Source organism: Coregonus clupeaformis, chromosome 14 (genome assembly GCF_020615455.1).
Source record: "Coregonus clupeaformis isolate EN_2021a chromosome 14, ASM2061545v1, whole genome shotgun sequence".
Classification (NCBI taxonomy): Eukaryota; Metazoa; Chordata; class Actinopteri; order Salmoniformes; family Salmonidae; genus Coregonus; species Coregonus clupeaformis.
The window spans coordinates 26,546,241-26,690,419 of record NC_059205.1 but is presented as its reverse complement, the minus strand read 5'-3'; the positions used below and the strand labels follow the sequence as shown (position 1 = coordinate 26,690,419).

At 42.3% G+C, this 144,179-nt stretch overlaps 6 protein-coding genes and 1 pseudogene across 10 annotated transcripts in view; 2 read left to right on the top strand and 5 right to left on the bottom strand.

Moving 5' to 3' along the window:
• Positions 1-12,042, top strand: part of LOC121581091 (vasculin-like protein 1) — a 15,719-nt gene extending 3,677 nt beyond the window's left edge. Inside the window, exons 4-11 of one of the 2 annotated variants that reach the window (XM_045224772.1) lie at positions 506-635; positions 761-1,101; positions 6,583-6,658; positions 6,788-7,152; positions 8,494-8,655; positions 8,845-8,975; positions 9,047-9,149; positions 11,529-12,042. In XM_045224772.1, the coding sequence (XP_045080707.1) occupies positions 506-635; positions 761-1,101; positions 6,583-6,658; positions 6,788-7,152; positions 8,494-8,655; positions 8,845-8,975; positions 9,047-9,149; positions 11,529-11,702 (1,482 nt within the window). In that variant the 3' untranslated portion in view covers positions 11,703-12,042. Of the gene's footprint in view, positions 1-505; positions 636-760; positions 1,102-6,582; positions 6,659-6,787; positions 7,153-8,490; positions 8,656-8,844; positions 8,976-9,046; positions 9,150-11,528 lie in introns of both variants that reach the window. The other variant, XM_045224771.1, reaches the window with a different exon arrangement.
• Positions 12,043-12,953: 911 nt separating this feature from the next.
• Positions 12,954-26,327, bottom strand: LOC121581333 (annotated as a pseudogene).
• A 16,037-nt stretch (positions 26,328-42,364) lies between these two features.
• Positions 42,365-48,997, top strand: LOC121581092 (peroxiredoxin-like). Of its 3 annotated transcripts, none has more exons than XM_041896467.2 (6): positions 42,365-42,446; positions 43,440-43,556; positions 43,759-43,912; positions 47,423-47,545; positions 47,701-47,831; positions 48,543-48,997. In XM_041896467.2, the coding sequence occupies exons 1-6, from the start codon at positions 42,374-42,376 to the stop codon at positions 48,626-48,628; spliced, it is 684 nt and encodes a 227-aa protein (XP_041752401.1). In that variant the 5' UTR covers positions 42,365-42,373; the 3' UTR covers positions 48,629-48,997. The 3 variants fall into 3 exon arrangements, with proteins under 3 accessions (XP_041752401.1, XP_041752400.1, XP_041752402.1); XM_041896466.2 differs by lacking the exon at positions 42,365-42,446 and adding an exon at positions 42,724-42,746; XM_041896468.2 differs by lacking the exon at positions 42,365-42,446 and adding an exon at positions 43,011-43,114.
• Positions 48,998-71,254: 22,257 nt separating this feature from the next.
• On the bottom strand, positions 71,255-76,746 carry LOC121581097 (zinc finger protein 263-like). The gene is made up of 2 exons (XM_041896476.1): positions 76,318-76,746; positions 71,255-72,694 (listed from the first exon to the last, which is right to left on the bottom strand). Exons 1-2 carry the CDS (start codon positions 76,592-76,594, stop codon positions 71,646-71,648), a joined length of 1,326 nt encoding a protein of 441 aa, XP_041752410.1. The 5' UTR covers positions 76,595-76,746; the 3' UTR covers positions 71,255-71,645.
• A 184-nt stretch (positions 76,747-76,930) lies between these two features.
• Positions 76,931-94,508, bottom strand: LOC121581099. Its single transcript, XM_045224857.1, has 14 exons — positions 93,681-94,508; positions 93,460-93,562; positions 93,196-93,340; positions 92,616-92,698; positions 90,623-90,730; positions 90,397-90,515; positions 82,385-82,544; positions 82,075-82,172; positions 81,877-81,948; positions 81,250-81,663; positions 80,878-81,204; positions 80,478-80,668; positions 79,506-80,230; positions 76,931-79,387 (listed from the first exon to the last, which is right to left on the bottom strand). Exons 1-14 carry the CDS (start codon positions 93,766-93,768, stop codon positions 77,536-77,538), a joined length of 4,485 nt encoding a protein of 1,494 aa, XP_045080792.1. The 5' UTR covers positions 93,769-94,508; the 3' UTR covers positions 76,931-77,535.
• Positions 94,509-95,538: 1,030 nt separating this feature from the next.
• On the bottom strand, positions 95,539-124,689 carry LOC121581094 (zinc finger protein 263). Of its 2 annotated transcripts, XM_045224770.1 has the most exons (5): positions 124,346-124,689; positions 120,708-120,829; positions 120,432-120,546; positions 119,439-120,234; positions 95,539-96,113 (listed from the first exon to the last, which is right to left on the bottom strand). In XM_045224770.1, the coding sequence occupies exons 1-5, from the start codon at positions 124,557-124,559 to the stop codon at positions 95,768-95,770; spliced, it is 1,593 nt and encodes a 530-aa protein (XP_045080705.1). In that variant the 5' UTR covers positions 124,560-124,689; the 3' UTR covers positions 95,539-95,767. The 2 variants fall into 2 exon arrangements, with proteins under 2 accessions (XP_045080705.1, XP_041752404.1); XM_041896470.2 differs by lacking the exons at positions 119,439-120,234; positions 120,432-120,546; positions 120,708-120,829; positions 124,346-124,689 and adding exons at positions 99,872-99,986; positions 100,145-100,245; positions 100,335-100,689 and having other exon boundaries at positions 95,539-96,900.
• Positions 124,690-135,117: 10,428 nt separating this feature from the next.
• LOC121581096 (zinc finger protein 135-like) lies at positions 135,118-142,491 on the bottom strand. The gene is made up of 4 exons (XM_041896475.1): positions 142,188-142,491; positions 141,975-142,096; positions 140,271-140,385; positions 135,118-136,587 (listed from the first exon to the last, which is right to left on the bottom strand). The coding sequence occupies exons 1-4, from the start codon at positions 142,393-142,395 to the stop codon at positions 135,464-135,466; spliced, it is 1,569 nt and encodes a 522-aa protein (XP_041752409.1). The 5' UTR covers positions 142,396-142,491; the 3' UTR covers positions 135,118-135,463.
• Positions 142,492-144,179: the final 1,688 nt, after the last annotated feature.

Genomic DNA, 144,179 nt, shown 5'->3' with positions numbered 1-144,179 from the left:
AGGAGAGCTTGTTGTGGTGTGATCTTGCTCTTGGAACTACTAGACACAGGGTTGAGATTCAGCTCTGTAGCAAATGAGATCAGTGTTTTTATACTCTCAGCAAGAGCTTGGAGTAGTCAGGGTGTAGCCTATACCAGGTGACTTTCAGGGTGTACCAGCCCAATTACTTGTCTGTGGTGTGGACAGACCTCAACCTTGGTCAGTGGCAGTCCAGTAAGATCAATCTGATAGTGGTGACTAATGGACTACACAAAGTTATTACATAAACACCAAACCTAAGCTGCAGAATGTCTACATTACTGTATATTACATAGATATGTGTATTATGTTTCTGTGTGATATTCTTCTGCTAATGAAATCAGATAAAATGTGAAGAGTTTGGTGTGGGAGAAGGATTCCTGTTTCCCACTCCTGAAAGTGTGTGTGTGTGTGTGGAGATACTAGAGGACTAGGGGTATTATCTGGGAGCAGATGATTTCACTTCACTTACTTTTTTTGTGTCCAGTCCCCTGCAGCCAGCCTCGAGAAGCATGGCAACCCCCATCACCACCGGGACAGCCGTGCTGCTGTGAGCCGCCGCCGACACAACTCCTCCGATGGCTTCTTCAACAACGGGCCCCTACACGCCCCCGCAGGTAACCCCGATGATCCTAACCCCCTGCACACACCCAAAAAGTATGTTGACAGCTCGCTTGAAAGAGCAGTGTTTGTTTTGTGTTCCATGGTATTAAACTGTCTATGTTCCTGTCTGTGTCTGTAGGTGATGGGGGGCAGCAGCCTTCTCTCCTAAGGCATGACTCTGTGGACTCTGGGGTGGCAAAGGGGGGGCATGGTGGCCTGGCGGGGGTGCCCTGCTGGAAGGAGGCTCCTCCCACCTGGCACGGGGCACCACGGGGGGCGCAGGACGGACACCACCACCCGGGGCGCCACCCCAAACGCACCGGGCCCGGAGGAGGAGACAGGGACAGGCAGGGGGGGCACCGGCAGCGCAACGGCAACTTCCATCCCCGCAAGGGCACCCCCGGGACCCCCTACCAGGACAAGTTCCCCAACGAGGAACGCAGCAGGGATGACAAGCTGAAGTTTGTGGAAGAGGACTTTGTGAGTAATAATCTCATTCTCGAACCCCTCTGGACAGCTTCTTTACGCATTTTAAGCAAAGTTAGCAAAGACATTTAAAGAGCTACATGTAGAATTTTTGCATTGTAATTTCAGAAAAAGTCCATAATATATCTGCAGTAATAGTTGAATGATAGTGTTTCACAATATTTTCACAATAAAATCATATTATGATAATGCAGCCTTCCTATTTGACAAGAAAAGACGGTCTTCTGTTGTCAAATGGGAAAACTGCACCCTCCCTCTCTTCCATCAGTGTCATTCAGAGGCGTGGTCATCTCCTCATGAGCAGAATCAACAATGGCAGTAGAAACCGCTCTGACATTACGTGGTTGCTAAAATAAAAAATGTTGTGCTTCATTTCAATTTATGTGCAAAGCAAGCAATGTATAGTGTAGGGCAGGGGTGTTCAACCGAGAAAATAAATATATATATATATACAGTGGGGGGAAAAATTATTTAGTCAGCCACCAATTGTGCAAGTTCTCCCACTTAAAAAGATGAGAGAGGCCTGTAATTTTCATCATAGGTACACGTCAACTATGACAGACAAATTGAGAAAAGAAAATCAAGAAAATCACATTGTAGGATTTTTAATGAATTTATTTGCAAATTATGGTGGAAAATATGTATTTGGTCACCTACAAACAAGCAAGATTTCTGGCTCTCACAGACCTGTAACTTCTTTAAGAGGCTCCTCTGTCCTCCACTCGTTACCTGTCTTAATGGCACCTGTTTGAACTTGTTATCAGTATAAAAGACACCTGTCCACAACCTCAAACAGTCACACTCTAAACTCCACTATGGCCAAGACCAAAGAGCTGTCAAAGGACACCAGAAACAAAATTGTAGACCTGCACCAGGCTGGGAAGACTGAATCTGCAATAGGTAAGCAGCTTGGTTTGAAGAAATCAACTGTGGGAGCAATTATTAGGAAATGGAAGACATACAAGACCACTGATAATCTCCCTCGATCTGGGGCTCCACGCAAGATCTCACCCCGTGGGGTCAAAATGATCACAAGAACGGTGAGCAAAAATCCCAGAACCACACGGGGGGACCTAGTGAATGACCTGCAGAGAGCTGGGACCAAAGTAACAAAGCCTACCATCAGTAACACACTACGCCGCCAGGGACTCAAATCCTGCAGTGCCAGACGTGTCCCCCTGCTTAAGCCAGTACATGTCCAGGCCCGTCTGAAGTTTGCTAGAGTGGATTTGGATGATCCAGAAGAGGATTGGGAGAATGTCATATGGTCAGATGAAACCAAAATAGAACTTTTTGGTAAAAACTCAACTCGTCGTGTTTGGAGGACAAAGAATGCTGAGTTGCATCCAAAGAACACCATACCTACTGTGAAGCATGGGGGTGGAAACATCATGGTTTGGGGCTGTTTTTCTGCAAAGGGACCAGGACGACTGATCCGTGTAAAGGAAAGAATGAATGGGGCCATGTATCGTGAGATTTTGAGTGAAAACCTCCTTCCATCAGCAAGGGCATTGAAGATGAAACGTGGCTGGGTCTTTCAGCATGACAATGATCCCAAACACACCGCCCGGGCAACGAAGGAGTGGCTTCGTAAGAAGCATTTCAAGGTCCTGGAGTGGCCTAGCCAGTCTCTAGATCTCAACCCCATAGAAAATCTTTGGAGGGAGTTGAAAGTCTGTGTTGCCCAGCGACAGCCCCAAAGCAACAGTGTGTGAAAACCTTGTGAAGACTTACAGAAAACGTTTGACCTGTGTCATTGCCAACAAAGGGTATATAACAAAGTATTGAGAAACTTTTGTTATTGACCAAATACTTATTTTCCACCATAATCTGCAAATAAATTCATTAAAAATCCTACAATGTGATTTTCTGGGGGTTTTTTCCTCATTTTGTCTGTCATAGTTGACGTGTACCTATGATGAAAATTACAGGCCTCTCTCATCTTTTTAAGTGGGAGAACTTGCACAATTGGTGGCTGACTAAATACTTTTTTCCCCCCACTGTATATATACACTACTGTTCAAAAGTTTGAGGTCACTTAGAAATTTCCTTGTTTTTGAAAGAAAAGCAATTTTTTTGTCCTTTAAAATAACATCAAATTGATCAGAAATACAGTGTAGACATTGTTAATGTTGTAAATGGCTATTGTAGCTTGAAACGGCTGATTTTTAATGGAATATCTACATAGGCCCATTATCAGCAACCATCAGTCCTGTGTTCCAATAGCACGTTGTGTTTGCTAATCCAATTTTATCATTTTAAAAGGCTAATTGATCATTAGAAAACCATTTTGCAATTATGTTAGCACAGCTGAAAACTGTTGTGCTGATTAAAGAAGCAATAAAACTGGCCTTCTTGAGACTAGTTGAGTATCTGGAGCCTCAGCAATTGTGGGTTCGATTACAGGATCAAAATGGCCAGAAACAAATAACTTTCTTCTGAAACTCGTCAGTCTATTTTTGTTCTGAGAAATGAAGGCTATTCCATGCGAGAAATTACCAAGAAACTGAAGATCTCGTACAACGCTGTGTACTACTCCCTTCACAGAACAGCGCAAACAGGCTCTAACCAGAATATAAATAGAAGTGGGAGGCCCCGGAGCACAACTGAGCAAGAGGACAAATACATTGGAGTGTCTAGTTTGAGAAACAGGCGCCTAACAGGTCCTCAACTGGCAGCTTCATTAAATAGTACCCACAAAACACCAGTCGCAACGTCAACAGTGAAGAGGCGACTGGGATGCTGACCTTCTAGGCAGAGTTGCAAAGAAAAAGCCATATCTCAGACTGCCCATCTTAATCTTTTATTTTTATTGGCCAGTCTGAGATATGTCTTTTTCTTTGTATCTAAATCTCTGTGAAAAATATTTTCAATAACCAAAAATATCGTATTTTCAGCTGTTTGAAGCTGGTGTGCAAAACCGAAAGTAAAAAGACGCGCAAGTGAAACTTAAGGAGGGGGCAGGGAAGGGAATTGGGAATAAAGCCAGGAGTGGAAAGAGTTGTTTGAATTCAGGCTAAGTGTTGTTGCAATTCACCTAGTTTCCAAGAAGGGGCTGCATTTCACATGTTACCCCTTTAAGGGCTTGAGTTATTGTGTGTGCCGTATGTCACATCAGTCTAATCAAATGTTATTTGTCACACGCTTCGTAAACAACAGGTGTAGGCTAACAGTGATATGCTCACTTACGGGTCCTTTTCCAACAATGCAGAGTTAAAGATCAAATAAAAATAGAAAGACTGACACCACGAGGAATAAATACACAGTGAATAACAAGTAACGAGTAAAAATAACATAGCTATATAGAGGGAGTACCAGTACCGAGTAGATGTGCAGAGGTACGAGGTAATTGCGGTAGCTATGTACATATAGGTAGGGGGTAAAGTGACTAGGCAACAGGATAGATCATAGACTGAGATGTAGCAGAAGCGTATGTGGAGCAGTACAGTGCATTCGGAAAGTATTCAGACCCATTGACTTTTTCCACATTTTTTTATCTTTAATAAATTTGCAAACATTTCTAAAAACCTGTTTTCGCTTAGTCATTATGGGGTATTGTGTGTAGATTGATGAGGAACATTTTTTATTTAATCCAATTGAATAAGGATGTAACGTAACAAAATGTGGAAAAAGTCAAGGGGTCTGAATACTTTCCGAATGCACTGTAGCAGCAGCATCCAGTGCCTTCAGAAAGTATTCACACCCCTTAACTTTTTCCACATTTTGTTGTTACAGCCTGAATTTAAAATAGATTCAATTGAGATTTTGTGTCACTGGCTTACACACAATACCCCATAATGTCAAAGTGCAATTATGTTTTTACAAATTAATTAAAAATGAAAGGCTGAAATGTCTTGAGTCAGTAAGTATTCAACCCATTTGTTATGGCAAGCCTAAATAAGTTCAGGAGTAAATATGTGCTTAACAAGTCACATAATAAGTTGCCTGGACTCACTCTGTGTACAATTATGGTGTTTAACATGATTTTTGAATGACTACCTCATCTCTGTACCCCACACATACAATTATCTTTAAGGTCCCTCAGTCGAGCAGTGAATTTCAAACAGACTCAACCACAAAGACCAGGGAGGTTTTCCAATGTTTCGCAAAGAAGGGCACCTATTGGTAAATGGGTAAAAAAAAGCAGGAAAAAAAGCAGACATTGAATAACCCTTTGAGCATGGGGAAGTTATTAATTACACTTTGGATGATGTATCAATACACCCAGTCACTACAAAGATACAGGCGTCCTTTCTTACTCAGAAAAGGCCAATGGTGACTTTAAAACAGTTAGAGAGTTTAATGGCTGTGATAGGAGAAAACTGTGGATGGATCAACAACATTGTAGTTACTCCACAATACTAACCTAAATGACAGTGAAAAGAAGGACGCTTGTACAGAATAAAAATATTCCAAAACATCCATCCTGTTTGCAATAAGGTACTAAAGTAAAAATGTGGCAAAGAAATTAACTTCATGTCCTGAATATAAAGTGTTTATGTTTGGGACAAATCCAACAGATCACTTAATACCACTTCATATTTTCAAGCATGGTGCTGGCTGCATCATGTTATGGGTATGCTTGTCATCGGCAAGGACTAGGGAGTTCTTTAGGATAAAAAGAAACGGAATAGAGCTAAGCACAGGCAAAATCCTAGAGGAAAATCTGGTTGTCTGCTTTCCAACAGACACTGGGAGTCAAATTCACCTTTCAGCAGGACAATAACCTAAAACACAAGGCACAAGGTCTTGCTTAGCAAGATGAAATTGAATGTTCTTGAGTGGCCTAGTTACAGTTTTGACTTAAATCGGCTTGAAAATCTATGGCAAGACTTGAAAATGGCTGTCTAGCAATGATCAACAACCAACTTGACAGAGCTTGAAGAATTTTTTTAAGAATAATGTGCAAATATTGTACAATCCAGGTGTGCAAAGCTCTTAGAGACTTACCCAGAAAGACTCACAGCTGTAATCGCTGCCAAAGGTAATTCTAACATGTATTGACTCGGGTGTGAATACTTAAGTAAATGAGATATTTCTGTATTTCATTTTCAATAAATGTGCTAAAATTTCTACCAACTTGTTTTCACTTTGTCATTATGGGGTATTGTGTGTTTGTAGATGGGTGACAAAAAAATTGAATGAATTCAGGCTGTAAAACAAAAGAATGTGGAATAAGTCAAGAGGTATGAATATTTTCTGAAGGCACTGTATATGTGGTTAGTGTGAAAGTGTGTGTGTGGTGTCAGTATGCATGTGTGTGCATGGTGTATGTGTGAGTGTGTGGGTAGAGTCCAGTGTGTGTGCATAGAAGTCGGTACAAGATAATTAGTTTAAAAAAGGGTCAATGGGCATAGTGGCATTAAAATGTCTGGATTGGTACAGGTAAACATAAAACATAATGGCAAATATACAGTATATACAAACTTTAATATAATGAATAATAACAAATAATGTAAATGTTTTTTCTACCAGCCCTTCCTTAACCCTGAAACAACTGGAAAGTCTGGGAACCAGATGAGGCCAGTGGCTCCTCACGCTGGAGTATGGGGTAATCACTAATTTATTGATTTCGACATTAGAAAGTTGACATCAGTAACATCTTCACAAAGTTCAGACCACTCCCTTGTCTCCATGTCGTTACCCTCCTCTAACAAGTTGTTGGGTCCCTTATCTCCAGAGAACCCTCCTAGTGGCAAGCAGATGGTGTCTAAGATGCTGGTGATCAAGAAAGTGTCCAAGGAGGACACAGGATGCACTGCGTTCTCTGCCAGCTTCGCCAGCTCCGGAACCCCGCCCATCAACAGCAGCAAAGCCCTGCCCACCATTGCCAGCTCCACCCACTCTGTCTACAAGAACCTGGTGCCCAAGCCTGCCCTGGTGACCACCAAGCCCCACCAGTGGAAGCCGAGTGGGAGAGACTCCACCAAGCCTGGCCTCCACCTGTCAGGACGAGACTCTGTCTTCACCAGTCCTGTGTCTGCAGCCAAACCCTATGCCTCTGCCACCGCCACCCAGCTACAAAGCCACAACACCCCCAAAGAGGTGAGGGCAGCGCTGCTGACACCTAACACACGTCAAAGGGTTCACAGAGTGCATTCGGAAAGTATTCAGAAAATTTCACTTTTCCACATTTTGTTACGTTACAGCCTTATTCTAAAATTGATTAAATTGTTTTTTCCCCTCATCAATCTACACACAATACCCCATAATGACAAATCAAAAACAGGTTTTTAGAATGTTTAGCAAATGTATTAAAAATGTCCACTCAAGGACATTGAGACTTGTCTTGGCTGTGTGCTTAGGGTCGTTGTCCTGTTGGAAGGTGAACCTTTGCCCCGGTCTGAGGTCCTGAGCAGGTTTTCATCAAGGATCTCTCTGTACTTTGCGCCGTTCATCTTTCCCTCGATCCTGACTAGTCTCCCAGTTCCTGCTGCTGAAAACCATCCCCACACCTTGATGCTGCCACCACCATGCTTCACCGTAGGGATGGTACCAGGTTTCCTCCCGATGTGACGCTTGGCATTCAGGCCAAAGAGTTCAATCTTGGTTTCATCAGACCAGAGAATCTTGTTTCACTTGGTCTGAGAGTCCTTTAGGTGCTTTTTGGCAAACTCCAAGCGGGCTGTAATGTGCCTTTTACTGAGGAGTGGCTTCCGTCTGGCCACTCTACATTTACATTTACATTTTTGTCATTTAGCAGACACTCTTATCCAGAGTGACTTACAGTACTGAGTTCATACTTTTTTCGTACCGGTCCCCCGTGGGAATCAAACCCACAACCCTGGCATTGCAAGCGCCATGCTCTACCAACTGAGCCACATGGAATCTTTACCATAAAGGCCTTATTGATGGAGTGCTGCAGAGATGGTTGTCCTTCTGGAAGGTTCTCCCATCTCCACAGAGGAACTATAGAGCTCTGTCAGAGTGATCATCGGGTTCTTGGTCACCTCCCTTACCAAGGCCCTTCTCCCCCGATTGCTCCGTTTGGCCGGGCGGCCAGCTCTAGGAAGAGTCTTGGTGGTTCCAAACTTCTTCCATTTAAGAATGATGGAAGCTACTGTGTTCTTGGGAACCTTCAATGCTGCAGAAATGTTTTGGCACCCTTCCCCAGATCTGTGCCTCAACACAATCCTGTGTCGGAACTTCATGGACAATTCCTTCGACCTCATGGCTTGGTTTTTGCTCTGACATGCACTGTCAACTGTGGGTCCTTATATAGACAAGTGTGTGCCTTTCCAAATCATTTCCAATCAATTGAATTTACCACAGGTGGACTCCATTCAAGTTGTAGAATCATCTTAAGGGATGAGCAATGGAAACAGGATGCACCTGAGCTCAATTTCGAGCATTCTCTTCTCTCTCTACCTCTGTGTTTTCTAGCAGCATCCCTCCAGTACGACTCCTCCCATAGACATTGGCCCATCGTCGCGGCTGAAGCTGATGCGGCGCGGACCAGACCGGAAGAGTGACATCCTGCGGACGCTGAAGGACGAGTGCACTGGAAACCTGACCTCCAGCAGTAGCAGCTCTGGGACTCCTGTACAGGTACATAACACCCCTAGAAAATGTCCAAAACATCCAAAATCTTAATTTTAAACCAATTGAAAGTAAATTCACGGGCTGACTGAGGAAAATGAATTAGAGGCTCGGAACGTTACATGGTTCAGTTCATTTGTAAGCAGAAGTGTCCTGTTTTATTAAGGTGTCTTTTCTTTGGTGTGAATGACTCCTCAGGGCGAGAGCAGCACCCCAGAGCCCAAAGCCTACAGCCAGGGATTCTGCCATGAGAATGGCCTGTCTCACTCCCACTCTCTCAGCAATTCAGACACTGATCACCTGTCCAGCTCCCTGGAGGCAGAACACAGGTAGGACTGACACACACACACACACACACACACCATTAGTCTACTAAGCAGTGTTTGCTGTTTCCTTGCAGGTTACTGAAGGCCATGGGCTGGCAGGAATACCCAGAAAATGATGACAGCTTCCTGCCCCTGACAGAGGATGAGCTCAGAGAGTTCCAGACTAAAACTGAACAGGTACGAGTTTGACACACTTACAATATCTTCAATATGTTATGTGCATCTTCAATAACAGACTGTTATAAACTTCATAGGAAGTGGCATGTGGTTGAATAGAATGAAAACAGGGTGTTTAGGTAACCCAAGCCCCGTTTATACCTGGTGCTAACATGCGTCCTTTGTCCTGATTTTGTCCACATTCTGATTGTGCCAACATTTTTAGATGGGTGTAGAGTAGCCAATCAAAAGACATCGTGAACTGATTGTAATCAGATCTTTCTGACTACCCTCCGGAGGTAGTCAGGCACGCAATATATCTGGATATCTTACAAGTGTAAAAAGATCTGGATGGTGAAACCATTTGATTCATCATTATAGTGCCCAGTAAATGATTAACAAGATAAACTCAAGGCATCAATAATTGTCTAAGCATGATATACAGTGAGCTCCACAATTCATTGGACAGTGACAATGTTTTTGTTATTTTGGTTCTGTACTCTAGCACTTTGAGTTTGAAAGGATACAATGACAATGAGGGTGAAGTGCAGACTGTCAGCTTTAATTTGAGGGTATTTTCATACATATCGGATGAACCGTTTAGAAATGACAGCACCTTTTGTACATGGTCCCCCCATTTTAAGGTACTACAAGTATTTGTTAAATTGGCTTCACAGATGTGTGTCGTTAGGGCAGGTGTATTCATATGTGTCGTTAGTGAATGCAGAAGAGCTGTTGATGAATAGTATTGATTCTAGACTTTGCTATTGCCTTTGGAGGTTGTTGTTGGGGTGTGACAACATGAGGAAGACAGCAGTGTCGATGCAAATGAAGCTGGCCGTCATAAGGCTCAGAAATGAAAATCAATCAATCAGGAACATTGCAAAAAAACCTGGCCATGCCCAAGTCAACAGTTTGGTTCATCATTAACAAGAAAAAAACAACCGGTGAACTAAATTATGTCAAAAGACCCGGTAGAACGAGGAAGACCACTGTAGTGGATGACCGGAGAATACTCTCTATGGAGAGGAAAACCCACCTGACAACAGCCCAACAGATCAAAAACACTCTCCTGGATGCAGGTGTAGATGTGTCAAAGTCTACCATACGTAGAAGACTACACCAGCAGGACTACAGAGGGTACACTACAAGATGCAAACCACTGATAAGCCTGAAGAACAGAAAGGCGAGATAACAGTTTGCTAAAAAGCACCTAAAAAGAGCCCCAAGAGTTCTGGAAAAAAGTATTGTGGACAGATGAGACAAAGATTAACATGTACCAGAGTGATGGAAAGAGGAAAGTGTGGAGAAAAAAAAGAAATGCCCATGATCCAAAGCATACCACCTCATCCGTGAAACATGGTGGAGGGGGTGTTATGGCTTGGGCCTGTATGGCTGCCAGTGGAACAGGCTCACTTGTCTTCATCGATGATGTGACTGCAGACAGAAGTTGAACAATGAATTCTGAAGTCTACAGAAATATTTTATTTGCTCAGATAAAACCAAATGCCTCCAAACTCATTGGACGGCACTTCATCATGCAACAAGACAATGACCCTAAACATACTGCTAGAGCAACGAAGGGGTTTTTGATGGCCCAAAAAGTGGAAAATCCTTGACTGGCCGAGTCAATCACCTGATCTGAATCCAATTGAACATGCATTTTACATGCTGAAGAGGAGACTGAAGGCAATAAGTCCCCGAAACAAGCAGGAACTGAAGAAGGCTGCAATACAGGCCTGGCAGAGCATCACCAGGGAAGATACCCAGCGTCTGGTGATGTCGATGCATTGCAGACTTCAAGCAGTCATTGCATGCAAAGGATATGCGACCAAATATTAACAACAATTACTTTATTCTACATTATGTTAAACTGTCCAATGTTTTTTGATGCCCGAAAATGGGGGGGACCATGTACAAAAGCTTCTATAATTTATAAACGGTTCATCCGATATGTATGAAAATACCCTCAAATTAAAGCTGACAGTCTGCACTTCACCCTCATTGTCATTGTATCCTTTCAAATTCAAAGTGCTAGAGTACAGAACCAAAATAACAAAAAAAAAGGTCACTGTCCAATGAATTATGGAGCTCACTGTATAAATTATTACTTTGAAACAATCTCTCAAATACTTTTTATACATGGAGTGACCATGAAATCTGGTCACAATGCGGACACAGTGGACCGATAAGACACATTTTAATACCATGTGTAAACGTGACAGAACTTGATCAGATAGTGAAAACCACATGTTAGCGCAAGGTGTAAAAAAGGCTCCTGTGTATGTGTTGTAGCCAACACTCCCATGCTGTATGGAAGAGTTGTCTAAAGCACATAGGATGGGACCAGGCTAGTGTCTAGGTTCTTGTTTTGACTCGGGTGGTTCTTGGTCTTCCCAGATGAAGAGGAACGGGGTCCTCCCCCGGGGTGCACGAGGTGTCACCCTCCACTTCACCACCTGGAGGTGTGTGGCCGAGGCCCACCTAGAAGAGGACGAGGGCTCAGAGTCTGAAACCAGCAGCAGCAGCCAGACCTCAGACGATGATGACGTTGGCGACTGCATCAAAACCTGACGAAGTGGCTTTACGAAATAAACCCAACACACACACACCCCTCTCGTCTTTGTTTTCAGAACACCTGTTTCGACTTGATCTTGCACAAGCTAAAACCAATCACATCCTAGTGGAGGGGAAAGTTTCTGCTTCGCCATGCAGATGTCTTTTTCCCTGCGTTGCCTCCTTCACTGCACCTCCTCCCCACTTCCCTTCTTCCTCGCTTTGTGGAACTGAGTGTTCGTCAAGAAAAGGGCAATGCACATCCGATTCTGCTTTAAACAGACTAACTCATCTCAGTGATGCTGACGACATTAAAGATATTAATAAAATTGGTTCCTGACATGGTGAGATGTTTCAATACGGATCCGGCCTTGCTTGATGTTATGTGTTCTGATTGTTGTTTCTATGAACAAGTTGTTGGATTGTGTTAATGGTCAATCGCATCACATGGTTTCAGTCACCATAGATATACCAACCCTTTCTTCAATACAGTGTTAACCATGCTGGGTGGTCTCGCTGCTTACAGTACACAAACCTACCAGGGGTCAAATCTGACCCAATGCCTGTGACACTCCTATCTTTCCCAGTTTCTCTCCTGTCCCATAAATCAAAAATGAAAAATGGAACAAACCATGCAGACTGCGATTACCACTAAGACAGATTAACGACTCTATTCACTATCGCAGAAGCGTTACAGATTGCGCACTAGAAATGTAAAGGTAATTTCTGATTGAGCTGTCATTCAACGTTTACCGTGAATGCAGTCTGCTAACGAGGGAACATTGCCTTTAAATGTCAAATCACGCTGTAACGCTGAATTTTCCTACATCTTCCACCTCTGTTCCCTCTCAGCAAAGTGTTTCTCACCAACCCAGTCATCTGATAATGAGTGAATTCAACAGGGCTGGCCACTGAGCAAGGATATCTATTCCATAGTAAGTAAGTAGCCTTGGCTTGTGCGAGCCGGAACGGCTCATATGAGCAGGAGCCTTTCTCCTGTTTCTGTAGCGTGAGGCAGCTTGATGTACAAGTACACCCCCTGGACAGGACGCAGGTCCTATCGCTGAGCCTTACCCACAATATATCTCCTTTAATGCTGAGTGCCAAGCGAAGGCGCATCTAATTCATAGGCATACATAAATTCAATGTTATTACACTGATCACTGAGTGGAGGAACTGGGGCATTTGTTTAAACGGTTTCAAGAGGTAGATAACTTCCTACCCAATTCCCATTTTAAGTTTCTTTACAATTCAAACAAAGATGATTAATTGATCAATTAGGTACTCTTTATTAATTATCTGGTACTAAATATTACAAATATGAAAAGCAGCACAACCAGGTACACCATAGGAACATGACATAAATGTATTTACAACTTCATCTGCATTAGAAGGATGTGATGACATCAGGCAGTCGCCGGGGCTTCACTGGCTGCAGGGGGGGAAATAAAAAATAATCATAACACTGAATTCACTGACAATGACTTTGTCATTGCAATCACAAAGAGGCACACATGCTACTGAATGTGATGGTGATCTATTTAGTGCATTTAAAATTGGTCTAGTAGTAGTACATGTAGGTATTCCATGATATTTACTGTCACTACCTGTGCAGTGGAAAATACACTCAATACATACCTTTCAACCTCCATTTCGTTTTTTGACATCGTTGGCTTTGTTGATGTGGTCTCTGCTGCTGTTAACATAAGTCTCCTGTTTCACCCTTTTAAAGTCACTCTCCTTTACTGGGCTGTCTTCTGGTTTCCTCTGTTAAACGGTACAAATAGGTGTGTGTGTAGATACTAGGGGGAGGACTAGAGGTGTTATCTGGGAGCAGATAGGTTCACGTCACTGGCCTTTTTTTCTGACCAGGTGTGAGATGTCAGAGGCTGGAGACTGAGGGGCCATTTCTGTTGGTGGACCTAACTTGAATCTGAGTGAGGGGTAGAACACACAGACATACCCATTAGAATATGTTGTTTTAAAACACAAACTAGCCAATAAACCTGCCTAAAATCAAGAGTTTTAGGCTTATCATAGATGCAAACATCCCACCGTTTTGAGATCTTCCACTCGGAGCTGGAAACACTGAACCACCTGCCTGAAAATCAACCAATGAAATGTGGAATCAAACTTAATGCTTGCCGTATTGTTACTCAATTTGGTTAGATCCCCCTCCATCCTAATCCCCTGCTCACCAGTGTCTCCTGCTTCACAGCCACTGCTGCAGCAGAGGCAGCCATCTTCTGGCCCAAGGTGGTGTCCTCCACCTTCTCCTGGATCTCTGGCAGCAGAGCCTTCAACTCCACCATCTCCTTCCTCTCTTCAGGGCTTCATTGAACCCTCTGCCTCTAACACCCCCTGGAGATTGGCTGGGAGACAAACCATGAAAGAGTGTTTGTTACAAAGTAGAAAACTACAATTTACAATAGTAAAACCATCTAAACAATTCATTTTCATTCAAAATTAGAATCACCAATCACATTCACATTCACATCCACCTCACCTAGTCTGCTCTTGATGACCCTGCAGAGTTGTTGAAGTGTTTGATGGCCTGGCTGTACTGGCAGTCAGAGCAGGGGGTGAGGCCCAGCTCGTAGTGCATCTCGGCCTGGGCGCCCAGCAACTGGTCCTTACAATCTTTCCTTCAATAAAACACAAACTCAGGCTCTCAAACTGTAAAGTCTGTCTCGTATACATCTATCCAACGGCTCAAGGTTATTATAGTAAACTAAAACTGAAACAAACGAAAACTAATCATGAATAAACAATTTAGTAAACTGAAATAAAATTAAGGAACCTGTATGAAAACCTACAACTATACTGAAACTATTATCTTTCACTCCAAAACGAACTAAAATCAAATAAAAACCATCACGAATTATCTTCGGTTTTGGGGGGCAAAAATGGAATTGGTCGTTCGAGCTTTTTTTCAAAGACGATATTCAAGCTTCTGAATCTGGCGGGTCACACCGAGATGGACTTGTCACAAGCAGGACCGTAGATATTAGGCACGTTTAAGTGGTAAATCTAAAGCAACCGACGGTAGACAGAAAGCCGAGGAGTTAAATCGAGGGAGGTGCATCTGCAATAGCCGAAAGTCGGACAGAAAGCCGAGGAGTTCAATCGAGGGAGGTGCATCTGCAATAGCCGAAAATCGGACACTAATATGGTTTTTCAACAGCAAGGCTCAGATCAACATGGCAGTGTTGCCATTGTTAATAAAATGTTTTCTTTATAATGTCGAAATTAACATGTATCTAACCCCCATAATCACACACTCACAAACTGAAATTAAAAATTGTGTATATTGTACAATCAATTAGTGAGATAGCCTCAAATATTATTTATTTGTATCTATCCACTGTATACATAAATTGCAGCAAATTGGTTTCAGTCATGTCTTTGGTCACGTTCGTGTGGGTCAAACAAAAACACCCTAACGATTGGTTGACAATAGAGCCTCCCACAATGCAGGGTGAAGTTTAAGCGCAACTGCAGAAACTTGCAATTCACATGTGGGCGCAAGTCGGACAATTTTCTCCCCCAGAATGCAACACATTTTCAAAGACTGACCAACGATGGTCACTGACTTGACAAAAGTGATCCACTCTAACGTGGCCATTGAGATGAGCACGATGTAAGACTTTGCTCTCACACACATGTTCAGGGGTGCGCTTCAAGCTGCTACAACTTGTAGCTACAGGAGAAGTTTAGCCTCAAGCTTCAAAGCTCCAGGGGCCTAATTTATCAATCATGTTTAGGTACAAATCAGTACGCATGGGATCATTTCCAAGCAAAGTGTGAGATTGATCAATATGAAGGTTTGCTTGAGAGTGTGCATACATTTACACACAGCCATGACCTCATTAGGCCTTTGTTTTTGATCCAGTTTTTGATTTACATTTCAGTCTGATATACATTTCCATAACCACACATCACTTGCATTATAAAGTATTTAAAAACGTGTTTTACTGACACATTTTTATGACAAAAATAAACACTACAAGAAGCCCATGGAGTGATGCTGTGCCTGCTGTGATTGGTCGAGATTTCACAAGGCAGTGGACCGCTTGAGTCCCTTGACCCCTTCCCCACCCCTACTTGAGTCCCTTGACCCCTTCCCCACCCCTACAGCACCAGTTAGATATCAATGTCATCACTCAGCGAAATGCCTGTCCCTCAGTCAGACTCAGCATAGCACAGTGCAAATATGGATTTTTGCCACTTCTGAAAGAATGGCAAAAAAGCGAGCATGTTGAGGCAGCAGTGAATGAGGTGGAAAGGGCAGAACAGCCAGATAGTCGAAGTGCAGCAGCAGCAGCAGAGTTAGCAATAGGTTTGTGCAGGGTTGGTGGTAGCTAACTAGCTAACTTAGTTTCCCTCAGCATGGGTTGGCTAATGCTAATAAGCTAGCGTTAGCACTCAGCATCCTTAAGCTATTGGGTGTCAATCGTTATTTAACAGTATATTTAGTGAATGGGCAAGTTAATGATGTTTATTTAAGTCATGATATTAGGAAAAGTGTTTATTTTCAGCAAGTGTCTTTGATAGGTTTCGTTTATGTAGCTAGCTTGGCTGGCTAGCCACTTCGGAAGCTACTGGCTGGCTAGCTAGATGACACAAGTAATGAGAGAACGTTTTTCTGATTGAAGCACACATCTAACAGTGACAGTGCCCCCCTGTGGATTGTAGCGGAACTTTACTACAACATATTTAACCTAGGGCTGTGATGGTAATTGAATAACCATGTAACTGACGATTATGCATGAAGACCGCAATGAAAATAGAATAACCCTCAAACCGTTTAAATTTACTAACTTTATTTTTACTTTTTAAAAAAGGTTGGATATGTCTGAATATTCATTAATTATTCAACAGCAGTCGAGTGGAGCAGTGGTCTAAGGCACTGCATCGCAGTGCTAGCTGTGCCATTAGAGATCCTGGTTCGAATCCAGGCTCTGTTGTAGCCGGCTGTCAGTGAAAAGCATCTAAAATATGTGTGAAGATAATGTTTCTTGAGTATAATTTAAAATGTTAAGAAGGGGAGGGGTGTGTGGCGAAGTGAGACTATATGCGCGTCTCTCTCCAGATGGCATGCACTCAGCTCTCCAGAAAGCACTCAGCTGTCTCCCGCTAATTTTGGGTTTTTATTGTGTGAACTGTTTGCCTTTTGATTGTTTATTTGTATCAATTCCCCATTACATATGTCACCAGTAGTAAATGTACCATTAAACCCCGTAATATGTTTACATGAATTTCTGTTAGTGTATTGTATTACTAATTAGGCCTAAAGTCATTTACTGTTCTCATTCTCGGAGTGGAAACATTGTTTGCAGAGTTCACAACCTGCTACACTTATGAAATAAACTAAACCTTGTTTCTCACAACCATCATTTATGAGTCATCAATTTTTTCATTGTCTTTTGTTTGGAGCGCTCCATGTGAGCAATGAGCATGGGTCTGGTTTCTCTGTCTTGTTAATGTTGAGGGAGCGTGCGCGCCTGAGCACACAGAAGTAGCCAACCTGGTCTGTTGCGCGCAAACTCAGGAAAGTTTGATTTCTGATTGTCTTAACTCACCATGTCCACCACTTCACCTCACACAGTAAATCAACTAAGTCTGTTTTTTACATCCATTGCGAATGACAGCCTAATAGTTCCTCACAGTAGGCCTAATTGAAAAATCTTTCCAACAATCTCCCCCTCGATAATCACCAAGCCGCGGTGTGAAAAAAAGAAATATCATGATCTGATGTGCCCATACACTACCAGTCAAAAGTTTGGACACACCTACTCATTCAAGGGTTTTTCTTTCTTTATTTTTATTTTTTACATTGTAGAATAATAGTGAAGACATCAAAACTATCAAATAACACATATGGAATCATGTAGTAACCAAATAGCCACCCTTTGCCTTGATGACAGCTTTGCAAACTCTTGGCATCCTCTCAACCAGCTTCATGAGGTAGTCACCTGGAATGCATTTCAATTAACAGGTGTGCCTTCTTAAAAGTTAATTAATGGAATTTATTTCCTTCTTAATGCATTTGAGCCAATCAGTTGTGTTGCGACAAGGTAGGGGGGTATACAGAAGATAGCCCTATTTGGTAAAAGACCAAGTCCATATTATGGCAAAAACAGCTCAAATAAGCAAAGAGAAATGACATTCCATAATTACTTTAAGTCATGAAGGTCAGTCAATATGGAACATTTCAAGAACTTCAAGTGCCATCGCAAAAACCATCAAGCGCTATGATGAAACTGGCTCTCATGAGGACCGCCACAGGAATGGAAGACCCAGAGTTACCTCTGCTGCAGAGGATAAGTTCATTAGAGTTACCAGCCTCAGAAATTGCAGCACAAATAAATGCTTCACAGAGTTCAAGTAACAGACACATCTCAACATCAACTGTTTAGAGGGGACTGTGTGAATCAGGCCTTCATGGTCGAATTGCTACGAAGAAACCACTACTAAAGGACACCAATAAGAAGAAGAGACCAGCTTGGGCCAAGAAACACAAGCAAAGGACATTAGACCGGTGGAAATGTGTCCTTTGGTCTGGAGTCCAAATTTGAGATTTTTGGTTCCAACAGCTGTGTCTTTGTAAAGCATGGAGGAGGAGGTGTGATGGTGTGGGGGTGTTTTGCTGGTGACACTGTCTGTGATTTATTTAGAATTCAAGGCACACTTAACCAGCATGGCTACCACAGCATTCTGCAGTGATACGCCATCCCATCTGGTTTGGGCTTAGTGGGACTATTATTTGTTTTTCAACAGGACAATGACCTGGCCTCCACAATTCCCTGACCTCAACCCAATTGAGACGGTTTGGGATGAGTCGGACGGCAGAGTGAAGGAAAAGCAGCCAACAAGTGCTCAGCATACGTGGGAACTCCTTCAAGACTGTTGGAAAAGCATTCCAGGTGAAGCTGGTTGAGAGAACGCCAAGAGTGTGCAAAGCTGTCATCAAGGCAAAGGGTGGCTATTTGAAGAATCTCAAATATAAAATATAGTTTGATTTGTTTAACACTTTTATGGTTCCTACATGATTCCATATGTGTTATTTCATAGTTCTGATGCCTTCACTATTATTCTACAATGTAATTTTTTTTTTTAAATAAAGAAAAACCCTTGAATGAGTAGGTGTGTCCAAACTTTTGACTGGTACTGTATATCCAGTGGAAAAGTCATTAAATACCTTTCCCTTGCGCAAAAACAGCTGTCTGACCAGGGAAACTATGTGAGCCTGGAATAGGCTAGTTGATCAGCATTGATACAACGTTGCAAGTTCGCTAGAGACAGCATTGGGCTGGATCCAGTTGATTGATTTGATGCAATGTTGCACTTCACTAGCGATAGCTCAAGTCAAGACAGATAGAAAGGGAGGCAGACAGGCTGAGTAGATAGATGTGATTGAACGAACCAGAATTTTAATCAGTATATTTTCTACTGTTTTTATTAGTCAGCTTTATGTATTTTTATTTAGTTGATAATGGAAGTTATAGGCCAACAGCTGCATTGGTTCCATGCGCTCATTTAGGCTATTTAGCTGCCAATGATCACGGTGTATCAATGTGTCCATATGGCAGAGGCTGGTGCTCTTGCATTAGTTGAATTTTAATTTATATATTTTTTATCATTTAAATTAAGAATTTTATGATTAACCACGTGACAATGATTTTGAGAAACAAAAACGTTATTATTGAAATGAAACTGTTCCACGAAAAGGCGCATATGAAAATCATAACTGGTATGGTCGGATTTTCAAGCAAGGTGAAACATGCCTCATAATATGAAGTAAAACATGAAGGTTTGAAACAATTAACCCTCCCGTTGTCCTAGGGTCTGTGTTGAACCAACTTTATTTAATTTTTATATTTTGGGGATCATTTGTGAGAAGGAGGCAGTGAGACTTTAAAGAAAGTATCACTGCCTCCTTCTCACAAATGATCCAAAAAATATAAAAATTAAATAAAGTTGGTTCAACACAGTGGCGGGTCATTTTGACCCTAGGACAACGGTAGGGTTAAGTATGTTTTCAAAATGCATACTGCCTCCAGCTCACATTGTACATTTGTGGGTGAAACGCTGATAGCCTGCCTACCATTGCTTTTTCTTCAGGTACATTTGGTAAATTTGGCTGGCAATCAGGGCTCACGACTAACATTTTCCCTCACTGTCCCAGTACCATCCCGAAGTGCAATTTCAACTGTCCCAAACTGAATTTGAACTGTCCCGAAATTAAAATACTTGTTTCTTAATGTTTTGTCATGTAACATTGGTCTAGGTCATTTGCAGTGCTTTTAAAGTAATTGGTGTATTTCTGAGACAGATACAGAGAGTCTATATTACATAAACCTAATTTGTTAAGAAAAAAACAGATAAACATCCATTACATTATTAATAATTATAATGTATTAATTGAACATGCTAACCACATGTATACAATATATCTAAGAGAGAACAATGTTATTGTGAACTGGTTACTGAATAAACTTAAGTTAGAGACATTACATTCCACCACCAGCTGCCCCATTAAACAACATAACACAACAATATACAATAAAGAGTGTGTGTGTGTGTGTTTGTCCGTAAAGCCCAGCTCTGTGGAGTGTACGGCTTAAAGTGGTCCTATGGACAGATACTCCAATCTCCGCTATGGAGCTTTGCAGCTCCTTCAGGGTTATCTTTGGTCTCTTTGTTGCCTCTCTGATTAATGCCCTCCTTGCCTGGTCCGTGAGTTTTGGTGGGCGGCCCTTTCTTGGCAGGTTTGTTGTGGTGCCATATTCTTTCCATTTTTTAATAATGGATTTAATGGTGCTCCATGGGAAGTTCAAAGTTTCTGATATTTTTTTTATAACCCAACCCTGATCTGTACTTCTCCACAACTTTGTCCCTGACCTGTTTGGAAAGCTCCTTGGTCTTCATGGTGCCGCTTGCTTGGTGGAGCCCCTTGCTTAGTGGTGTTGCAGACTCTGGGGCCTTTCAGAACAGGTGTATCATGTGACAACTGAGATCATGTGACAGATCATGTGACACTTAGATTGCACACAGGTGGACTTTATTTAACTAATTATGTGATTTCTGAAGGTAATTGGTTGCAACAGAACTGTGGTCACTCTCAGAGGCTCTTTGTCTTATGCCGTGTGACCAGGTTACAGAGAAGCAAAGAGAAATTGAAACAATACAGGTCTAACAAATCAGGTAAATACTTAATTTTTCTCTCTCACATTCCCCCCTTAAGAAACTCAGTTTCTTATATAAAATTATTGTTAAACCGTATATAACGTTACACATAAGCACTATAAAACTTTTAGGTATAACAAAGATAGCCATGTGGATCCTTTCACAGCAAAGCGTTTTCTCCCAGAGTACGGCTGCTTAGGAGAACAGCTGGCAATCACAGAGTCTGGGCATTCAGCCAATATTCCACTCCCATTGAGCCGACCTTGTGAGAGCAAACCTCTGTCTACAACAGGCGCATTTCTAAATATGCAACAGGTCAAACATCACTGTCTTCAGCAAGAAAAGGTAGCTCGGCTAATCCTTCACATCCTGCATTCTGGCCCTGGTCATGGCAACCTTTAATATTACATTTGTCCTTGAATTTGTTACCAGGTTTACATTGGGTTTTTCAGTACATTTGTTATCAGGACAATTTACATGTGTGCAACCAAAACTCTGGAAATAGAAACTTCAGAAAATGTCATTTGTGTGTCCTTTAAGGTGTATCATTTCTAACCTGTGAAAAATCCACTAAACCAAAAAAATTAAACACGGTATTAACACCAGTAACAAATATTCATAACATAAAACATTTCCTTAATTTTCACTTTTGCTAAATCTTAAATCAGTCCAAACCATTTAAAATTTGAATTCTTACTTTCAAATTAACTTCACGTTAACATGGTGCAAAACGTTCTTAAGGGAATCATTTAAACAATTAAAAAGTTATACAGAAGTAAACTCTTCATCTGTGCAAAGAGGACAATCAGTCTTCTTAAACAATGGGACGGCTATTGTTTGCTGGACTCCTGTCCTGAGCCTGCCGTTGGCTCGAGCTGGAGGGGCTGTTTTTTAAGTCCCGCCGTGGGACTATGCTGGTATTCTTCAATTGCATTGTGGCCACTTCTCCCAGGGCCCATACAAAAGCTGCAATGAGAAGACTGACCACGAAAGCAACAAACGTGATGTGTAGAGTCCGGTCCTGGTCCTCCCATGGCCACTGGGGTCGCTATGACGATTCATCGGCTGGTACATCTTTGTCTGGGCTCTGGGGCACCTTCCTGCAGTGGCTGGCATGAACCCACGTTGACCTCTCTGCAACCTTCAGGAGCACCTGGAATGGACCAGTCCAGCGCTGTTGGTGCCAAGTCTTTCTGCGGAGGTCCTTGATGACCACCCAATCTCTCCCCTGGCTGCAATTTGTGGAGCTGTCCTCCCTTTGGTTCAGGCAAAGCCACTTTTATCCTGGGGAAAATAGACTTCAGAACATTGTTAAGTGCTGCACAGTAGCTTACCATTTGATCCTCGCAACCCATCAGTGTCAATATATTCTGTGGAAAAGGGGTTTACACATTTTGCACAAAATTGCTCCACAAATACAGAAAAACCTGGAGCAAACCAAAAAGTATTTACAATTTCCACTACTCCCACAATTCCCACTACTCCCCTCTTTAGCAACATGGGGAAAAAACAGGACCTAGGCAAGGCCGGCAGGACATTTGGGCCCATCCACAGCTGAGTCTGTGAATCGCATGTACATTTTGTGTTCCAGAGACGAAATTCCACTGGCAGACACATCTTGTAAAGAAAACATGTTTTTAACAGAGACAGGAAGTATCAACAAAATAGCCTCCAACTAGTTTTCAACCAATTCAGAATGTGAAATTGTCTTACCAGATGAGGTGAGGAACCCACGTTGCTTCCAGAGCGTACCGAAGTCATCCACAACCCCAAATGCATACCTGCTGTCAGTATAAACCATAACAGTTTTATCCTTAGCCAAAATAAATGTTCTAGTAAGAGCAAACAATTCTGCAGCCTGGGCTGACAGATGGGATGGTAGTTTAGCACTTTCTAAGGTAGTGGCAGCCGTAGTTACTGCATAAGCCACTAATGGTTCGCCTTGAGGTGATTTTTGAACGGAACCATCAACCAATAGTTCCAAATCTGCATTCGTTAAAGGCACATCAAATAATCAGGGCATGGCTTACAGACCAGGTCAACTAGGACAGCACAATCATGGGGCTCACCATCATCGTCAGTTGGTAGGGACATGGCACATTGACATTGCTACAGCTCTGAGGCAACACACCAACCCTCTCACCACACTGTCAAGTCTCTTAGAGTAGTATGCAACGGGCCGCTGCTTCCCACTGTGATCCTGTATAAGGATTTTTTTCTCACACACAAATAGATTAAATGGTTTAGAATGATCCGGCAAACCTAAACAAGGAGAAAAGGTTAGCAACTGTTTCAATTTCTCAAGTGCCTGCAAACCCTCAGGAGTTCACTTTATCTTGTCCTTCATCGCCATCTTGTGGCCATGGGTGAGATCAGAAAATGGTTGAGTGATTTCCGCCATTCCTATAAGTGTTAACGTGTTAAACAGTTCATCATTATGCAATTATTAATTCACAGTCATTCTGTTATTGTGTGCGTCCACTTCTGAATTCATGGGGTACCCCTCTTTATTTGTTTAGTTCTCTAAACTAATAGTCTTGGAAGGATCCTGCTTGATTCTGTAAGTAGAATTGTTTTCATTTGTAAACTGTGTTGGTTCTGTCTGTCTGTCATAGTTAGTAAACTACCCAGTCTGCTTAAGAAGCGATTGCTACCCATTCACACTGGACGCAGGTCCAGCCACTTCTTTTGTTCTCTGCAAATTACAACTCAATAGGAGGGGGAGTGGCTACACTTGTGCTAGGCAATTAGCTTAGAGTTATTAGCACAACCTCTTTGTTCAGCGGCAGCTGTCCCCAAAACGAAGACAGTTCTGCCAAGTTGTTCTGCGGGAGTTAGTCGAGGGAGGCCCCGCTCTCTCGCTTCCCCAGATGTTTAGTTAATTTCATTCCGATCTCTTTTGCATTATTGTAGCCTTTTCTGTAGCCTGTCAACTATGTGTCTGTATCCCTCTCTCCTCTCTGCACAGGCCATACAAACCATACACTTTATGCATTACTGCCCCAGTGGCAAGAAATGACATCCCCAAAAACTATACAACACATAAATGGCTCCTAGCCTCCCACACATAGGCTACTTTCTGTCCCTAACACTAAAACTAAAAATGTTTTGATAGAACTTAAAAGTAATTAAAAAACGAGTTAAGTGGTTCAGAAAACTTAATTTAAACTGAATTTTAAATAAAAATCTTAAAACAAATAGAAATAAAAACAAATATAAAAACACAACTATAATAACCTTGCTGAATTGCTCAATGGCTGAGTTGAAAAGCCCTATATACACAACAAGAGCCTTCAAACTCAACTCTGGAGCTCGAAGACAGTTTCACTGCATTTTTCCATTGTTCCCCTCTAATCAGGGACTGATTTAGACCTGGGACACCAGGTGTGTGCAATTAATTATCAGGTAGAACAGAAAACCAGCAGGCTCCGGACCTCATAAGGTAATTGTTGAATACCCCTGAACTAGAGGATAGCAGGGTAAAACACATGGAGACGAGTGGGTATTGTACTGTACTTTTTGTAGATGACCTTAGCCACCTCCAGCATCTCCCAGGCTAACTGCAGGTTGCCCACTTCCTCATCGTCACTGTCCCCCGCTATGTCCTCCTGAGGTCAAAGATCATCTAATGTTAACTTAATGACTAAACCATCAGCCGGAACACACAGATCAGTTAGTAGTAGATAAAGTCTCACCTTTTCTTCAGTTTCTCCCCCATCACACTCATCATCTGAAATATTGACAGAAGTGTGTGAGTGCATTACATTTCTTCTCTTTTCTTTTAAGATATTGTGTAAACATTATTATGGTGGGTTTGCCTTAAACTGGCCAAAAGTTTACCTCCATCCATCCTCCTCTTCTGATGACTCCGTCTATCCATTCTCAACTTCGTCAACCTTCTATCCGTTGACTTTCTCCTCTCCGTTAGTGGTGTCAGAACCATTAACATGGCCGTTCAGTCTGTCCCTCATTGCCTCTTCCAGTCTCCTCCACTGTGATCTGAATCTGTCTTTCTCGCCATTCTTCTCTTCTGCCTTGGCCTCTGAGCTCATCCCTGGTGTTCTCTGTGATAACAAAGGTAGATTGAGATGCGTGTAAGAATCAAAAGATGGGTAAATGTGACTACTACATTATACATTTAGATTTGAGTCATTTAGCAGATGCTCTTATCCAGAGCGACTTACAGGAGCAAGTAGGGTTAAGTGCTTTGATCAAGGGCACGTCAACAGATTTTTCACATAGTCTGCTCAGGGATTTTAACCAGCAACCTTTTAGATACTGGCCCAAAGCTTTTAACCGCTAGGCTACCTGCCGCCCTATAAACAGCATTATCTGATCTACAACATTATCTTCATTAATTAATGGCCCAGTACATCATAGGGGCCAAGCTTCCTGCAATCCAGGACCTCTATACCAGGCGGTGTCAGAGGAGGCCCTAAAAATTGTCAGACTCTAGCCACTTTAGTCATAGACTGTTCTCTCTGCTACCGCACGGCAAGCGGTACCGGAACGCCAAGTCTAGGTCCAAAAGGCTTCTTAACAGCTTCTACCCCCAAGCCATAAGACTCCTGAACAGCTAATCATGGCTACCCGGACTATTTGCATTTGCATTAATTTTTTACTTATCTATTTTTTACTTAACACTTATTTTTCTTAAAACTGCATTGTTGGTTAAGGGCTTGTAAGTAAGCATTTCACTACACCTGTTGTATTTGGCGCATGTGGCAAATACAATTTGATTTGATTTGATCAGCACAACCACTAGGCCAAATTGTATAATTAATTTAAGCATGTATTCTGTAGCTTTAGGCAAGCGTCAACTACTTGTGTGGTTTAACAATGCAAAATGCTTACCGTCAACATTGTCTGTGCTTTCAATGTTGGAGTCTTTGGGCTTCTCTTCCTCTCCTTTCTCCTCTTCTTCTTCAGGAACCCTCATCAGAGCGTTCCCCAAGACGCCGTTCTCCATCCTGTTTCACAAAGACAAAATTACATATTCTAAGTCTTAGCTACAACTGTAATGGAGGTGGTTTGGTGAGACCTGAAGACTTGCGTTAGCTCCCAGAATTCAGCAGGCTGACAGTTGGTAACCTACCTCACTGATCATAATTTATATCACTTAGATTAAAATACTGCGAAAGACAATGAAAACCTACCTGGCCAGCTCCAGGAGAACTTTACCACACAGGAAGAAAGCCTCTCCGCACTTATCTGCTGTATCACCATACTTTATGGCTTTGGAAAGATAAATAGGGAAAAGTTGTTGATTAGGACATTAATTAGAAATTGGAAATTATTTTACAGACAGATTCCTTCAACTGTGTGTGTGTGTCTTCCAGCCCTACTCACAGCATCCCGCAGGCTTCTTGAAGGACGTTGACTGCTGACACCACGTCCCCCATGACGAGATCTCTTCCCTGTGCCTTTGAGTTTGTTTGCCTCCTCCATGAGCATTGTGTAGAACTAAGAAAAAACATTGATAAACAAATCATTTTGCTGTCTGTTTATCGTCACTAACAAGGTGTCTAGTTAGCTAGCTAACGTTAGCTAGCTAGTTAACGTTAAACATTGGCAAACAATATTCAGCTGTCAAAAGTAACATGAAATCCATTGACAATAGATTGTTCATTCACTATGCGGTGCAACACTGCTAGCTTCTCAATCTCAGTAATGCTTTTTCGTGAGCGCTGTTCAGTGATCTTGACCATCACAAATTAAACTACATTTATGGTAAACATTTACATACCGTGAATGTGCGTATAATAGTTGATCAGAGACAGGCACATCTCTCTTGTCTAGTTGTTCCAAACTGGCGCCAATCTTGCAGATCATTTCCGGTCAACTTCAGCTTGGGAAAACCGCAGGAGAAAAATTAAAGGTACTTTGAGACATTTTTAATCTGTCGAATGTTGACAAAGATTAGGTAACCACACATCTGCCATGCTGATCCTCAACACGGGGCCCCTCAGGGGTGCATGTTCAGTCCCCTCCTGTACTCCCTGTTCACCCATGACTGCATGACCAGGCACGACTCCAACACCATCATTAAATTTGCCGATGACACAACAGTGGTAGGCCTGATCACCGACAACGATGAGACAGCCTATAGGGAGGAGGCCAGGATAACAACCTCTCCCTCAACGTGATCAAGACAAAGGAGATGATTGTGGACTACAGGGGGGGAAAAAAAGGACTGAGCACGCCCCCATTCTCATCGACGGGGCTGTAGTGGAACAGGTTGAGAGCTTCAAGTCCCTTGGTGTCCACATCACCAACAAACTATCATGGTCCAAACACACCAAGACAGTTGTGAAGAGGGCACGACAAAACCTATTCCCCCTCAGGAGACTGAAAAGATTTGGCATGGGTCCTTAGATCCTCAAAAATGTATACAGCTGCACCAACGAGAGCATCCTGACTGGTTGCATCACCGCCTGGTATGGTAACTGCTCGGCCTTCGAACGCAAGGCACTACAGAGGGTAGTACGTATGGCCCATTACATCACTGGGGCCAAGCTTCCTGCCATCCAGGACCTCTATACCAGGCGGGTGTCAGAGGAAGGCCCTAAAAATTGTCAAAGACTCCAGCCACCCTAGTCATAGATTGTTCTCTCTGCTACCGCACGGCAAGCAGTACCGGAGCGCCAAGTCTAGGTCCAAAAGGCTTCTTAACAGCTTCTACCCCCAAGCCATAAGGCTCCTGAACAGCTAATCATGACTACCCGGACTATTTGCATTGTCCTTATTTGGGAGAAAGTGTGGTGACGAGTAGTAGCACAGGAAAATAGTGTGCATTTAGAAAAAGTAAGAAATTATTAGTGTGAGAAGGAGAACTGCTCTACTTTGCCTACAGGTGGGGCTTTAGAAGTCTATCCAGCTCACATCAGCCGCTATCAAAAGAACACTCATTGAGACAGCTCTTTAAGCCCTTCACTATGGCACCTGCCATGCAATAATTTGATTGAACTCCAGTATGCATGAGATGCAAGCCTCTAGTTTACAGGTAAGCTATCTATCAGGAAGGAGACATCAGAGAGGATGAGAGTTGAAAACAACTCAGAGGTGATCTGTTACCACACACCACACATTTCTCTCAAGATGCTTTTTGTCAGGCCTGCCGTTAATACTAATTTTCATAAGTCCTAAGGGAACCAATACAGTTAAATTGAATCAAATCAGAGACATTAGCTCTGTCAGGCCTGTATGCTGCTGGCCAAGATCCATCCAGAGAGAACTGACAGACAGGTGCAAAGGAGGAACCTGTTGCTCTTGCTCTGTCCAGGTAGCTGAGAGAGAGAGCAGCCCTGCTGTCAGTGTCTGCTGTGAGGGGGGCTCTAAGCACCAACCCCCTCCCTGATGAACCCCCGCTGGCTCCCATGTTACAGCTCTGTCAGGGCAGGACCTGACAACTAATCACAGGGCAGGCCTGGGCATGACAGACCCAATCAGGCTCACACTGAGACCCTTCACACCAATTTGGTCGATATGTCTTCAACACAAAACTTATATTCTAATACCCTGTGTCCTATGAATTGTATATTGTCAATGTGTATTGTGAATTTTAAAGGTAATTTAAATGTGAATTGTGTGTGTGTCATACAGTGGGGGAAAAAAGTATTTAGTCAGCCACCAATTGTGCAAGTTCTCCCACTTAAAAAGATGAGAGAGGCCTGTAATTTTCATCATAGGTACACGTCAACTATGACAGACAAATTGAGAAAAAAAATCCAGAAAATCACATTGTAGGATTTTTAATGAATTTATTAGCAAATTATGGTGGAAAATAAGTATTTGGTCACCTACAAACAAGCAAGATTTCTGGCTCTCACAGACCTGTAACTTCTTCTTTAAGAGGCTCCTCTGTCCTCCACTCGTTACCTGTATTAATGGCACCTGTTTGAACTTGTTATCAGTATAAAAGACAACTGTCCACAACCTCAAACAGTCACACTCCAAACTCCACTATGGCCAAGACCAAAGAGCTGTCAAAGGACACCAGAAACAAAATTGTAGACCTGCACCAGGCTGGGAAGACTGAATCTGCAATAGGTAAGCAGCTTGGTTTGAAGAAATCAACTGTGGGAGCAATTATTAGGAAATGGAAGACATACAAGACCACTGATAATCTCCCTTGATCTGGGGCTCCATGCAAGATCTCACCCCGTGGGGTCAAAATGATCACAAGAACGGTGAGCAAAAATCCCAGAACCACACGGGGGGGCCTAGTGAATGACCTGCAGAGAGCTGGGACCAAAGTAACAAAGCCTACCATCAGTAACACACTATGCCGCCAGGGACTCAAATTATGCAGTGCCAGACGTGTCCCCCTGCTTAAGCCAGTACATGTCCAGGCCCGTCTGAAGTTTGCTAGAGTGCATTTGGATGATCCAGAAGAGGATTGGAAGAATGTCATATGGTCAGATATAACCTAAATAGAACTTTTTGGTAAAAACTCAACTCGTCGTGTTTGGAGGACAAAGAATGCTGAGTTGCATCCAAAGAACACCATCTCTACTGTGAAGCATGGGGGTGGAAACATCATGCTTTGGGGCTGTTTTTCTGCAAAGGGACCAGAACGACTGATCCGTGTAAAGGAAAGAATGAATGGGGCCATGTATCGTGAGATTTTGAGTGAAAACCTCCTTCCATCAGCAAGGGCATTGAAGATGAAACGTGGCTGGGTCTTTCAGCATGACAATGATCCCAAACACACCGCCCGGGCAACGAAGGAGTGGCTTCGTAAGAAGCATTTCAAGGTCCTGGAGTGGCCTAGCCAGTCTCCAGATCTCAACCCCATAGAAAATCTTTGGAGGGGAGTTGAAAGTCTGTGTTGCCCAGCGACAGCCCCAAAACATCACTGCTCTAGAGGAGATCTGCATGGAGGAATGGGCCAAAATACCAGCAACAGTGTGTGAAAACCTTGTGAAGACTTACAGAAAACGTTTGACCTGTGTCATTGCCAACAAAGGGTATATAACAAAGTATTGAGAAACTTTTGTTATTGACCAAATACTTATTTTCCACCATAATTTGCAAATAAATTCATTAAAAATCCTACAATGTGATTTTCTGGATTTTTTCTTTCTCATTTTGTCTGTCATAGTTGACGTGTACCTATGATGAAAATTACAGGCCTCTCTCATCTTTTTAAGTGGGAGAACTTGCACAATTGGTGGCTGACTAAATACTTTTTTCCCCCACTGTATCTAAAATAGGTCTTAGAATGCTGACAGTTTTGCTCTATTATGGTGAATGGTAAAAATGCATCATAACCAACTACTTCACTAAAGGGGCTGTCGTTGTGAGGAAAATGGTCAGCTGATGGCCTCAATTATATAAGTCTGGGTGGCATAGTGTGTAATATCCTGTCTACATGTACACAGTCAGTTTATAAGGAGCTTCATACTTTCCATAATGTAACATACAGTGCATTCGGAAAGTATTCAGACCCCTTCCCTTTTTCCACATTTTGTTACGTTACAGCCTTATTCTAAAATGTATTACATTATTTTTTCCCCTCATCAATCTACACACAATAGCCCATAATGACAAAGTGAAAACATGTTTTTAGACATTTTTGCTAATTTATAAAAAATTAAAAAATTAAATACCTTATTACATAAGTATTCAGTCCCTTTGCTATGAGACTTGAAATTGAGCTCAGGTGCATCCTGTTTCCATTGATCATCCTTGAGATGTTTCAACAACTTGATTGGAGTCCACCTGTGGTAAATTCAATTGATTGGAAATTATTTGGAAAATCACACACCTGTTTATATAAGGTCCCACAGTTGACAGTGTATGTCAGAGCAAAAACCAAGCCATGAGGCAAAGGATTTGTCCGTAGAGCTCCGAGACAGGATTGTGTCGATGCACAGATCTGGGGAAGGGTACCAAAAAATGTATGCAGCATTGAAGGTCCCCAAGAACACAGAGGCCTCCATCATTCTTAAATGGAAGAAGTTTTAGAACCACCAAGACTCTTCCTAGAGCTGGCCACCCAGCCAAACTGAGAAATCGGGGGAGAAGGGCCTTGGTCAGGGAGGTGACCATGAACCTGATGGTCACTCTGACAGAGCTCCAGAGTTCCTCTGTGGAGATGGGAGAACCTTCCAGAAGGATAACCATCTCTGCAGCACTCCACCAATTAGGCCTTTATGGTAGAGTGGCCAGACGGAAGCCACTCCTCAGTAATAGGCACATTACAGCCCGCTTGGAGTTTGCCAAAAGGCACCTAAAGGACTCTCAGACCATGAGAAACACGATTATCTGGTCTGATGAAACCAAGATTGAGCTCTTTGGCCTGAATGCCAAGCATCACGTCTGGAGGAAACTTGGCACCATCCCTCCGGTGAAGCATGGTGGTGGCAGAGTCATACTGTGGGGCTGTTTTTCAGCGGCAGGGACTGGGAGACTAGTCAGGATCGAGGGAAAGATGAACGGAGCAAAGTACAGAGAGAAATTTGTGGAAAAATCAGCCTGATTAACTCTTTAGTTTTATCCCAGTTTACCTATTTGATTATGGTCTTGCCTACGCCTAGTGAACAGTTTTTTTAATTATATGAGAAAAAAAGATTCCATTTTATTTGGAACGGCAAGCCAGATAAAATTAAACGGGCCTATTTATATAATGAATATGAATTAGGAGGACAGAAATTATTAAATATTAAAGCATTAGACCTATCACTAAAAGCTTCAGTCATACAAAAATTATACTTAAATCCGAACTGGTTCTCTAGCAAACTAATAAGATTGTCTCACCCAATGTTCAAGAAGGGATTTTTTCCCTTTATTCAGATTACAACCCCTCACTTTCAGGTATTTGAAAAGGAAATAATCTCCCAAATATCACTATTTCTAAAACAAGCCATAGAAAGTTGGTTGCAATTTCAATTTAATCCTCCAGAAATGACACAACAAATATTGCAACAAATATTGTGGTTAAACTCAAATATACTAATTGATAAAAAAAACGTTATGTTTTGAGAAAATGATTAAAAAAGGTATAATCTGGATAAATGATATTACCGGTAGGAATGGTGGAGTTATGTTGCACATGCAGCTAACTAAAACATATGGAAATGTCTGCTCTACCCAAAATTACAACCAAATAATTGCAGCATTACCGCAAAAATGGAAGAGGAAAGTGGAAGGAGGAAAAAGTAAGGAACATGTCTGTCGGCCTTGCATTAAAGAACATAATTGGTTAAAGAAAATTGTGAGAAATAAAAAAGTTTACCAGTTTCATTTAAGGACCAAAAGATTGACAGCCGTCCCATATAGATTGCATAATAGTTGGGAAGAGATTTTTGACGTACCGATTCCAATGCATAGTGTTTATGAACTGATACGCAAAACGACGCCAGATTCAAAACTTATAAATGTTCAATGTAAATTATTATATACAATTCTTGCTACCAATAGAATGTTATTTGTATGGGGGATACAATCTTCCCAGCTCTGCAGATTTGGCTGTGAAGAGACAGAATCATTTGATCATTTGTTTTGGTATTGTCCATTTGTAGCTTGTTTCTGGACACAGGTCCAGGAATGGCTGAAGGATTGCAATATTTGCATGGAGCTGACCCTGCAGATAGCACTACTGGGTGATCTGAAAAGTCATAGTCAATCGATCAATAATATAATAATACTTTTAGCAAAAATGTTTATTTTCAATTCACAAACAGTAGAAACGATGAGAATAGAAAGGTTCAGAACTTTTGTAAAACATCACAGTACAGTTGAAAAATATATGGCAAATAGAAATCCAATATGGATGGTGTTAAGAGATAGATGGGTGGTGTTGAATGGAGTTGAAGGATGGGACTAATAACAACTAACAAGTAATAACAACAAGATAACTAATAATGTGTGGTCCTCTGTAGCTCAATTGGGAGAGCATGGCGCTTGTTACACCAGGGTAGTGGGTTCGATCCCCGGGACCACCCATACATAAAAATGTATGCACACATGACTGTAAGTCGCTTTTGATAAAAGCATCTGCTAAATTACATATTATTATTATTAATGTAAGCATACTGTGTCCATAATAAGTATATAGGTTATATATTGTGAGCTTTTGTGAAAGAGCACAGTTAGAAAGATATGGCATATAGAAGCATACCAGATGGACATCATGAAAATGATCGGAGGAAGTTCAGGAGTAAAAACAAACAAAATAGAATTATTGACTGTGTCTATAAAATGTATATAGTATGTATAAGCATGAAGTAGAGGCCTAAGCATTGATGTTCACTGGTTTACTCCAATTAGGGAAGGGATGGTGGGGTTGGAAAGTAATAAAGGGAAATATATACACTGCTCAAAAAAATAAAGGGAACACTAAAATAACACATCCTAGATCTGAATGAATGAAATAATCTTATTAAATACTTTTTTCTTTACATAGTTGAATGTGCTGACAACAAAATCACACAAAAATTATCAATGGAAATCAAATTCATCAACCCATGGAGGTCTGGATTTGGAGTCACCCTCAAAATTAAAGTGGAAAACCATACTACAGGCTGATCCAACTTTGATGTAATGTCCTTAAAACAAGTCAAAATGAGGCTCAGTAGTGTGTGTGGCCTCCACGTGCCTGTATGACCTCCCTACAACGCCTGGGCATGCTCCTGATGAGGTGGTGGATGGTCTCCTGAGGGATCTCTTCCCAGACCTGGACTAAAACATCCGCCAACTCCTGGACAGTCTGTGGTGCAACGTGGCGTTGGTGGATGGAGCGAGACATGATGTCCCAGATGTGCTCAATTGGATTCAGGTCTGGGGAACGGGCGGGCCAGTCCATAGCATCAATGCCTTCCTCTTGCAGGAACTGCTGACACACTCCAGCCACATGAGGTCTAGCATTGTCTTGCATTAGGAGGAACCCAGGGCCAACCGCACCAGCATATGGTCTCACAAGGGGTCTGAGGATCTCATCTCGGTACCTAATGGCAGTCAGGCTACCTCTGGCGAGCACATGGAAGGCTGTGCGGCCCCCCAAAGAAATGCCACCCCACACCATGACTGACCCACCGCCAAACCGGTCATGCTGGAGGATGTTGCAGGCAGCAGAACGTTCTCCACGGTGTCTCCAGACTCTGTCACGTCTGTCACATGTGCTCAGTGTGAACCTGCTTTCATCTGTGAAGAGCACAGGGCGCCAGTGGCGAATTTGCCAATCTTGGTGTTCTCTGGCAAATGCCAAACGTCCTGCAGTGTTGGGCTGTAAGCACAACCCCCACCTGTGGATGTCGGGCCCTCATACCACCCTCATGGAGTCTGTTTCTGACCGTTTGAGCAGACACATGCACATTTGTGGCCTGCTGGAGGTCATTTTGCAGGGCTCTGGCAGTGCTCCTCCTGCTCCTCCTCTCACAAAGGCGGAGGTAGCGGTCCTGCTGCTGGGTTATTGCCCTCCTACGGCCTCCTCCACGTCTCCTGATGTACTGGCCTGTCTCCTGGTAGCGCCCCCATGCTCTGGACACTACGCTGACAGATACAGCAAACCTTCTTGCCACAGCTCGCATTGATGTGCCATCCTGGATGAGCTGCACTACCTGAGCCACTTGTGTGGGTTGTAGACTCCGTCTCATGCTACCACTAGAGTGAAAGCACCGCCAGCATTCAAAAGTGACCAAAACATCAGCCAGGAAGCATAGGAACTGAGAAGTGGTCTGTGGTCACCACCTGCATAACCACTTCTTTATTGGGGGTGTCTTGCTAATTGCCTATAATTTCCACCTGTTGTCTATTCCATTTGCACAACAGCATGTGACATTTATTGTCAATCAGTGTTGCTTCCTAAGTGGACAGTTTGATTTCACAGAAGTGTGATTGACTTGGAGTTACATTGTGTTGTTTAAGTGTTCCCTTTTTTTTTTTGAGCAGTGTATATATATACTGCATTCTATTCAATAATATTCTACTGTATCTTAGTCCATGCTGCTCTGTCATTGCTTGTCCATATATGTATATATTCTTAAATCCCATTCCTTACTAGTTTTGTGTGTATTGGGTATATGTTGTGAAATTGTTAGATAATACTTGTTAGGTATTACTGCATTGTCGGAGCTAGAAGCACAAGCATTTCGCTACACCCGCTATAACATCTGCTAAACATGTGTATGTGACAAATAACATTTGATTTGATTTGAATAAGGCTGTAACGTAACAAAATGTGGAAAAAGTCAAGGGGTTTGAATACTTTCCAAATGCACTGTAGGTCCTTAGCGACAGGAGATGGAACACATTTTCATTGCCAGTCGGTATCTGAGAACAGAGAGGAAGGTCTAGTGCTCTTCAAACAGCAAATTGCTATGTAATTTATGTTTTGGTGATGATTTAGGTATTATTTATGTCCATATTATTGTGTTTTTGAAAGCTGAACATGGGGCTGTAGGCCTCTGTTTGATCTGTAGCCCACCGCACGCTGCCTGCGATTTTAATAAGGTTTATTGTGTTGGTCCCCTCTTATCTGGCCCTTCATGTGGTGTCCATGGCAACAACATGCAAAGACATCACCCCAGTGACAGCAGCAGAAGGGTGAGGTGGAGGAGAGGCACTGGGCCATTCAGTGTGCACACAACAATCTCTGTAGCATCTTTTCATCTGAGGGCAGAAAATGACTTGCTTGGTTCTATTGGCATGACAATGGCCTTAGGAGCTGGCAGCACAAACATATCTGGGACCAGGCTACATGACCACTGTGCACTGTAAACCCCAATGTGCTAAAATTACTCAAAACGTTTGAGGAAATCAATTGCACTTAATATGTCTGAGTATCGTTCCTTAAAGTGATTTTGTAGTCATTACTCAAACCGATAGAGTCACTGTGACCCTGTAGGGGGTCCAGATTTGAGTTGTATCATCTAGAACATTTTAAGTAACACCTCCACTAAGCCTCCAATATAATTTCCCAGTGTGCTTTGCCTTTTCGAGTGAATTGTAGAGTTACCACCCATGACTGTGTTTGTTAGTGGCAGAGACATGGTTGTTGAATTAGTTAATTTCCAGTACATTGGCCTTCACCAGGTGAACGTAATCATTATATTTACATTCTTTATGACAATACATTACATATCTCATACCCTAATAAAGTGGCCTGAAACTCAGGCCTGCCGGTAGCGTTGCAAAATTCTGGTAACTTTCCCAAAATTCCCAGAATTTCAAAAAAAACCTGATTTAAGGATTTCCAGGAATCTTCCAACCGGGACTTCTGGAAAACCTGGGAGATTTCCCAGAATTGCAACCCTACCTGCAAGTCACATTATGCTGGCTTGCAAAGTGATGTGTAATTCCTATTGGAATCCAGCCAGAGTTAGGATATCCAACATTTGACATTTTTATTCACCCTCAACCTGCAAAAAATCTAACTAAATCATTGGATTAGTTTAGAAAAATATATGTTATTTATCTTTGTGTAGCATAAGATTAATCAATCACTTAATGTATATGCAAAAACACACATGTGTATATATATATATATATACAGTGGGGAGAACAAGTATTTGATACACTGCCGATTTTGCAGGTTTTCCTACTTACAAAGCATGTAGAGGTCTGTAATTTTTATCATAGGTACACTTCAACTGTGAGAGACGGAATGTAAAACAAAAATCCAGAAAATCACATTGTATGATTTTTAAGTAATTAATTTGCATTTTATTGCATGACATAAGTATTTGATACATCAGAAAAGCAGAACTTAATATTTGGTACAGAAACCTTTGTTTGCAATTACAAAGATCATACGTTTCCTGTAGGACTTGACCAGGTTTGCACACACTGCAGCAGGGATTTTGGCCCACTCCTCCATACAGACCTTCTCCAGATCCTTCAGGTTTCGGGGCTGTCGCTGGGCAATACGGACTTTCAGCTCCCCTCCAAAGATTTTCTATTGGGTTCAGGTCTGGAGACTGGCTAGGCCACTCCAGGACCTTGAGATGCTTCTTACGGAGCCACTCCTTAGTTGCCCTGGCTGTGTGTTTCAGGTCGTTGTCATGCTGGAAGACCCAGCCACGACCCATCTTCAATGCTCTTACTGAGGGAAGGAGGTTGTTGGCCAATATCTCGCGATACATGGCCCCATCCATCCTCCCCTAAATACGGTGCAGTCGTCCTGTCCCCTTTGCAGAAAAGCATCCCCAAAGAATGATGTTTCCACCTCCATGCTTCACGGTTGGGATGGTGTTCTTGGGGTTGTACTCATCCTTCTTCTTCCTCCAAACACGGTGAGTGGAGTTTAGACCAAAAAGCTCTATTTTTGTCTCATCAGACCACATGACCTTCTCCCATTCCTCCTCTGGATCATCTAGATGGTCATTGGCAAACTTCAGATGGGCCTGGACATGCGCTGGCTTGAGCAGGGGGACCTTGCGTGCGCTGCAGGATTTTAATCCATGACGGCGTAGTGTGTTACTAATGGTTTTCTTTGAGACTGTGGTCCCAGTTCTCTTCAGGTCATTGACCAGGTCCTGCCGTGTAGTTCTGGGCTGATCCCTCACCTTCCTCATGATCATTGATGCCCCACGAGGTGAGATCTTGCATGGAGCCCCAGACCGAGGGTGATTGACCGTCATCTTGAACTTCTTCCATTTTCTAATAATTGCGCCAACAGTTGTTGCCTTCTCACCAAGCTGCTTGCCTATTGTCCTGTAGCCCATCCCAGCCTTGTGCAGGTCTACAATTTTATCCCTGATGTCCTTACACAGCTCTCTGGTCTTGGCCATTGTGGAGAGGTTGGAGTCTGTTTGAGTGTGTGGACAGGTGTCTTTTATACAGGTAACAAGTTCAAACAGGTGCAGTTAATACAGGTAATGAGTGGAGAACAGGAGGGCTTCTTAAAGAAAAACTAACAGGTCTGTGAGAGTCAGAATTCTTACTGGTTGGTAGGTGATCAAATACTTATGTCATGCAATAAAATGCAAATTAATTACTTAAAAAATCATTCAATGTGATTTTCTGGATTTTTGTTTTAGATTCCGTCTCTCACAGTTGAAGTGTACCTATGATAAAAATGACAGACCTCTACATGCTTTGTAAGTAGGAAAACCTGCAAAATCAGCAGTGTATCAAATACTTGTTCTCCCCACTGTATATATATTTTTAATCAACCTTCAGTAGAGCATGCTGGGAAAAAAGTTAATTTGTTATCATAAGTTTTTTTAAATGTAGTTGATGTGACTTCTCATTTAGTTTTGAGTCAGTACCACAAAACAGTAATAATTACTTTTCATTGACTGAGACTGAGTGACTGACACTCGTGGAAATTGGCCTATATGGATAGGGCTAAATTGAAACGTTTCTTACAGAAGAAATATGAAAAACATATGCATAAGCATGGTAGCAATTGAAATGGAACAGTTTGGAGGTTATGGGAAAATTATTAGACCAACAGTTCACCTGACACAAGATTGAATCCAAACATTACACTGTTGATTTTATGTGCATTTTACGTTTACTGTACTTTTCGCCCCATCGAAATCTGAACATTCAGTAACATGATAAGAATATTCCTGGAAAATGTGGGCGAGGCGCAGCATAAGACAAAAAATTACAAGGGTTTGAGGGAGAGGACTAACTGGTGTCTCCAAGTGGCCATACCCCTCTCCAAAATGTAATGTCAATGCACTTTTATGACTCAAAGAAGAGTCATCAAATTAAATGTTATTTGTCACATGCTAAGTAAACAACAGGTGCAGACTAACAGTGAAATGCTTACTTACGAGCCCTTCCCAGCAATGCAGAGAGAAAAATATAACAATTGTAGAACGATAACACAAGGAATTAATACACAATAAGTAATAATAACTTGGCTATACAGAGTACCAGTACCGAGTCGATGTGCAGGTGTACGAGGTAATTGAGGTAAATACGGTACGTACATATAGGTAGTGGTAAAGTGACTAGGCAACAGGATAGATAATAAGCAGTAGCAGCAGCGTATGTGATCAAAGAGAGTTGGTGCAAAGGGGGGAGTCAATGCAGATAATCCAGGTAGCTATTTGGTTAACTATTAGCAGTCTTATGGCTTGGTGGTAGAAGCTGTTCAGGGTCCTGTTGGTTCCAGACTTCGTAAAACTGTAAGGTGCTTTTTTGAGCTCTCCTAGCTGTGCCTTTGAGGAACTAGAGCAAGCACACTTGTAGTTATTTTGTTTGGAACACAGCCCTGCATCCCCGCCATCACACAATTACTGTTGTTGTTTACGCAATATGAAAACAGTCCATTATAAATAGCAATCTGGGTCAGGTGGGCATCATTTGAAAGCTTGTTCTATTGCCAACTTGACTAGCTAAGTTATAAAATATGATCCTACAGTGTTAGGCTTTCACAGGGCAATTCAGGGAAACTCTAATTTTGGTGCTCATAGAAAGGAGTCATGAGTGCATTCAGTTGCATGTTCCGCAGCTAATTTTCTTCACAATAGACAAACATAGGATCATTCTGTTCAGAACAATCCAGGGTATGACGCCATGTCATCTTATAACTGTACATCAAACATAGTGATCATAAACATTGACACTGTAAATGACATGAGTTTTGTGATATGGAAATGTGGCTTGCTTGTATGACATCAATGCGGTATGTATTATAATCCTCAACGCCTCATCTTTCAAAACACATTGTCCTCTTAATTTACAGCATTTCCCTCACTCAGACAACAAAACATTTGCTAAAGTTGCCCAGTTAGCGGGAGGAATGGGGGCAAGTTCAGAACGGCTGTCAGTCAAAACCCATACAGCGCTGTGAAGCACAGAGCCTGAGCTCTGACGTCATGTATAGCATGTTACTGTACAGCCACTGCGTTCCAATTTATGTGTTTATCAGTGCCCAAATCTGCCATTTTCAACCCAGGTAAAGATATACTAGAGAGGAGATGTGGGTAAATGTGATTTCTTAGTATAGGTGCTGCCGCCATGAGGTTCCTTGATATTGTAATATAGCTTATGCACCTGGGTGTGTTCCCTTTAGGCATTTATTTTATTACCATGCAAACAGGCTACATAGCACTAGTAGATGGGGTGAAGAGGAAGCAGGACTGGGAACAATCCTGCTGTAGGTAAATACAGAGTGTTGTAAAGATTAACCACCACCCTGAATGCTAACACAGACCTAACAGATATGGTGCATTCGGAAAGTATTCAGACCCCTTGACCTTTTCCACATTTTGTTAGGTTGCAGCTTTATTCTAAAATTGATTAAATAAAAAAATGTCCCTCATCAATTTACACACAATACCCCATAACGACAAAGTGAAAACAGGTTTTTAGAATTTTTTGCCTAATTTTATAAAAAATGAAAAACGTATTTACATAAGTATTCAGACCCTTTGCTATGAGACTCAAAACTGAGCTCAGGTGTATCCTGTTTCCATTGATCATCCTTGAGATGTTTCTACAACTTGATTGGAGTCCACCTGTGGTAAATTCAATTGACTGGACATGATTTGGAAAGACACACACATGTCTATATAAGGTCCCACAGTTGATTGTGCATGTCAGAGCAAAAACCAAGCCATGAGGTCGAAGGAATTGTCCGTAGAGCTCCGAGACAGGATTGTGTCGAGGCACAGATCTGTGGAAGGGTACCAACAAATGTATGCTGAATTGAAGGTTCCCAAGAACACAGTAGCCTCCATCATTCTTAAATGGAAGAAGTTTGGAACCACCAAGACTCTTCCTAGAGCTGGCCGCACGGCCAAACTGAGCAATCGGGGGAGAAGGGCCTTGGTCAGGGAGGTGACCAAGAACCTGATGGTCACTCTGACAGAGCTCCAGAGTTCCTCTGTTGAGATGGGAGAACCTTCCAGAAGGACAACCATCTCTGCAGCACTCCACCAATCAGGTCTTTATGGTAGAGTGGCCAGACGGAAGCCACTTCTCAGTAAAAGGCACATGACAGTCCGCTTGGAGTTTGCCAAAAGGCACCTAAAGGACTCTCAGACCATGAGAAACAAGATTCTCTGGTCTGATGAAACCAAGATTGAACTCTTTGGCCTGGTGGTGGCAGCATCATGCTGTGGGGATATTTTTCAGTGGCAAGGACTGGGAGACTAGTCAGGATCAAGAGAAAGATGAATGGAGCAAAGTACAGAGAGATCCTTGATGAAAACCTACTCCAGAGTGCTCAGGACCTCAGACAGGGGCGAAGGTTCACCTTCCAACAGGACAACGACCCTAAGCACACAGCCAAGACAACGCAGGAGTGGCTTTGGGACAAGTCTCTGAATGTCCTTGAGTGGCCCAGCCAGAGCCCGGACTTGAACCTGATCGAACATCTCTGGAGAGACCTGAAAATAGCTGTGCAGCGACACAGTCCCCATCTAACCTGACAGAGCTTGAGAGGATCTGCAGAGAAGAATGGGAAAAACTCCCCATATACAGGTGTGCCAAGCTTGAAGCATGATACCTAAGAAGACTTGAGGCTGTAATCGTTGCCAAAGATGCGTCAACAAAGTACTGAGTAAAGGGTCTGAATACTTATGTAAATTAGATTTTTCAGTAGTTAAAAAAAAAATTATTTTCAGAAATGTCTAAAAACCAGTTTTTGCTTTGTCATTACGGGGTATTGTGTATCCATTTAAGAATAAGGCTGTAACGTAACAAAATGTGGAAAAGTCTGAATACTTTCCGAATGCACTGTATATTATTATATAAGCCACATTCTCCAGAGCAAATACAGTTCTATTATATATATATATATTTTTTTTTTGATCAGAGTAAGTATTACTGGCATTCTCAGATTAAGTATGCTAAAGTGGTCAATGGTTTTTAGTTGTAGTAGTAGTAGTAGTAGTAGTAGTTGTAGTAGTAGTAGTAGTAGGTCAATAGACTAAACATTCAGAGATGGGAGAGGAGTGGATAAAGTGGATGCCATAACATGTCATTTCAACTAGGGGTAATAAAGTTGGGTAATAGTTGGAAATCTTCTGCTGTAAAATGTAGATTATATGGGTGTCTATAGATTATATGGTGTCTGTGTTACATGATGGGAGCCTCATGGTTGTGTGACCCCAGCATGGCTGTTGACTTGGATTAGAAGAGGGGGCTCATAGGAGGGGGCTGCTGTGGGCTTTTGCTGCTCTCCCTGAAAATCACTGAGAAAAATCTCTTTAAAGATGACAAAATGAAGTGTTTTGATGTAAGGTTATAAAAATGTAGATATTTTATGAAATAACTGTCACGTATGTTATCTAGGCTTACATCTATAGTTTTGCATGTTGAGAAGAGAATAAAAGAGAAGAGAATGATTAGATGATAAGAGAAGACAAGGGTGGGGGACATTATCTATTTCCTACTGTCTTTTCCTTACTGATCCTTACTCATATGAGTTTTCAATCGCAGGTTATTTTAGATGGAATGAGGATGAAATGTGCAGAGTCGTGGTGCTGTGAAGTAGTCAAATGTGGTCAAATACTCATATCGACTATATGAATGGGCTGTGGCCATAGTCGGTGGTCTGACAACGCGAGAATTCAGCTACTGTATATATTTCCATGCGATTCTGCTCATTCATCGCACTCCTCCTCTCAAGCCGAAGCTGTGGGACCAAAAGGGACCCAAGCAGAGGTACGTGTTTTGTAGGGCTACACTTTCAATCTAACATGAAATGTATAGGCTAAAGCATGTTTTCGGTTATTCCAAAAAAAAGAAAGTGAAAACTTGGCCATACTATGACTAACAGTTACACTTTTATTACCGTATCATTTTCTTTGTGTGCAATCTTACCGGCATTAAACTTGTAGCCTAAATTTCCATTGACGACAGAATAAATGCGTTTGTTTAGCTTTACAATAGTTTTTGTGGGGAGGATGCCCAAGTGGCCTACATCTTGTATTTGTTCAATGGAATATTGGAATAGAAAATCAGGTGAGGGAAAAAATCACTTGTCGAGAAAAAAACTCTGTTCATTGTGAAACAATTATATGTTTTGCTTTCACTTTCTAGTTAGTGCAGGAATAAATATATTTCATGAAATTAGTACAATCAAACGACTAATTTTGACGTAGGATTTAATTGATTCATACTACAGTCAAATTCCTATTTTAAAAAAGGCTGTCACATACGCGGCGACGTCGTGCTGCGTTTATTGGCTGAGTGCGTTCCATACCTAGTGTTCACCAGTTAACCGAATGCCCTGTTCGAAAACATTGTCTGCGCGAGAGGAAGTACATGCAGGTTGACGAAATACGACTGACTGCGTGTGTAATATAGTGAAAGGTTTTGCCACTTGCCAGGTAAGAACAACCTGTTGAACTATATGATTAATGCGTAAAATAAACCCTGTGGATTAGGTGCTGCGCATGAAAGAAGTGAAATCTTACATAGAATACATTTCCTATTCCTCCCTGTATTGTTTTCAGTTCTTTTCACATTAAAGCTACAATGCTGAAAATGTTAAGAAAGAGGATGGAGAGAACATCCCATTTCATCTTTCATGTCCAGTTAAATTAGTGTTTTTTTGTGTACTACCATGAGTGGTTATTGCTGTATACTGTACATGGACAGCATACATAAAATAGTAAAGGCATATTTGTTAATTTTCTCTTCCTCCCCCTCCAGTCAAACTGAAGATGGCTGCGGGTAAAGCGCGCATCGGGCATCTGGCCCCTGACTTCAAGGCCACAGCAGTGATGCCAGATGGACAGTTTAAAGACATCAGCATGTCTAACTACAGAGGTAGGCCTGCTACTATGCTTCATAGTATTCTGCACTCACCTTCGTTTTGTCTCTGTGTGGCAAGATTTGTGACTGGTTCAGGATTTTAAAGTTTAATCATACAGTAATGACCTATAAGCCTATTGGACATTGAATATGTGCTTCCAGGCTCCGGAACTTGATAGGTGTGTCTAATGGTGTGTCTTGTGCCGCTTGCCTGCAGGGAAGTATGTGGTGTTCTTCTTCTACCCACTGGACTTCACCTTTGTGTGCCCTACTGAGATCATCGCTTTCAGTGACGCTGCCGAGGAGTTCAGGAAGATCGGCTGCGAGGTCATTGGTGCCTCTGTTGACTCCCACTTCTGCCATCTTGCCTGGTACGAGTCTTTTGCACTTTGCACATTTTATTTTGCCTTAAGAAGATTTCGTCCTAGGTGACGCAGGATAAGTTACAGTGCCGCTTGTGCAGTGATGTTCTGTCGTCCCCCCTGCACACACAGGGACAGCGGGACGTTTTTGATTTTTTACAGCGGAGTGTACACTCACATTTTCTTATGGCCGTAATAGTAAATATGTCATTTAACTGTAAAAATTATGTTTTCATCTGATTGTCAAACCTGCACACATTCAACCCACTCTATAGTGATTCCAGCATCTTAAACAGTGCACGCACCACCAGTGCACGCACCGCCATTTGATGAATGGAAAGAGAGGTCTATTAAAACACCAAAAGTGTAATGACATTCAGCGATTGTCGTTAGGTACACTTGTAGCCTGAATTGATTGATGCGTCCACTGCTGTCCGAGTGTCACTGTCCCGGCCAGTCATATCTGTCTACTCAGGCTACTTTCACCCCTCTTTTAGATCTATTTTATCTGCATATAATTTCCGACATTTGGTAGGCTATTTGTTAGCCAACCTGTCTATAATTAGATAGGCCTACATGTCATTACTTGTTGTCCTAGAAGACAAAAAAAAGCGGAAAAATGTAATAATCAATAGAATGAATCAATCAATAATAAGCCTATTTTAGTTGACATCGGTGAAGTTTTCTCTTCCATTTCTGCTCACAGAGTGAGGACGTGTAGGTACAGAGGAGAAAAAATGCAATAACCTAACTCTAAAACACCTGAAAGATTTTCCCTGCAATATTGTCAAATAAAATGAACAAAAATATAAATGTAAAGTGTTGGTCCCATGTTTCATGAGCTGAAATAAAAGAACCCAGAAATGTTCCATATGCACAAAAAGCTTATTTCTCTCAAATTTTGTGCACACATTTTTTTACCTCCCTGTTAGTGATCATTACAGCGCCTTGCAAAAGTATTCATCCCCCTTGGTGTTCTTCCTATTTTGTTGCATTACAACCTGTAATTGAAATTGATTTTTATTTGGATTTCATGTAATGGACATACACAAAATAGTCCAAATTGGTGAAGTGAAATTAAAATAATAACTTGTTAAAAGAAAATCTACAAAATAAATAATGGAAAAGTGGTGCGTGCATATGTATTCACCCACTTTGCTATGAAGCCCCTAAATAAGATCTGGTGCAACCACATATCTTCAGAAGTCACATAATTAGTTAAATAAAGTCCACCTGTGTGCAATCTAAGTGTCACATGATCTCAGTATATATACACCGGTTCTGAAAGGCCCCAGAGTCTGCAACACCACTAAGCAAGGGGCTCCACCAAGCAAGCGGCACCATGAAGACCAAGGAGCTCTCCATACTGGTCAGGGACAAAGTTGTGGAGAAGTACAGATCAGGGTTGGGTTATAAAAAAATATCCGAAACTTTGAACATCCCACGGAGCACCATTAAATCCATTATTAAAAAATTGAAAGAATATGGCACCACAACAAACCTGCCAAGAGAGGACCGCCCACCAAAACTCATGGACCAAGCAAGGAGGGCATTAATCAGAGAGGCACAAAGAGACCAAAGATAACCCTGAAGGAGATGCAAAGCGGAGATTGGAGTATCTGTCCATAGGACCACTTTAAGCCGTACACTCCACAGAGCTGGGCTTTATGGAAGAGTGGACAGAAAAAAGCCATTGCTTAAAGAAAAAAATAAGCAAACACGTTTGGTGTTCGCCAAAAGGCATGTGGGAGACTTCCCAAACATATGGAAGAAGGTACTCTGGTCAGATGAGACTAAAATTTAGCTTTTTGGCCATCAAGGAAAATGCTATGTCTGGCGCAAACCCAACACCTCTCATCACCCAGAGAACACCATCCTCACAGTGAAGCATGGTGGTGGCAGCATCATGCTGTGGGGATGTTTTTCATCGGCAGGGACTGGGAAACTGGTCAGAATTGAAGGAATTATGGATGGAAATTCTTGAGGGAAACCTGTTTCAGTCTTCCAGAGATTTGAGACTGGGACGGAGGTTCACCTTCCAGCAGGACAATGACCCTAAGCATACTGCTAAAGCAACACTTGAGTGGTTTAAGGGGAAACATTTAAATGTCTTGGAATGGCCTAGTCAAAGCCTGGACCTCAATCCAATTGAGAATCTGTGGTATGACTTAAAGATTGCTGTACACCAGCGGAACCCATCCAACTTGAAGGAGCTGGAGCAGTTTTGCCTTGAAGAATGGGCAAAAATCCCAGTGGCTAGATGTGCCAAGCATATAGAGACATACCCCAAGAGACTTGCAGCTGTAATTGCTGCAAAAGGTGGCTCTACAAAGTATTGACTTTGGATGGGTGAATAGTTATGCACGCTCAAGTTCTGTTTTTTTGTCTTATTTCTTGTTTGTTTCACAATAAAAAATATTTTGCATCTTCAATGTGGTAGGCATATTGTGTAAATCAAATGATACAAACCCCCCAAAAATCTATTTTAATTCCAGGTTGTAAGGCAACAAAATAGGAAAAATGCCAAGGGGGGGTGAATACTTTCGCAATCCTTTGTAAAGATGATCCATCCATCTGACAGGTGTTGCATATCAAGAAGCTGATTAAACAGCATGATCATTCCACAGATGCAGCTTGTGCTGGGGACAGTAAAAGGCCACTCTAAAATGTGCAGTTTTGTCACACAACACAATGCCACAGATGTCTCAAGTTTTGAGGGAGCATGAAATTGGCATTCTGACTACAGGAATGTCCACCAGAGCTGTTGCCAGAGAATGTAATGTTCATTTCTCAACCATAAGCTGCCTCTAATTTTGTTTTAGAGAATTTGGCATTACGTCCAACCGGCTTCACAACCGCAGCCCAGGACCTCCACATCCGGCTTCTTCACTTGCGGGATCGTCTGGGGGGGATTTCCTTATATTAACTGTAACTCAGCAAAATAATTTCAAATTGTTGCATGTTGTGTTTATATTTTTGCTCAGTATAGAATCTGTTTGACCGGTTTCAAAGAAATGAAAAGCTGTGAAAACGATCTAACATGAATCTGATAAGATTTCAGTTCATCTTGGATGCATATTTTATGTGGTTGAGGTAGCCTACTGTCAGCTTTTATGTCGCTGACATATATAGCACGTTTGCACGGTCTAAAGATGCTGAAAGAAATAAATAATATTTCTCCACTCCTATTTCCGATACAAAATTTACATTTGGTGTATCATTTTACTCCAATAAATAATATTATATTAGGCTACATGTGAGAGTTATAGGACTACAGTCAATGTACATATTTCAGTTACTAGAATAGGCTAAAACTTCAGTGTCCAAATATGAATTTTTTGTTCAGAGGACCGGCAGCTGCCGCACCCCTACTTCTGCCGTCTCTGTGCACACAGAAACCTGTTTACTACTATCCCTGTCCTTCTGTATACCAAAGCTGGCAGGGACGCTTGGTCTCAGACACACAAAAAAAGACTAAATTCAGTCTCTTTGTGTATGGTTGTGTGTGTGTTCTTACAGGACCAACACACCTCGTAAGCAGGGCGGTCTGGGTGCCATGAAGATCCCTCTGGTAGCCGACACACTGCGTTCCATCTCCACGGACTACGGGGTGCTGAAGGAGGATGAGGGCATCGCCTACAGGTGGGTTCACAACAGACAAGTTCAAGGGTCAAAGTTCAGTGTCTCTATGACCGACTGGGTCAAAACCCGGGTAACGTGCCTAACGTAAGACTACGTGCCCAACAAGACTAACACAAGACTAAATCACTCAATTTATTCCCTGTTTGTTTTTTCAGGGGCCTATTCATTATTGACGACAAGGGCGTCTTGAGGCAGATCACCATCAACGACCTTCCAGTGGGACGCTCCATCGACGAGACCCTGCGTCTGGTGCAGGCCTTTCAGTTCACTGACAAACACGGAGAAGGTACATAACTTAACCAGCTTTCTTTTTGTTTTCCAAAAGACAATGCCTCCTTATCCTACACGGAATCAGGCTAACCTTTTGCAGTGCCATATCTTACCATGTACCGTCAGCAGACACATACACTATGTCAGGGGTCATAAACTAGATTCAGCCCCGGGCCTATTTTTTTCTTGGACAGATGGTTGGGGGGCCGGAACATAATTATAAATCATTTGTACGCAAGCCCAAACAGATGCTGTATTTGACTGTATTTGTACTGTATTTGACAAAAACATAATAATTTCAAACCTTGATTACATTGGTACACGAGTGGAAATACTTAGGAATAGAATTCCTAAATTAAAATCATTTTGAGGTGAATTCCTATTGATTTTAGTCTTTCATGTCCCAAAACTAAAAATGCAAAAATAATTAAAGAAAATATTTTTTGGGCTCAGAAAACTTTGGGGGGCCAAAGAAAATTGTCCACAGGCCGAATTTGGTACGCGGGCCGCCGGTTGACGATACCTGCACTATGTGAACAGCATTTAGGTCACTTTTACCACTCTCTCTTTTGAGGTAACATTCCATGTTTGTAACAGCTGAGAATGTTAGGCTGATAGTAGATATCGTCAGAATGTGTAAAAATATAAAGCTCAGGTTCTAAGTGTGTTTTGCTTATCATACTGCACTGTCCTGAGACTCAACTTCTTCTCTGGTGTTTCCTCTCAGTCTGTCCCGCCGGCTGGAAACCAGGAAGTGACACCATCAAGCCCGACATCCAGAAGAGCAAAGACTTCTTCTCCAAGCAGCACTAAGATGTTGAGGGTCTGCAGCCTGCTGTAGGACAGCTAGAATTACAGTACATTTCAAGAGAACAATGGTGAAGAGCAGTAGCCTATAACATGTGTTTGGATATAATGGAAATTATTATGACCAAAGAATCAAGATTAGATTCTGTTGGAGATGTTTTAGTGTCATTAACCAGGTTCCATCCAACCTTTTTATGCGAGTAAATTACATGTTGGATAAAAATGTCATGACAGGCCTGATGGAAACAGTTAATTTGTCTGTAAACTTTCCAAATGACGACAAAACAAAGTACGCTAGGCAAGGTGATGAGCTTGATGCTCCTTTCCGATAAATATCGAGGGTCTTATTCTGGTGACATGATGATCGATGCTTGACTACCGTTTGACAAATTAAAATAATCTTGCTCTTTTGTCCATAATAACCTCATCATGTGTAGGCTATACCCGCACTGTATCTGCAAGCCATTGGCTAGAGCGCACGTGCCAGTACCAGATAGGGCACATTCGCTATGTAACGCAACATTCTTTGTTACAAAACCATCAGTAGAGTTGGAAATGGGATGGAAATGCACTTAGCTTGTATGTTTTATTAGGTACATGGGAATTTAACCGCTAAAGTACATTTTATGTGTCCTACGTCATCATGCACAGGCTTTTATCTGCAACAAGTACATTTGATGGAAACACATCTCTGGTGAGAAGATTTGCATCTTTTATTTATGTGGATTTTAGAATATTCACATGAAAATCTATCGCCAATTAGATGGAATCCTAGCTATTGATGTCGGACAATTTTTTTCTGTTGTATCATTTTGGTAACATCTGAGGTGGACATCGTTTTTGTGGACATGTTCTTTCATCTTCTAAATAAAAACTTTTACAAAGCAAACAGGTTTTTTCCTTGCCATGCTTGACAGATTATCAGAAAAACAAACTTAACATGTTTGTTAATTACTTTTTGTATGACTTATGAAATTGAAATCTGGGTTAATTTTACAATTTAGATTTTGGTGAATTTAGCTACAATGTAGCTAGACATTATACACCAAAATTATGTGGAAACCTGCTCGTCGAACATCTAATTCCAAAATCATGGGCATTAACATGGAGCTGGTCCTCCCTTTGCTGCTATAACAGCCTCCAATCTTCTGGGAAGGCTTTCCACTAGATGTTGGAACATTGCTGCAGGGACTTGCTTCCATTCAGCCACAAGCATTAGTGAGGTCGGGCACTGATGTTGGGCAATTAGGCCTGGCTCGCAGTCGGCATTCCAATTAATCCCAGAGGTGTTCGATGGGGTTGAGGTCAGGGCTCTGTGCAGGCCAATCAAGTTCTTCCACACCAATCTCAACAAACCATTTCTGAATGGACCTCGCTTTTTGCACAAGGGCATTGTCATGCTGAAACAGGAAAGGGCCTTCCCCAAACTGTTGCCACAAAGTTGGAAGCACAGAATCGTCTAGAATGTATGCTGTATAGTTAAGATTTTCCTTCACTAGAACTAAGGGGCCTAGCCCGAACCATGAAAATCAGCCCCAGACCATTATTCCTCCTTCACCAAACTTAATAGCTGGCACTATGCATTCGGGCAGGTAGCGTATTCCTGGCATCCGCCAAACACAGATTAGTCCGTCGGACTGCCTGATGGTGAAGCGTGATTCATCACTCCAGAGAACGCGTTTCCACTGCTCCAGAGTCCTATGGCGGCAAGCTTTACACCATTCCAGCCGACGCTTGGCATTGCGTATGGTGATTTTAGGCTTGTGTGCGGCGGCTCGGCCATGGAAACCCCTTTCATTAAGCTCTCGACGAACAGTTCTTCTGCTGACATTGCTTCCAGAGGCAGTTTGGAACTCTGTAGTGAGTGTTGCAACCAAGGACAGATTATTTTTACACGCTTCAGCACTCGGCGGTCCCGTTTTGTGAGCTTGTTTGGCCTGAAAAAGAAAAGGAAAGCCGCACACTCTAGGAGCTCAGATGCAATAATTTAATATCCTAATAACCAACGTTTCGACAGACAAGCTGTCTTCATCAGGGTATAATGACAAACACTGCGTGTCACTAGTTTATATAGTGTCAAAGGACACACGCAGGTGTTTGTAATCATGGCCGGGTGTGGCCTAATAGCATTGGTTAATTCACAGATAAACAGAACATACAAAAAACATGGATAGCATACGATCATAGATACAACTTGGCTACATAGGCCCACAAACATTTACAATGAATAGCAAAATCACAATAATCACAAGAATGGCTTCAAATCAAAGTCTACGTTGAGACCAAAGGGAGCAAGGGTCTTTAAATTAAAGATCCAGGCAGCCTCTTGTTTTAACAATAAGTTGTCGAGGTCACCCCCTCTCCTAGGGAGGGTGACATGTTCGATGCCGATATAACGTAGGGACGAAATCTGTTATGGGTGGAAGATGGCACAATGATGCCATCTGTTGGTAAATGTTAATTACTGCAACTCCAGTGTTTTACCGGTGTACTTGAGATACCCGGATGTATTGCAATATACTGAACAAGACTGGTTACTCGCATCAATGCCTCTGCCTCGTCATTTAACATTCAAACAAAATCGGCATCGACTGGGTATGTCGAGTTTTTGCACCTAATGGTGCTACGATGCTCCGAGATTCGTACTTTTAATTCGCGCTTTGTTTTACCCACATAATGTTTACCACAAGGACAAGTTATAAGATAAATAACTACCTTAGTGGAGCACGTAATAACACCTTTGATTGGGATCTGTTTTGCTGTTTGGGGGTGTTTAAAGGATCTACATTTGTAAGTGCCAATGCATTGAGCAGCCATTACACTTGTAGTTTCCCCATCCGGTGGAGGGATATTTAGGGTTGGTAAATCCGAGTTGACCAACTGATCTTTGAGGTTTCTGCCCCGCGAGAATACAACCAATGGAGGGTCCGAAAACACATTACCCAATACTGTCATCGGATCTTAGAATGTGCCAATGTTTGTGAACGATTCCCTTAATTTGTTCAGAGCACTTTGAATAGCGTGTAGTTAGAACGCAAGAATGCTTCTTTTTGCGAGACTGTCCCTGAAAGAGGTCAAGTCTCGATTTGTTTTGAATTTTCTCAATGGCAGTATTAATCTGACAATTTTTGTACCCCCGCTCCTTGAATTTTCTTTGCGTCGCAGCCATATTTCGATCGAAATCTGATTGTTTTTTACAAATTATTTTGATTCGACAGAATTGGCTGTAGGGCAAACTGTTTTTCAAGGGAAGCTGGTGACAACTATCAGCCCTCAACAAACTGTTACGATCAGTAGATTTCCTGTAAAGATCAGTGTATAGAACATTATCCTCACAAAATCAGAAGATTAAGGAAACTGATTTGACGTGTGTCCGAGTGCATAGTACATCTCAGGTGCTCAGAACAACCGAGTTAAGAAAAGCATGGAATGCCTGGAGCTGTTTTAAATCACCCCTCCATAGAACAAAAATATAACCAATGTACCGTTTCCAAATAATAATGTTGGGCAAGAAAACATTTTTGAGAGGATTGAAAATGGACTGTTTCTCAATGTAACCCACATACAAATTAGCATAGTTAGGAGCCATAGGGGATACCATAGCAGTACCCTTCGTCTGAATAAAGAAATAATTTAGAAATATTAAGTAGTTGTGTGTGAGTACTATTTCAGCCAATGTTATAATGCATGCACTGGAAGGTAGTGGCGCAGTGGTCTAAGGCACTGCATCGCAGTGCTAGCTGTGCCACTAGAGATACTGGTTCGAATCCGGGAGACCCATGCGACGGCGCACAATTGGCCCAGCGTCGTCCAGGGTAGGGGAGGGAATGGCCGGCAGGGATGTATCTCAGTTGGTAGAGCATGGCGTTTGCAACGCCAGGGTTGTGGGTTCGATTCCCACGGGGGGCCAGTATGAAAAAAAATATAGACAAAAAATAATGAATGCACTCACTAAACTGTAAATCGCTCTGGATAAGAGCGTCTGCTAAATGACTAAAATGTAAATGTAGTTCATTTGGGTCACGTTGCAGAAGAAAATGTTCCATGGCTTCAATACCGCCCTCGTGTGGAATATTCGTATATAACGACTCAACATCAAAAGTAACTAGCAAGGTATTATCAGGGAGAGGATCAAGAGATTCAATAATATAGATCATACTGCTGGTGTCCTTTACAAAGGAGGGGAGCTGTTCTGCGAGAGGTCTAATACAAAGGTTGATAAAGGGGCTGTTACTGCATAAATGTCCGCTACAATAGGGCGCCCTGGAGGTTTTGTAACATTCTTGTGTAATTTCGGCAAAGTATAGAAAGTGGCAATTTTAGGGTGTTGAATAGCAAAAAAATCGTGGTGATTTGACCAGAACTTAAATACCCATCTAGGACAGTAAAGATAGTGTTCTGAAATTGGGAAGTGGGGTCTCTTCTGAGTTTCTTGTAAAAGGTGTTGTCAAGCAGTTGTCTGTGACACTCATTTACATAAACTGTCCTATCTATCCATGAGTACAACCGACCCACCCTTATCAGCAGGGCGGGTAAGAACTCACGTATCGGATTGTAAATCAAGCAAAGCTTATTTTTCATCCTTGGGTAAATTTTGAAAAGATATGTACTCATGTTTGTTCTTAAGGAGATTACCAACATCTTTTTCAACGAGTCTGCAATATGTCTCAATAGAGTGATTGCGATTGGCTGGAGGTACAAAATAACTCTTACTTCTAAAAGGAGTCGGAGTATGTGCAGGTGAGCCACCTACATGTTCAGTTGAAATATCATGATTAGGGGAGCTAAAGTATTCCCTTAAACGGATGTTTCTAAAAAACTTAAACATGTCTAGCTTAACATCAAAATCGTTGCACTGAGTTGTAGGGACAAAATATAACCCTTTATTAAGCAAGGAAACATGGGCAGGACTCAATATCTTGCTTGATAAATTAAAGACACTCAGTCCTGTGGGTTCTGTGTCCCCTCTGCCTCTGGTAGTCATTTCTTCTTACCCGGTCGTGTACGGCATATCGTCCGTACGCGTGACCGCGGCCACCTCCGCGCTTCCGTCGGCCCAGTATCGTTGGATAAAAAACTGGCACTGGAAGCGGATGAGGCGCTAGTTGTAGAGCGTTGGTCAGACGGGAGTGGATAGAAGTTAGCGTCCTCCCTCCTGCGTCTGTCATGGAGAGGAGGAGCAGGACTTCTCTTGTCAGGGTTTCTCCAGAAGTAGACTTTGTCCTGGGTCTTGTCTTTTTTGTCTTGGTTGAATTTCTTGATTTTAAGCTCCTTTAATTATGTAGACAACTTCTGTAGGCGCTTGGTTAGTTTTCATCAGTTCATTGAATATGCCATCATCATAAACAGCTCTTTGCAGAGCTGTGCGTTTGGCCTACCACTTCGCAGCTGAGTCATTGTTGATCCTAGACTTTTCCACTTCACAATAAAAGCACTTACAATTGACCGGGGCAGCTCTAGCAGGGTAGCAATTTGACGAACTGACTTGTTGGAAAGGTGGCATCCTATGACGGTACCATGTTGAAAGTCACTGAGCTCTTCGGGAAGGCCATTCTACTGCCAATGTTTGTCTATGGAGATTGCATGGCTGTGTGCTCGATTTTATACACCTGTCAGCAACGGGTGTGGCTGAAATAGCCAAATCCACTAATTTGAAGGGATGTCCACAAACTTTTGTATATATAGTGTAGATTGAAAGGTCAAACACAACAGGTGGGCGGTGCGTTGTGCTGTGTATCACACCACGGTCTCGTGGTACATTTCACCTCAGGTTGAACCAATTTTCACGATGGCAGCTGGAAAGATGTGTAGCAGGCCAAAGAAGCAGGAGACAGCAAAGGTATGACAATGAAAAAATGATCTATTATATTGCAATGAAACACTCAAGAGTGTATATGAAACAAGGTCTGACTTCAAGTAAAGATTAAATTATTTATTCATCAATGCCACAAACCTGGGACATTGAAGAGCACCATATGAGCTATTATTACTATCCAAGAGCGCACAGCTTATTCTGCTTTTCCATTATAGGAATTAGACCAGCACAAATAATACAAAATGTAAAAAAAATGTTGGTGGGTGAGATACAAATGAAAAACTGGATGCGTGAGGTACGTCTAATATAAAATACTAGGTCAACTATAGCAGAAAGAGAAACAAAAATGCTGAATAACAGACGTAAAGACGACGCCAGTGTCTGTCATCTGCCCGGTACAGTTGAAACCGGGGTTCATCCGTGAAAAGCACACTTCTCCAGCGTGTCAGTGGCCATCGAAGGTGAGCATTTGTCCTCTGAAGTCGGTTACGACGTCGAACTGCAGTCAGGTCACGATGTCAAACTGCAGTCAGGTCAAGACCCTGGTGAGGACTGTGAGCACGCAGATGAGCTTCCCTGAGAAATTTCTGACAGTTTGTGCAGAAATTATTCGGTCTTGACCTGAATGCAGTTTCATCAGCTGCCCGGGTGGCTGGTCTCAGACGAAGAAGCCGGATGTGGAGGTCCTGGGCTTGCGTGGTTAAATGTGGTCTGCGGTTGTGAGACCGGTTGGACGTACTGCCAAATTCACTAAAATGACTTTGGAGGTGGCTTAGGGTAGAGAAATGAACATTCAATTCTCTGGCAACAGCTGTGGTGGGCAATCCTGCAGTCAGCATGCCAATTGCACGCTCCCTCAAAACTTGAGACATCTGTGGCATTGTGCTTAAAAAATAATAAAAAACAGCATATTTTAGAGTGGCCTTTTATTGTCCCCAGCACAAGGGGACACCTATGTAATGATCGTGCTGTTTAATCAGATTCTTGATATGCCACACCAGTTCAGGTAGATGGATGATTTTGGCAAAGGAGAAATGCTCACTAACAGGGATGTTAACAAATGTCTACACAAAATGTGAGAGAAATAAGCTTTTTGTGTGTATGGAACATTTCTAGGATCTTTTATTTCAGCTCATGAAACATGGGACCAACAACTCTTGCGTTTATATTTTTGTTCAGGATAAATAATACAAATACTGAGCTATACTGTATACAAAAAAATATATACTAATACAATTGCTTAGAGAAATAGATTTTGTTTAACAAGTAATAAAAACAAATTCTACAAAAGATAGGGGTCAAAATGATTGGCACCCCTGTTTTCAATACTCTAGCACCCTTGTGAGGATAACGTCACTGAGCCTTTTTCTTAAAAGTTTTATGAGATTGTAGAACACGTTGGGAGGGATCTTAAACAATTCCTCCATACAGAATATTTCCAGATCCTTGATATTCTTCATGTGCTCTTATGGACTGCCCTCTTCAATTCAAACCACAGGTTTTCAATGGGGTTCAATGATGTCCAGAGACTGAGATACCCATTGCAAAATGTTGATTTTGTGGTCAATTAACAATTTCTTAGTGGATTTTAATTAGTGCTTGGGATTATTGTCTTGCTGGAAGATCCAATTGTGGCCAAGTGTCAGCCTCCTGGCAGAGGCAACCAGGTTTTTGGTTAAAAGGTCCTGATAGGCCTACTTTGTAAAGTTAATGATGCCGTTGACCTTAACCAGGGCCCCAGGACCAGTGGAAGCAAAATAGCCCCAAAGATCCACCACCATAATAACATCAAAGATCCACCACCATATTCTACTGGTGTGAAATAATAAAAGATAAGAATACAAACAAAGTAAATGGCTCAGTAGAATATAATACTTTTTTTTTGCATAAGTATAATACAGGAAGGCACAATTTATAGTCCGATGTTTACATGCTTTGTGAAAGGGGGGATTGGGGGGCAAGTGTTTACAGTGAGGGAAAAAAGTATTTTTGTATATTTGTACGTTTGCCCACTGACGAAGAAATGATCAGTCTATAATTTTAATGGTAGGTTTATTTGAACAGTGAGAGACAGAACAACAACAACAAAAATCTAGAAAAACGCATGTCAAAAATGTTATAAATTGATTTGCATTTTAATGAGGGAAATAAGTATTTGACCCCCTCTCAATCAGAAAGATTTTTGGCTCCCAGGTGTCTTTTATACAGCTAACGAGCTGAGATTAGGAGCACACTCTTAAAGGGAGTGCTCCTAATCTCAGCTTGTTACCTGTATAAAAGACACCTGTCCACAGAAGCAATAAAACAATCAGATTCCAAACTCTCCACCATGGCCAAGACCAAAGAGCTCTCCAAGGATATCAGTGACAAGATTGTAGAACTACACAAGGCTGGAATGGGCTACAAGACCATCGCCAAGCAGCTTGGTGAGAAGGTGACAACAGTTGGTGCGATTATTCGCAAATGGAAGAAACACAAAATAACTGTCAATCTCCCTCGGCCTGGGGCTCCATGCAAGATCTCACCTCGTGGAGTTGCAATGATCATGAGAACGGTGAGGAATCAGCCCAGAACTACACGGGAGGATCTTGTCAATGATCTCAAGGCAGCTGGGACCATAGTCACCAAGAAAACAATTGGTAACACACTACGCCGTGAAGGACTGAAATCCTGCAGCGCCCGCAAGGTCCCCCTGCTCAAGAAAGCACATATACAGGCCCGTCTGAAGTTTGCCAATGAACATCTGAATGATCCAGAGGAGAACTGGGTGAAAGTGTTGTGGTCAGATGAGACCAAAATCGAGCTCTTTGGCATCAACTCAACTCACCGTGTTTGGAGGAGAAGGAATGCTGCCTATGACCCCAAGAACACCATCCCCACTGTCAAACATGGAGGTGGAAACATTATGCTTTGGGGATGTTTTTCTGCTAAGGGGACAGGACAACTTCACTGCATCAAAGGGACAATGGACGGGGCCATGTACCGTCAAATCTTGGGTGAGAACCTCCTTCCCTCAGCCAGGGCATTGAAAATGGGTAGTGGAATGGGTATTCCAGCATGACAATGACCCAAAACACACGGCCAAGGCAACAAAGGAGTGGCTCAAGAAGAATGATTGCTTTCTGCTAAAACGCAAACAGGGGATGCCTCTGCACGCCAGGCTGCCAACGAGTGTTGGGCTGATTCGTACGGTTGTAAGACCAGAATCAAAACAGATGCCTCAGGGTAAAGGTGGTTTGAAAGTCCCAGTCCCAGATCGCAGTTATGAACCGTTCATTTTTGAGGGGTTTGTTTCCATATCAGATGACGAAGCGTCTCAGCGTCCGGTTGTTGCCAGTAAAAGGTGTGACATTTATAATGGGCAACGATATTGCCGGAGGAAAGGTGATCCCCGTATTGGAGGTATTGGATAAAAGTGACCAGTCTCTCTCCGAGGAGCTGGCACAGGGTTATCCATATGTGTTCCCCGCTTGTGCTGTCAGTGGGTGACGTGATAGATTTGTCGAACACTATTCTATTCAGAGTGTGTGACCCAGAGGATAGCTTGGGTGCTACCTCTGGTAAGCTGGTGCAGTCTGACCAACAGCCCAGGGAAAGGAAGAAGTATGTGGAACTTGTTGCTGAGGCAATAAAGTTACCAGTCACTCGTGAGCAGCTGATCGCTAACCAGAAGGTTGACATTAGCCTGGCTAAATGTTTTTCTAGTGTTGTCTCAGTGGAGGAGCTAAGGAAGAAAAACATGGCATACTTCATTGATGGTAATCTCCTCATACGTAAATGGACATCCCATGTTGACGCTGGCGGAGATTGGAATGCTGTTTACCAAATAGTGATTCCTACAGCCTTTCGACAAAATGTTTTATCCCTCGCTCATGATCACCAGTGGTCCGGACATCTGGGAGTCACCAAGACTTATGATCGGGTTTTGCGACATTTCTTTTGGCCTGGTTTAAAACAAGATGTGGCTCAGTTCTGTCGGACATGCCACACCTGTCAAGTAACTGGGAAACCGAACCAGGTTATTCCTCCCGCGCCTCTTTGTCCCATACCTGCCATAGGTGAACCATTCGAACATGTGTTGGTTGATTGTGTTGGACCATTACCAAAGACAAAATCTGGTAACCAGTTTCTGTTGACGATTATGTGTGTGGCCACCAGGTACCCAGAGGCCATTCCTCTGTGAAGGATTACTGCTCCGGTGGTGAGTAAAGCTTTGATCAAATTCTTCTCAACTTTTGGGTTACCTAAGGTGGTACAAACTGATCAGGGTACGAATTTCCTTTCTAAGCTTTTCAAACAAGTGTTAAAATCCTTGTCAGTTACACACCGTGTCAAGCGCATATCACCCAGAGTCTCAGGGTGCGCTTGAACGTTGGCATCAGACACTGAAGTCTATGCTCCGTAAATATTGCTTGGAATCTGAGAAGGATTGGGATGAGGGAGTTCCTCAAGGTTTGTTTGCTGTCCGTGAGACGGTACAGGAATCCTTAGGGTACAGCCCAGCTGAACTGGTGTTTGGACACACCGTGAGAGGACCTATGAAAGACCTTAAGGATCAGTTTGTGTGAGAAATAAAATGTGTTGGACTACGTTAGTCGCTTTTGTGAGCGCCTACATGGTGCCTGTGCTCTAGTAAAGAAAGCGCTGTCTTCCTCACAGAGACGTATGAAACGGCACTATGACAACCAGGCTGTTTCTCGTTCGCTGCAGCCGGGTGACCAAGTTCTTGTATTGTTGCCTGTGCCAGGAGCGTCATTGTCAGCACGTTTCTCTGGTCCTTATGTAATTGAAAATAAACTAAGTGAAACTGATTACGTGATACAGACTCCTGATAGAAAACGCCAGTCTCGTGTTTAGAGATCTAGGATTTATTTTCTATCCCGTGAAGATGCTTTTGCTCTTTAAATTTGTTTTGTGTGTAGGGATAGTACATGAGATGCAAACCCTTGTAGGTTTGCTCTTTTAAGGGTGGGAGTGTTACGGATACAGGTATCCTGTATGTGTATTTGTTTTTTTCTCTCCTTCTGCCCTAATCACAGGTGTCCCTTGTTTTCCTGATTGGTGATCGTTGGGGTGTCCCACCTGTCCGACATCCGTTCGTCTGCTGATTGCTGAGGTGGACCAATCAGTGGACATTCCTCTGCATTGCACCACCTGTTTCTGGTTTTTCACTCACATCACACATCCCATTGTTTTAAAAGCCAGTCAGTTGTGTTTGCTGACAGACTCTTTTCGTTTGGGAGTATGGATACTGTGGTGTCCTGTTTTTTGTGTACTCACTCATTTGTTCCTGGGAAAAGGGGGATTTAGCAAGTTGCCCTTGGGCATACATTACCCGTAGAAAAAACATTGTCTAAAAACACTAGTTAGACCTGAGCGGACCACCCACTGTATTTTTGTATGGTTAGCAGTAGCTTAGCGGTTCTTGAGGCAGGCAAGATCAGTTTAGTTTTTTTTTACATTATTGTTTCATTCCTTGGGTCCTGCTCAGCCCCTTTTCCCAAACCTTTACTGTGTGTTCATAATAAACATTTTGTGTTTGACGGTAGCTTATGGTTGTCGGTGTCTTTTTGTAAAAAATATATATTTCCCTTTATTACTTTCCAACCCCACCACCCCTTCCCTAATTGGAATAAACTAGTGAACAACAATGCTTAGGCCTCTACTTCCAGCTTATACATACTATATAAATTGTATGGACACAGTCAATTTTACAATAATTACATTTTGTTTGTTTTTACTCCTGAACTTCCTCTACCCTCAACCTCTCCGATCATTTTCATGATGTCCATCCGGTTTGCTTCTATATGCCATATCTTTCTATCTGTGCTCTTTCACAAAAGCTCTCAACCTATAACCTATATACTTATTATGGACACAGTATGCTTACATGATTAGTTATCTTATTGTTATTAGTTGTTAGTTGTTATTAGTCCCATCCTTCAACTCCATTCAACACCACCCATCTATCTCTTAACACCATCCATATTGGATTTCTATTTGCCATAAATTTTTCAACTGTACTGTGATGTTTTACAAAAGTTCTGAACCGTTTCTACAAATTGTAAATTGAAAATAAACATTTTTGCTAAAAGTATTATTATATTATTGATCGATTGACTATGACTTTTCAGATCACCCAATAATGCTATCTGCAGGGTTAGCTCCAGGTAAATATTGCAATCCTTTAGCCATTCCTGGACCTGTGTCCAAAAACAAGCTACAAATGGACAGTACCAAAACAAACGATCTAATGATTCTGTCTCTTCGCAGCAAAATCTGCAGAGCTGGGAAGATTGTATCCCCCATATAAATAACATTTTATTGGTAGCAAGAATTTTATATAATAATTTAAATTGAAAACTTCTAAGCTTTGAATCCGGCGTCGTTTTGCGTATCAGTTCATAAACACTATGCCATGGGATCGGTACGTCAAAAATCTCTTCCCAACTATTTTGCAATCTATATGGGACGGCTGTCAATCCGTCGGTCCTTAAATGAAACTGGTATACTTTCTTATTTATCACAGTTTTCTTTAACCAATTATGTTCTTTAATGCAAGGCCGAAAGACAAGTTCCTTACTCTTTCCCCCCTCCACTTTCCTCTTCCATTTTTGCGGTAATGCAGCAATTATTTGGCTGTAATTTTGGGTAGAGCAGACATTTCCATATGTTTTTGTTAGCTGCATGTGCGACATAACTCCACCAGTCCTACCGATGATATCATTTACGAAGATTATACCTTTTTTTAATCAATTAGTATATTTGAGTTTAACCACAATATTTGTTGCATTATTTGTTCTGTCGTTTCTGGAGGATTAAATTGAAATTGCAACCAACTTTCTATGGCTTGTTTTAGAAACAGTGATATTTGGGAGATGATTTCCTTTTCAAATAACTGATAGTGAGAGGTTGTGATCTGAATAAAGGGAAAAAGGCCATTCTTGAACATTGGGTGAGAGAATCTTACTAATTTGCTAGAGAACCAGTTCGGATTTAAGTATAACTTTTGTACGACTGAAGCTTTTAGTGATAGTTCTAATGCATTAATATTTAATAATTTCTGTCCTCCGATTTCATATTCATTATATAAATAGGCCCTTTTAATTTTGTCTGGTTTGCCGTTCCAAATAAAATGGAATATTTTTTTCTCATATAATTTAAAAAACTGTTCGCTAGGCATAGGCAAGACCATAAGCAAATAGGTCAACTGGGATAATACTAAAGAGTTAATCAGGCTGATTTTTCCACAAATTGACAGGTATTTACCTTTCCATGGTAGCAAAATCTTATCTATTTTTGCTAACTTTCTATTAAAATGTATTGGAGTGAGATCATATATTTCATTTGGGATATGTATTGTGAGTATATCCACATCACCATCAGACCATTGGTAAACTACATGGTAATGTAAAAATTGTATTTTCTAGTGATCCAATACGTAATATAGTACATTTATCATAATTTGGTTGTAATCCAGAGAGGTTAGAAAATGTCTCTAGATCCTCTATGAGGCTGTGGAGGGATTCAAGTTGTGGATTTAAAAGAAAACATGAATCATCAGCGTACAATGACACCTTTGTTTTTAAACCCTGGATTTCTAATCCCTTGCTATTATTGTTGGATCTGATTTTAATAGATAACATCTCGATGGCCATAGTAAATAAATATGCCAATAGTGGACAACCTTGTTTCACTCCTCTTGACAGTTTAAAACTTTCTGAGAAATAGCCGTTATTTACTATTCTACACATAGGGTTACTATACATGATTTTAACCCATTTTATAAGAGATTCTCCAAAATTGAAATGCTCCAGGCATTTATATATAAACCCCAGTCGTACTTTATCAAATGCCTTTTTGAAGTCTGCTATGAATAGCAGGCCTGGTTTCCCAGATTTTTCATAGTGTTCTATTGTTTCCAGTACTTGCCTTATATTATCTCCAATGTATCTTCCATGTAAAAACCTGTCTGATTAGAATGATTAATGTCTGACAATACCTTTTTAATTCTATGCGCTATACATTTAGCTAGAATTTATGCTTCACAACACTGAAGCCTCCAATTTTTTTAATGGACTGGATCTTTATATTTTCCACTTGTATCCTGTTTCAGTAATAATGCAATCAGACCTTCTTCTTGAGTGTCTGATAATCTACCATTTACATAGGAGTGGTTAAAACATGCTAATAATGGTCATCTGAGTATATCAAAAAAGGTTTGGTATACCTCGACTGGTATGCCATCCAACCCTGGAGTTTTCCCGGACTTAAAGTCTTTAATTGCATCCAGAAGTTCCTCCTCTGTAATTTCACCTTTACATGAGTCTTTCTGTATGGCTGTTAATTTTACATTATCAATAGAAAAAAGATCTCTACAATTAGCTTTAGTTAGAGGAGATGGAGGTGACTGAAACGAAAACATATGCTTAAAGTACTTTGCTTCCTCCTTCAAAATATAATTTGGTGAATCATGGGTGACTCCGTCAAGACAGGTCATTCAACTGAGACTGCTCTTCTCTGTGTCAAGGAGGCTCTCTGCACTGCTAAAGCTAACTCTCTCTCCTCTGCTCTCGTCCTTCTAGACCTATCTGCTGCCTTTGATACTGTGAACCATCAGATCCTCCTCTCCACCCTCTCCGAGTTGGGCATCTCCGGCGCGGCTCACTCTTGGATTGCGTCCTACCTGACAGGTCGCTCCTACCAGGTGGCGTGGTGAGAATCTGTCTCCGCACCACGTGCTCTCACCACTGGTGTCCCCCAGGGCTCAGTTCTAGGCCCTCTTCTATTCTCGCTATACACCAAGTCACTTGGCTCTGTCATATCCTCACATGGCCTCTCCTATCATTGCTACGCAGACGACACACAATTAATCTTCTCCTTTCCCCCTTCTGATAACCAGGTGGCGAATCGCTTCTCTGGCAGACATATTAGTGTGGATGACGGATCACCACCTCAAGCTGAACCTCGGCAAGACGGAGCTGCTCTTCCTCCCGGGGAAGGACTGCCCGTTCCATGATCTCGCCATCACGGTTGACAACTCCGTTGTGTCCTCCTCCCAGAGTGCAAAGAGCCTTGGCGTGACCCTGGACAACACCCTGTCGTTCTCCGCTAACATCAAGGCGGTGACCCAATCCTGTAGGTTCATGCTCTACAACATTCGCAGAGTACGACCCTGCCTTACACAGGAAGCGGCACAGGTCCTAATCCAGGCACTTGTCATCTCCCCGTCTGGATTACTGCAACTCGCTGTTGGCTGGGCTCCCTGCCTGTGCCATTAAACCCCTACAACTCATCCAGAACGCCGCAGCCCGTCTGGTGTTCAACCTTCCCAAGTTCTCTCACGTCACCCCGCTCCTCCGCACACTCCACTGGCTTCCAGTTGAAGCTCGCATCTGCTACAAGACCATGGTGCTTGCCTACGGAGCTGTGAGGGGAACGGCACCTCTGTACCTTCAGGCTCTGATCAGTCCCTACACCCAAACGAGGGCATTGCGTTCATCCACCTCTGGCCTGCTGGCCCCCCTACCTCTGCGGAAGCACAGTTCCCGCTCAGCCCAGTCAAAACTGTTCGCTGCTCTGGCACCCCAATGGTGGAACAAGCTCCCTCACGACGCCAGGACAGCAGAGTCACTCACCACCTTCCGTAGAGACACTTGAAACCCCACCTCTTTAAGGAATACCTGGGATAGGATAAAGTAATCCTTCTACCCCCCCCCTTACCCCACCCCAAAGAGAGAAAAAAAAAACATATTGTAAAGTGGTTGTCCCACTTGTTATCATAAGGTGAATGCACCAATTTGTAAGTCGCTCTGGATAAGAGCGTCTGCTAAATGATGAAAATGTAATGTAAATGGAACCAGTTTCAGTAAATTATTTTTGGTAGCATTCCTATGTTGAAGATTAAACATATTTAAGCCTCCATATATCTACTAGTTCTAATGTATCCATGACATTCACAATTTCCTTAAGCGCATGAGGGTTATTGTTAGTAGTGTGATTTCCTTTACAGTCCATTGAGCTATTTAAAAAGGTATTATAATCTCCCACCATAATAATAGAGTATTGTATTGCTTGCAGGGTTGATAATGTATTATACAGTGGGGGAAAAAAGCCATATCTGTTAATGAGCCATATCTGTTTATGGTCCAAAAACATATTTAAAATAATCCATCTACCTTGCGTATCTGTTTGGACAATTTGCACATTCGGATCGAAATTACTGTTAATTAATATATTCTCCTCTTTTGAGTTTATTTGGGAGCCCATGGGAGAAGTATATTCCTACTAAGTAACCCTCCAATTGTTCTCCACTAATTCCCCCGCTAAAGACCCTCCCCATCCCAAGTTGGGCCGTCATCCTAGTGATCGGCATACCACCCCCGTCCCTCCGGATCCCTAGGGCCCCGAGAGGCCAGGACCCATCCATTGAAAACAGCACACAGTGCCACCCACAAAACAGAAGCAGGTCAACCGCCAAAAGCATTTCCAATGCTCTCACCTCAATATACAGTGGGGAAAAAAAGTATTTAGTCAGCCACCAATTGTGCAAGTTCTCCCACTTAAAAAGATGAGAGAGGCCTGTAGTTTTCATCATAGGTACACGTCAACTATGACAGACAAATTGAGCAAAAAAAAATCCAGAAAATCACATTGTAGGATTTTTAATGAATTTATTTGCAAATTATGGTGGAAAATAAGTATTTGGTCACCTACAAACAAGCAAGATTTCTGGCTCTCACAGACCTGTAACTTCTTCTTTAAGAGGCTCCTCTGTCCTCCACTCGTTACCTGTATTAATGGCACCTGTTTGAACTTGTTATCAGTATAAAAGACACCTGTCCACAACCTCAAACAGTCACACTCCAAACTCCACTATGGCCAAGACCAAAGAGCTGTCAAAGGACACCAGAAACAAAATTGTAGACCTGCACCAGGTTGGGAAGACTGAATCTGCAATAGGTAAGCAGCTTGGTTTGAAGAAATCAACTGTGGGAGCAATTGTTAGGAAATGGAAGACATACAAGACCACTGATAATCTCCCTCGATCTGGGGCTCCACGCAAGATCTCACCCCGTGGGGTCAAAAGGATCACAAGAACGGTGAGCAAAAATCCCAGAACCACACAGGGGGACCTAGTGAATGACCTGCAGAGAGCTGGGACCAAAGTAACAAAGCCTACCATCAGTAACACACTACGCCGCCAGGGACTCAAATCCTGCAGTACAAGACGTGTCCCCCTGCTTAAGCCAATACATGTCCAGGCCCGTCTGATGTTTGCTAGAGTGCATTTGGATGATCCAGAAGAGGATTGGGAGAATGTCATATGGTCAGATGAAATCAAAATATAACTTTTTGGTAAAAACTCAACTCGTCGTGTTTGGAGGACAAAGAATGCTGAGTTGCATCCAAAGAACACCATACCTACTGTGAATCATGGGGGTGGAAACATCATGCTTTGGGGCTGTTTTTTCTGCAAAGGGACCAGGACGACTGATCCGTGTAAAGGAAAGAATGAATGGGGCCATGTATCGTGAGATTTTGAGTGAAACCTCCTTCCATCAGCAAGGGCATTGAAGATGAAACGTGGCTGGGTCTTTCAGCATGACAATGATCCCAAACACACCGCCCGGGCAACGAAGGAGTGGCTTCGTAAGAAGCATTTCAAGGTCCTGGAGTGGCCTAGCCAGTCTCCAGATCTCAACCCCATAGAAAATCTTTGGAGGGAGTTGAATGTCCGTGTTGCCCAGCGACAGCCCCAAAACATTACTGCTCTAGAGGAGATCTGCATGGAGGAATGGGCCAACATTTTTACATTACATACAGTGGGGAAAAAAAGTATTTAGTCAGCCACCAATTGTGCAAGTTCTCCCACTTAAAAAGATGAGAGAGGCCTGTAATTTTCATCATAGGTACACGTCAACTATGACAGAAAAAATGAGGAAAAAATTTCCAGAAAATCACATTGTAGGATTTTCAATGAATTTATTTGCAAATGATGGTGGAAAATAAGTATTTGGTCAATAACAAAAGTTTCTCAAAACTTTGTTATATACCCTTTGTTGGCAATGACACAGGTCAAACGTTTTCTGTAAGTCTTCACAAGGTTTTCACACACTGTTGCTGGTATTTTGGCCCATTCCTCCATGCAGATCTCCTCTAGAGCAGTGATGTTTTGGGGCTGTCGCTGGGCAACACAGACTTTCAACTCCCTCCAAAGATTTTCTATGGGGTTGGGATCTGGAGACTGGTTAGGCCACTCCAGGACCTTGAAATGCTTCTTACGAAGCCACTCCTTCATTGCCCGGGCGGTGTGTTTGGGATCATTGTCATGCTGAAAGACCCAGCCACGTTTCATCTTTAATGCCCTTGCTGATGGAAGGAGGTTTTCACTCAAAATCTCACGATTCATTCTTTCCTTTACACGGATCAGTCGTCCTGGTCCCTTTGCAGAAAAACAGCCCCAAAGCATGATGTTTCCACCCCCATGCTTCACAGTAAGTATGGTGTTCTTTGGATGCAACTCAGCATTCTTTGTCCTCCAAACACGACTAGTTGAGTTTTTACCAAAATGTTATATTTTGGTTTCATCTGACTTTCTCCCAATCCTCTTCTGGATCATCCAAATGCACTCTAGCAAACTTCAGACGGGCCTGGACATGTACTGGCTTAAGCAGGGGGACACGTCTGGCACTGCAGAATTTGAGTCCCTGGCGGCGTAGTGTGTTACTGATGGTAGGCTTTGTTACTTTGGTCCCAGCTCTCTGCAGGTCATTCACTAGGTCCCCCCGTGTGGTTCTGGGATTTTTGCTCACCGTTCTTGTGATCATTTTGACCCCACGGGGTGAGATCTTGCGTGGAGCCCCAGATCGAGGGAGATTATCAGTGGTCTTGTATGTCTTCCATTTCCTAATAATTGCTCCCACAGTTGATTTCTTCAAACCAAGCTGCTTACCTATTGCAGATTCAGTCTTCCCAGCCTGGTGCAGGTCTACAATTTTGTTTCTGGTGTCCTTTGACAGCTCTTTGGTCTTGGCCATAGTGGAGTTTGGAGTGTGACTGTTTGAGGTTGTGGACAGGTGTCTTTTATACTGATAACAAGTTCAAACAGGTGCCATTAATACAGGTAACGAGTGGAGTACAGAGGAGCCTCTTAAAGAAGAAGTTACAGGTCTGTGAGAGCCAGAAATCTTGCTTGTTTGTAGGTGACCAAATACTTATTTTCCACCATAATTTGCAAATAAATTCATTAAAAATCCTACAATGTGATTTTCTGGAGAAAAAAATTCTCAATTTGTCTGTCATAGTTGACGTGTACCTATGATGAAAATGACAGGCCTCTCTCATATTTTTAAGTGGGAGAACTTGCACAATTGGTGGCTGACTAAATACTTTTTTCCCCCACTGTATACATTTTAGTCATTTAGCAGACGCTCTTATCCAGAGCGACTTACAGTTAGTGAATACATTATTTTTTTATACTGGCCCCCCGTGGGAATCGAACCCACAACCCTGGCGTTGCAAACGCCATGCTCTATCAACTGAGCTACATCCCTGCCGGCCATTCCCTCCCCTACCCTGGACGACGCTGGGCCAATTGTGCGCCGCCCATGAGTCTCCCGGTCGCAACAGTGTGTGAAAACCTTGTGAAGACTTACAGAAAACGTTTGACCTGTGTCATTGCCAACAAAGGGTATATAACAAAGTATTGAGAAACTTTTGTTATTGACCAAATACTTATTTTCCACCATAATTTGCAAATAAATTCATAAAAAATCCTACAATGTGATTTTCTGGATTTTTTTTCTCATTTGTGTACCTATGATGAAAATTACAGGCCTCTCTCATCTTTTTAAGTGGGAGAACTTGCACAATTGGTGGCTGACTAAATACTTTTTTCCCCCACTGTATATATATATATATATATATATATATATATATATATATATATAGCTATTTAAAAATATATATCTATTCAAATATCTTGCATATCTTATTTTCCATCATTATCAATTAATATGCATAATAATGTTGGCAGTTCATGCGTAGGATTTTAATCTATAACCCGGATTGCCATTGTATTACATTACATTTTTTACAAGCAATTATTATCTTACCAAACAATTATTGTGGTTCATCCTATATTCTCCCTAGCATCCTTACCCCCTTGCAACAGATGTTGGATAAACACACACGCACATACTCAACCCCTTTCCTCCACAATGAACCATAAAATCAGATGCTCAACGGTTGTTACATCCCAGAGCCCAACTCAAGAAAGGACCTGATTTACGAATGCATATACGAATGCATATACAGTTACAGCTGTTTGAGAAAGCATGCAAGATTGAGAAAAAATTTACAACAATGTGAGATTTGATTAATCTATTTAATCTATGTCAAGTCCTAGGTGATGGAGATCAGATCCACCCTCTTCCCTGAGACACAAACACTCTGGTCCCCCGTTGTAACCATTTTTCCCAAGCATCTCCGTGCAGTCAGACCTTTGATTATTTTGTGCCACAATGATAAGCCCCCTCTCTGATTGTCCGAGTGTGACCCCCTCCCCATGGGTTACTGCAGCCAGTGTTGCCAGCACTGCCACTACCTGGGTGGGCGTACCCCACCGGAATCCCCACCGGTTATGTACAAGGTCGTCAAGGTTCTCATTAGCAGCTTTGAGAATTTCCTTGTATATTATGCTCTCCCATCAGGGGGCTCTGGCTTTGTAGGACCAACCCTGCCAGGCAGGCTCAGAATCTTGAGGGGGCAGTGCTGCTCAAGTAGGTCTCTGACCGCATTTATTTTTCTGTTTTGGCTGCATATAGGCAACTCACAGCAGGTCCATAAAACAGATGGGGACTTCTCTTTGGTGTATGGGTCGCTCAGGTGGGTGTCTAGGATATAGGGTTGGGGATCGTTCCATAATGATAGGACAATCCAAAAATATATTAGATGTATACTATATTTTAAAATGTATATCCTTCATCTGCACAAAATTGAAAGCTCTCTCCCAACCCCTGCTCACAGACACACGTTGGTTGTGGGATATGCAACCATTTCCTCTTACTCACTTAACGCCACACTTATTCAAACACAAAAATTGCACACCACACCTTCCATCCACACATACTGTGCCTTCTATGTCTTCTGTTTGCTATGTTTTTATCTCCACTATGTTGATTGAGTACTTGTGTTCTAATTTAGTTGTATTTGAAGATGTATTCTTTTGCTTGTTATCTTTTCTTGTAATACCGTCTTATCCCTTTATAAAATACTATAAATGTGTTTTATTATTACAATCCCTACCATGGCTATTGGGTGTTCTATTATTCGACTCCTCTATTAGAACTTTCAGAATAGCCATGGAGTAGTCTTTGTGTCGTGGAACATTTGGTTGTCAATATACAGTTTATCGACAACAAGAGCAACACACATTCATGCCTATTTTCGTGCCAGCAAGTCTTTTACCTTTTAACCGTTACTTTATCCTTAAAAAAAAGCAAATTTGGCAACGATTGGATGCTCATATCTCTGTCCTCTTTGTCCGAAACGGTGTACACGTTCGAGTTGGATTTTGTCGACAGCCTCGAGTGGAATTTGAAGCGCTGTAAGAAAGAAGTCCTTCACAAGTTTTTCTGTAATCTCTCCCTATTTTTCCTGGATACCCATAAGTACTAGATTTTCTCTCATCAATCTAGTTTGTATGTCTAGTAAGGCTTCTCTCAGAAAGTTGTTCTCCTTTTTAAGTTCCTTAACGACCGTTTCCATCCTAGTGACTGCCCCTTTTAGTTTTTTTGTATCGCTCTCCATTATCGCAGCTTTTCCGTCACTCATTTCAAGACTCGCCTTCAACTCTTTTACATATTTACTCACCAACTCTAGTATGCCCAGTTTCTCATTTATCGACTTCAACAGGTCGCTTTCCACACTTACCAGTTCCAGTGGTGAAAAGCATAAATAATCTGTATCAGTCGACGAGTCGCGTTTTCTCTTGGAGATCGATTCTCCTCGTTTATCTTCCGTCATGTTCGGGTGTTGCGTGTTGTTGGAATATTTGTCGATACATTTCTCTAGCCTTATAATTTATTTTGTGTTATTATCCAGATTGAATGTTATTACCCTCGAATATATGAAATGTTAATATTTAGTCTAACTTACTGATATTGAATATTATGTTTTTATCTTGAGGTGATTTGTACCGCTGTGTATTCAATACGCCATCTTGTATACCTCTGGTTGTAGAATTTTTACTCAACTTTATTTTTGATGTAATGACAATATGGTTGTTGTCATATAGTCTACCCCAGAGGTTGTTGGTGGCACCTTAATTGGGGAGGACAGGCTCGTAGTAATGGCTGGAGCGGACTCAGTGGAACGGTATCAAATACAAACAAATGGCTTGATGCCATTCCATTTGCTCCATTCCAGCCATTATTATGAGCCGTCCACCCCCAGCAGCCTCCACTGGTCTTCCCATATTGGACGCAAAGTCAATATATTCCTTGCAAAAGTGACTGAGCGCTACTGATTCTAATTCCATGCGCGCATCTGTTTATGTCGCTGGTGTAGCAGGTAAAGTTACCACGCTGACATCCTGTTCAGTTTGCACATGTGTAATCCTGGTGTAGCTCCTCTGTAATTGTCAGCAAATTGAGTGACTGACGTAATAAGAGAAATCTGCTGGTGCACAACCACATTTCTAAATTGCACCTGGTGTATTCTACTATTCTTACTCTCAATAGTAAGTTGTGACCCCGACAGTCCCCCCCACCCCCCCGCGGCCGGGAGCCCCAAGCGACCGCTTATGTCGCTTATGGCTGGAGCCGGCCCTGATTGCACTATACACAACCTGAAAATTCATGGTATGACACACAAAATGACCATTTGTTCAAATTTGACATCCTCATTTAACAATGCTTACATTCCTATAAAGCCCTTGAAGCATATCAAGTAATTTATGTAATATTGTTGAGATTAGTAAAATTCTAATATGGCATTCCCTCTTTTAACTTCTCAACCGCCTGGTAGAGCTCTGTAATTTCATAAATAAACATCAAGTTGGAAAAAAAACAATTTGAAGTTCTTATTTGAGTTGTAAGTAATAGGGTTTTAAGGTGAAATAATTGTTCAACATGTTTTTCAAGAAGAGACAGTTAAAAGGGTTAACTGTACAACGCTGAGGAAAACACTGAACAACATGCATTCTTACATTATGACATTGGCAAATTTACATTGATGTTTTTGATGTATTTTGAGGTTACCGAGAACCGTGAAACTTTTACCACACTGCACACAACTAAATGGCTTTTGTCCACTGTGAAATCGCTCATGTCTTTGGCAGTTGTCCTGCCTTGCAAACATCTTGCCACAGAGTCTGCAACTGAAAGGTCTCTCACCCGTGTGGACACTCTGATGTGACTTAAGTCTGGTTTTCTGCGTAAAACTTTTCCCACACTCAAGACATCTGTATGGTTTGACTCCCGCATGAGAGTGCTGGTGTGCTTCAAGTTGACAATGGCGGTGGAAGCTCTTTCCACACAATGAGCATATGAACATTTTCTGGTTTGGTACAGCTCTCCAAACATTTACCATCCTTTTTGTTTTCAATCTGTTCTTATTAAGAATATGCTCATTGTTGTGCGAGTTTGACTCAGATGTGTTCTCAGTTGCTCTCATGAGCCCTTGTGAAGAAGGTCCTGGCTGCTGCAGTCTGGGCTGTAAAATCAAGCCCTCCATCACTAAAGGGTGCAGAGTATCTCTGTACTGCCCCTGCTCAGCTTGAAAGGACTCAGACATGGCATCGCCATTATAAAGAGGATGCCACTCGGGCTCCACTTTCACTGGGACAGTGCTGAAAATGTCATTAAGCGGTTTCTCTGCAGTAGACAAAGAGTTGCAGGAAGCAGGATGGGATGGGATGGGAGCGGGATATTGATCTGCCTGAGAGGAAAACATCTGTAAGCATCTCTCTGTAGTGTAAGACCCATCTGGGTGAGTGGAATCATTCCCACTTAGTCCTTGTGTAACAGAGAACCACAGCTGACTATCTCTCTCATCCATTCTAAAGTCCAAACTGCCTGTGATTCCTGGGTCTTGTATGGTTCCCTGGGCTACATGTTTTTCCACCTGCTCTGCTTTCACCAGAAACTCCAGTCCACCCCTCGCCTCCTCAAGGTGTCCTGAGCTCTGCAGCTCATTGAACTTCTCTGGGTCCTCTACAGGAGTGGCTTGGGATTTCTGGTCCTCTTCATTACCTGGAAGTAGAGTAGATGGTTTATGTAATTGTTAGAAATGTGTCAAATAAGCGATAAAACAAAACCTTGAACAGGGCAAGTAACCTGACTTGATAGCAGGGCCGTAACTACATATGAGGACACTGAGGTCTGGACTTTGGTAATTTTTTCTAATTTGAAAAATAATAAAAGTACACTGCTCAAAAAAATAAAGGGAACACTAAAATAACACATCCTAGATCTGAATGAATGAAATAATCTTATTAAATACTTTTTTCTTTACATAGTTGAATGTGCTGACAACAAAATCACACAAAAATTATCAATGGAAATCAAATGTATCAACCCATGGAGGTCTGGATTTGGAGTCACCCTCAAAATTAAAGTGGAAAACCACACTACAGGCTGATCCAACTTTGATGTAATGTCCTTAAAACAAGTCAAAATGAGGCTCAGTAGTGTGTGTGGCCTCCACGTGCCTGTATGACCTCCCTACAACGCCTGGGCATGCTCCTGATGAGGTGGCGGATGGTCTCCTGAGGGATCTCCTCCCAGACCTGGACTAAAGCATCCGCCAACTCCTGGACAGTCTGTGGTACAACGTGGCATTGGTGGATGGAGCGAGACATGATGTCCCAGATGTGCTCAATTGGATTCAGGTCTGGGGAACGGGCGGGCCAGTCCATAGCATCAATGCCTTCCTCTTGCAGGAACTGCTGACACACTCCAGCCACATGAGGTCTAGCATTGTCTTGCATTAGGAGGAACCCAGGGCCAACCGCACCAGCATATGGTCTCACAAGGGGTCTGAGGATCTCATCTCGGTACCTAATGGCAGTCAGGCTACCTCTGGCGAGCACATGGAGGGCTGTGCGGCCCCCCAAAGAAATGCCACCCAACACCATGACTGACCCACCGCCAAACCGGTCATGCTGGAGGATGTTGCAGGCAGCAGAACGTTCTCCACGGCGTCTCCAGACTCTGTCACGTCTGTCACATGCTCAGTGTGAACCTGCTTTCATCTGTGAAGAGCACAGGGCGCCAGTGGCGAATTTGCCACTCTTGGTGTTCTCTGGCAAATGCCAACGTCCTGCACGGTGTTGGGCTGTAAGCACAACCCCCCACCTGTGGACGTCGGGCCCTCATACCACCCTCATGGAGTCTGTTTCTGACCGTTTGAGCAGACACATGCACATTTGTGGCCTGCTGGAGGTCATTTTGCAGGGCTCTGGCAGTGCTCCTTCTGCTCCTCCTTGCACAAAGGCGGAGGTAGCAGTCCTGCTGCTGGGTTGTTGCCCTCCTTCGGCCTCCTCCACGTCTCCTGATGTACTGGCCTGTCTCCTGGTAGCGCCTCCATGCTCTGGACACTACGCTGACAGACACAGCAAACCTTCTTGCCACAGCTCGCATTGATGTGCCATCCTGGATGTGCTGCACTACCTGAGCCACTTGTGTGGGTTGTAGACTCCGTCTCATGCTACCACTAGATTGAAAGCACCGCCAGCATTCAAAAGTGACCAAAACATCAGCCAGGACGCATCGGAACTGAGAAGTGGTCTGTGGTCACCACCTGCAAAACCAGTCCTTTATTGCGGGTGTCTTGCTAATTGCCTATAATTTCCACCTGTTGTCTATTCCATTTGCACAACAGCATGTGAAATGTATTGTCAATCAGTGTTGCTTCCTAAGTGGACAGTTTGATTTCACAGAAGTGTGATTGACTTGGAGTTACATTGTGTTGTTTAAGTGTTCCCTTTATTTTTTTGAGCAGTGTATATATTTTGTACACAACAAAGAAAATCAATTACGGGTCAACATCTAAATATTGCTCCCAGCGTTGATCAAAGCTCAGAGCGCTTATATTCTTGATCTGATTGGGTTCTAATCGCGCCAGCCTCTTTGCAAACGAGTGGAATCATGAACAGTGGTTTGTTTATGTTCGCCTGCATCTCCCGGATTTGCCTTCCGGTTTTGCCTTTTTAGCAGCAACCACTCTCTCAAATGGCTAACCCCGCCCTCTCGCAGCACAGGCCCGAAGGCCTGAGACGTAAAACGAACCAGCCCAGCTCAGAGTCGGCTCAAGTAGGTAACTAGAGATGCTGCTGACAGTGTGTTTGCGAGATACCGGACAAAAGGCAATTTTAAAACCGTCCCGCGACTCCTGCCATGTCTACAGACATTCCCCAAACAAACAAAAACCGACTATCAGAGAACGAGTGCACAACTGGTAAATAGTCACTTATAGATATGTCAGTCAGTCAGGTGGCTAGCTGCCGGCAGAGACTTCTATTGCAGTAATGTTGAAGGGCTCTGGCTAGTATTACTTAGCCAGCTAGAAGGATGAAGTAAGAAGCTACTGTTAAACGGAGCCTACCTCAGCAGGAGCAAAAAATAGCCTACTAAGTTCTCATAATAACTTTGCTTTATAGAGAGTAGGCTACTGAGACAGACAGTGATGAGGCGCTCAGTGGTGAGGCAGAGGCAGGCTGCAATGTATACAGGAGGAAGCAGAGGACATAGAGAGAGGAAGCAAGCAGAGAGGTTAGTACAGTGGATTTTTTTCCATATAGGCCTACATTAAAATGCAATTGAAATGCAAACAATACGGTTCTAAAACGTTTATATCAGTGGTTTTTAGTCTTATCTCGATCGCCCACTGGGGTTTATTACCCACCTTTTTCTTACCACTACATCACTGATATTAATACAGAATAGTAAGTAATATTCTAATAATTAATGTGAATGTGATACAATCATCTGTGTGCTCCATTGATGTCTGTTTGTGTGGCACTTGACTGTTAGTCGTTCCGGATAAAAGTGTCTTCTAAATGGCATATATTAGCAGGGGTGAAAGTAAGGCGGTACGGTGTCCCGGTAAAAATATTGTGGGGGTACGCCTTACCAGTAAAACATTAGCCAATCACAATAATTAAAACAAATGATGACTGGTTGTGTTTATGCCACAATAAAATGTAATACATTAAAAAAGTTAAATGACAAATCTTTATGACTAGGCCCACAGAGATCCTATTGAATTAATAGGGATTCTATATGTAATTCTATGATTACACCCATTAAACATTTTGGAGGTCCTGCACCGGAAGAAATTAATTATCCTTTCACTCCTGTATATTAGTAATGCCTAGGACTACAAATGCGAAAGCTATGTAATTTGGGAAAAGAGATATCCAAGTAAATAATTGATGACTTTATGCAATTCATCATTACAACTGACTGAACAGTACCTAATGCTACGTGTTCGTGTGAATCCGTTTTCATATTTCCCCCCTTTTAAGGGTATAACATTACAATTGTATAGCTAATATGCTGTGTTTGTAGATGACTGAGGTGAATAAACCTACAGCAGCAGAGGTGATAATGACTTGGGTCATTTTTACTTATTTTTGCTGTTCTCCAAATAGCATTTTAATTGGGGGCGCGTACCTTCCGGACCTCACTACACCTCAAATCCTGATTACACTAATGAGGTACATTGTCCTAGGTATAAAAGGCTAAGTTAATCGTTAGAACCATAGGTATATGGTACGATAGGATCATATGGGTCTAACGATGAATTTAGCTTTAAGATGCTTTTGGGAAACCGGGCCCTGCTTGACAGCACTAAACTAAGGGTGAGCGCTCACCTTTTTGTGAGGTCCCACTTCCAAGCGGAATTCCCTCAGCATGTTGCCTCTCATTGGTCCCTCGTTCTGCTGCTTCCCTTTGAGCTTTCCTCAGTTCTCTTTCCATCAGCTGTAAACTATTTTGAAGGCCTTCTATCTCATTTTCTTTCCGACACATTTCCAGCCGAAGCACGACAGTACCCTCATCTACAAATTTGGTTATTTCTGCAACAGCTGCCTTTGCTAGCACATCCATGATTGCGCCTATTTGTGTACTAAAAGAAACAGTGTTAGACATTGCTCATCAAATAAAATCACCGTTGTTACACAGAAACAAATATGCAGTGCTAGTGCCTCTGTAAAATGTTTATAACAGAATCGTTTCTACTATTGCAAAGCTTCTCGAAGATCTCAAGCAGCATTCGTTTGTGAAATAAATAAATAAACTTTATCCGGAAAGATAGATAACGGAAATGACGACAGAAAGTACCATAAACTTTCTAATAAATGCCCTTATATGGGGATATTTATTTGAAATCCGTCATAAACGCCTAGCTACCTGGTTTTAATGTCTGCTAGCTACTAGTAAAATTATTTTTGAAAACACAAATAAGACGACCACTTTTCTTTGCAGAATAAGTTTATTCACAAAAACAAATAAAAAACTGAAAATGCATTGTTTTATGGAATTTATACAAATAATGACACATTGTCCTTAAAAACATCTCCAGACAATCAGTAAGCAATCATTAACTCATAAGAAGTTATTATATTTGCTTTCTCACCATTTGCTTGCTCACCCTTAACAATACCCATGGTGGTTATGCATGAGATGTGATAACTGAGATTTCCATACTTGGTGTATATTGACAACTCTTTGCAGATTGATTAAAACCAAGCAGTTAAAATGGTAAGTTACATTAATAGGTTAAAAGCAAAAATGGTAAGTTACATTAATAGGTTAAAAGCAGCAACAAAAAGGGGGACATTTACAGAGGGGGAGAGAGAGAGATAAAGTGTGGCGGATCAGTTGCCCTGAATCTAAGTGGGACGGTTCTAGGCCCAGGCTGAATTATACAGGGAGTATATATATATATATATATATTTTTTTTTTATGTAATGTACTTATATATTGTATATAAATGATCAGTTGTATACTAACCGTCCAGACAGAGTCGATGACTACAACATTTACTGGTGTCTTTGTCCACCTCTTTCTCTTTATTGTACTTCATATCCTCACTCTTTCTGTTTCTCCCTCTCACTGCCCTCTTTCTCTCTCCCTCTCTTGATTCCCATGGCAACAGCTTCATCAAAACACATACTTATTGGACTGTTCTTCATCATGTCTCTCATTCCCCCCTCATACACATCTCTCCTCCTCTCCCCTCCCCACTGTGCCTGCCACTCCCTTTTGCCTCTGTCCTCTTCTTCCCCTTTCTCATTCCACCCTTGTTCTGTCTCGCAGACTTTGCCATGCTCTGGCTTCCCTTCCAACTTTCTCTCTTTATCTTGCTGTCCCAAAGCCCTGTGTACCTTTCCCTTCCCCCTGTCTCTGTCTGCCTCTCTCCTCTCCCTTTGCTGCTGTTGTCTGAGGTTCAGTGCAGTTATTTGGCATTGATGTGGCTTGGGTGGTACCATTGGCACTGATCTTGCTTGATACACTTTAGGGGGTGTTTGTTGTTTAGACCTGACCAGCACTCTCCCCACCCCCTTTTCAAAACCCACTTTACTACCTCTCCCTTCCTTCTGTCCCTCATTCAGTTCTTTGCTGTTTATCTGGACCTCTTTCAGTTCTTCTTCTCTTTCCTCTATTATTGTTGGTGTCTGTAGTTGCTCTTTTGTCTCTCCATTCTCCCTCTCTTCGTTCTCCTTATCTGGCCCTGTTGATTCACGTTCTTCTGTCTCCTGTTGGACCACAAGTATACTATCTCCTTCTTCGTCCCTGATTACACCTCCCACTTCCATCTCTTTATCTCCCTCCTCATCTCCCTCTCCCACAACATCCTTTATCAGATCTATATCTCTTTTTCTTCTCTCTAAAACATGCTGTGCCTCTAGGTGCTGTTTCTGCTTCTCATTATCAATCAACATATTTTCCATCCCCTCTTCAGCTGCCTCTTCCTCAGTCTCTCCCATGGTATCCACTCCTTCCTCCTCTCGCTTCGTCTCTTCTTTTGCACTCATCTCTTCACTTGCCTTACTCTCTCCTTCCTTTATCTCTTTCATTGTCTCTTTCTGCTGTACTCTAATCCTCTCCCCCTCTTTGGTTTCTATCACCTCCTCCTTAACTTTACTTTCCTCAGTCTCCCCTTCCCTACCCTTCCTCTCTCCACTTTCCATCATGTCATCCCTGGCTACTATGCTCATCATCTCTTCATAAATGACCTCTTCCTGCTCTATGTCCTCTTCTTCTACTTCCCCTTCCTCACCTGCTATCCTTTCCTCTTCTTCAATCATTCCTCTTTGTTCCTTCGCCTCCACTTCAACGTCCTCCCCCTCTGTTTCTTCCATCTCCTTTAATACATCTCTCTCCTCTCCTTTGTCCATATCTTCCTCTCTCTCAGTTCTTGTTACCTCTCCTTCTTGTTTGTTAAATTCTCCCCCATTTCTATCTTCTCTTTCCTCCATCTCTTCCTCTACCTTCTTCTCCTCTCCATCTTCCTTCTTTCCCTCTCTCTCCCTCTCAGTGCTATTTTTAGGCTGCTCCATTGCGCCCCCTGCTGAAACTTCCTCTGATCGCTCATTGATTATGTTCTTTGGCTCTTCAGCACAGGAAACTATATGACAGGCAGTGAGTAAATGCTCTTGTGAATCTGCTTTCTCGGCTTCGTTCACAGTGTCGCCATTGTAACCCTCTGAATTCATACCTTCTTCACCACAGTGACTCTTCAGGTCCTCCTCCTCGTCTCTGAGCTGCAGGTGAACTCTAGTGTCCTCTCCCTCTTTGTCTGCAGTGGTCTGCAGTGAGGCCTCCTCACAGTCAGTTGATGAGTATGCTGAAGCGAGGCCCCTCTCAATGTCACCTGGTGTTTCCTCTTCCTCCATCATGCTGGTTTCAACCGAGTGACAACTTTCTTGTATCTCAGTGCTGTAAGGTGAAGAGTAAGACACATCAGATCTATGATGACAGGTAACATTTATCATGTACCTTTATTTTGATATACTGTTCTTGACTTTGATTCACTTCATAACCCACCTCTGCTTACCTTTCTGTGCATGTATTCGTCAGGGTGTCTGCCTGGTCGTTCTCCTGGTTGTCTGGATCCTGTCCTGCATCCTCCTCCTCCACCAGTTCCATCGCTTCCAGTCTATTCTCTTCTTCAGCCTTGCTATGTCTCAAGACCTCTTCTGGTGGGTCACAGCAATCAGGGGAATCAATGTCCAAGTGCACAGGAGGCATTCTGGCCTCAGAACTCTGTGACAGGTCCATAGGAATTGGTCTGTCATCAGAAGCACTGTCCAATTGTTGTGCGGGCTTAGCAGGGAGGGACAAACCCTTCTCCACATCAGTCTGAGGCCCACTCCATGTCAGTCTGTTGAACACCAAACTAGACGGTAGACTTTTACAGAACATGTCATCATCGTCCCCCTCATCTTCTCTGTCATAATCATCATCTTCGTCGTCATCATCCTCTTCTTCAGAGGAAGAGGACAGAGCAGGCAGGAAGGGCCTGGGCATGTAAGGCAGACTCATTGACTTGTTGGCTCGCCCATATTGATCAAAGCTTAGAGGTCTGTGTGTGGGTGTCTGTGTCTGCCTCAGTGTATGTGTCTCTGTTTGGCAGCCTGTCTGTATTTGTATCTGTGTGTCTACAGGTGGCTGTGTGACAGAGTCTGGTCTGTCATGTGAGAGTCCAGGGGATCTCTGCTCCACCTCGTCCTCATACTCATCTTCCCCATGATGAGGCTCCACTGAGAACGCCTGGAACATCTGGGAGGAAAGAGGATGGAGAAGAGAGGTTAGGATCATGACTAAATGATTAAACACACACGTGCACGTGCACGCGCACACACACACACACACACACACACACACACACACACACACACACACACACACACACACACACACACACACACACACACACACACACACACACACACACACACACACACACACACACACACACACACACACACACACACACACACACACACACACACACACACACACACACCTTGGTGGAGGCACTGCTGTCCATGAGGTCCAGGAATCCAAAAGTATCCTGAAAGTCTAGTGGACAGTCCTGGACTTGTGCATTGTCCTCCACCATTGTCGGCGGGTACGGCACATCTGTGGCAACTGCCTCATTTCTGACACCTGACATATCTGGGGCATCCAGGGCAGTCTGCACAGAGCCTTTGATTTCTGACAATTATATGTAGATGTTACAGCTTAACACAAAAGTCCTATCCAACTTATATTGTTAAATCACCAATTGTCAATAATTCAATTTCCACAAAAGTGTGGAAAACTCAACCCAAACAGGATCAATAATCCTACTACAATCATGGCTTTACTTCCCTTATTGGACAATTGTATTATGATCGTTAAAATACATGAATGATCAGACATACCCATGTGTTCTCCTTCTTCATCCTCCTCTTCCTCATCATTTTCAGGCTTTACTGCATCCTCTCCTACACCCTCACCCCGACTCTCTTCACCCCTCTCCTCTGACAGCTTAGAGACACAGTCCCCATTCGCTTCCTCCTCTTTTCCTCTTTCTTCTTTTCCTTCAACTTTATCATCCTCCTCTTCATCTCTTCTCTTGACTCTGTCAGTCTCGTCCTCCCCCACAACTTCCACTCGGATGTGCCTTTCCCCCTCCCTTCCCTTTTGTCTCCCACCCTCCCTTCCCTTCTGTCTCCCACCCTCCCTTCCCTTCTGTCTCCCACCCTCCCTTCCCTTCTGTCTCTCACCCTCCCCACCCTCTCCCTTATCTCCACTCTCCTCTCCTCCTCTATGGTTGCCCCTGTCTGCTCCACCACCCTGCAGCACCCCAAAGGCCAGGCCTGATGTGATGTGAAGGGGGACGGTGACTGAGAAAGGTCCGGAGATGTGTATCCCTGCCCGCCGGTCCGCTTTGCTGGAGAGTCCTGGGGATCTGGATGGGGGTTGCAGAGCCTCAGTCCTGTTGCCCCCACCACAGTGACTGTCCAGTCGACTGTATGTGCCCTTTGTTCCCCCGCTCCCGCTCACTACACTCACACTAGCCCCCTGACCCCTCCGGAAGGTCACAGCATATCCGCTGCCCACATCCCTACCACTACTGGATGCCCCTCCATCCACACCACCTTGGGGACAGGGAGAGGGCTGAGCCAGGGGGGACATGACAGTGGAAGGGGGTCGTTGACTGGAACCTGTAAGGTATGGTAAACAGTCACATTAGTCTACAGATGAAACTGTCATAAGTGTAAGCCTATAGTACTACTGAACACAGAAATGTAAGTATGCCTTAGCTTTAACAGCATACATTCATTTCATCCATGGATTACTCTACAAACATATTAACCTAAATCTATACATTAAACAAGGAATCAATAAAGAGTGGGTAAACAAGGAAGGAGGAGTACCTTCATGCTGATAGGGCATTGAGCTCAAGGAATCCATGCTCTTGGCTGGCCTTAAGACAGTTTTCTCTTTTTCTACAGAGAAATGGAGAGATGATTGTAAAACTCAAATTAATCATTATTACCATTGCAAAGCTAAGCATTGTATTGAAAGATAATAACATCAGTGTGGCACTGATTCTTATGGGAGAGGATGCATACCTTTGGTTGAGTTCTTGTTCCTTCGTCTCGGGTCATGGAGTCTGCCTCCTAAATTGAAGATGGACTTCCACTTCCTGCCCTTGAGAGATCCCTTCCTCCTGTAGAGAATATTACTCCTGTTACTCGGGCCAGGACTTTTTCTTCACCACGTGACCCGTCCATGGAAGAAGAACTATACCCCCTAGTACTAGCTTACCTATTACCATTGCGACCATTAAACCTCTACCTATCTCAACCATTGTACTGCTACTCACTGCTACTAAATTGTCATAAATTGGCCATGTTTTGATTCTTTGGTTAATTTGCTTACTTGTCTGTGCCGTCTATGATGGCGTGATAGGAGCGCATGGCCGGGGGGCCGTCCCCTGGGCTGATGTTGCCTAACTGGAATGGAATGCTCCGGAAGAAAGGTTCCTCTGGATTGTGTATAGAGGGAGTTGGGAACAACTTACAACGCTCCGGAGCACTACCTTTATAAGGAGGTGAAGAAGAAAGGGAGGAGATATGAGAGAATATGAGTGAGTGTATATTCTCTATGACACAGACAGACAGACACAGAGAGAGAGAGAGAGAGAGAGAGAGACAGAGAGAGAGAGAGAGAGACAGAGAGAGAGAGAGAGAGAGAGAGAGGTTTAGAGTTAGATAAACTTAGATTTTTTGGCAGGGACATATACAGGATGCTACCCTCCACAACATAACCTTCATTACAAACCAAAACTCCAAACCTACAACCTGATTTTGGACGGAATTACCTGGAATTACCTGGAAGGCTTTCTACTACCAAGGATTACTATTCCCAAGCTATACAGCAAATGCAACCTGGAACTGAGTGAGTAATGTTTAGTCTGAAGCTATTTTTTACTTTCAAAAACCAAAAGAAAAATACATTACAATGATATATTTTACTTTATAAGGACTGAATGCTAAGGCTACCAAGCTTGCTAGTACAAAGAGATACAACTTCAATTAGCACTGACGTGTGAAGTGAGATGTGTCAAAGGCCTTGAGCCCAACAATGGCAGGAGAGTCGCACAGTCTACCCCAACCAAATGGAGAGGCCTTAGATGCACCCTCCCGCTGTTCAGAGGTAATTAAAATACAGTACCCTCTGTATGTAAAGAATGATAAGACACGAAAAGAGTACAAAATGAAGCTCCTTATGGGAAATCAGGAGCCACTTTTTGTTGACTTTTATAAAAATGGGAACATAAGCAACCTTATCTTCCACACAGACCATCCCCTGGCATGGCACAGTGCTGTACTAGCACACTACCCCTCTGTTAAGAGGGGGGGTGTTAGCGATGGGTGGAAACTCAGGATACTAGACAACGAGGACTCTGAGTCAGCTAATATAAATCTCTATAAATCTGGAACAGTATTGGTACAGGGCAACCCCAAACAGTTCCAGCTGGACTTTCACCTAATCAAAGAAATAACTCAGCAGGAGAAGCTCTCCCTTGAGACCGATACCCCCACCCCGAGCGGGTCAGACCAGACCTCTTCATTAAATAACCCCACAGACGAGCAACCCCAAGTGGAAAGTCAACTTCCCAGCACAGAGTACTACTCCCTCATTGAAATGATGGATAAATTCACCCAGCTGGAGGTAAGGCAGGTGGAGCTGGAACAGCAAGTGATTACACTCCAGTCAGCACAGACCCAGACAGCATTTCAGCACAACAACACCTCCTTAACTAGACCTGGAGAGCTGGAGGTGGAGAGAGACATATCTGCACTCTGGACTGTGGTGAGACAACATCAGCAGGAGAAGAACAGAGCACTAGAGGAGAGGATCAGAGTGCTGGTAGGTTACAGAGAGTTGGTAGTCCCATCCACCAAACTACCAGGTGTGAAACAGGGAAGGGACTCAGGGGGTATGCTAATTTGGTATAGAGCAGACCTAACTCACTCTATTAAATTAATCAAAACAGGAACATTTTACATTTGGTCAGAAATTCAAAAGGAAATGATCTCAACAGAGAAAAATGTCCTCCTGTGTGCTACCTATATCCCCCCACTAGAATCCCCATACTTTAATGAAGACAGCTTCTCCATCCTGGAGGGGGAAATCAATCATTTCTAGACCCAGGAACATGTACTAGTCTGTGGCGACCTAAATGCCAGAACTGGACAAGAACCTGATACCCTCAGCACACAGGGGGACAAACACCTACCTGGAGGTGACAGCATTCCCTCCCCCGTATGCCCCCCTAGGCACAACTACGACAACATAACCAACAAAAACGGGTCACAACTCTTGCAGCCCTGTCGCACGCTGGGTATGTACACTACCGGTCAAAGGTTTTAGAACACCTACTCATTCAAGGGTTATTCTTTATTTTTGCATTGTAGAATAATAGTGAAGACATCAAAACTATGAAATAACACATATGGAATCATGTAGTAACCAAAAAAGTGTTAAACAAATGAGTGAGGGAAAAAAGTATTTGATCCCCTGCTGATTTTGTACGTTTGCCCACTGACAAAGAAATGATCAGTCTATAATTTTAATGGTAGGTTTATTTGAACAGTGAGAGACAGAATAACAACAAAAAAATCCAGAAAAACGCATGTCAATAATGTTATCAATTGATTTGCATTTTAATAAGGGAAATAAGTATTTGACCCCCTCTCAATCAGAAAGATTTCTGGCTCCCAGGTGTCTTTTATACAGGTAACGAGCTGAGACTAGGAGCACACTCTTAAAGGGAGTGCTCTAATCTCATCTTGTTACCTGTATAAAGGACACCTGTCCACAGAAGCAATCAATCAATCAGATTCCAAACTCTCCACCATGGCCAAGACCAAAGAGCTCTCCAAGGATGTCAGGGACAAGATTGTAGACCTACACAAGGCTGGAATGGGCTACAAGACCATCGCCAAGCAGCTTGGTGAGAAGGTGACAACAGTTGGTGCGATTATTCGCAAATGGAAGAAACACAAAATAACTGTCAATCTCCCTCGACCTGGGGCTCCATGCAAGATCTCACCTCGTAGAGTTGCAATGATCATGAGAACGGTGAGGAATCAGCCCAGAACTACACGGGAGGATCTTGTCAATGATTTCAAGGCAGCTGGGACCTTAGTCACCAAGAAAACAATTGGTAACACACTACGCCGTGAAGGACTGAAATCCTGCAGCGCCCGCAAGGTCCCCCTGCTCAAGAAAGCACATATACATCCTGTCTGAAGTTTGCCAATGAACATCTGAATGATTCATTGGAGAACTGTGTGAAAGTGTTGTGGTCAGATGAGACCAAATTGGAGCTCTTTGGCATCAACTCAACTCGCCGTGTTTGGAGGAGGAGGAATGCTGCCTATGACCCCAAGAACACCATCCCCACCGTCAAACATGGAGGTGGAAACATTATGCTTTGGGAGTGTTTTTCTGCTAAGGAGATAGGACAACTTCACCACATCAAAGGGACGATTGACGGGGCCATGTACCGGCAAATCTTGGGTGAGAACCTCCTTCCCTCAGCCAGGCCATTGAAAATGGGTCGTGGATGGGTATTCCAGCATGACAATGACCCAAAACACACGGCCAAGGCAACAAAGGAAGAAGCACATTAAGGTCCTGGAGTGGCCTAGCCAGTCTCCAGACCTTAATCCCATTGAAAATCTGTGGAGGGAGCTGAAGGTTCGAGTTGCCAAACGTCAGCCTCGAAACCTTAATGACTTGGAGAAGATCTGCAAAGAGGACTGGAACAAAATCCCTCCTGAGATGTGTGCAAACCTGGTGGCCAACTACAAGAAACGTCTGACCTCTGTGAGTACTAAGTCATGTTTTGCAGAGGGGTCAAATACTTATTTCCCTCATTAAAATGCAAAAATCAATTTATAACATTTTTGACATGCGTTTTTCTGGATTTTTTTGTTGTTATTCTGTCTCTCGCTGTTCAAATAAACCTACCATTAAAATTATAGACTGATCATGTCTTTGTCAGTGGGCAAACGTACAAAATCAGCAGGGGATCAAATAATTTTTTCCCTCACTGTAAAAATATATTGTATATTTGAGGTTCTTCAAATAGCCCCCCTTTGTCTTGATGACAGCTTTGCACTCTCTTGGCATTCTCTCAACCAGCTTCACATGGAATGCTTTTCCAACAGTCTTGAAGGAGTTCCCACATATGCTGAGCAATTGTTGGCTGCTTTTCCTTCACTCTGCGGTCCGACTCATCCCAAACCATCTCAATTTGGTTGAGGTCGGGTGATTGTGGAGACAAGGTCATCTGACGCAGGACCCCATCACTCTCCTTCTTGGTAAAATAGCCCTTACACAGCCTGGAGGTGTGTTGGGTCATTGTCCTGTTGAAAAACAAATGATAGTCCCACTAAGCCCAAACCAGATGGGATGGCATATCTCTGCAGAATGCTGTGGTAGCCATGCTGGTTAAGTGTGCCTTGAATTCTAAATAAATCACAGACAGTGTCACCAGCAAAGCACTCCCACACCATAACACCTCCTCCTCCATGCTTTACGGTTGGAAATACACATGCGGAGATCATCCGTTCACTCACAAAGACATGGCAGTTGGAACCAAAAATCTCCAATTTGGACTCCAGACCACTGGTCTAATGTCCATTGCTTGTGTTTCTTGGCCCAAGCAAGTCTCTTCTTCTTATTGGTATCCTTTAGTAGTGGTTTCTTTGAAGCAATTCAACCATGAAGGCCTGATTCACACAGTCTCCTCTGAACAGTTGATGTTGAGATGTGTCTGTTACTTGAACTCTGTGAAGCATTTATTTGGGCTGCAATTTCTGAGGTTGGTAACTCCAATAAACTTATCCTCTGCAGCAGAGGCAACTCTGGGTCTTCCATTCCTGTGGCGGTCCTCATGAGAGCCAGTTTCATCATAGTGCTTGAGGTTTTTTGCGACTGTGCTTGAAAAACTTTCAAAGTTCTTGACATTTTCCGGATTGACTGACCTTCTTGTCTTAAAGTAATGATGGACTGTTGTTTCTCTTTGCTTATTTGAGCTGTTCTTGCCATAATATGGACTTGGTATTTTACCAAATAGGAATATCTTCTGTATACCCCCCCATACCTTGTCACAACACAACTGATTGGCTCAAATGCATTAATAAGGAAAGAAATTCCACAAATTAACTTTTGAGAATGCACACATGTTAATTGAAATGCATTCCAGGTGACTACCTCAAGAAGCTGGTTGAGAGAATGCCAAGAGTGTGCAAAGCTGTCATCAAGGCAAAAGGGGGCTATTTGAAGAATCTCAAATATAAAATATATTTTGATTTGTTTAACACTTTTTTGGTTACTACATGATTCCGTATGTGAATAATATTAAGAAATGCTATAGATGGAAGGAAAGTAGTGTCGAAACCTACCAAAAAACTATTAGGCAACAACAAATTCAATCCCTTTTAGACAACTTCCTGGACAAAACGTTCCACTGTAATAGTGAAGGTGTAAACTTGGCAGTAGAAAACCTAAACAGTATATTTGACCTCTCAGCTTCCCTATCAAATCTAAAAATCTCTAACAGAAAACCTAAGAAAAGTAACAACAGTGACAAATGGTTTGATGAAGAATGCAAAAACCTAAGAAAGAAATTGAGAAACCTATCCAACCAAAAACATAGAGACCCAGAAAACCTGAGCCTACGCCTTCACTATGGTGAATCACTAAAACAATACAGAAATACACTACGGAAAAAGAAGGAACAGCATGTCAGAAATCAGCTTAATGTAATTGAAGAATCCATAGACTCTAACCACTTCTGGGAAAATTGGAAAACACTAAACAAACAACAACACGAAGAACTATCTATCCAAAACTGAGATGTGTGGGTAAACCACTTCTCCAATCTTTTTGGCCCTATAACAAAGAACAAACATCAAAAAAATATACATGATCAAATGCAAATCTTAGAATCAACTATTAACGACTACCAGAACCCACTGGATTCTCCAATTACATTGAATGAACTACAGGACGAAATACAAACCCTCCAACCCAAAAAGGCCTGTGGTGTTGATGGTATCCTCAATGAAATGATAAAATATACAGACCACAAATTCCAATTGGCTATAGTTAAACTCTTTAACATCATCCTTAGCTCTGGCATCTTCCCCAATATTTGGAACCAAGGACTGATCACCCCAATCCACAAAAGTGGAGACAAATTTGACCCCAATAACTACCGTGGGATATGCGTCAACAGCAACCTTGGGAAAATCCTCTGTATTATCATTAACAGCAGACTACTTCATTTCCTCAGTGAAAACAATGTACTGAGCAAATGTCAAATTGGCTTTTTACCAAATTACCGTACGACAGACCACGTATTCCCCTGCACACCCTAATTGACAAACAAACAAACAAACCAAAACAAAGGCAAAGTCTTCTCATGCTTTGTTGATTTCAAAAACGCTTGACTCAATTTGGCATGAGGGTCTGCTATACAAATTGATGGAAAGTGGGGTTGGGGGAAAAACACAACATTATAAAATCCATGTACACAAACAACAAGTGTGCGGTTAATATTGGCAAGTCTGCAGCATCCGGCCTCACCCTACTAGAATCTGAAGTCAAATGTCTACTGTTTGCTGATGATCTGGTGCTTCTGTCACCAACCAAGGAGGGCCTACAGCAACACCTAGATATATTTTATTATTATTATATATTTTAGTCATTTAGCAGACGCTCTTATCCAGAGCGACTTACAGGAGCAATTAGGGTTAAGTGCCTTGCTCAAGGGCACATCAACAGATTTTTCACCTAGTCAGCACGGGGATTAGAACCAGCGACCTTTCGGTTACTGGCACAACGCTCTTAACCACTAAGCTACCTGCCGCAGATTCTGCACAGATTCTGTCAGACCTGGGCCCTGACAGTAAATCTCAGTAAGACAAAAATAATGGTGTTCCAAAAAAGGTCCAGTTGCCAGGACCACAAATACAAATTCCATCTAGACACCGTTGCCCTAGAGCACACAAAAAACGATACATACATTGGCCTAAACATCAGCTCCACAGGTAACTTCCACAAGGCAAGAAGGGCCTTCTATGCCATCAAAAGGAACATAAAATTTGACATACCAATTAGGATCTGGCTAAAAATACTTGAATCAGTTATAGAACCCATTGCCCTTTTATGGTTGTGAGGTCTGGGTCCTCTCACCAACCAAGAATTCCCAAAATGGGACAAACACCAAATTGAGACACTGCATGCAGAATTCTGCAAAAATATCCTCAGTGTACAATGAAAAACACCAAATAATACATGCAGGGCAGAATTAGGCCTATACCCGCTAATTATCAAAATCCAGAAAAGAGCCGTTAAATTCTATAACCACTTAAAAGGAAGCGATTCCCAAACCTTCCATAACAAAGCCATCACCTACAGAGAGATCAACTTGGAGAAGAGTCCCCTAAGTAAGCTGGTCCTGGGGCTCTGTTCACAAACACAAACAGACCCCACAGAGCCCCAGGACAACAACAACAACACAATTAGACCCAACCAAATCATGAGAAAACAAAAAGAGAATTACTTGACACATTGGAAATAATTAACAAAAAAACAGAGCAAACTAGAATGCTATTTGGCCCTAAACAGAGAGTACACAGTGGCAGAATACCTGACCACTGTGACTGACCCAAACTTAACGAAAGCATTGACTATGTACAGACTCAGTGAGCATAGCCTTGCTATTGAGAAAGGCCACCGTAGGCAGACCTGGCTCTCAAGAGAAGACAGGCTATGTGCACACTGCCCACAAAATGAGGTGGAAACTTCCAAACCTCCTGCCAAATGTATGACCATATTAGAGACACATATTTCCCTCAGATTACAGAGATCCACAAAGAATTTGAAAACAAACCCAATTTTGATAAACTCCCTTATCTACTGGGTGAAAAACCACAGTGTGCCATAACAGCAGCAAGATTTGTGACCTGTTGCCACAAGAAAAGGGCAACCAGCGAAGAACAAACACCATTGTAAATACAACCCATATTTATTTATTTTCCCATTTGTACTTTAACTATTTGCACATTGTTACAACACTGTATATATACATAATATGACATTTGAAATGTCTTTATAATTTTGGAACTTCTAAGTCTAATGTTTACTGTTAATTTCACTTTTGTTTACTATCTACTTCACTTGCTTTGGCAATGTTAACATATGTTTCCCATGCCAATAAAGGCCTTAAATTGAATTGGGAGAGAGCGAGAGAGCGAGAGAGCGAGAGAGCGAGAGAGAGAGAGAGAGAGAGAGAGAGAGAGAGAGAGAGAGAGAGAGAGAGAGAGAGAGAGAGAGAGAGAGAGAGAGAGAGAGAGAGAGAGATGTACCTGAATCTGGAAACAGCTGGGGCACGTGGGTGAGGATGAATTCCACTACGATGGACTGCACCCTCACCTCCATGAAGGCTGCAGTACCGTTAAACCCTGACGCCTCAATGTCTTTTGACCTGCAAACAACCTCAGAGGATTAAACAACATTCAGCAATGCAAACACACTGTTTAAACTATCTCTATCTAGTTCATGTATTTCTCTCTCATGTAGATACACACACACCTGAGAAGGTTTGGAGCCCAAACAATGGCGAGGTTCCGGGCATGCATGTTGGTGTGTGAGGAATAAGAAGCCATTTTGACAAGGTGACGCATCAGAAACTCTAGAGTTCTGAGAAACCAGGGAGAAGGAGAAGGGGCAGAAAGAGAGGGAGGTGGTTTAATACTATAGTTAGTTTGAAAACATTTGAAACTATTGAAGAAAAACTACACATGGCAAAATGTACAGTCCCTCTAGTTACAAACAGATGGTTCCAGCCATGTAATATAAGTCAAAAGTTTGGACACATCTACTCATTCCAGGGTTTTTCTTTATTTTTTACTATTTTCTACATTGTAGAAGAATAATGAAGACATCAAAACTATGAAATAACACATATGGAATCATGTAGTAACCAGAAAAGTGTTAAACAAATCAAAATATATTTTCTATTTGAGATTCTTCAAAGTAGCCACCTTGATTGCCTTGATGACAATTTTGCACACTCTTGGCATTCTCTCAACCAGCTTCATGAGGTAGTCACTTGGAATATATTTCAATTAACAAGTGTGCCTTGATAAAAGTTAATTTGTGGAATTTCTTTCCTTCTTAATGCATTTGAGCCAATCAGTTGTGTTGTGACAGGGTAGGGTTGGTATACAGAAGATAGCACTATTTGGTAAAAGTCCATATTATGGCAAGAACAGCTCAAATAAACAAAGAGAAACAACAGTCCATCATTACTTTAAGACATTAAGGTCAGTCAATACAGAACATTTGAACTTTGAAAGTTTATTCTAGTGCAGTCGCAAAGACCATCAAGCGCTATGATGAAACTGGCTCTCATGAGGACCGCCACAGGAAAGGAAGACCCAGAGTTACCTCTGCTGCAGAGGATAAGTTTATTGGAGTTACCAGCCTCACAAATTGCAGCCCAAATGAATGAAGTAACAGACACATCTCAACATCAACTGTTCAGAGGGGACTGTGTGAATCAGGCCTTCATGGTCGAATTGCTGCAAAGAAACCACAAAATATGAGATTTTTGGTTCCAACCGCCGTGTCTTTGTGAGATGTAGAGTAGGTCAACGGATGACCTCCACATGTGTTGTTCCCCCGTGAAGCATGGAGGAGGAGGTGTGATGGTGTGGGGATGCTTTGCTGGTGACACTGTCTGTGATTTATTTAGAATTCAAGGCACACTTAACCAGCATGGCTACCACAGCATTCTGCAGCGATACGCCATCCCATCTGGTTTGCGCTTAGTGGGACTATCATTTGTTTTTCAACAGGACAATGACCCAACACACCTCCAGGCTGTGTAAGGGCTATTTGACCAAGAAGGAGAGTGATGGAGTGCTGTATCAGATGACCTGGCCTCCACAATCACCCGACCTCAACCCAATTGAGATGGTTTGGGATGAGTTGGACCGCAGAGTGAAGGAAAAGCAGCCAACAAGTGCTGAGCATATGTGGGAAGGGAAGGGAACTCCTTCAAGACTGTTGGAAAAGCATTCCAGGTGAAGCTGGTTAAGAGAATGCCAAGAGTGTGCAAAGCTGTCATCAAGGCAAAGGGTGGCTACTTTGAAGCATCTAAAATATATTTAGATTTGAACACTTTTTTGGTTACTACATGATTCCATATGTGTTATTTCATAGTTTTGATGTCTTCACTATTATTCTACAATGTAGAAAATAGTAAAAATAAAGAAAAACCCTTGAATGAGTAGGTGTGTCCAAAACTTGTATGTATGTAACAGTTTTGCTTCCGTCCCTCTCCTTGCCCCAACTTGGGCTCAAACCAGGGACCCTCTGAACACATTAACAAATGCTTCCAACGAAAACCAAAACCGTGGCTCTTGCAGAGCAAGGGAAACAAGTACATCAAGGTCTCAGAGCAAGTGACGTCACTGATTGAAATGCTACTAGCGTGCACCGCTAACTAGCCATTTCACACTGGTTACACATAGCAAACATTTACTCTTTCTCTATATAAGATGAATAGGTGGAGGTTTACCTGTAATGGGGAGCAGGTAACTCCTTCAGCACATCCTTGATCTTCACTAGCCTCTCCTCCTCCAGCTGAATTGCCACAGCTTCCTAGGGGGAAAGTGGTGTGTGAGGTTGATACATAAAGCCATATGCCATCTTAAAGATGTGTTCTAAAAGGTTTTGTATAATGTCAGCCAGTAGTTTTTGAAAGTAGCGCTCAGAAGCCAAACACGGGTCCCCAATTTTGTTTTACAATTGTGTACAACGTCATCCATTTCGTATGATATGTTACATCCTGCAAAAATGTTTAATAAAAATAAGAACTTTTTCCCCTCCTGCAATTCGAATTATACAAATTCCAATTCATATTGTACGAATTTGTAAGCGCTTAAGATCCCGTTCAATCTCTTTAACGCTGGGTCCTGTTCAGTGGGTATGAAATAGGAGAAAACATTTTGACATTTTGAACATACCTGAACATGTCCAATAGAAAAACTCCTTGTTTTCTGTGTCAGAAATGCTCTCTTTTTCGCTCCTACTGAATACAACCCTGGTGTCCATGTATCTGAATTACGATCAAGTAATGTACTAAGACAGGTACTCACAGCATATTTGTCATAGAGCTGGTATGTGAGGAGCGGATTAGGCAACTCTCTGAAGTAGGCCTTGCAGAGAGAGCTGACACAGTGAATGTCCTGCAGGTACACATCCTTATTGAGATCTGGGGTCCCCTCACTGTCAAACTCACCCCTGTTTGGAGACAAACACATTACATTTCACTGCTGTACTTGACCACACACAAACGCACAGACTCATGCAAGCGCGTGGGAGCGTCCATACACACGAGACACAAACACACACACACTTACCTTAGTTTCTGTGCGTTGGATGACACCCCAGATAGCCTGTAGATCCCATCTACAACCCCATGCTCCTCAATGAATTCACTGCAGCTTCGCAGCACCTGGGGAACTGAGAGGTTGACAAGATGATAATACTACAGAACTGACAGGGATAAACAACAGGATGCTAATATTTAACGTATTCAGATATAACATATTCTAACAGACTGAGGGAACTTGGGACTTACTCTCCTGACAGGTTGTAGCCAGGTGGTCCAACAGGTCACAGCCAAACACTTTCTCATTGTTCCCTCCTTTTCTCCGGAGTCTCCGCATCTCTTATTTTCTCCTGCCTCAACCTCTCACATCCAGCCCTGTTGTCAACTATGTGTGTATATGTGTGTCTAATATATGTATTTTCTGTATGAATTGGTCAATGGTAACGTGACCATGAGGATTTCATATACATTTACAATGTGCTGTTCATATTATACGCTGTGTTGTTTTCTTCATTGGATTTTATTGTGCTTTTTTGTTTAACTCCGTGAAGTGTATTACTTTACTGTGCTATGCTGAGCTGTGTTTTAATCCATTCTGCTGGGTCATGCTGTCTTTTGTTGTGTTTGTGGCACTCTGTAAAGTAAAAAACCAGCAAAATCATCCTCTCAATATGCGTACACCAACACAACACTTAATGTGATCATTTAAAATCAAACTGTGCATCGCTCACAATCTACAGCATACATCACTCTTCACTTTCCCCAAATATATTTCTTCACAAAATACACAGGCCACACCCTTAGCCCCAATACTCCCAGTCGCCCTCTCAGTGCTGTGATCTGGGGACACTTAAAATTCAATCAAGTCTAGTCTTCCTATGTTGATGGACACCCTGACACCCCAAACCACGACTCTGGCTGTTCTCTTTGACCAATAGAGGCCCTCTTCTCCTGGCCACTCGTGTCCCTCTCACTGCAGAGGAAGTCAATTTAACTGTACAATGTGACTGTAGGCCTGTCGTAGAACATGAAGCCTCTGAGCCTGACCCCACCTCTCCATCCCCCTGACCCCTACCATCCCACCTTTAACACACTGTCACTGTTCCTCTTCTCCACTTTCGGGGTGACTTAGAGGTAAACACAATAATAAGAAAGAGTAAGAGAGTTAAGACTGTTCCTACCTTCACTCTGCACAGGCACAACCAAGCAGCAGCAAGCGATGACACAAGAAACCACTAAACTTCCCCTGTTGACTTCCTGAGTCTCTCCTTTTCTCTAACATTCTCTTTCTGTATATCTCCACCATTATCTCCGCCTCTGTTGACTGGCAAATCAATGAACCAGTAAATCATTCAAACTACCAATCATGTCAATCAATTTCTCTTATCTATTTAGATATCTACAGTATCTAATGATCTTCGATTCAGATTACCAGTTTTATACAGTACCGGTGTAGTGTTAGATTAGACAATGTACACAGATGTGAAGCTGTATGAACATGTATAGCCAATTATACTTAAACAAATATTTGATTGCCTAGTTTTGAGTTGACATATAACTTAAAGCTGCAATATGTAACTTTTTGGGCGACGCGACCAAACTCACATAGAAATGCGAGTTATAGATATGACATTCTCATTGAAAGCAAGTCTAAGAAGCGGTAGATCTGTTCTATGTGCGCTATTTTTTTTTCTTCCCATGCTGAAGTTTCATTTTTGCTTCTTTTACTTTCGGTTTTGTACACCAGCTTCAAACAGCTGAAAATACAATATTTTTGGTTATGGAAAATATATTTCACAGCGGTTTAGATTGTACAATGATTCTTTACACTATACTTGCTTGTTTTGTCACAAACTGAAATTAGGCAAACCATTAGAATTTTAGCAACCAGGAAATGGCGGAGTGATTTCTGCATAGTGCACCTTTAACATTTTAAGGCAGCAGAGCAGAGTAAGGTGAAAATATAACTTGAGAAATCAAGTTGAGTTGAGTTATTAACCTGATCTGACATAAGACTGTCCCCTTGTGGAAAGTGACATCCCAGATAGACAAACACTAACTAGACAATACATACTAAATGGCCCCTACTGTATTATTGATCTAAAAGTGCAGATTGACTAACATTTTTTATTTTTTATTGAATAAACATGTTTTTTATGATTTTGTGGTACAAATACACATTGTTACTAGTTGTAAATAGTTTTTTTTTATGAAAGTGAGGCGCCGTCAACAGTCAAACATGACAACCATTTAAAAAAATCTATTGAGAGGAAAAGCTTGTCAAAATGTCTCAAAATACCTTGAAAATATTACCGAAAAATTATGCAACTTTGTTCCTATTTGTTCCATCTGGTCTGAGACAACATTACACTTGTGTGTGGATCCCTAGGGTATGCGGGTACCACATGTTGAGACAATGGACTCTCTCCTATGTGAGTTCTCTGATGTGACTTCATACTGGAGCGCCGGGTGAAGCATTTCCCACACTGTGTGCACTCGTAAGGCTTCTCCCCGCTGTGGACCACAGCATGTCTGATCAGGTTGCACTGCTTGGTGAAACTCCTTCCACACTGTTCGCAGGTGTACGGTTTCTCTCCGGTGTGACTCCGGAGGTGTTCTTTGAGCTGGCTGAAACGCTGGAAGCTCTTCCCACAGAAGGTGCAGCTGAAACGCCTCTCGGTGGTACCACCCGACCTCCACTTAGTCCTCATTCTCTTCACCATGTTAAAACTACTGCGACTCAGGCTGTATCCAGAGAAGGTGGAGGTGGTGGCCATGTTTGACCCTGTCATGCCCTCACTCGATCTCGCTGTTGCTTCCGAAGCCCTGTACTGATGCTGCCTTGGCTGTAGAGCTAAATTATTTCCCTCATTATTTGAGTTCAGTCTCTCGCTGCTCTGTCCCTCTGGCATCTGTTGTCTAGTCTCATCAGCCAATGTCCTGACATGTCTTTTCATGTGTGCTGCTGCACTGAACATGTTAGCATGTGGTTTCCCTATAGAAGAGTGAAACGATGGCCCTACATCATCTGTCATAGTAGGAACGGATGGCAGCCCACTATGAGATGGAAAAATTGAGATATTCTGAGAGTACTCCTCTGTGGCATGAAAGGAGAAATCTGGGTGGCCAGTGTCTCTGCCTGGATCCACAGAGGTCCACAGCTGCCCATCAGTCTCATCCATGACAAACTGGTCAGGCCCTGCCAGGGCTGTGGTCTGATCCAGCTCCTCCTCTTTCTCATCCTTCACCATCACTAGCTCTAGTGAGTCCTCGTCTTCGGCTGGCCTGTGCTGCTCTGTCCTGAACACCTCTGTAGACGCGGGCCGGAGTGTTCCTGGTTCCTCTGGACCATCAGAATTGGGGCAATGTTCCACTGAGTCTTCAGGAGATATGTTGGATTGTGTGATGAAGTCCTCATCACAGTGCCGTTGCTCAAAGGATGGTGGTTGCCCAGGCTTGGAACCCGACTCTAAAGATTTGGGGATAAACATAAAATAAACATTACAGAAGACCCTTAACGGTTGCAAAACATGACTGCTTTAGAACTCACTGTGTGAGTATGTGCTCTCCTTATGCCAGAACATAAAACACCCAACACCAATGTAGCAATTTGGCACACACACAGGGGCGTCAGTTGGGTATGGCAGTCACTATGCCCTAGCTCAAGACCAAACATTTAAAAGTAGGCTACAAAAAAGTAGACTAAATCATTCCAATCCCGATTAAAATGCAACAGCTGTTTAGCACATTGATGGCTGGCTTTAGGACCACGGGGGGCATCGCTCGGAGAGAAGCTGCCAGCCTGCACATTTTTCTCTCAGAGAGCAGAGTGAGTGCCAGACAGTTTGCTTTGCCGGTCAGCCATTTAGGCAGTGGGCCATTGCTTTGAATTTGATGTTGGCAATTCAAGTCGGCCTTGTGGCCAACTGTTTTATGCAATGGTTACTTTCACATTGATGTCAGTCCAATAAATTGAATTTGCCAAAATTACCTACAAAATTACTTGTGCCTACAAAGAAATAAATTGCTATTATAAACTGGTTACCAATGTAATTAGAACAGTGAGAACAGTAAAAATTACATTTTTTCATGCCAATGGTATACGGTCAGATATACCACGACTTTCAGTCAATCAGCATTCAGGGATCAAACCACCCAGTTTATAATATCCTATCATGAACTGATTTCAGCCAGAGTATGGCTGTGGATTGACTGCATTGTTTGAATGGAATGTTGGCAGTTAATTTCAAATGCATTACTTTACACAATATCTTATCACAGCACTGGCAAACCACAGTCCCAGTCGGTATTTATGTAATAATAAGGAATTCCCCTCGACCACGCATACAAATTGGGGGAAACTAACATTCTGTTGTTTTTGAAAAAGGTCAAGTTTTTGCTATGAGCCAATGGGGTAACCTAGGTAACCACAGGTTGTTTTCCCCACAGGCAGGGTCTCAACGTTCTATCTAATACCGACTAGGTCTATGGTTGACAAACTCCCTGACCAAAATACTACACCAGAGAGCATGACTTGGCCACAGAGGATCATTAGCTTTTTTTTTTTTTTTTAAGCTGTTTTAACAACGCACAATTTGGTCAGCGTGTTCGGCAAATATCCTACAAAATAGCTGATTGTCGAGTTGCAGTGGTTAGTGAAAAGCAGTTAAATAGGCATATGCCTATCGCAATATTTTAAAATACAAATCGTAGGAAAAACATAGTTTAGAAAGCAAATGGCTATTGCTGAAAAGAGAAGACAAAGAAAAGATACTAATCTGTCTCTAGTTATCAAATTCTCAACTCCCAATTGAGCGAACAGTCTCTTATCTTAATGGCACCAGCAGAGCGCATCGGCCATATCCCTGGTGAGTGCGTATATTCACTGTCTTTATCATTGGATCAGTACCACTGTAAAGTTTTTTGTTGTTGTGACAAATAATATCCTCCTACAGGCTAGATGGGCGTCATATTGTACAATTTATGTCTCACACTTTCTTAGGCTTAGATTAGATGGTTGCATTCAAGACAAGGACATTTTTACTGATATGTTTGTTTGTCAGTAAGCAGATTAGGCTACTAATTTGTGTCATATTAAAAAAGATGTTGCTTATGTCTCCAGTCATATAAAGTATAGTAGAATTGCATGAAATGTGTTTATAAAAGGCCACATTTTTCCTCTGCAAAGAAAGGAGAAGAAACGTCTCTGATTAGGCCTACTCTATGTCACTACGTGCTCAGGCATGCATTGTTCAAAACTCTCTGTTTTGCTAACAGTGATTGAGTTATATTAAATTATGACTATGCAATCAACTCATCACATTAGGAATAGTAGCCTATCTTACATTAGTCTGCAAATGCGACAATAGATGCATGTAATCCTTTATTATCAAGGTGCAATTTTATGGTGAAGAAATAGCTTCCCCAAACTTCAAACTCATGTGCCACCTATGGATGTCGGAATTTGTCTATTATGCATCTATTTCATGTTGCACTGTATGCGCCCTTCCACAAGTAAATGAGTCTATTTATGATGAGGTTGAGTAGTGGTTGATATTGTACAGTATATGCCGTTCCACAGACCTTTAAACCTAACATTGCGATGATAATGAATGGCTATGGTCATTTTTGTTTGTTTTTGCTGTCCTCCAAGTAGCATTTTAGAGTTTTTAAATTATGTAGAAATGCAGTAAATTATCTTAAACTTCCCAAAACATCCTTGGAATTCCAACTCGGGAACTCGGGCCTCTTTCTAGAGCTCCTACTTTCCGACCTGAAGATCACTGACGTCATGATTTGACCTTGTATTTTTACGAGTTCCCAGTTGTCTTGAAAGCACTCATGGTCCCCTTCGCAAGCTCATATCTGTGTGAAGCTGGATTCAGTGTTCTCGTCCAGGTTGATGTGACAGCAGAGACGAGTTGCGCACTGTCGACCACGCCCCCTGACTTTGAGAATCTCCAACGCGACATGCATCAAGAACACCCATCTCATTAGTGGTGGCGAGATATGATACACTATGTCAGACTAATTTGCAATTGATTGTCATAGCCCCACATTAAACATATGTGATGGTGTGTTGAGAAGACAATCAGAAATACTGTTAGAATGTTTTTCAATTGACTGCCATAGCCGCAAATAAAAAAAGTTAACATTGGCTGTTAATTACATACTTTTTTTCACATGGTTGGGGTCACGAGAATTTTCAGATATCAACATGTTTATGAACCCCTGCCCCTGCCCTAGGTTTAGCTGAACTGACGCCACTGAACGTACATACCACCACACTCACACAGTCTTCCATAGACAGACAGCGCAGTACCCCTACATAGTTTTCCATACATTTACATTTACATTTAAGTCATTTAGCAGACGCTCTTATCCAGAGCGACTAACAAATTATAGACAGACAGAGCAGTACCCCATAAGGTCACACCCACCCTCTCCAGTGATCATAAGCTCTTCCTGAGGGTCAGTCTTCCACACGTCCTCTGCTGTCTCCTCATCTTTGATCAGTATGTGTTCAGTCTCTGTTCTCTGCTCCACATCTGTAGGCTGTAACAGGAGACTGAGGTTATTACTCTGGACACACACCATATATAACCCTTTTGGTATTAATGAATCACACAAAAACTAAATTCTCCTGATATTCCAATAAGATAATTGATTCAAGAGGTCAGGTCTCTGTAATTGTAAAAGGTGATGTATCACACCTGGGGTTGAGAGTCCTCTCCAACAGCCATCTCTGCGTCTCTCCACTGTGAGCTACTCCTCTGCTTGTTCAAAACAATATTGACTGGATATGAAGATCTCTCTGATGCCATGGGTTAAAAAAAAGAAAAAACAATTGTATTCGGTCAGATATTCACACACACAATTTATCATGAATAACACATCTACTACCTTTTCTCCTGACTCGTGTCTTCTTCAGCTCGCTTTCCATCATTTGACACTTCCTTTTCAGAGCATCAATATCTTGCTGGCTTTGGGTAATTTCCAAACGTATAACTGCACAGCTATCATCAACACGTTTGTTTATTTCTGCTACAGCTGCTTTAGCTAACACCTCCATAATGGATACCAACTGCGCCTGAAAATTGCAGCTGGCCATCTTGTCCAATCCAAATTACAGATTTATATTCTCTGTATGAAGTAAATAGTCTACAATTTCCAAGCTAATGTGCAATAAACAATACGTAACGTTGAAAAACGGCCACAATGGGAAAATCTCAATTGTATTCTCCTCGCGTCCTCTCTCCTTCTCTAAACCCATATGACGAGAAAGCCAGAGGTCCCGCCCCTCTGATCTTCTGCTCCAATGGGTTTTGAGAATGAGACGAAGAGAGAGGACCCGAGAAGAATGCAATTGAGATCTTCCCAATGTTTTCAGCAGAAGATCCGTGCGCAATGCAATCGCACTTCCGTTCAACTCGTGACGTAAGTACTTATTACCGTAAATATGAGACTGCAACAGCCCTTTGAAATTGGTAGAATTAGCACTGACAAGGCAAATACCAGGGTCTGTCTAGTCTGCATGTAGTGTAGCCATATATTGACAAAAAAAGAAGAAGACGTTTTACGATCTGAATTAAGAATTCAGATCGTAAAACGTATTTTCTTTTTAGTAGGAGAGAGTGGAGTGAAGTGCAGTGCAATGCAGTGGCTCACATGGTATTAACATAGAGGTCCTATTAAATTACTATAGGGGGCTATGTCATGAACCCTAACATTTCCAGAATGGGATAAAATAGCAGGCATTTTGGTCTGGGAGAAATCCAAACCAGCCTAATTGGAATTATTGGCAGTAGAGGCATAATTCTGATTTTACTTATGCAGGAAAATAAAAGTAAGGCATGTAATATATATCAGAAATTGTGTAATATAATTATTGTCAACCTAAAATATTTTCATATATTACAAATACAGTTTATATTGGGTTTATACCAATTTGCTGTATAAATAGCCCCTAAAATATATGTAAACAGACCATAAATGTGTCAATTTTTTGTTTTCTTGAGAAAGCTGTGAGTGCTATTTAAGCAATAAGGCCCGAGGGGGTGTGGTATATGGCCAATATACCATGGCTAAGGGCTTTTCTTATGCACGACGCAACCACAAACCCCTGAGGTGCCTTATTGCTATTATAAACTGGTTGCCGACGTAATTAGAACAGTGAGAACAGTAAAAAATAAAAATAAAATCAGATATACCACGACTTTCAGCCAATCAGCATTCAGGGATCAAACCACACAGTTTATAATATCCTATCATGAACTGATTTCAGCCAGAGCATGGCTGTGGATTGACTGCATTGTTTGAATGGAATGTTGGCATATTGGCAGTTAATTTCAAATGCATTACTTTACACAGCACTGACAAGCCATAGTCCCAGTAGGTATTCACGTAATAATAAGGAATTCCCCTCGACCACGCCTACAAATTGGGGGAAACTAACATTCTTTCATATTGACCCCCATTGTAAAAGAGGCAACTTCGTCGTAGATGTTTTGTTATACAGAAATAACAAAACATGCCGAAAAGCTGCTGTGTTGTTCAATGTACATGTAGCCAGGTCAAAAATCCAGACCTACGGTTTGCAATGCTTCCACATAGGGAAATAGAGCCTGTGAGAAGAGCCCTGTGGCTTCAGGCTATTCGGTGTAGGAGAGTGGGAAACTTGTTTAGTACAGTCCGTTTGTAACTCCACTCCCTACTTGTAGCTGTATGGTCCGTTTGTGTTGTTGGTCTTGGCTAGCTTCGTGTTCCGGTCGGTAGCTAGCTAGCACTCACTCAAGTGGCTGCTAGCATCGTCATGAAAAGGGGCATGAGGGAAGCCTTACAATATTATGTTTTTCTAAGTAGTGAGAATGCTAGTGAGCAGACAATGTTGAAAGGTATTCTTTAGAAATTAAGTTTTGTAATTGACTAAAACAAGCAGACAACAAGAAAATGGTGTTTGAAAAAGGTCAAGTTTTTGCTGTGAGCCAATGGGGTAACCTAGGTACCACAGGTTGTTTTCCCCACAGGCAGGGGCTCGACATTCTATCTAATAACGACTAGGTCTATGGTTGACCAACTGCCTGACCAAAATGGCTGACCTTTATACCATCATAAGAAGGTGCATGTCCATTCTAATATTCTCATTCCTAATTCTATGGTTATTAATACATAAAAGGCTATAGATGCATAATGCACGACAGACTGTGGAAAAACGTAAAATACAAAAACCATTCTTAATAACACATGGTTTATGATCAAATATCGTCATTAATATTGTCATCTCCATTCTCATCGACACAACCTAATGAAACAATTCTGAAAATGTGGTATGGTATTTATTAAAAGATAGAAATGGGTATATAACTTGTTTGACACAGCTGGGGAGCAAAGACGATAAACTAGTTTCAAATAAACGTCATTTCATGATATGTTTCAAGTACGGGAGACGGGGGAATTTTAACAGGGGGCAATTGTAACACCTTGAATTTCTACAAACAGTAATAAGCTAGAGTGATGAAACTCACACAGTACATACCCATTTAAGTTGTCTCCCTTCTTGAAAAGTTACAGCCAAATATCTCACTCGTTTTTTTCCCCACTGGCTGTATTTTTCGTATACTGCCCAATAATTCAAACTAGCATAATTTTCATCAGTCATGCAAGCTCCATAGTGCCTTCAGAAAGTATTCACACCCCTTGACTTTTTCCACATTTTGTTGTGTTACAGCCTGAATTTAAAATGGATTACATAGATTTTTTTACCACTGTCCTAAACATAATACAGCATAATGTCAAAGTGGAATTATGTTTTTTGACATTTTCACAAATTAATTAAAAATGAAAAGCTGAAATGTCTTGAGTCAATAAGTATTCAAGCCCTTTGTTATGGCAAGCCTAAATAAGTTCAGGAGTAAACATGTGCTTAATAAATTGCATGGACTCACTGTGTGCAATAATAGTGTTTAACATGATTATTATTATTATTATATTATTATGATTTTTTCATCTCTGTAACCCACACATACAATTATCTGTAAGGTCCCTCAGTCGAGCAGTGAATTTCAAACACAGATTCAACCACAAAGACCATAAAAGTGTTCCAATGCCTCACAAAGAAGGGCACCTATTCATAGATGCCACACCCATTGCTGACAGGTGTATGAAATCGAGCACACAGCCATGCAAGCTCCATAGACAAACATTGGCAGTAGAATGGCCTTACTGAAGAGCTCAGTGACTTTCAACGTGGCACCATCATAGGATGCCACCTTTCCAACAAGTCAGTTCGTCAAATACCTGACCTTCTAAAGTTGCACCGATCAACTGTAAGTGCTGTTATTGTGAAGTGGAAACGTCTAGGAGAAACAACGGCTCAGCCGCGAAGTGGTAGGCCACACAAGCTCACAGAACGGGACCAGCAAGTGCTGATGCGCGTACAAATCATCTGTCCTCGGTTGCAAGACTCACTACTGAGTTCCAAACTGCCTCTGGAAGCAACGTCAGCACAATAACTGTTCGTTGGGAGCTTCATGAAATGGGTTTCCATGGCCGAGCAGCCACACACAAGCCTAAGAACACCATGCGCAATGCCACGCATCAGCTGGAGTGGTGTAAAGCTCACCGCCATTGGACTCTGGAGCAGTGGAAATGCGTTCTCTGGAGTGATGAATCATGCTTCACCATCTGGCAGTCCGACAGACATATCTGGGTTTGGCGGATGCCAGGAGAACACTACCTGCCCCAATGCATAGTGCCAACTGTAAAGTTTTGTGGAGGAGGAATAATAGTCTGGGGCTGTTTTACATGGTTCGGCCTAGGCCCCTTAGTTCCAGTGAAGGGAAATCTTAACACTACAGCATACAATGAAATTCTAGACGATTCTGTGCTTCCAACTTTGTGGCAACAGTTTGGGGAAGGCCCTTTCCTGTTTCAGCATAAATATGCCCCCGTGCACAAAGCGAGGTCCATACAGAAATGGTTTGTCGAGATCGGTGTGGAAGAACTTGACTGGCCTGCACAGAGCCCTGACCTCAACCCCATCAAACATATTTGGGATGAATTGAAACGCCGACTATGAGCCAGGCCTAATCGCCCAACATCAGTGCCCGACTTCACTAATGCTCTTGTGGCTGAATGGAAGCAAGTCCGTGCATAAATGTTTCAACATCGAGTGGAAAGCTTTCCCAGAAGAATGGAGGCTGTTATTGCAGCAAAGGTGGGACCAACTCCATATTAATGACCATGATTTTGGAATGAGATGTTCGACGAGCAGGTGTCCACTGTTCACATACTTTGGTCATGTAGTGTAGTCACTACAAAGATACAGGCATCCTTCCTAACTCAGTTGCCGGAGAGGAAGGAAACCACTCAGGGATTTCACCATGAGGCCAAAGCTGATTTTAAAATAGTTAGAGTTTAATTGCTGTGATAGGAGAAAACTTCAAAATATTAGCCTAATTGACAGAGTGAAAAGAAGGAAGCGTGTACAGAATAAAAATATTCCAAAACATGCATCCTGTTTGCAACAAGGCACTAAAGTAATACTGTACAAAATATGGCAAAGCAATGATTTTTTTTGTCCTGAATACAAAGTGTTATGTTTGGGGCTTTTTCAGGATAAAAAATTAACGGAATGGAACTAAGCACAGGCAAACATCCTAGATGAAAACCTGGTTCAGTCTGCTTTCCACCAGACATTGGGAGATGAGTTCACCTTTCAGCAGGACAATAACCTAAAACACAAGGTCTAATCTACACTGGAGTTGCTTACCAAGAACACAGTGAATGTTCCTCAGTGACCAAGTTACAGTTTTGACTTAAATCTGCTTGAAAATCTATGGCAAGACCTGAAAATGGTTGTCTAGCAATGATAAACAACCAATTTGACAGAGCTTGAAGAATTTTGAAAATAATAATGGGCAAATGTTGCACAATCCAGGTGTGGAAAGCTCTTAGAGACTAACCCAGAAAGACTCACAGCTGTAATCGCTGCCAAAGGTGCTTCTACAAAGTATTGACTTAGGGGTGTGAATACTTAAATTAGATATTTCTGTATTTCATTTTCAATAAATTAGCAAACATTTCTAAAAATAGGTTTTCACTTTGTTGTTATGGGGTATTGTGTGTATGAATACTTTCTGAAGGCACTACATTGGCTAAACATTGACATGAATGACGTGTCACTATTGTTGTCTCTTGCTAGGCACATGAGGTTTTGTCATGGCTGCTGGGTTGGGGGCAATTGTAACACAGTGTTAAAATGACCCTGAGCCAAGCAGCCAAATGAAAACAAGTGATTTTAACTTTAAGATTGTATGAATTATACATGAATTATACAAATACTAACATGAAATAGCCTTGGGACCTGTAGAGTGCCAAATAAATTGTAAACAGATATAATCTGGGCACCATCAGACTATTCTGGGCCCAGTTCCCCCCAAATGTAAGACTAGGTTCATGTTTATAACGATGAACTTAGCCTTAAGATACTTTTGGGAAACTGGGCCCAGATGTTTTGAAAGGAACCAAACGGTCATGCACAAACATGGGTGTTACCGTAATTATTGGTTACGTACATCAAAATACTCAAATGTCTATCATAACATAATTCATAAACATTAATGTTTTTGGTTTATTTTTTAGGTGTTGCATTTGACCCCAGCTACTGTTACAATTGCCCCTGGCACCGGGCAAATGTAACGTCCTGATTTTCTGATTAAAATCAATATTGTGATCCGACCGTCTTATGTACAGACATACAGTGAGGGAAAAAAGTACTTGATCCCCTGCTGATTTTGTACGTTTGCCCACTGACAAAGACATGATCAGTCTATAATTTTAATGGTAGGTTTATTTGAACAGTGAGAGACAGAATAACAACAACAAAATCCAGAAAAACACATGAAAAAAATAACTCTAAAAAAAATCTACAAAATAAATAACGGAAAAGTGGTGCGGCATATGTATTCACCCCCTTTGCTATGAAGCCCCTAAATACGATCTGGTGCAACCAATTACCTTCAGACGTCACATAATTAGTTAAATAAAGTCCACCTGTGTGCAATCTAAGTGTCATATGATCTCAGTATATATACACCGGTTCTGAAAGGCCCCAGAGTCTGCAACAGCACTAAGCAAGGGGCTCCACTAAGCAAGCGGAACCATGAAGACCAAGGAGCTCTCCAAACAGGTCAGGGACAAAGTTGTGGAGAAGTACAGATCAGGGTTGGGTTATAAAAAAATATCCGAAACTTTGAACATCCCACGGAGCACCATTAAATCCATTATTAAAAATTGAAAGAATATGGCACCACAACAAACCTGCCAAGAGAGGGCTGCCCACCAAAACTCACGGACCAGGCAAGGAGGGCATTAATCAGAGAGGCAACAAAGAGACCAAATATTGGAGTATCTGTCCATTGGACCACTTTAAGCCGTACACTCCACAGAGCTGGGCTTTATGGAAGAGTGGCCAGAAAAAAGCCATTGCTTAAAGAAAAAAATAAGCAAACACGTTTGCTGTTCGCCAAAAGCCATGTGGGAGACACCCCAAACATATGGAAGAAGGTACTCTGGTCAAATGAGACTAAAATTGAGCTTTTTGGCAATCAAGGAAAACGCTATGTCTGGCGCAAACCCTACACCTCTCATCACCCCGAGGTGAAGCATGGTGGTGGCAGCATCATGCTGTGGGACTGGGAAACTGGTCAGAATTGAAGGAATGATGGATGGCGCTAAATACAGGGAAATTCTTGAGGGAAGCCTGTTTCAGTCTTCCAGAGATTTGAGACTGGGACGGAGGTTCACCTTCCAGCAGGACAGTGACCCTAAGCATACTGCTAAAGCAACACTTGAGTGGTTTAAGGGGAAACATTTAAATGTCTTGGAATGGCCTAGTCAAAGCCCAGACAGACCTCAATCCAATTGAGAATCTGTGGTATGACTTAAAGATTGATGTACACCAGCGGAACCCATCCAACTTGAAGGAGCTGGAGCAGTTTTGCCTTGAAGAATGAACAAAAATCCCAGTGGCTAGATGTGCCAAGCTTATAGAGACATACCCCAAGAGACTTGCAGCTGTAATTGCTGCAAAAGGTGGCTCTACAAAGTATTAACTTTGGGGGGGGGGGTGAATAGTTGCACGCTCAAGGTTTCTGTTTTTTTGTCTTATTTCTTGTTTGTTTCACAAGAAAAAATATTTTGCATCTTCAAAGTGGTAGGCATGTTGTGTAAATCAAATGATACAAACCCCCCAAAAATCCATTTTAATTCCAGGTTGTAAGGCAACAAAATAGGAAAAATGCCAAGGGGGGTGAATACTTTCGCAAGCCACTGTAGATAAACACACACACCTGAGAAGGTTTGGAGCCCAAACAATGTCGAGGTTCCGGGCATGCATGTTGGTGTGTGAGGAATAAGAAGCCATCTTGACAAGGTGACTGATAGATTAATTATTAATGACTAATTATTACACCCTGAAACTGTGTATAATGTGTTAGAAATGTGTGAGTGTAGGACCAGTAAAGGCTATGGCATTGAGCCACTATTTAGCAATGTGAGTAAGAGTTAGGCCAGACAACAAAGACAACTGAGAAACTAAGATAAAGAGGCCTCCCAATTTAGGGAGGGGAGAAACTGTTATGAAAACATGGTGCAGAATATTGTGAGAACGGCAATAACTGAGTAAAGCAGGGAGTAGGATATGTGTGTGTGTGTGTGTATGTATGTGTGTATGTATGTGTGTATATGTGTGTGTGTGTGAACTGAAGGTCAGTAGAGCAGTTTTAGAGTGGAAAACTACAGCCCGCCTACAGAGGGGAGGGATTTATTTTTGTATGACGTATGAGTATAAAAGATGGACTCTGAAATTGTGGATGGCAGAATTCTCAATGAATAAATATCTCTGACTATGCAGACCGGGACTCTGGCCGTTACTTAAATCCCAAAAGACTTACAACCTTTTGGGAGACGCACAGAGACACTAAAATAGTTTGTTAAATAATTCACATAACAGCTTGGTCCTTCTGAGCCGGACTCCAATACCCTGTTTCTGTCATTCCAGGTAACTCTGAAAACCGTCGACGGGCGAATGATACATTCGTAAATAGAAAGTCCTGCCCTTTGACATTAAGGATTAAAACAGGCCAGAGGACACCTGATTAATGACAAAGACGGTGACGGAATCCAAACCTACATTTAATCTCGGCTGCAAGGATAAGGTCAGTAGTCTTTATTCATTAACTTGGTGAAATTGATTTGAGGACTTGCTAAAATATTGAAAAGTAGCAAATTGATCAATGCGTAGCCATTTTAAGTGAAATGTGGGGTTGACTGTCAGGAATTATCAAGATTACATTGTGAGGATAGACTCCTCCGTAGAGTAGGAGATAATTCTGGGGGACTAGTCAACCTGGTGGTGGGTCCGTAATGATTCACGGTAATAGGCCATTACCAAAAGAAACTACCCGGTGTTGAAATAGAAGGAACTATTAAAAGTACACCTATGGGATGTAACCTGTAAGAGATTATTGAACAGTCAACAAATAATCCGGGTTAAACAAATAGAAAAAGTACAACAGAAGGAATTAAAGTAGCATGTGTGAGAAATAGAATATTAGTAAAGTCAAAAGTCACAAACAACTGTAGATTTTGCTGTAACTCTATCCGTTCTGGAGCCTTATAAACTCCAGGTTACCGATACAACACCAATAATCATGTAAGGTTGTATACGTGTGAGACCTAATGTTTGCTCAAAAGTCACATGAATAATTCCAGGTGGTTGTATAGAGGAGGGAGAACCCATTCCTGTTGTATGAGACTGTCAGGAATTATCAAGATTACATTGTGGGGATCAATCCCTCTGTAAAAGTATGAGATAATTCTGGGGGACTAGTCAAGATTACATATACAGGAAGGGGTGATTCAAGGTGTTGTTGTGTGAAGCTGTTTTGAATTACTTGTTAAATTGACTTGTTATATAGAAGAGGTGGCTAAGGGATTTTTAACAGTACCAACCATGGGGGGCAAATCCTCACAAGAGGTCCCAGAATTTACTGGGGACGAGAAATGCTTGATGTAATTAAAATGGAATCCAGGGATAGAAGAAATCTCCATTATGTAACCAGGTGGAGGGAGAGGTATGGTTTTGAGGGACGTCTAGACGCAGATAAACTCGAATCCATGCTTAAACAGATACATAAGGTGTGTAAAGGAGAAATAAGCAGTGAGAGAGAGAGAGAGTAGGAGGGGGGCCAGTACCCACTGATAGCCTTACCTAATCTATTGGCGGGGAATGAAAGGGGCCCCAGCAACCTTAGATGTATACAGTAATAATAATAATATGCCATTTAGCAGACAGGCCATGGACACAGAGGACGTGGCCAGAGCGGTAGAAGGAATGACCCACCCCAAAACAGGAATAGTAAGGTTTGGGCTGCCGTTAGAGGGCAGTGGGTTTCAGGGGATGCCCAGAGGACACTTTTGCCATGGGCCGATCACGGAGAGTATGTTGGGAAAATAACTGAATTGTGTAATAGCCTCAGAGAGACATGCAATCCATCATGAGCAGAATAACAGACAGGACAGAGCCAAGAAAGAAGGCAGGAAGAAAAGAGAAGTGAGTGAGAGGGAAAGAGAAGTGAAGGTTGAGGTCTCCGTGCCTCCCCCAGAGCAGAGGGCAGAAAGGTTATATCCAAACTTGGCAGACCAGGCATGGAGAGAAAATCCAGATGATGAATACGTAGGGAGGAGAAGGAGAGTGCAGGGGAATAATGTTGCCCCCCCGCCGGCCCCACCTCCCTATGAGGAAGAAGGGGCTGGAGTAGGAAGGGAAGATGAAGGTGAGGAAGAGCCAGAGGTAGAGGAGTACAGGACAAGGGCAGAGAAAGTCAGACAGGAGAGAAAAGAGAGAAAAGAGAGAAGAGAGAGAGAGAAGTCCATCCCCCAGCTTTGAGTGTGAGGAAGAGGAAGATAAGGCGTGACTAGTCCTTGAGGGAGAAATAGTAGACTCTAGTGGGGGGAAGACTAAGGAACCCTTTGATTCAAATTGTGAGGTGTTTGAATTGGCTACTATTGACTTAGCACTTCAACAGGAACAGAAACCTTATTTGACATTGACAGTAATGGGTATGAAAATTAAATTCCTTTGTGATACGGGAGCCTGCAGGACAGCAACCTGTGCAACAGACAAGCCAGATGGAGTCAGGATTGATGGAGAGAAATCGGCAGTGCGATCTGCCTCTGGTCATCAATTTATTGAAAGGTTATCAGCCCCAATAACCCTAAAACATGACCAATCAGGATGAGAGGCAACCATACCCATCCTGATATCTAAGCTGTGTCGGGTAAATTTACTAGGACGTGATGTAATGACTAAATTGAATGTGGCTGTCATTTCCGCTGAGAGGGGAATGAAAGTACACATAGTCAGAGACAATATGGTGGTCTATGGGGAAGGGGAGCCATGTTATTGGTATAGGCAAGATTTGTTTAGGGGGGGAATAACTGATATTCCCCGAACCTTGATGGAACTTGCTGATGATGTAGTACCAGGCCCCACTAAAATGTCCCCCGATGACCTACACTGTACTCTCTGGTATAACAAACACTCAGGTCCAGATGCAATCTATGAGAAAGCATTATTTAAAACCACAGAAAGGACTATAGCCTTGAAATGGTTTCACTATGACAACACCCACGCAGTAGTGGAGGTGGAACTAGGGCCCCAAAGTCAGAGACTGTTCAGGGAAATATGGAGCCCACATGTGTCCCTAGCAAAGGAGCCAGCAGAGGACTGGAAAGACATGGGCCAGTGGGTATCCAAGGGTAAGAGGATCACTGATTGGGTCAATATTGTGAGTGGCGATCAACACAGCCCATCCACAGATAGTACATTTCGATGAGAATAGCAGATGCTGAGGAGAGGAATACCTGTTGACAGAACAACAGGAGTCAGACTTAAAATAAGTTCCAGAGCATTTGTGGTCCCGGGGTCCAGCAGACGTAGGATTAATAAAAGGGGTAATTCCAGTACAGGTGATACCCAAATCTAATCATAGGCCATATCAGAAGCAATACCCTATGAAACCAGAAGCAATAAAAGGTTTGCAGTTTACCAAGAGCAGATTGGGAGGGACCTTGAGGGAGGGCCAATTCCCCGGGGAGATAGTGAGGCCAGAAACAAAGGTGCAGTGTCCTGGAAATCACAGTCTGTTTTTTTTTTTTTCAGTTCTGCTGGGAGTACATTGGATGATGGGGTTTTGTGTTGAATTAGAGCCAGTGAGACTATTAGTCAATACCTAGGAGAGAAGAGAGGTTACGGTAGCAAAGACAGACAAGAAGGAAATGGTAATAGTGGAGACAGGAGTGAGTGGAAGTGTTACAATTGTGACAAAACGGGACATTTTAAAGGAACCGTGTAGTTACTGTGCAAGGAAAGGGCACCAGTTCAGAAACTGTAGGCAGAAGGGGAAGAGAGAAATCAGGAGTTCTCATGACCTGGCTGTTTGGTTGTTGTTTTTTAATTGGGGTTTTCAAATAAAAAACAACACACCTAGTATGATGTTTATAAAGGGTTGTTGTTTCAATTTTGGGGGGTTTTCAGCAGGTCAAGGGTGATAGGTCTTGGAGGAGCACGCACAGTGAATTTTATGGAGTTTTTCGGTTTTGGCTGAGTTTGGGGTATATATGATTTCTTATGAGAATGAATGTCATGAGGACTTAATGAACACTTGGGATAAGTAACATTTATTAAATATTTAGAATAATGGTAATGTTTGGTATACTATGGGATGGAATTTCAATTGCCTCTGAACTCTGTTTTAACTTTCTGGTGTTAATTAAACATCCACACTGGTAAATTCTAAAGGCATGAGAGGAGGACTTTAAGATAGTTTATTTTACCAATAAATAAAAATAAGGGGATGGCAATTGGATGATAAATTACCAATATTACCTAAGTGATTGTTTAGATAGGTGGTAATATTGACACATGGGCAGTGACATGTGTCAAAAGGAGGGATGGATGGTAGAACAGATTAGACAACACTTTGTTGCACATGGGATTACTAATTATTATTTAAAAAAATAATAATAACAAAAAATAACTTTTGTTCAAGATGTGTTATCTGTGCTCAAAATAATCACCAGGGCAGACAAAGGGCACCTCAGGGTGAGTATCCTCCGGCTAAGTACCCTTTCCAGCAATTGGAAATTGATTTTATAGAGTTATCACGGAGTGAAGGGAAGAAATTTAGAGTAACCCCAGATAAAGATGGGTTATCCCCCTTTGAGAAAGTGTTTGGAAGACCTTACAGAATGCCACAGTTGGCAGGACCAGACAGGCAGACATAGAACTAGAGAGCACCCTAGCAGAACACGTGAGAAGGTAGTTTATTAACCAAACCTGTATGTCAGAGGTTTTGTGCCCCACAGCTGAACTAAAGGAGAAGGTGACCCACTCTATCTAACCAGGAGACTAGGTGTGGATCCAGTCCCTAAAGAAGAAAAACTGGAAGCAGGCCTGTTGGGAAGGGCCCTACCAAGTCCTATTAGATCCACCTGGGTGCATGTCACACACGGCAAAAAGGTAAACCCAGTTACACCTGACGAACAAACACAGAGTTAGGAGAAAGAACCGATCACCACTAGGGCTCGGGGGTTGGCTCCTTAACGAAGATTCCCTTACCCTGTCTGATCATCCCTGTGTGAGTTCGATAGAAGGTAAAGCAATGGGTTGGCCTCTGGCGTCTGACATCTTCTCAGGGCGAGGTGGGGATTCACAGGTCTCCTGACGGTAGGTAGCTGTCTGATTGTGGGGGCCATATTCCTAACACACTCAGACCCTCCTGATCCGCCAGAAGTAGTAGTTAACCTAACAACAAGTTGATAAAATAATACCTTAACACAGTCTATGAAGGCATAGGAGACAACTAGACGTAGAGAAAGGGGAAGTACTAGGGACTGTAGGGAAGGACATCACCATATGTATGTCACCATGTACATCCTGGGACTATGTAGTTGCTCATACGAAGCGGGGGGGATATGTCAATCTCCATACACAGTTTAAGGACAGGTGTAGTATTGTGAAAGTAGGGAATTACCAGAAAATGGCAGTGCGACCCATATAAGGGTAGGTGCTGTCTGAAAGTCTGAATTACGCTAAAACAGGTTACAGACCTGAACAAGTGAGATATCCTCTTCAACTGGGGCACCCTATAGAGTAAACCTCTCTGAGGGAGGTAGTGAGACCGGGGCTGTGGTGAAGATAGTGCAAACTATAGACCTGAAGGAAGTCGTACAGGTGGAAACGGGGTATAGAAATCTTAACCTGTGGTTGGAATGGATTCAGTATACGGCAAGAACTATGTCTAAAGAGGACTGTTTTGCCTGTGGGACAGCCAAACCAGGGTTAACAACTACTCCGTTCCCCTTGACAGGCTTTGACTCTCTGTCAGGTTTATCCTCCATGCAAGCCACCTGGGAATGTGGTGAAAGAGTCTTGTAGTAACTTGCACTTTCTGTATCCCCTGATAACAAAGTCACCCCGACCTAGGTTGCCTCCGTTTGAAGTCTCAGGGGATTCTTATTATTGTTTTTCTAGGACTAGTAAGGATAGGATACAGGGTAGGGCATCTTAGCTCCTGCTCCCACACAGAGAATGTCACACCTAAAGAGCCCATGACTAATCTCTCCTCTTTGTTGCAGCCAGAGGATTTTAGGAACCAAAACCAGGCCCGTGCTGACATCTGATGGTTGTGTGGTGATAACAGATTGTGAACTCACCTACATATGCAAAAAATCAAATGTGTCAGAGACTGGTGAGTTGTCACGTAGAAAGTAGGACCTCCTCCTGGGATCCTTTTGATTAAAGGATATATATTGATGGGATAGCAGTACCTCGAGGGGTTCCAGAACAATTTAAAGCTAGGAATCAGATCGCAGCTGGGTTTGAATCAAGTATTTTCTGGTGGTCAACAGTTAATAAAAACGTAGACTGGATGAATTATGTTTACTATAACCAGCAAAGATTTATAAACCACACTCGTGATGCAATAAAGGGATTAGCTGAGCAGACAGCGGCAACTAGCTTAATGACATGGCAGAATAGAATAGCTTTAGATATGCTTTTGGCTGAGCGGGACGGAGTTTGTGTTCTGTTTGGATCTATGTGCTGTACTTTCATCCCCAACAATACAGCACCGGACGGGTCCGTGACCAAAGCGCTTCAGGGACTCACCACGCTGGTGAACGAACTGGCTGAGAACTCTGGTATTGATAGCTCCCTAAATGGTTGGTTTGATAACATATTTGGTAAATGGAAAACTATTGTTGTAACTATTCTGGGTGAAGTTATAGCTTCTATGGGTATACTTGTTCTTTGTGGATGTTGTCTTATTCCCTGTGTCCGAGGGTTGGTGAGCAAGGCGGTTTCCCAACAGATGGTGAGATACGGCCCAATCCCGGACTCCGACCTAAGGAATGAAGGATATGACCTACCAGGCTTGGTGGAGGACGACGACGATCCAGATAGTTTGAGACTGGATGTTTTCCTAGAACTATAAATCTCTAGTTTAAAAGTTATTGTAATGATCTTTTGTGTATTAACGTCTCGTTTTAAGTATGATACCATTGCTAAAAAGTAACGTTACGCTTTTAATCATGGGGTAACCCTGATGAACCTGTAATGTTTTTATATGCAAACCAACTTATATACTTCAATGAGTGTGATTCATTTCTATAACAACATATATTTTGTATGTGTGTAATATTTAGTCAAAGGGTGGAATTGATAGATTAATTATTAATGACTAATTATTACACCCTGAAACTGTGTATAATGTGTTAGAAATGTGTGAGTGTAGGACCAATAAAGGCTATGGCATTGAGCCACTATTTAGCAATGTGAGTAAGAGTTAGGCCAGACAACAAAGACAACTGAGAAACTAAGATAAAGAGGCCTCCCAATTTAGGGAGGGGAGAAACTGTTATGAAAACATGGTGCAGAATATTGTGAGAACGGCAATAACTGAGTAAAGCAGGGAGTAGGATATGTGTGTGTGTGTGTGTATGTATGTGTGTATGTATATGTGTGTGTGAACTGAAGGTCAGTAGAGCAGTTTTAGAGTGGAAAACTACAGCCCGCCTACAGAGGGGAGGGATTTCTTTTTGTATGACGTATGAGTATAAAAGATGGACTCTGAAATTGTGATGGCAGAATTCTCAATGAATAAATAGCTCTGACTATGCAGACCGGGACTCTGGCCGTTACTTAAATCCCAAAAGACTTACAACCTTTTGGGAGACGCACAGAGACACTAAAATAGTTTGTTAAATAATTCACATAACAGTGACGCATCAGGAACTCTAGAGTTCTGAGAAACCAGGGGGAGGGAAAAGGGACAGAAAGAGAGGGAAGTGGGTTTAATTCTGTAGTGTTTGAAAACAGTTGAAACTATTGGAGAAAAACTACACTTGGCAAAATGTACAGTCCCCCTAATTACAAACAGATGGTTCCAGCCATGTAATATAAGGAAACACAAAGCAAACATTTACTCTTTCTCTATATAAAGTAAGAGAGACGGCTGAATAGTTGGAGGTTTACCTGTAATGGGGAGCGGGTAACTCCCGTTCAATCTCTTTAATGCTGGGTCTTGTTCAGTAGGTATGAAATGAGAGAAAACATTTTGACATTATGAACATCTACTACCTGAACTTGTATCTGAATTACTATAAAGTAATGTCCCACTGTGCACAAACTGGTTGAATTAATGTTGTTTCAACGTAATTTGTCAACGTATTGTGACGTGGAATCTACGTGGAAAATACATTGGATTTGAAAAAGGTAATCAACTGTTGTTTTAAGGGTGGAATTTCAACAGGATTATGTTATCATGGTAACCAAATTTTAACATAGACAAACCTTGTATAAAATATGTTGAATCTGTATCTTTAAAAAAACGTCAGATCTTTAACGTTATATCCACAATGTCTTCCACGAATGTGCTATTGTGAAAATGATCTCCACTGAAAAACTAAATAGATTCACTGTTGCTATCGAACTCATTCCAAAGAGTAGGTTTAACAGAGTAAATTAAATGTGACCATACTTTATCCCTCATATCATCAATGACGCTATTTAGGCCTATATAGCATTTCTAAAGTCATCAACATCTATTGTTTCAATTAAACCCAGAATTCCACATAAAATTGACAATACAATAGGCCTAGGGTTTCAAGCTTTCGTTGATTTGAAATGTAATTACATTTAGTGATATTGAATTGTGCTTGGTTGTCAAAATGTTATTTAAAGTGTATTTAAAGTTTTTGATTTAGTCCTATTCTTTAGCTTAGATTTTTGGTTGAGATGGAGACTTGAATCCAACATATCAATTATTAATTTGTAGACAACCTGGAATTAAAGCCAGACTAAGTGTGGCAACTATGTGTGTGTTCAATCTGTGTTTGAAATTCACTGCTCGACTGTATGTGTGGGGTACAGAGATGAGGTAGTCATAAAGAAATCATGTTAAACATTATTATTGCACACAGAGTGAGTCAATGCAACTCATTAAGCACATTTTTACTCCTGAACTTATTTTGGCTTGCCCTAACAAAGGGATTGAATAGTTATTGACTGAAGACATTTCAGCTTTTCATTTGAAATTAATTTATATTCCACTTTGACATTATGGGGTATTGTGTGTAGGCTAGTGACAAAAAAAAACTATATTTAATCAATTTTACATTCAGGCTGTAACAACAAAATGTAAAAAAAAGTAAAGGGTTGTGAATACTTTCTGAAGGCACTGTACATGTAACATGTATGCTGTTGAACTGAAACATTTTACTGCCTTCCAAAGTAACTTAAAAATATAACTCATTAAATAAAGTTGAGTTATTAACCTGACTTGATACGAGACTGTCCCTTGTGACAAGAAATGATGTCCCAGATAGACAAACACTAACTAGACAACACATACTAAATGGCTCCTATATACACTGCTCAAAAAAATAAAGGGAACACAAAAATAACACATCCTAGATCTGAATGAATGAAATAATCTTATAAAATACTTTTTTCTTTACATAGTTGAATGTGCTGACAACAAAATCACACAAAAAGTATCAATGGAAATCAAATGTATCAACCCATGGAGGTCTGGATTTGGAGTCACCCTCAAAATTAAAGTGGAAAACCACACTACAGGCTGATCCAACTTTGATGTAATGTCCTTAAAACAAGTCAAAATGAGGCTCAGTAGTGTGTGTGGCCTCCACGTGCCTGTATGACCTCCCTACAATGCCTGGGCATGCTCCTGATGATGTGGCGGATGGTCTCCTGAGGGATCTCCTCCCAGACCTGGACTAAAGCATCTGCCAACTCCTGGACAGTCTGTGGTGCAACGTGGCGTTGGTGGATGGAGCGAGACATGATGTCCCAGATGTGCTCAATTGGATTCAGGTCTGGGGAACGGGCGGGCCAGTCCATAGCATCAATGCCTTCCTCTTGCAGGAACTGCTGACACACTCCAGCCACATGAGGTCTAGCATTGTCTTGCATTAGGAGGAACCCAGGGCCAACCGCACCAGCATATGGTCTCACAAGGGGTCTGAGGATCTCATCTCGGTACCTAATGGCAGTCAGGCTACCTCTGGCGAGCACATGGAGGGCTGTGTGGCCACCCCACACCATGACTGACCCATCGCCAAACCGGTCATGCTGGAGGATGTTGCAGGCAGCAGAACGTTCTCCACGGCATCTCCAGACTCTGTCACGTGCTCAGTGTGAACCTGCTTTCATCTGTGAAGAGCACAGGGCGCCAGTGGCGAATTTGCCAATCTTGGTGTTCTCTGGCAAATGCCAAACGTCCTGCACGGTGTTGGGCTGTAAGCACAACCCCCACCTGTGGACGTCGGGCCCTCATACCACCCTCATGGAGTCTGTTTCTGACCGTTTGAGCAGACACATGCACATTTGTGGAAAGGCGCAAAGGCGGAGGTAGCAGTCCTGCTGCTGGGTTGTTGCCCTCCTACGGCCTCCTCCATGTCTCCTGATGTACTGGCCTGTCTCCTGGTAGCGCCTCCATGCTCTGGACACTACGCTGACAGACACAGCAAACCTTCTTGCCACAGCTCGCATTGATGTGCTATCCTGGATGAGCTGCACTACCTGAGCCACTTGTGTGGGTTGTAGACTCCGTCTCATGCTACCACTAGAGTGAAAGCACCGCCAGCATTCAAAAGTGACCAAAATATCAGCCAGTAAGCATATGAACTGAGAAGTGGTCTGTGGTCACCACCTGCAAAACCAGTCCTTTATTGGGGGTGTCTTGCTAATTGCCTATAATTTCCACCTGTTGTCTATTCCATTTGCACAACAGCATGTGAAATGTATTGTCAATCAGTGTTGCTTCCTAAGTGGACAGTTTGATTTCACAGAAGTGTGATTGACTTGGAGTTACATTGTGTTGTTTAAGTGTTCCCTTTATTTTTTTGAGCAGTGTATCTTCTTTATCTAAGGGCGCTGATTGACAATTTCTTTAAATACATTTGATTAAATAACATGTTTATGATTGATGTTAACAGTTGTAAATACATAGGTTGTTCAAATGAAACTGCGGAGCCGTCAACAGTCAAACCATTTCACAAATCAATTACGAGGAAAAGCTTGTCAAAATTTCTCAAAATACCTTCTGTACCACATTAGCACATAGAAAGTGTTAGACAAACTATGCAATTATGTTTTAGTTGTTCCATCTCGTCTGAGACAATATTAAACTTGTGTTTGGATCCCCAGGGTATGTGGGTACCACATATTGAGACACCGGACTCTCTCCTATGTGAGTTCGCTGATGTGACTTCATACTGGAGCGCTGGGTGAAGCATTTCCCACACTGTGTGCACTTGTAGGGCTTCTCCCCGCTGTGGACCACAGCATGTCTGATCAGGTTGTACTGCTTGGGGAAACTCCTGCCACACTGTTCGCAGGTGTACGGTTTTTCTCCGGTGGTGCCGCCCGACCTCCACTGAGTCCTCATTCTCTTCACCATGTTAAAACTACTGCGACTCAGGCTGTATCCAGAGAAGGTGGAGGTGGTGGCCATGTTTGACCCTGTCATGCACTCACTCAATCTCACTGTTGCTTCTGAAGGCCTGTGCTGATGCTGCCTTGACTGTAGAGATAAATTATTTCCCTCATTATTTGAGTTCAGTCTCTCGCTGCTCTGTCCCTCTGGCATCTGTTGTCTAGTTTCATCAGCCAATGTCCTGACATGTCTTTTCATGTGTGCTGCTGCATTGAACATGTTAGCATGTGGTTTCCCTATAGAAGAGTCAAGCGATGGCCCTACATCATCTGTCATAGTAGGAACGGATGGCAGCTCACTATGAGATGGGAAAATTGAGATATTCTGAGAGTACTCCTCTATGGCATGAAAGGAGAAATCTGGGTGTCCATCAGGGTCAGTGTCTCTGCCTGGATCCACAGAGGTCCACAGCTGCCCATCAGTTTCATCCATGACAAACTGGTCAGGTCCTGCCAGGGCTGTGGTCTGATCCAGCTCCTCCTTTTTCTCATCCTTCACCATCACAAGCTCTAGTGAGTCCTCGTCCTCGGCTGGCCGGTGCTGCTCTGTGCTGAACACCTCTGTAGACGTGAGCCGGGGTGTGCCTGGTTCCTCTGGACCATCAGAATTGGGGCAATGTTCCACTGAGTCTTCAGGAGATATGTTGGGTTGTGTGATGAAGTCCTCATCACAGTGCCGTTGCTCAAAGGATGGTGGTTGCCCAGGCTTGGAACCAGACTCTGAGGATAAACATTACAAAAGAACCTTAACAGTTGCAAAACATGTGTGCTTTAGAATTGACTGCGTGTGTACATGCGCTCCATATGCCAGCCCAGAACATAAAACACCCAACACCAATGTAGCAACTTGGAACGTGCATACCACCACACCCACAGTCTTTCACAGACAGAGCAGTATCCCTTATGATCGCACTCACCCTCTCCAGTGATCCTGAGCTCTTCCTGAGGGTCCGTTTTCCACACGTCCTCTGATGTCTCCTCATCTTTGATCAGTATGGGTTCAGTCTCCGTTCTCTGCTCCACATCTGTAGGCTGTAACAGGGGACTGAGGTTATTATTACTCTGGACACACCATATATAACCCTTTTCATACTCATGAATCACACAAAAGCGGTAAATTCTCCTGATATTCCAATAACAGAATTGATCCAAGAGGTCAGGTCTCTGTAATTGTAAAAGGTGATGTATCACACCTGGGGTTGAGAGTCCTCTTCAACAGCCATATCTCTGTTTCTCAACTGTGAGCTACTCCTCTGCTTGTTCAAAACAATCTTGACTGGATATGAAGATCTCTCTGATGCCATGGGGTAAAGAACTGGAAAATAATTGTATTCAGTCAAATATTATGGGTTTTCACACATTTGGGTTTTGCTTATACAATCAATTTATTATTAATAATTGCCAGAAGATTCCGACCCTACCGTTACGCTTGTTTACACCGAGCTGCACTGGGGTCGGACAGCATGACTGTGTAGATCAAGACACTGCGGTGCCTGTACGAGATATGGCTCGGAAAACGTACCTCAATCCAGGAATGAGAATGTTTTATTTATTTATTTTTATTTAACCTTTATTTAACCAGGTAAGTCTGGTTTAGGGCTGACCCCATTTATTCAACTGGTCGATCGTTTGGTCGATAGGCTGTTGTTCGACCGAGACTTCTTTAGTCGAGCAGTAGCAACAAAAAAGAACATGGTTTACATGACACCAGAGCATATGAGCGGAGTGGAGCGGTGAGAATCTCAGCTCCTCGCTCACGGAGCTGTTCACCCCTCCGCTCCCCCCGCTCAAAGCCACATCAGGCCAGTCCGCTCATTATCGCTCAGCGCTCAACGCAGTTTGCATCGCGCTCCACTCAAATCGCCCCCCGCTCACTCCAAAAAAGGAACAAAATCTGCATGTATTTCACTTTTAGCTTAATCCACAGCCTTACTTTATCTCCCCGAATTTGTTGCATACAGACTCATCTCGGATTATCCATTCTGTCTTGAAACGGGGATCTAACACTGACGCTAAAATGAGATGTTAATCAGTATAGTATATTCCATAGCGAATTGACACGTTGTTTGCCAATGTTTCTGCAAAAGCAGCGATGCCCATTGGAAGTGCAGCGTGAGTGTAATCGGTGAGCAGGGATTTGATTTCTGTGACAGCAGGCAGGATCATCCCCAGGTTCCCCAGCTCCTTCTGCATTTTGTCTGTGAGGTCTGCTAGTGGTGTCAGCACAATGACAAGGTGCGTCAGCTGCCGTACTTGATTCAGGGTGATGTTAGCAACATTAGACTTGAGTTTGTTTTACCATAACGGGTCTTTTTGGAACAACCGGATGAACGACTGAATCATCCGCAGCTGGCTGCTCCATCGAATGGCGCAGGCATTTGTGGGGCGGACACCTAATTGGTCGGTTTCCTCTGTGCTCTTGCGTACACTTTTCACCAGGTGCCCGACTTTCACTAACAGCCTATTAATGTTGTCGTGCTTGTTAACAGCGTTTTTGATCGCCAGCTGAAGCATGTGAATGGGGCATCTCAGATGTAAATTTGACAAAGTAAAGTACTAATTTATCATAGTTTCTTGGGGGGGTGTAGCCCGGTTGAGCTACGCTGGCGAAGTGTTGCATCCCTTCGCGTTCTCCTTTACTCAGCGGTTCATAGTCCATGAAAATCATTTTTAAAAATGCTACATCCAGCTCTCTTTTTCTCTCCCTTGTTATGGTTGGGCCTTTACGTGCAGTGAATAAAGTTTTGAATTCCTCAACCCTTTTCTCTTGTTGCTGCTGCTGCTCCTCTCGCTCTATAAAATACAAATTCATGGACGACACAAATTAAATTAAACAGATGGATTCTGGGTCAGGCTTGAGCATGCTTCAGACTCGTGGTGTGAGCGAGCGAAATTGGAGCGGGACATAGGGCGACGCTCCGTCCTTTTAAAAATGCCGCTCTGCGCTCTGTCAAAATCCGTCCGCTCACGCTCCACGCTCGCTCCCGCTCCACTCCGCTCATATGCTCTGCAAGACACCGGTCTGATTTGTGCCTGTCTGAGTGGACTAATCCATTGTGGAGACCGTGGGGATGGCACAGTCCATCACCCTAAGGCGTGCTACTGAAATTGCATATGGTTATATTAAATAAGAACAATGGTGCAACACTAATCAAAATAATATAATTTTATAACAAATGCGCTTTCTCCCATGTTGGATAGAGGTCACTGTCCGCGGTTCTGAATCATCAGTGCGCTGTTAAAATTTGCTTCATAAGTAGCGTGTGACCGATCCTAGGGTGGCAACACATACATTCTAAGAGATTTCAATGGGTTGTTTTATACTGTTCAATTCAGCTTCAACCAAAAATAATGTTATTAATGTTCATATATTTCTGAATTTCCTGCACTCATTTGAGATCATTTCCACACTGCCACATAGGGCTGCATGATATGGGCAAACAATCTAGGCCTTATTTTTAACCAAATGTTGCAATTGCAATTTGACTTGTGATTTAGAGCAAAACACTTGCGTGAACTGTTGGAATCATGGAAATAGAATGATTATTCAAATTCTATAGTTAGAATATCATAATGGACACTTTGAATACAGTGTTTGACAACGAATGAAAATGCCAGGGAGGAGTTATTGTGACAGGGTAGGAACCGAAGTGCTGAAAAGTGTTTCCTACGGGACCCTATAATCTTTGGCTACATTGAATGTTTTCTCTTAGCTACTTCATGTAGCTAACATATTCTTGCTTTGCGTATTCCTCTTTGATTTAGAAGATACTGTTCCACAAAAAAACATGCAAATGTATAGTACCAGTCAAAGGTTTGGACACACCTACTCATTCCAGCGTTTTGCTTTATTTGTACTATTTTCTACATTGTAGAATAATAGTGAAGACATCAAAACTATGAAATAACACATATGGCATCATCTAGTAACCAAAATAAAAGTGTTATACAAATCAAAATATAGATTTTATATTTGAGATTCTTCAAAGTAGCCATCCTTTGCCTTTGACAGCTTTGCACACTCTTGGCATTCTCTCAACCAGCTTCATGAGGTAGTCACCTAGAATGCATTTCAATTAACAGGTGTGCCTTCTTAAAAGTTAATTTGTGGAATTTCTTTCCTACTTAATGCATTTGAGCCAATCAGTTGTGTTGTGAAAAGGTAGGATTGGTATACAGAAGATAGCCCTATTTGGTAAAAGACCAAGTCCATATTATGGCAAGAACAGCTCAAACAAGCAAAGAGAAATGACAGTCCATCATTACTTTAAGACATGAAGGTCAGTCAAGCCGGAAAATGTCAAGAACTTTTAAAGTTTATTCAAGTGCAGTCGCAAAAACCCTCAAGCGCTATGATGAAACTGGCTCTCATGAGGACCGCCACAGGAAAGGAAGACCCAGAGACCCAACACAACTTTTGACTGGTACTGTATATCTACAGAAATAAGACAGATCCTGCTTGTGTTGAGTGCGTTTAATAGCCTACTGATTCCGTGAGCACCAAGCCTCACGCAACCCCAACATGACATAAACAATTTCACAAATTCTGCTGTTTTTAATCTTTGCTAGATGTAAAATTGCGCGACTGAGATATCTTCGGCAAAAACGTCAATATTAATGACAGATTTGTTGAGTTATTTTAGATTAATTCTGACTATTTTGAGGAAGTGTATACTGGGTACGGCGTCTCAAAATGGACAAACAGTACTATTGCCACTTCCTCGTTTTTCAAGCGAAGGTCTTTTAAGGGAGTATGCGAGCACACTCGTTCGGTTCGGCTAGACGCCAGCCGAACTGAAGCACAATTTATCATGAATAACACAGCTACTACCTTTTTTCCTGACTTGTCCTCGTGTCTTCTTCAGCTCGCTCTCCATCATTTGACACTTCCTTTTCAGTACATCAATATCTCGCTGGCTTTGGGTCATTTCCAAACGTATAACTGCACAGCTATCATCAACACGTTTATTAATTTCTGCTAAAGCTGCTTTAGCTAATACCTCCATAATGGATACCATCTGCGCCTGAAAATTGCAGCTGGCCATCTTGTACAGCCCAAATTACAGATTTGTATTCTCTGTGTGAAGTAAAGTCTACAATTTCCAAGCGAATGCACACTAATAAATCCGTAGATATTGATAAATGACAACAACGTAAGTGGTATATGCGTGCGCGTTCTTTCTTCTTCTTCGATGAGGTTTAACGGCGGTTGGCATCCAATATGTTGCATTACCGCCACCTACTAGACTGGAGTACAACTCCCTTATATTTTACATTTAACATTTTAGTCATTTAGCAGACGCTCTTATTCAGAGAGACTTACAGTTAGTGAGTGCATACATTTTTCATACTTGCCTGAAAAATAAAATAAAAATAAAATAAAGAAATACCCTACCATCTAACACTACACACAAACTCAAAAAAGTATAATAAAATAAAATTAACACCACCCTACTCCACTATTTAAATCTATTTATTCCTACCTCATGCCCTCAACCTGAAAGGATGGGACATCACCACTTAACACACCCTGTAACTCTTCTGATGTCAAGTCTCGCACACCCAAATACCTCTCTGCAGCTGCCACCACAACCTCAATTTTCTTTGACTTACATTCCATCCCTTCAGTACAATTAATAACCATTGCTATATATGCTAAAAATCCAATCGTATCCCTCTACTACTCTCACCACTCAGGAAGGTGACCAAGAACACGATGGTCACTCTGGCAGAGCTCCAGAGTTCCTCTGTGGAGATGGGAGAACCTTCCAGTAGGACAACGACCCTAAGCACACAGCCAAGACAACGCAGTGACTTCGGGACAAGTTTCTGAATGTCCTTGAGTGGCCCAGCCAGAGCCCGGATTTGAACCCGATCAAACATCTCTAGAGAGACCTGAAAATAGCTGTGTAGACGCTCCCCATCCAACCTTACAGCGCTTGAGAGGATCTGCAGAGAAGAATGGGAGAAACTCCCAAAATACAGGTGTGCCAAGCTTGTAGGGTCATACCCAAGAAGATTAGAGGCTTTAATCGCTGCCAATGGTGCTTCAACAAAGTACTGAGTAAAGGGTCTGAATACTTATGTAAATGTGATTTAAAAAAGATATCTATACATTTGCTAACATTTATAAAAACCTGTTTTAGGTTTGTCATAATGGGGTATTGTGTGTAGATTGATGAGGGGGGAGACTATTAATTTTAGAATAAGGCTGAAATGTAACAAAATGTGGAAAAAGTCAAGGGGTCTGAATACTTATCGAATGCACTGTATGCCTATCTCTCAAATCAATATGGATATGAGGGCTTTGTCGGAGTCCTATTTAGAAATTAGGTAGCCTAGGTCTCTAGTGCCGCGTTCAAAACAACTGGGAACTCGGAACTCTGACTTCTGACTTCAGTGCATTCAAGACAACGGACCTCGGAAAAAACGAGCTCTGAAGGAGAAAAATAGGTTTGAACTGTCATCCAATTCCGACCTGAAATCACTGTCATGAATTAACCTAGTTTTTTTTCTCCGAGTTCCCAGTTTAGGATACCACACGTTTACCTGTTTAAACAGAGGCATTCACTGTCGCCATGCACTCCTTAGGCTATGCTATCAATTTCTGTGGCGTGCATGATGTTTTATGGTTAAAAAAACAATGGTCCAGATTAGGGTATAGGCCTATAAAGCGATCTAGGCTATAACAATAATTAGGCCTAACTCCATAATGCTTTCTGCATAGTCGACTAGCCTATCGAAGGTGTTGCTCAGCCTCAACATGGGTTCATGGTAGGCCTATCAAAACATTGACTTTTAAATGTAAAACAAGTTTCATTATCTCACGGAAAATATTGTTGATTTAAATGCTCCAGAATGTAGAATATTAGTGGTATGGCTAGGATATGCCTATAGCAAAATACAAAACATTTAGAAGCGGTATTGGTCTATCCATAGACCAAACAGTTTAACAGGTAAACAAATATTTTATTTTCAGTAGAATCGCATTGAAATCAGGCTATTCATTTCAGTGCAGTTGCCTTCTTATGTATAACCTATAGCCTAAACGGAACCGAAAACTCCCCAACCTATTTTGATCACAGATCATGACAAAGATGAAAATGTATTTAGCCCACTATCGCCTACAGATTTGATGCACACGAAGGCCTATATTTAATCTGGATTTGACAAACAACAGCCTGGCAAAGATCATTTGACTTCTCCCTGCGCCATATGTGTTTCCAATTGGGCTAAATGTAGTCCTATGAATATGGTCTGAATGTTTTCCTATTAATTTGCATAGGTTAACCATTGTGATTAATGATGTTTACTATCTTCTGCTTTTTCTGAATAAACAGGTAGCCTATCGTAAATACAAATAGAATTGGTTTAGATATGCTCCGCATGTGCACTGCGAGAAAATGAGTGAAATTGCATTATTTTCGAATTTGCATTGGTTTTCAATAGGCTAAATGACTAGGCCTACTGCTTAGCACCTCACCACGTTTTTTTGAGAGCAGGCCTATTCCTTGTAAAGATTGTGTGTAGGTTATTGAGTATAATCTAAAATGTTCCAAATAATGTTCTGGCCTTGACTAGAATACAATATATACATATGAAATGGGTAAAGCAGTATTTAACCATTATTAAAGTGATCAGTGTTCGATGTCTATATACATAGGGCTGCATCCTCTAAGGTGCAGGTTTGAGTAACCGGGTGGTAGCCGCGGCTAGTGACAGTGACTAAGTTCAGGGCAGGGTACTGGGTGGAGGCCGGCTAGTGATGGCTATTTAACAGTCTGATGGCCTTGAGATAGAAGCTGTTTTTCAGTCTCTCGGTCCCAGCTTTGATGCACCTGTACTGACTTCGCCTTCTGGATGATAGCGGGGTGAACAGGCCGTGGCTCGGGTGGCTTAGGTCAACACTGTTTTTATTCACCCGTTTTACAAACCATAAAACGCACTTCTCCCTACTTCCACTTGCGCCGCAGCTGAAATGAATGAGTAGCCAAGTGTATTGATAAGCCTGCGTTTTTATTATTAGCAGCTCATCGTGTCTATTTTAATATTGAATAATATTTAACTTACTCTGGTCATAGGAACAACATGAATTTGTGCATGAGGCAGATGCGGATGCTGTGCCACTCAAGTTTCGCCATCAGGTGGAATAAGGTGTCCCCTCTCTCTGGTCAGTCTCACCAGAGAAATGTAAAAGGGGAGAGCAGGGACAGTGAGAGGCGGACCCTCTGCTGCTCTCTCCCTCCCTCCGCTCAGACTAATGCGGTGTTCAAAACAACTGGGAACTCGGAAATCTCCGACTTCAGTGCGTTCAGACAACTGGGAACTTGAGGAAAAAAAGAGCTCAGACTGGGAAAAATTGTTTTGAACGGTCATCCAACTCATAATTCCAAGTCGGAAACTCAGGGATCTTTAGAGCTCCGACCTGAAGATCACGGACATGAGTTGACCTTGTTTTCCCCCTGAGTTACCAGTTGTCTTGTAAGCACCATGACCATCCATCCATCAGATGCAGGTAGGCTACTCTCAGTCCAGTAAAATGAAAAAGCAAATTATTATGTTTATTATTTGGGGTTGTAATTCTACCCCTTTTTCTACCCAATTTTCGTGATATCCAATTGGTAGTTACGATCTTGTCTCATCGCTGCAACTCCCCAACGGGCTCAGGAGAGGCGAAGGTCGAGTCATGCGTCCTCCGAAACATGACCCACCAAGCCACGCTGCTTCTTAACACCTGCTCGCTTAACACCAGCAGCACCAATGTGTCGGAGGAAACACCGCTCAACTGACTACCGAGGTCAGCTTGCAGGCGCCCTGCCTGCCACATGGAGTTGTAAGCACGCGATGAGCCAAGGAAAGCCCCCCGGCCAAACCCTCCCCTAACCCGGACGATGCTGGGCCAATTGTGCGCCGCCCTATGGGCCTGGTTACGGCCAGCTGTGACACTGCCGAATCCCAGGCAGTAGTGATGCCTCAACACTGCGATGTAGTGTCTTAGACTGCTGCGCCATTTTGCTAATTATTTAAATTGATGCTCAGCAAGTGCTACACCAAATGACCTATATATTTTTTTAATCAAAGCTCGAGTTTTGAAATAGCCTATATGGTCTGAGAATAAAAATATTGGCCAGCCAAGCATATAGCCAATATGCTGTGATAATGTATTAGACTTACTGCACAAACCTCAATCCTACAGAACATTTATTAAATCATGTTTAAAAAATAATAATCTGAGTGGTAGGTCTCAGCTTGCTTTTTGACTGAGAAAGTGATTGTGACTCAGAAAAGGTTGGTTGACCACTGGGTTAGATGATGATACACAAAAAAATGCTGGGTTGTTTTTATGACACCATTGCTGGGTTGCAGGTTTTTTTGGTCATTTTTGGTTGTGGCAGGATAATTGACCAAATGTTGGGTTATTGAGATATACCCAGCCAGTGTGGTGAATTCTGACAACCCAGCATTGGGTCAATAATCCCGCCATACACCACACCGCGTGGGAGCGAATGCAGCGATAGCGTTCAGACCATTGGTCAGCTTTTTCAACAGACAGAGGGACAAGGCATCGTTGCTGACTGAAACCCGTAAATAACTAACGTTACTAGCTAACGTTAATTTACAAATTATACATATTTTCATTCAGGTTATAGGCAACGTTTTATACAATACATTTACAACTTTTAGCAAAGAACTGGAACGAAACAGCTATTTTCCTGTGATGTGGTGCGGTAACGTTAGCTAGCTAGCTACATAGCTATGTCTATTTACCTCACGTTATCTAGCTAGCTAACGTTAGCTAATAACTTTCGTAGCTTAACGTTAGCCTCACTATCTTACTAAAATCTCTACGTGGTAAGTTTTTATTTTGCAGCAATATATTATTTTCTAGACCTCTGGCTTAACGTTTGCTAGCCTAACTAACTGGTAACACTATCTTAGCTAACATTAGCTAGTTATAACGTTAGCTAAGTGAACGTTGTAGCTACAGGTTCAACTTGGTACCGCTAGCTTGATAATTTAGCTGGTTAGCTAGCTAACTTAGCTAACGTTACCGGTAGCCAGCTACGTTTCCGTAGTACTGTAGCTAGTCTCACGTGAGTAATAACAAGGATGTAAAACATTTATGTTAACGCTAACGTTAGCTAATAATACTAGCCGTTTTCACTGCTGAAAGGGTGAAGTTAGCTACGCTGTTAGGGCCAGGGTGTGTGTGTGTGTGTGAGAGAGAGAGAGAGAGAGAGAAAGATTCTTGGCCAGTTTTAAAATAGTATTTTCTCTTAGAGATTCCATGGACAATTTGGTCAAAGAAAAACTGTCTGATTGGAATTTTGAGTCACTCATCTCAAAGTTTGAAGGTAAGGTTATCCATCTGATCAGGCCTAGGCTGGTTTATGTCTGTCTGTGTGTATCTCTCTGGGTTTTATGAAGAGGTGGGGGGGATCAGGTGTGGCAAAGTTAAACCACAATATTGGTCATTGGTTCTCAGCTTTAAACAAATCCAATAATTACTCCAAGAGGAGTCATTTCTCTTATTTGTGATTGGCTGAAGAAGTTTGCCACCACTATTTGAGGCAGGGTGTCATGTAAAAATCTATCCCAGCATGAAAATATTCCCAGTTCAATAATTGCACGCGCATCTCTTTATGTGGATGGCTGAGCTCGTGCGGATGTTTCTCTCACACACTCCCTTGACCTCGAAAAACGGTTGTGGGCACGCGCATTTGCTTCACACATTTGCCAATCAATGGTGGCCAGGAGTATTGACTCTGACCAATCAGAAGCTTGTTGAGGCGTGAGGTCAGCATAGAAATTCCCGGACTCTCGCGTCAAAGTGCTGAGGGTTGATGTGAGGAGAGATTTTTTGCGATTGCAAAACCTTGGGCGCTACGTTGTCGATTGACAGTGCATATATTTGTTTGTTAGCTAGTTAGTTAGGTAGCTAAACAAACAAGTTCAAACGGCACACCTCTTGAGAACAAGCCATCTCGACCAGTTTACAGCAAATTATGCTAGTTAACTAGCTAAATCGAGGGCAAGGGTGTGTGAGAGAAACATTTGCACGAGTTTAGCCATCCACACAGACGCGAATGCAATTATTGGCTGGGAACATTTTCACACTGTGACATTTTTTCCAACATGACGTCACAATCACAACGATTGGGAACTATTTGACGCTGGAAAGATTTTTACATGACACAGGGCGCACGCACAGTATGCTTTAGTACAGTACAATACAGCACAGTGCTGTACAGTAGGCTGCACTATACTGTAGTATTGTACAGAGCACTACAGTACAGTAGATTACAGTACAGTATTTTAGGCTACATTATGGTACAGTAGGTTGCAGTGGGGCATTTTGAGTTGCATCTCTTGTATGAAATGTGCTATATAAAGTTTGATTTGATACAGTATAGTACAGTACAATTGGCTGTCCTCTATACATAAATTGATGGGGCATCACTAACACATACCAGTTAAATTACTGTCTACTGTGGTCCTCTGTAGCTCAATTGGTAGAGCATGGCGCTTGTAACGCCAGGGTAGTGGGTTCGATCCCCGGGACCACCCATACGTAAAAAATGTATGCACACATGACTGTAAGTCACCTTGGATAAAAGCGTCTGCTAAATGGCATATTATATTATATTAAACGAATGTAAAGGCAGCCTACACAGGGGCCTTTTTTATAAACACACAGACAGAAACACACACCATGGAGACATTGGGAATGCATTCAAAGAGACTCTAGAAAGCGGTCTTATACTATACTGAACAAAAATATAAATGCAACATGTAAAGTGTTGGTCCGATGTTTCATGAGCTGAAATAAAATATCCCAGAAATGTTGCACACACTGAAAGCTTATTTCTCTCAATTTGTGCACAAATTTGTTTATATCCCTGTTAGTGAGCATTTCTCCTTTGCCAAGATAATCCATCCATCTGACAGGTGTGGCATATCAAGAAGCTGATTAAACAGCATGATCATTACACAGGTGCACCTTGTGCTTGGGACAATAAAAAGCCACTCTAAAATGTGCAGTTATGTCACACAACACAATGCCACAGATCAACATGAGTCCGTGTGTTATTTCATAGTTTTGATGTCTTCACTATTATTCTACAAAGTAAAAAATAGTAAAAATAAAGACAAACCCTTGAATGAGTAGGTGTGTCCAAACTTTTGACTGGTAGTGTATATGGATACATGATACATCCGGTTTTAATGTCTATGGATACAGCCAATGCGCTAATGATGCGCGATTTCGCCTGGCATAGAAAATGTGCTCTCTCGTTGGGACACTGCTCAGAGGAGCTAGCCAACTACACAGCTAACACAATCACTTAAAGTGAAGCTGGAAAGACAGGAAACTAGATGCATTTTGTTTTGTTTGACCTGTTTTTCTATTTACATTTCTTTGTATATATCCATAAAAATGATGCCGATTCTTGATTTAGACTGTCTGAGAAATGTATTTCCGCATTCAGAACAACTGGGAACTCGGGAAAAAACAAGCTTCGACTGGGATTATTTTTTGTTGAACGGTCATCCAACTCGGAATTCCATGTCGGAAATTTAGGCATCTTTGTAGAGCTCTGACTTTCTGACCTGAAGATCACTGAAGTCATGATTTGACCTAGTTTTCCCCCACAGAGTTCCCAGTTGTCTTGAAAGCGCCATATATCTCATCCTGAAACGTTAATCCTCAATGGGCCAATGAGAGATCAATTTTTGGGGTCTAATCCTGAATGCTGATTGGTTAAAACCGCATTCCAGCTCGTGTCTATTCCACAAGTTAACACCGGCTAAATCGATGACTTTAAAATGCCTATTTACTCTGTTCCATCTGACTGCGCAACCCACTGTCTCATCAGTCCAGCCAGGCAATTTATGAACTTGGTCGTCACTATAAAAAGCATCTAGACATTATCGCACAACAGACATTTCGTTTTCAACAGCAGAGATTTGTCTCCAACATTTGCAAATTTCAAATTCGATCTCCAGCTGTCCCATAGTAATGAACGTGTCGGGAGTCAGGATGAGACCGACAGGTAGGCAGCTTTTCTCAGCCAGCCGAAATCATGAATCAGCATCATTTTTATGGATATATATAAAGAACTATCAATAGAAAACAGGTAAAACTAAACGAAGTGCAACTAGTTTGAAGTCTTTCCAGCTTCAGTTTGAAGTGATTGTGTTAGCTGTGTTGTTGGCTAGCTCCTCTGAACAACAGTGTCCTGACGAGTGAGCACATTTTCTATGCCAAGCGAAATCGTGCATCATTAGCTCATTGTTAAGGATGTATCCAAATAAATGTCACTAGAAAACAGCTTAAACAAATGCAAATGTAGCTACTTTGCTGTTATTCTGGATGCACTGTTTGACGTGACTGTAAATTAGCCGTAGTTAGCAAGCAAGGGATAAGAATATGTTGCTTTCCCGTTGTATAAAAGTGGTAATGCCAGAGAAGCCGGTGTTTGGAGGATATATTGGCACGGTTTGCAACACCCATGCCAATATATCCTCCAAACACCGGCTTCTGCGGCATTATCACTTAAATTGACACTGGCTAGAATGCAGTTTTAACAAATCAGCATCCAGGATTAGACCCACCCTTTGTATAATTCTGTATATCTCCCCCATTATCTCCGCCTCTGTTACTTGGCAACTCAATTAACCAGTACATTATTAAAACTACTAATCATATCAATCTATTTCTTATCCATCTACAGTATCTAATGATATTTGATTCAGATGACCAGTTTTATACATTACCTATGGTGTCAGGAAAAGTGTGGTTTCCCAAATGTCAAATGTAAAGTTCTATGAACATACATGTAAGACGTATGCTATTACACTGAAACACATATTTGATTGCCTAGCTTAGTTGACATAACGTAACATTTTAAGGCAGCAGAGTAACTTCAAAATATAACTCAGGAAATAAAGTTAAGGTATTAACCTGACTTGATATGAGATTGTCCCGTGTGGCAAGATATTACATCCCAGATAGACAAACACTAACTAGACAACACATACTAAATGGCTCCTACAGTGGGGAGAACAAGTATTTGATACACTGCCGATTTAGCAGGTTTTCCTACTTACAAAGCATGTAGAGGTCTGTAATTTTTATCATAGGTACACTTCAACTGTGAGAGACGGAATCTAAAACAAAAATCTAGAAAATCACATTGTATGATTTTTAAGTAATTAATTTGCATTTTATTGCATGACATAAGTATTTGATACATCAGAAAAGCAGAACTTAATATTTGGTACAGAAACCTTTGTTTGCAATTACAGAGATCATACGTTTCCTGTAGTTCTTGACCAGGTTTGCACACACTGCAGCAGGGATTTTGGCCCACTCCTCCATACAGACCTTCTCCAGATCCTTCAGGTTTCGGGGCTGTCGCTGGGCAATACGGACTTTCAGCTCCCTCCAAATATTTTCTATTGGGTTCAGGTCTGGAGACTGGCTAGGCCACTCCAGGACCTTGAGATGCTTCTTAGTTGCCCTGGCTGTGTGTTTCGGATCGTTGTCATGCTGGAAGACCCAGCCACGACCCATCTTCAATGCTCTTACTGAGGGAAGGAGGTTGATGGCCAAGATCTCGCGATACATGGCCCCATCCACCCTCCCCTCAATACGGTGCAGTCGTCCTGTCCCCTTTGCAGAAAAGCATCCCCAAAGAATGATGTTTCCACCTCCATGCTTCACGGTTCGGATAGTGTTCTTGGGGTTGTACTCATCCTTCTTCTTCCTCCAAACACGGCGAGTGGAGTTTAGACCAAAAAGCTCTATTTTTGTCTCATCAGACCACATGACCTTCTCCCATTTCTCCTCTGGATTATCCAGATGGTCATTGGCAAACTTCAGACGGGCCTGGACATGCGCTGGCTTGAGCAGGGGGACCTTGCGTGCGCTGCAGGATTTTAATCCATGACGGCGTAGTGTGTTACTAATGATTTTCTTTGAGACTGTGGTCCCAGCTCTCTTCAGGTCATTGACCAGGTCCTGCCGTGTAGTTCTGGGCTGATCCCTCACCTTCCTCATGATCATTGATGCCCCACGAGGTGAGATCTTGCATGGAGTTCCAGACCGAGGGTGATTGACCGTCATCTTGAACTTCTTCCATTTTCTAATAATTGCGCCAACAGTTGTTGCCTTCTCACCAAGCTGCTTGCCTATTGTCCTGTAGCCCATCCCAGCCTTGTGCAGGTCTACAATTTTATCCCTGATGTCCTTACACAGCTCTCTGGTCTTGGCCATTGTGGAGAGGTTGGAGTCTGTTTGATTGAGTGTGTGGACAGGTGTCTTTTATACAGGTAACGAGTTCAAACAGGTGCAGTTAACACAGGTAATGAGTGGGGAACAGGAGGGCTTCTTAAAGAAACACGAACAGGTCTGTGAGAGCCGGAATTCTTACTGGTTGGTAGGTGATCAAATACGTATGTCATACAATAAAATGCAAATTAATTATTAAAATAATCATACAATGTGATTTTCTTGATTTTTGTTTTAGATTCCGTCTCTCACAGTTGAAGTGTACCTATGATAAAAATGACAGACCACTACATGCTTTGTAAGTAGGAAAACCTGCAAAATCGGCAGTGTATCAAATACTTGTTCTCCCCACTGTATATACAGTATGTTCTTTATCTAAAAGCGCAGATTGACTCTTTCTTTAAATGCATTCCATTCAATATAACATGTTTATGATATTACATATTTAATGGTTTGTATGATTTTGATGTTACCAGTTGTAAATAAATTGTTTGTTAAAATGAAAGTGAGGAGCCATCAACAGTCAAACATGAAAACCAGTTCACGAATCAATTGGGAGGAAAGGCTTGTTAAAATGTCTCAAAATAACTTCTGGACCACATTTTCCCATAGAACGTTTTACCGAAAAACTATGCAATTATGTTCTATTTGTTCCATTTAGTCTGAGACGACATTAAAACTTGTGTGTGGATCCCTAGGGTATGCAGGTACCACATGTTGAGACACTGGATTCTCTCCTATGTGAGTTCTCTGATGTGACTTCATACTGGAGCGCTGGGTGAAGCATTTCCCACACTGTGTGCACTCGTAGGGCTTCTCCCCGCTGTGGACCACAGCATGTCTGATCAGGTTGCACTGCTTGGTGAAACTCCTGCCACACTGTTCGCAGGTGTAAGGTTTTTCTCCGGTGTGACTCCGGAGGTGCACTTTGAGCTGGCTGAAACGCTGGAAGCTCTTCCCACAGAAGGTGCAGCTGAAACGCCTCTCGGTGGTGCCACCCGACCTCCACTGAGTCCTCATTCTCTTCACCATGTTAAAACTACTGCGACTCAGGCTGTATCCAGAGAAGGTGGAGGTGGTGGCCATGTTTGACCCTGTCATGCCCTCACTCAATCTCACTGTTGCTTCTGAAGCTCTGTACTGATGCTGCCTTGACTGTAGAGCTAAATTATTTCCGTCATTATTTGAGTTCAGTCTCTCGCTGCTCTGTCCTTCTGGCATCTGTTGTCTAGTCTCATCAGCCAATGTCCTGACATGTCTTTTCATGTGTGCTGCTGCACTGAACATGTTAGCATGTGGTTTCCCTATAGAAGAGTGAAGCGATGGCCCTACATCATCTGTCATAGTAGGAACAGATGGCAGCCCACTATGAGATGGGAAAATTGAGATATTCTGAGAGTATTCTTCTGTGGCATGAAAGGAGAAATCTGGGTGGCCATCAGTGTCTCTGCCTGGATCCACAGAGGTCCACAGCTGTCCATCAGTTTCATCCATGACAAACTGGTCAGGTCCTGCCAGGGCTGTGGTCTGATCCAGCTCCTCCTTTTTCTCATCCTTCACCATCACAAGCTCTAGTGAGTCCTCGTCCTCGGCTGGCCGGTGCTGCTCTGTGCTGAACACCTCTGTAGACGCGAGCCGGGGTGTGCCTGGTTCCTCTGGACCATCAGAATTGGGGTAATGTTCCACTGAGTCTTCAGGAGATATGTTGAGGTGTGTGATGAAGTCCTCATCACAGTGCCGTTGCTCAAAGGATGGTGGTTGCTCAGCCTTGGAACCAGACTCTAAAGATTTGGGATAAACATAAAATAAACATTACAGAAGACCCGTAGCCCTTGCCACTCAGCCCCTATACAGGTTGAAAATTGCAGATTTTGTCATTGATAAGCGACTAAATTGGAATGCAGTGGCTGTACAGTAACATGCTATACATGACGTCAGAGTTCAGATTCTCCACTTCACAGCGCTGTATGGGTTTTGACCAGGGGTTGGAACCGAAATTATTTTCCAATCTTTTCTTTCTGAAAAGGAACCATAATTTTTTTCGTTCTGTTCCACTATTCCAACCTGCAAAATAAAGTTCTGAACCGGTTCAAACCCCCAAAAAGTACAGTTTATATTGTTTCTTTCTGCTCCTTTTTAAAACCTCAAACCTATTAATGTTTTTACATTAACTCAACATTAAATTAGTTCACCAATCAGAGCGGATAGAGCCGCTTGCTATGGAGCGGGCAAGTTATTGTTTACATGCGCGATGGACAGACAATACGTAAAATGTATGCACACATGACTAAGTCGCTTTGGATAAAAGCGTCTGCTAAATGGCATATTATTATTATTAAGTGTAGGGCGCGAGATGCGACTGAAATTATTTTTAGTCCCACCCTTCAGCTACCCTCAACCCCTCCAATCTATCTCTGAAGATCATCCAGCATTTTTCAACTGTATTGTTTCACAAAAGTTCTGAACCTTTCTGTTCTCATAGTTTCTACAGATAAATGTAAAAAATTTTTTTGCTATGAATATTATTGATCAATTGACTATGATTTTTCAAATCACCTAGCAGTGCTATTTGCAGAGTTAGCTCCAGGTAAAATGTTGCAATACTTCAGCCATTCCTCAACCTGCAACCAAAAAGAAGCTACATATGGGCAATACCAAAAGAAGTGATGTAATGATTGTCACTTTGCAGCAAAATCTGCAGAGCTGGGATGGTTGTAACAAACACACACACAGCACCAGTCAAAAGTTTGGACACCTACTCATTCAAGGGGTTTTCTTTATTTTTACTATTTTCTACATTGCAGAATAATATTGAAGACATCGAAACTATGAAATAACACATATGGAATCATGTAGTAACCAAAAAAGTATTAAACAAATCAAAATATATTTTATATTTTATATTCTTCAAATAGCCACCCTTGGCCTTGATGACAGCTTTGCACACTCTTGGCATTCTCTCAACCAGCTTCACCTGGAATTATTTTCCAACAGTCTTGAAGGAGTTCCCACATATGCTGAGCACTTGTTGGCTGCTTTTCCATCACTCTGCGGCCGACATCACAAACCATCTCAATTGGGTTGAGGTCGGGGGATTGTGGAGGGCAGGTCATCTGATGCAGCACTCCATCACTTTCCTTCTTGGTCAAATAGCCCTTACACAGCCTGGAGGTGTGTTGGGTCATAGTCCTGTTGAAAAACAAATGATAGTCCCACTAAGCCCAAACCAGATGGGATGGCGTATCGCTGCAGAATGCTATGGTAGCCATGCTGGTTAGTGTGCCTTGAATTCTAAATAAATCACAGACAGTGTCACCAGCAAAGCACCCCCACACCATCACACCTCCTCCTCCATGCTTCACGGGGGAACAACACATGTGGAGATCATCCGTTGACCTACTCTACGTCTTACAAAGACACGGCGGTTGGAACCAAAAATCTCAAATTTGGTGGTTTCTTTGCAACAATTCGACCATGAAGGCCTGATTCACACAGTCCCCTCTAAACAGTTGATGTTGAGATGTGTCTGTGACTTGAACTCCGTGAAGCATTTATTTGGGCTGCAATTTCTGAGGCTGGTAACTCTAATGAACTTATCCTCTGTAACTCTGGGTCTTACATTCCTGTGGCGGTCCTCATGAGAGCCAGTTTCATCATAGCGCTTGATGGTTTTTGCGACTGCACTTGAAGAAACTTTCAAAGTTCTTGAAATGTTCCGTATTGACTGACCTTCATGTCTTAAAGTAATGATGGACTGTCGTTTCTCTTTGCTTATTTGAGCTGTTCTTGCCATAATATGGACTTGGTTTTTTACCAAATAGGGCTATTTTCTGTATACCCCCGCCTACCTTGTCACAACAGATTGGCCCTAACGCATTAAGAAGGAAAGAAATTCCACAAATGAACTTTTAACAAGGCACACCTGTTAATTGAAATACATTCTAGGTGACTACCTCATGAAGCTGGTTGAGAGAATGCCAAGAGTGTGCAAAGCTGTCAAGGCAAATTGTAGCTATTTGAAGAATCTCAAATATAAAATATCTTTTGATTTGTTTAACACTTTTTTGGTTACTACATGACGTGTTATTTCATAGTTTCGATGTCTTCACTATTATTATACAATGTAGTAAATAGTACAAATAAAGAAAAAGCCTTGAATGAGTAGGTGTGTCCAAACTTTTGACTGGTAGTGTACATACATACACAACATTCTGAAAGTATTCAGACCCCTTGAATTTTTCCACATTGTTACGTTACAGCCTTATTCTAAAATGGATTAAATAGTTTTTTTTCTCCCCCTCATCAATCTACACACAATACCCCATAATGACAAAGCAAAAAAACGGAAAGATCACATTTGCATAAGTATTCAGACCCTTTACTCAGTACTTTGTTGAAGCACCTTTAGCAGCGATTACAGCCTCAAACCTTCTTGGGTATGACGCTACAAGCTTGGCACACCTGTATTTGGGGAGTTTCTCCTATTCTTCTCTGCAGATCCTCTCAAGCTCTGTCAGGTTGGATGGGGAGTGTCGCTGCACAGCTATTTTCAGGTCTCTCCAGAGATGTTCGATCGGGTTCAAGTCCGGGCTCTGGCTGGGCCACTCAAGGACATTCAGAGACTTGTCCCGAAGCCACTCCTGTGTTGTCTTGGCTGTGTGCACATTGTCCTGTTGGAAGGTGAACCGTCGCCCCAGTCTGAGGTCCTGAGTGCTCTGGAGCAGGTTTTCATCAAGGATCTCTCTGTACTTTGCTCCATTCATCTTTCCTCTATCCTGACTCGTCTCCTATTCCCTGCCGCTGAAAAACATCTCCACAGCATGATGCTGCCATGACCATGCTTCACCGTAGGGATGGTACCAGGTTTCCTCCAGAAGTGACGCTTGGCATTCAGGCCAAAGAGTTCAATCTTGGTTTCATCAGACCAGAGAATCTTGTTTCTCATGGTCTGAGAATCTTAAGGTGCCTTTTGGCAAACTCCAAGCGGGCTGTCATGTGCCTTTTACTGAGGAGTGGCTTCCGTCTGGCCACTCTACCATAAAGGCCTGATTGGTGGAGTGCTGCAGAAATGGTTGTCCTTCTGGAAGGTTCTCCCATCTCCACAGAGGAACTCTAAAGCTCTGTCAGAGTGGCCATCGGGTTCTTGGTCACCTCCCTGACCAAGGCCCTTCTCCACCGATTGCTCAGTTTGACCGGGCGACCATGGTCATCCATATGCTTTTTTATAGTTCTTCTGTTAGAAACATTTAAATGTGGCCCTATCCATTTAGGCCAATTTCTACAAGTGCAAGGGGTTAGCAGTTGCAAAACATAACTGCTTTAGAACTGACTGTGTGTGTACATGCTCCATATGCCAAAACACAAAACACTCAACACCAATGTAGCAATTTGGAACGTGCATACAACCACACCAACACAGTCTTCCATAGACAGACAACACAGGACCCCTTATGTCAGCACCCACCCTCTCCAGTGATCCTGAGCTCTTCCTGAGGGTCAGTCTTCCACACATCCTCTGCTGTCTCCTCATCTTTGATCAGTATGGGTTCAGTCTCCGCTCTTTGCTCCACATCTGTAGGCTGTAACAGGGGACTGAGGTTATTACTCTGGACACACACCATATATAACCCTTTCAATACTAATAAGTCACACAAAAGCGGTAAATTCTCCTGATATTCCAATAACCATAGTCCCTGTGCCCAAGAACGCCAAAGTAACCTGTCTAAATGACTATCGCCCTGTAGCACTCACATCTGTAGCCATTAAATGCTTTGAAAGGCTGGTCATGGCATCATCATCATCACAGACACCCTGGACCCACTCCGATTCGCATACCGCCCCAACAGATCCCTAGATTATGCAATCTCTATTGTACTCCACACTGCCTTTTCCCACTTGGACAAAAGGAACACCTACGTGAGAATGCTGTTCAATTAACTACAGCTCAGCGTTCAACATCATAGTGCCTTCCAAGCTCATCAGTAAGCTAAGGACCCTGGGACTGAACACCTCGTATCCCCCTTTCCTTTTGCAACTGGATCCTGGACTTCCTGATGGACGCCCCCTTGTGGTGAGGGTAGAAAACAACACATCCGCCACGCTGACCCTCAACAATGGGGCCCCTCAGGGGTGCGTGCTTAGTCCCCTCCTGTACTCTCTGTTCACCCATGACTGCGTGGCAGCACACAGCTCCAACACCAGCATTAAGTTTGCCCGACAACACGATGGTGGTAGGCCTGATCACGACAACGAGACAGCCTATAGGGAGGAGGTCTGACACCTGGCAGTGTGGTGCCAGGACAACAACCTATCCCTAAACGTCAGCAAGACAAAGGAGCTGATTGTGGACTACAGGAAACGGAGGGCTGAGCACTCCCCCATTCACATCGACAGGGCTGTAGTAGAGCGGGTCGAGAGCTTCAAGTTCCTCGGTGCCCACATCACAAAGGATATATCATGGTCCAAACACACCAACACAGTCGTGAAGAGGGCACGACAACGCGTCTTCCCCCTCAAATCCTCAAAAAGTTATATAGCTGCACCATTGAGAGCTCTTGACTGACTGCATCACCACTTGGTATAGCAACTGCTTGGCATCCGACCGCAACGCGCTACAGAGGGTAGTGCGTATTGTCCAGTAAATCACTGGGGCCGAGCTCCCTGCCATCCAGGACCTCTATACCAGCCAGTATCAGAGGAAGGCCCTTAAAATTGTCAAAGACTCCAGCCACCCGTCTCTCTGCTACCACACAGCAAGTAGTACCGATGCACCCAGTCTGGAACCAAAATGACACTGAACAGCTTCTACCCCCAAGACATAAAACTGTTAAATAGTTAACCAAATAGCTACCTGGACTATCTGCATTAATTTAACTAACTTTGACTCATCACATACGCTGCTGCTACTGTCACTTTATTCCTAGATATATGCATATCTACCTCAATTACCTCATACCCCTGCAAATCGACTCGGTACTGATACCCCTTGTATAGATATCGTTACTCATTGTGTATCTATTATTATGTGTTTCATTTTTCTATTATTTCTCTATTTTCTTTAATTTCACTGTTAGTCCACACCTATTTACGAAGCATGACTAATCAAATTTGATTTGAACATATTTGATCCGAGAGGTCACGTCTAATTGTAAAAGGTGATGTATCACACCTGGGGTTGAGAGTCCTCTTCAACAGCAATCTCTTCGTATCTCCACTGTGAGCTACTCCTCTGCTTGTTCAAAACAATCTTGACTGGATATGAAGATCTCTCTGATGCCATGGGGTAAACAACTTGAAAATAATTGCATTCAGTCCAATATTAGGGCTATTCACGCATTTGGGTTTTGCATATGCAATCAATTTATCATGAATAACACATTACCTTTTCTCCTGACTCGTGTCTTCTTCAGCTCGCCCTCCATCATTTGACACTTCCTTTTCAGTACATCGATATCTCGCTGGCTTTGGGTCATTTCCAAACGTATAACTGCACAGCTATCATCAACACGTTTGTTTATTTCTGCTACAGCTGCTTTAGCTAATACCTCCATAATGGATACAAACTGAGCCTGAAAATTGCAGCTGGCCATCTTGTCAGATTTGTATTATCTGTGTGAAATAAAAAGTCTACAATTTCCCAGCTAATGTGCAAGAAACAATCCGTAGACGTTGATAAACGTGGGAGATGCGTGCGCAACTGCAGTCGCATTTGGGTTCAACTCGTGACGCAAGTATTTATTACCGTAAAGACAGACTGCAACAGCCCTTCAAAATTGGTAGAACTAGTAAGGTCAAGGCAAATACGATAGTCTGTTCTAGTCTGCATGTAGGGTAGCCATATCTATTGACAAAAACGAAGACGTTTTAAAACGTATTCTCTTTTTAGTCAATAGAAATGGCTACATGTAGGGCCCAGGAGAGCGCATTACAATGGAGTGGCTCACATGGTTATGAATGCATAAGGCATGAAGCACTGTAGTAAAACGTAAAATACTTCAACCATTCTTAAAAACTCATGGTTTATATATGATCAAATATTGTCATTAATATTGTCATCTCCATTCTCATCAACACAACCTAATAAACCATTCTGAAAATGTGGTATAGTATTTATTAAAGGATCGAAAAGGGTATATAACTTGTTTGACATGGGGAACAAAGACTATAAACTAGCTTAATGTAAATATATATTTCAAGTAACTTGCATACTAGGCTACATGCATTATACCTGATTTACAGTACCAGTCAAAAGTTTGGACACACCTACTCATTCCAGGGTTTTGCTTTATTTATTTTTATTTTTTTAAATGTAGGGCTAGATCAGCTTTAATATTGCAGATAGATTGTAACTTCCATCAATGTAATTGTCTGCATCACTTCCAATCCCCCACGTTTTTGTCTCGCATATATATATATACATATATATATGTATATATATATATGTGTATACACACACACATACAAATACATACATATCCTTTAAAAAAAAATATTTTTCTTTATTACTTTCCAACCCCACCACCCCTCCCCTAATTGGAGTAAACTAGTGAACAACAATGCTTAGGCCTCTACTTCCAGCTAATACATACTATATACATTTTATGGACATAGTCAATTTTACAATATTTCAATTTTTTTTGTTTTTAATCCTGAACTTCCTCTGTCCCTCAACCTCTCCGATCATTTTCATGATGTCCATCTGTTTTGCTTCTATATGCCATATGTCACGTTGTATAATGATTAGAAGACAGGCGCAGGAATACGTATTATCTTTTTTTATTTACTCCACCCAACACAAGGTACGTCATGAAAAAAGACGGTGACGAAGCCCAAAACAAACACGTGTGTATATATATATATATATATATATATATATATATATATATATATATATACAGGGATGTGACCCAAACAAAAGAGCGAGGTGTAAACCTCTAAATAATACACGGCACAAGACCCGTAATTACAAGAGCACAATACACGGTACTCACGAGACCAACGGACATGGGACAATAATCGACAAGGACAATGGGGAACAGCGGGCACATATATACACCTACTAATCAGGGGGAATGGGAACCAGGTGTGCGTAATGAGACGAGACAGTCCAGGGTTGGTGGTAATGAACCAGGTCAGTGACGCCTAGAAGGCCGGTGATGTAGACCTCCGGAGCTGGTGAACGGAATGAGCAGCAGTACCGGGGGGATCCGTGACGGCCGCTGGAGACGAGTGTGTGCAACGTTCCAGATCTCCTCAGCGCACCAAAACCACTCGTCCACCGCAGGGGCCTCGGTCTGGCTCGGATGCCAAGGTGCCAGGGCCGGCTGATACCCCAACACGCACTGGAAAGGAGTGAGGTTAGTGGAGGAGTGGC

Coding starts and splice junctions, on each gene's coding strand:
- LOC121581092 (XM_041896467.2), top strand. CDS start 42,374: ATGCGATTCTGCTCATTCATCGCACTCCTCCTCTCAAGCCGAAGCTGT. Junction 42,447..43,439: donor CAAAAGGGACCCAAGCAGAG/GTACGTGTTTTG, acceptor CTCCCCCTCCAG/TCAAACTGAAGATGGCTGCG. Junction 43,913..47,422: donor CACTTCTGCCATCTTGCCTG/GTACGAGTCTTT, acceptor GTGTTCTTACAG/GACCAACACACCTCGTAAGC.
- LOC121581097 (XM_041896476.1), bottom strand. CDS start 76,594: ATGTCTAACACTGTTTCTTTTAGTACACAAATAGGCGCAATCATGGAT. Junction 72,695..76,317: donor AAGTGGGACCTCACAAAAAG/GTGAGCGCTCAC, acceptor CTCTACTTCCAG/GTAATGAAGAGGACCAGAAA.
- LOC121581094 (XM_045224770.1), bottom strand. CDS start 124,559: ATGGCCAGCTGCAATTTTCAGGCGCAGATGGTATCCATTATGGAGGTA. Junction 120,830..124,345: donor AGGACAAGTCAGGAAAAAAG/GTAGTAGCTGTG, acceptor ATTATTTTCCAG/TTCTTTACCCCATGGCATCA. Junction 96,114..119,438: donor CAGTGGAGGTCGGGCGGCAC/CACCGGAGAAAA, acceptor GTCGGGTGGTAC/CACCGAGAGGCGTTTCAGCT.
- LOC121581096 (XM_041896475.1), bottom strand. CDS start 142,395: ATGGCCAGCTGCAATTTTCAGGCTCAGTTTGTATCCATTATGGAGGTA. Junction 142,097..142,187: donor GACACGAGTCAGGAGAAAAG/GTAATGTGTTAT, acceptor ATTATTTTCAAG/TTGTTTACCCCATGGCATCA. Junction 136,588..140,270: donor GCTCAGGATCACTGGAGAGG/GTGGGTGCTGAC, acceptor CCAAATCTTTAG/AGTCTGGTTCCAAGGCTGAG.
- LOC121581099 (XM_045224857.1), bottom strand. CDS start 93,768: ATGCGGAGACTCCGGAGAAAAGGAGGGAACAATGAGAAAGTGTTTGGC. Junction 93,341..93,459: donor TCCAACGCACAGAAACTAAG/GTAAGTGTGTGT, acceptor GTCTCCAAACAG/GGGTGAGTTTGACAGTGAGG. Junction 80,231..80,477: donor ACAGCAGTGCCTCCACCAAG/GTGTGTGTGTGT, acceptor CTTTCCTCCCAG/ATGTTCCAGGCGTTCTCAGT.